General features: G+C 39.3%; 1 protein-coding gene across 4 annotated transcripts; it reads left to right on the top strand.

Annotated features, from left to right (window-relative positions):
- Nucleotides 1-17,018: 17,018 nt before the first annotated feature.
- On the top strand, nt 17,019-114,471 carry LOC140494573 (phosphatidylinositol 4-phosphate 5-kinase type-1 gamma-like). 4 transcript variants are annotated; one of them, XM_072593904.1, is made up of 18 exons: nt 17,020-17,396; nt 67,335-67,366; nt 67,470-67,562; nt 69,119-69,249; nt 76,914-77,031; nt 80,359-80,511; nt 81,221-81,520; nt 82,099-82,304; nt 82,987-83,070; nt 85,707-85,755; nt 86,179-86,263; nt 87,393-87,578; nt 91,426-91,579; nt 95,564-95,596; nt 98,731-98,853; nt 101,536-101,683; nt 105,766-105,849; nt 110,988-114,471. In XM_072593904.1, the coding sequence occupies exons 1-18, from the start codon at nt 17,294-17,296 to the stop codon at nt 110,988-110,990; spliced, it is 2,085 nt and encodes a 694-aa protein (XP_072450005.1). In that variant the 5' UTR covers nt 17,020-17,293; the 3' UTR covers nt 110,991-114,471. The 4 variants fall into 4 exon arrangements, with proteins under 4 accessions (XP_072450003.1, XP_072450005.1, XP_072450006.1 ...); XM_072593902.1 differs by lacking the exons at nt 105,766-105,849; nt 110,988-114,471 and adding an exon at nt 103,499-105,751 and having other exon boundaries at nt 17,019-17,396; XM_072593905.1 differs by lacking the exon at nt 105,766-105,849.
- The last annotated feature ends 10,521 nt before the right edge of the window (nt 114,472-124,992 follow it).

Below are 124,992 nucleotides of genomic sequence, written 5' to 3'. Positions count from 1 at the left end.
AATGGGTTAAAAAAACCACACTGTGACTCTGGAAGGAGCTATTTGCCCAGTAGAACGAGGATCCTTGTGAACATCTCCCTCACGTCAGAGAGCAAGCAGTTCTCCCTGTAGTCACTGCAATTCGATTTGTCTTCTTGAATGTAGCCATAGTCACAACATCCTCAATATTCCTTGGTACAACACTGCTCTTCCCAAATGGCATGCGACTGACCAAAATGGAGAAGGTAAAGGAGGCAATGCACACTTTTAAAAAAAATTTGTTTGGAACTTGCAGAAGTGAAGTTGAGATATCAGATGGAGTGTACAAACCTGCAGATTCTTCTATGTGACCTTCCAAGAAGCACTCCTTGCTTGTGACAATGTTTGCAAACTGTGCATTAGACTCAACAGCCATCCAGACAGATGGTAAGTAATTCTCAACTCAATGGACTGCGTAAGAAGACACCCCCTCCACACACTGCCAATAAACTCTTCCACAATGTAGATATACAATTTTGCTCCTGCCAATTCAGTTCTGCTATGCCTGATTCCATGTAGCCTGAACTTCAACACAAGGTATGCCATGCTAATGTTGTGTTTAAATTTGTACTGCATTTAAAACTTCACAATCAAATAGGTAATTGCACAATCTATTTCCACCTCTGCAACATATTTCACCTTGTCTTACGACCTTTCCTCAGGCAAGGTTTCTCAACTTGCTGTGGTTCCAAATGGGCTACCTTGAACTGTTAAGCTTTCAAGTGAGTGTGGCTGAACTGGCTTCACTTGGTTATTTACCATTTCCCTTTTAAGTCACAACAAGGTTTCGTTCAAAAGTATCCCTTCTGTTTTTCCCTGACCCAAATGAATTTGTATTCAAAGGAGTCATTTTAACCAGGCTTTCTTGATTCACAAAAACAGTGAGTTTATTAATGACTAAATGCAAGAAGAAAAAGTACCACAACATACCTACATTCAGATTTGAATTAAGAAGTGAATCCAAAAAGTTAAGATTTCAAAAGATATATACAGATTTGCTTTTGAAGAGCAGATAGTTGAACATTGTAACTGTTGCAGTCAATGGAACCAGAAGCATTGATGTTGGTAGTTGAATGGTTCTTGGCTTTGATGGTGAATTGAAACACATTTGTCCTGATTCCTTCAGCAAAGTCTGACTGGCAGCACCGAGTGAAATAGAGTTTTTGACCTTCTCTTTGCTTGCAACATAGGACTTTTTAAGTAACTGTTCTCAGATCTCCTCCGTGCCTGCATGGGTTTCCTCCCACAATGCAAAGTTGTGCAGGTTAGCTGAATTGGCCATGCTAAATTGCCCATAATGTTCAGGGATATGTAGGTTAGGTGCATTAGTCAGGGGCAAATGTAGAGTAATAGGGTAGGGGAATGGATCTGGGTGGGTTACTCTTTGGAGGGTCGGTGTGGACTTGTTGGGCCAAAGGGCCTGGTTCCACATTGTAGGGATTCTATCTGTAATTTTCACAGCACACTAGTTTACACTCAGGGACGTCAGGTCACTAACAAACATAGACCAAAGTTAAAAGCATTGGTGAGGCTGTCTACTGCACCCTCTGCCAGCTCAGATATGGATACCTTGATGGTTGTTTTGACTAGAGTAGAGCATCGTTAGGAAAGAAATCAGCCAGAGATTACCAACAGAGGAATGGTGGCATCTTGATTTATCCCTCACCAACCCCAATCCCAAAAGTGACTTTCCCAGCATCCCCACCACAGCCGGCCCCTGATAACCCCTTGACTTTCAGTGATCAGAGTCCCTGGACTGATCACAGCCCACCACCCTGACCAACTTGGAAAGACTGCCCTGACTTCTGGTGTTATGACATTCAATGTTTACCACACTCAGATTCATACAGCATTTTCCCAAAGGTAGATCCTTAAATATTCTGGCAGTTGTCTTCAACTGTGATTAGCAAATACAGCAGTCTGGGCTGAATGATTAAATGCGGTACCAAAAGTGATGCTGAGCCAAACAGACTAGGAAAGTGTCACCTTTTATAGCTGGTCTGTGCTAAGACAGCTGATCTGCACAAACAGATGCCACAGCATGGCATTTGACTTCCATCTCTCAGGTCGAGTGGTGTGAAAACCAGGGAAGGTTCCTGTTCCAGTGATCCCTGCTGGAACATACATGTGAAATGTAAATTTGGATTGCTTACTCTACTTTCACATAGTTGAATACCCTGCTAACTCTCAATGTCCAGACTCATACATGGATATTGACCACTTAGAAGAAGTATCTTCTGAAGCCGATTCCTGTGCAACCAACAGACTTGCACAAGTTACATCTTGTGATGAAAACAGGGAATAATAAATTAATAAAATTAAGAATTACAAAAGTAATGGTTGCAATGAAGTAGAATACAATCCTTAAATGTTCAAGATTTCCAGCTCAAAATATTATGAAGCAATAATTTATGCTTTCTCTAGATGTGTTTTTCATTCACAGTTTATTCAAAATTCTAAATCTTTTTGTCCAAAGTTGTATTGAGATGGGTCAATGCAGTTCAGAATTAAAACCGTGAGGGCAAGATGGTTACAATTCCCGGTCATTCCTTGTTGCTATGCTGTGTATCAGCATGGCTCCCTCTATAGGTTTGTTGCCATTATTATTCCACAGAGTAAAGAGTAAAGGATGAAGGTGCTGAAAATCACCTGATTCAACCCCACCAAGATTGTGTTTGCTGATACCCTACAGCACTAAACTTACTGGAGATTATATAGTCAATAAAAAAAAGTACATAATTTGCAGAAAGCACCAAAGTCAAAGCAAAAATCTTGTTTAAACCTTGTGTTCCAAGCAGGAAGGAACTCTGGCAACCATCTACTTGTGTTCTAAAGAAGAGTCATATTGGACTTAAAATATCACCTGTTTCTCTTACCACAGATACTGCCAGATCTGCTGTATTTATCCAGCACTTCCTGTTTTCATACCAAATCATTTATACTTGCCTTGCTAAGGTCAGTCAGAATTGTATGGAATGGTAGACTTAATTTGTGCTAAACGATCGGTTTTGTTCTTTCTGCATTGTGAACCTCTGTATTTCTATAATTCATTAATGATTAACGCTGGCAGCATGATCCAACTTCACTTTGCTTAATGGAGGGCTTACATGTGCTCTGCATACTACAGAACTGAGCTAAATGACCATCATTGTCAGATAAGAAGCAGAGAGGCTCTACCGACAGTAAAGTTAGGGGTGGTACTCAAAAAATTGTCTCATGCTATTTATAGAATTATACAGCATAGATACAGACCATGCAGCCAATCTCTCTGTCTTCATGCTTGTTCCCAAGGGTTGCTAATCATGGTGCCATCACATCACAGAAACTAACCCAGGAACTACCTTGGCATTGGGAATTAATCCATTAGCATTATTTAGCACGATACTCTAACCATGTTAACTAACTGGCCTACTTCAACATAGCACAACTGTATTCACTCTTTGAAAGAGTTATCCAAACTGTCCCACTCCACTGCTCTTTCCTAAAAAACACTGCAATTTTTTTTCCTCTTCAAGTATAAATCTATTTCCCTTTGGAATATTTTTATTTAATTTTTTTTGTCAATTATCTTAAAGATCTGTCATCGGGTTACCAACCCACTCTCCAGTTAAAAGTTACTCTTTATTTATTTTATTGAACTATTTCAAAATTTCTTATAGATCTGCTGTGGTCAGAGCTGCTATGATAACACATGAGGCTCCTGAATCTAAGGATTTCACCTGACTTTTATTCTTTATGTATTCTGCAAACCTTGGGTAATGCTTGGGTAACACCAGACCTGATGATGTAGCCTTCCAACCAACCAAAAACAGATCAGTTCACAGTTTGGTCACTTCTGGGAAAATACTCAGACCCTTAGAATCTTCAACTTATTCACACAACTTTCTACGTTTTAGAAATTTATTTCAGGAGTTCTTATATTGTGCTCAAGAACTCCAATTTCCTTACTTTACAAACAGAAAAGCACACCTTTTCTGACAGAGGTTTGTTTCTTGTCTTCACAAGAATGCTGCATAGTACTCTTTTGAACTGTGTTTTCTCTTTGGGTCTGCATAAGTTATTCACCTTCCAGATCTTCTGCTTGTAGCTGTCCTTTGTCCAGCCACACAGTTTTTTTTTCAGATTTCCTTCCTTTCTCTTGGTAATGATACAAGGTCCAGGGTCATATAAAACAAGCATTTCTTATTATTCAAGAAAACTGCAAGTGATTTCCTAACAATTGATTCAAAGACTTAAAAGTCCTTTTCAAATATCTTTACAAATAATTACAGATATGACACACATTTTAAAGAAATCACAAAATTTTATTTACTGTTCTGTTTCCAAGTCAAAGTTGTCACAAGATTGAATTGTAAATGTTTTAAATTCAGTGGCTTGCAGAATTGGGAATGAATGTTGGGCATGGCAAGAGTGACAGTGATCAGAGGCTGGTGCAAGATAGTTTACACAGTAACCAATTTTGTTGGAAAGCAAATACAGCAATGTATTTGAAATAACAGCGAGTTACCAACACATTACTAACACTGCTAGCTCTTCCCAATAGCACTGATTAGAACACATGATTAAAAGGACAGGCATTAATGGCTCCTTCTAATCAGAACTATAGTCTTGTGACAGAAGAACTTCTAGTATAGACAGTGGGGAGATGGATATGGAACTCATGCAAAAGGAGTAGGCAAGACAGCTAATATCCCTTTTCCAATTGTTTTTAATCCCATTAATGGCCCAAGGGATTCATCTAATGTGATTCTGAGCCACCCAGACACAGAAAGACCCAAATTTGATGTGTTCTATCTAAACAACAATAATTTTTAATTGTACAGCACCCTTAACATTGGTAGACATCCCAAGGTGCTTCACAGGAGCTTTATGAAACAGTTTGACACTGAGCCACATAAATAGATATTAGAACGGATGATCAAAAGCTTGCTCAAAGATGGTACTGTTACAAAGTGTTTCAAAGGGGAAAAAGGGAAATAGAAAACTGTATTATAAGGAAGTGAGCTGCTGAATTTAGGGCTTAGGCAGCTATGTCTGCAAATGGTGAAGTGATTAACATTGGGAATACACATAAGGCCAGGACTGGAAGAACACATATCTTGGAATGTTGAGGCCTTGAGAAGATTCAGAAACAAGGAAAGACTTGAAAACAAGGATAATCTTTATTTCAAATCAAAGCACTGCTAGAGTAGGAGTCACTATAGATCAGCAAACACAGGGGTGATGAGCAAGTGAACTCCGCTTGAATGGAAATAAATAGCTCTACCATTGGTGAGCTAATGACTGGGAAATTGATCAGTGTTTCTACTCCTAATAACTATTTATTTAATGTTATTAACCACTCCCAACCAATGGAAAATGTACGAACATACATTGGTTGAGGACAGAATTAGGTTTGGGTGGTCGTTTTGCTATAATTCAATAACCTGCCAGAACACATTCTCAAAGGCAACTAGGGACAGACAATAAATTCTGGCTCAGTCAGCGATGCCTGTGTCCCATGAGTGAGTAAAACAAAACTTCTAAATTCACTACTGATCCTTGACCACAGGTTTGCCAACAAACATGGCTAAGTGTTTGTTGAAATCCAATAGCTTTCATCAACTGCAGGAAAAAAGGAGAGAAATTGTAATATTAGTAAAGTTACATTGAGATACAAGTCAGAGAATGTGACAAGACAAAGTGATTCAGAGTCATAGCTCTAGAATTCTAATTTTGAATATTCTTAAATATAACAATGTTAGCAGTAGATAGGATGTGACAGAAAGATTATTCAAGAATGTGAAACTGTTTAATAACAAAGGATATTCAATGTGGCAGGTTAGCATTCCTGCTGGGATCACAATCTGCTGCTTGTTAACCATTTCTTAGTAAACAATGAGAAATGTGGCATTTGTTCATACCATAGACACTGAAAAACTCTATGGAGTCATTTCATTATGTGGTTTAATTCATATCTTTAACCTTCATACATTTAAAATTACACTGCTCATGGTGACCAGAAACAAGCTTTGAAAGATTAGTAAACTGTAAGAGAATCTAATTCAAATACAATATATTTGAAAGGAAAAGCTACATGACTAATCACTGACAAAAACTGTGGCTTTGAAATATAACTTCCCTCAACTTGAGGGAAAGAATGCAGCCAAGTTTTCTTTCCATCAAGATGCATTAATTCCTTATGGAAAGTGCATGTGTGGATGTGAGGGAGGACAGAATCAGACTCTATTGGTCTTTCCATGGGTATGGGTAAGCCCTGGTGATGCTGTCATGCAAGGAATTACCATTTAAATACAAGGTCAGAAAGTGTTCATTGCATTGAAATTGCAATCAGGAATAATAAAGATTGCAGCGAATTATGAGAAGATTTGTAGCTCAGGTGGAAGTTCTGGATGTAGATTTGCTCGCTGAGCTGGAAGGTTCATGAAATGTTTGGATCTCCTTGGGTTGGTGATGTCATTTCCTGTGTTGATGTAATTTCCTGTTCTTTTTCTCAGGGGTTGGTAAATGGGGTCCAAGTCATATAACTCAAACGTATGAATAGAAAGCAGGAAACATCAGCAGTATTTTGTCCAGAGGCTCACTGAAGAAGTTACCTAGTATGGTAACAAAACATCTGAAAATGAACCTTCCAGCTCAGCGAACAAACCTACATCCAGAATAAAGATTGCAGGACAGAAGGCAGTCATTCGGTTCATCCTACATGTGCTTCTTCTAGATCTTCCAATGGAGCAGCAATCTAATTCTAACTCCTCTTGTCCAAGGCAGACAGTTGACAAAATTAATTATTGCCTTCAGTGTGCCAGTTGAAACTCTGGCTAAGTGAAGAAGAGAGTATTTGAGGACATAGATCTCACAAACAAGATGATGGTGATGATTTATTGGGAAGCAAAGATCTACATGTCCAGACAATTAGGTACCTCAAATCACTGAGAAAGTGCCAGCACCAACAGTTCTTTTGTAAGATCTTTGAAATATCATGGCAAGAAAGATAGTCCAAAAGCAGCATCTTCTCCCACACTGATGTCCCCAGCATTGCAGTGCTAATTACCCAAAATCAGCTTCGCTGCATTGGTGAGGTTCTACTTTGAACTCAGTCATGGCAGGAAACTCCCCAGAGGATGGCAGAAATGCTCCGAAGTATCCTGAGAGCATCCCTGAAGAGAACAAATATATCAGCCAATTCTTGGGAGTTCCTGGCCTATAACTGACCAAAGCAGAGAAAGCTCATTTGGAAAGATACTGAACTCATTGAAAGGAACTCAGAGGCAAAATCAAACTGTTGGAGGGAACGTATAAAGCTACAAACAACCTATCTACCCAACCATCACCCACTGTATGAGAGACAGGGTCTGCAGATCACTCATTGGAATTTCAAAACAGAGTGGAAGCAAGTCATCCTCGATTTCAAGAAGCTGCCTAAGAAGGAAGGAGGAGGAGTTACATAATTAATTAACCCCTTTCTCCTTCTTTCCACTGTAAATCATCTTAAGTACCCTCTCTCCTATCTCCCCCACCTTGTCTCGAACAACAGAAGCAATGAGACCACAGACTTTTTTTATTGCTAAGATTGAGACCATCTGAGGAACCTCCCATAAAGTTTCCCCTACCATAGCTCAAAATCTTCATGCCGTCTCTGAGATCATCTTTGTAGATGTGGAGTATACATATTTGTATTTAAGGTTTATATGAACAATTGGAAGATATGGAATGATTTGGATACTTTGTGGAGTGAAAAGGGTTTACTTTGAGGCCCAAATGGTTCAGTAGTTTTACCAGGGCATGAGATCCACAGTTTAATTTGCAGTGTAAACCACATGCTGTTAATCAAGAAAAAAAGTCAAATTACTTTGGAGAAAAGGAATGCAAAGGTTTCCAGGATGTAAATGATGGGGCTTATGGACCTTACTTACTGGAAAACTTAGTTTGGAAAGGCAATGAAGGTCTTTATGCTAGTAGCTGTCTAGCAACCTTTTCTAGACAACTCAGAAGATGCAAGTCTCTCCCTTTACTCAGTAGACATTCCTGAGAACCTGATAAAGTTTTCAAATAGTATTTCTAATTACCTTGTAAAATCTGAAAGCTGGACTTTACCTAGATCTGTGTCTTGAGAAAGTGATTAGTCAGAACTGAACACCTTCTATCAGTTTACGAATGTCAAGTTTGATTTGATCAACAGAAAATCTGGTGGACTGCAAACACATGCTCTTTTGTTTTCAGAAACTTTGCACACAGGGATGTTTTATGTTTTCTTTCATAAAACATTTTCTCTGCAGAAACTATTGTCTTTTGTGTTGTGTCAATGTGTCTGAGTTTGGGATTAAGGGGACATGATTTTATTTCAGGATCATAGTTTTGATGTTAATCACTATATATGCCACTTTTAAGACCAAATTTTGATTGTAGCAAACAGACTTTTTTTGAGTTCAATAAAAACATCTAAATAAAGTCTCTTTTATTCTGGATTACAGTACAAAAGAGAAACAATTGGCCATTTTGGTGATTGAAAATGTATACTAGATGTGACTGGAGGAGTAGTGGAGCATGATTACCAGCACATTCCTCCCATAGCAGTCATAATACTGATCTTCATGCGTCCTTGAACCTATCACACTAAACTGCTGACCACCAACTCCTACCAAACTACTCTTAAGATTTGTAGGGGAGAAGAGTGGTTGACACAGCTTGAGATGGCAGCAAGCTCAGAATATCAAATGTGAGGAAACTGGGGAATTCCAGATCATACGTTTGATCAAAATTAGTCTGATGAGATCTTGGTTAACAAAGATTATTGTTATGAAGTCTGTAGATAACTCTTATGCAAACTACGTATCTCCAGGCATCCTTTGAGTTTGTAAGCATTCTTTGTAAAGCAGGCATCTGACATGAATTTTGATTTTATTCATTTTTGTTTTCTTTCCTTTTTTCAATATGCTCCCCTCCTTTTTTGAAGATGTTATTTCCTTACCACACATTAACAGTGACATGCTTTTATATAGCACTGTAAACCATCCTGAGGCACTTCACAAGCAAGTTGTCAGGCACAATATGACATAAGTAAATATTTGGAAAGGTGATCAAAAGTTTCATCAGAAAAGATAAGTTCTGAAGTGCATCTCAGAAAACAGCTAGATAGTGATACTGAGAGACTTAGGCATGGAATGCCAAACTTGTGCCTTCAGCTGCCTAAGACCTAACTGCCAAATGCTGGGAAATATAAAATTGGAGATCAGCAAGAGGTCAGACTTGGTGAGGGGAATAAATCGTTGTATGGCTGGAGGAGTTCAATGGTCGAGAAAGGTAAAGTTGGTAGTCAGATTTAAACACAAAATTTTACATTTTAACTGTTGTAGGAATGGGAGTCAATGTTGATCTCAGGGCTAATGGTTAATGCAAGTTAGCACAGCGCAATAGATTTTTGGGTATGGATTCTAAGTATGTTGCCCAATGTCCTGTATCTCATCCAACTGACCATTCTTGTTAATCAGGCCAAACGCCAGCAGTTTACAGATTATGACAGTAGAGGTAATATGGTTGACTCTGATGCCATACCTAAGATTTTGTACCTAGATACTTTGGTACTTAAGACAACACCAGGACTGACAGCATTGTATACTTTTCACTGCACTCCTGTCCCCGGTACTTGAGTACACATGGCAATAAAATCTAAATCTAATCAAACATGCACTTTACTATCCAGTGGCCTCTTTTAGCAATCAGAAACAGGTAATACCAAGAGTTAAATATCTTGCTGACTGCCTCAATTTTAAGAAACAGGATGTCGGCTGATGCTTGTGTAACCTGCACACCTATAAAAATAAACAGTTTCTGGAGACGAAGAAAAAAAACTGAACCATGAAAGAAGCACAGAAAAACTCAACCATGGAAGAAAATAAGCACAGAAAATGCCAGAAGCATACAATATGCAGAGACCAGTTTTTTTGGGGTTGTGTCCTTCTTCATAATATGTTAACCTGTCTGTTCTCCATGCGGATTTATAGAACACTTCTAGAATGTCACATTTTTGTTCCGGATTTCTAGCCTTTGAATTTTTTTTGTTAAAGAAATACAATGGTTTGACAAACAAAATAGGCCAAATACTTAGAAGCACAACAAAGCACAGCAGAATTGATCTCAATGTATGCAATTAGGTGTGACAAAAGAAACTGATTTAACAGTTGAACAGTAGGTCCCCATCTCTTCTAAATGCGTAGGGTGACTTCACACTGTTATTATAGCACAGATAATTATAATGTGCACTCACTAGACTGCAACCTTATTATTAGCACTGGAACTGACAGGGTTTCCAGAAAATACAACATAGTGGGCAGGCATCTTTAAAGGAAATTCTGTGAAGGTGTTTGAGAATCCATCCCTGAGTTAAAGAACTGAAAATAACCTTATCCAAATTGATCATTTTCTTTAGCTGGTCTCAGCTCCAATTGACAGGGAACCAGGATGTTACAGAGAACCTTCATAAAAAGCTCGAAAGCCCACAACCATTTCCAAACACCTCACTTTCAGACGATGTTCAGGCCTTAGAGGGGACGCAGAAAGGATTGGTAAGTGTCGGTTCAATGATAAGAGACTTCAATTACATGATAGTTTGGAGATAATAGACAATAGATGCAGGAGTAGGCCATTCAGCCCTTCGAGCCTGCACCGCCATTCAATATGATCATGGCTGATCATTCCCAATCAGTATCCTGTTCCAGCCTTATCTCCATAACCCTTGACTCCACTATCTTTAAGAGCTCTATCCAATTCTTTCTTAAATGAATCCAGAGACTGGGCCTCCACTGCCCTCTGGGGCAGAGCATTCCACACAGCCACCACTCTCTGGGTGAAGTAATTTCTCCTCATCTCTGTCCTAAATGGTCTACCCCGTATTTTTAAGTTGTGTCCTCTGGTTCGGCACTCCCCCATCAGGGGAAATATGTTTCCTCCTGCCAGAGTGTCCAATCCTTTCATAATCCTATACGTTACAATCAGATCCCCTCTCAGTCTTCTAAACTCAAGGGTATACAAGCCCAGTCACTTCAGTCTTTCCGTGTAAGGTAATCCCGCCATTCCAGGAATTGACCTCGTGAACCTACGCTGCACTCCCTCAATAGCCAGAATGTCTTTCCTCAAATTTAGAGACCAGAACTGAACACAGTACTCCAGGTGTGGTCTCACCAGGGCCCTGTACAGCTGCAGAAGCACCTCTTTGCTTCTATACTCAATTCCTCTTGTTATGAAGGCCAGCATGCTATTAGCCTTCTTCACGACCTGCTGTACCTGCATGCTTGCCTTCATTGACTGGTGGACAAGAACACCCAGATCTCTCTGAACAGCCCCTTTACCTAATTTGATACCATTGAGGTAGTAATCTGCCTTCCTGTTCTTGCCACCAAAGTGGATAACCAGACATTTATCCACATTAAACTGCATCTGCCATGCATCTGCCCACTCACCTAACTTGTCCAGGTCACCCTGTAATCTCCTAACATCCTCATCACATTTCACCCTACCACCGAGCTTAGTATCATCAGCAAATTTGCTAATGTTATTGCTGATACCATCTTCTATATCATTTACATATATTGTAAAAAGCTGCGGTCCCAGCACGGATCCCTGCGGTACCCCACTGGTTACTGCCTGCCATTCCGAAATGGAGCCGTTAATCACTACCCTTTGTTTCCTATTAGCCAACCAATTCTCTATCCAATCTAGTACTTTGCCCCCAATACCGTGCGCCCTAATTTTACTCACTAACCTCTTGTGTGGGACTTTATCAAAAGCTTTCTGAAAGTCCAGGTACACTACATCCACTGGATCTCCCTCGTCCATCTTCCGAGTTACATCCTCAAAAAATTCAAGAAGATTAGTCAAGCATGATTTCCCCTTCATAAATCCATGCTGACTCTGTCCTATCCTGTTACTATTATCCAGATGTGCCGTAATTTCATCCTTTATAATAGACTCCAGCATCTTTCCCACGACTGAGGTCAGACTAACTGGTCTATAATTTCCTGCTTTCTCCCGCCCACCCTTCTTAAAAAGTGGCACAACATTAGCCGCCCTCCAATCCTCAGGAACCGACCCCGATTCTATTGAACTCTGGAAAATAATCACCAGCGCATCCACGATTTCCCAAGCCACCACCTTCAGTACCCTGGGATGCAGGCCATCAGGTCCCGGAGACTTATCAACCTTCAGACCTAACAGTCTCTCCAACACCAAATCCTGGCAAATATAAATTCCCTTAAGTTCAGGTCCTTCAGCCACTGTTACCTCAGGGAGATTGCTTGTGTCTTCCCCAGTGAACACAGATCTGAAGTACCCATTTAATTCCTCTGCCATTTCTTTGTTCCCAGTAATATATTCCCCTGTTTCTGTCTTCAAGGGCCCAATTTTTGTCCTAACCATTTTTTTGCCTTGGACATACCTAAAAAAGCTTTTACTATCCTCCTTTATATTCTTGGCCAGTTTACCTTCGTACCTCATTTTTTCTCTGCGTATTTCCTTCTTACTAATCCTCTGTTGTTCTTTAAAAGCTTCCCAGTCCTCAGTTTTCCCACTTATCTTCGCTAAGTTATACTTTTTCTCTTTTAACTTTATATGTTTCTTTACTTCCCTCGTCAGCCACGGCCGCCCATGTCTCCTCCTGGGATCTTTCTTCCTTTTAGGAATGAATTGATCCTGCAACTTCTGCATTATACACAGAAATATCCGCCATTGTTCCTCCACGGTCTTCCCTGTTAAGGTATTGCACCATTGAACTTTGGCCAGTTGCTCCCTCATAGCTCCATATTTCCCTTTATTCAACTGAAATATTGTCACTTCCGATTGTACCCACTCCCTCTCAAATTGCAGATTGAAGCTTATTGTATTATGGTCACTACTTCCCAATGGCTCCTTCACTTCGAGGTCACTGACCAATTCTGGTTCGTTACACAATACCACATCCAGAATCGCCTTATCCCTGGTCGGCTCCAGCACCAGCTGCTCTAAAAATCCATCTCTGAGGCACTCCACAAAGTCTCTTTCTTGAGGCCCGATACCATCCTGATTCTCCCAGTCTACTGCATGTTAAAATCCCCCATAACAACTGTAGTAACATCTTTGCGACAGGCCAATTTCAGCTCCTGATTCAACTTACATCCGACATCCAGACTACTGTTTGGGGGCCTGTAGATGACTCCCATGAGGGTCTTTTTACCCTTAGTGTTTCGAAGCTCTATCCACACTGACTCTACATCCCCTGACTCTAGGTCCCCCCGCGCAAGGGACTGAATATCCTCCCTTACTAACAAGGCCACCCCACCCCCTCTGCCCATCAGTTTGTCCTTATGATAGCACGTGTAGCCTTGAATATTCATTTCCCAGGCCCTGTCCCCATGAAGCCACGTCTCAGTTATCCCCACAATATCGTATCTGCCAATTTCCAAAAGAGCCTCAAGCTCATCCACCTTGTGTCTAATGCTTCGTGCATTCATATATAGAATTTTTAATTTGTTACTGCTCTCACCCTTCCCCTCAAACCTTATTTCACTCAACTTTACAGCATGATGCCTTTTCCAGTTTTCTGCCTCCTTGATACAGTTGTCTTTCTTGACTTTTCTTGTTCTAACTACCCCTTCAATTTCCTTTTTAAACATCCAGCTTGTCCCCTCCCCCCCGCTACTTAGTTTAAATGTAGCGGTGTTGCAGCAGAAAACCTGCCTGCCAGAATGCTGATCCCTGATCTATTAAGGTGCAAGCCGTCTCTCTTGTGGAATTTATGGTTACCATAAAATATACCCCAGTGATCCAAGAACTTGAAACCTTGCTTCCTGCACCAGTTCCCCAACCACACGTTCAAGTCCATTATCTCCCGGTTTCTGGCCACACTAGATGCTGGGGCTATTCTCCTTGGAGAAGAGATGGTCAAGAAGAAATTTGACAAAGGTATTAAAAATCAAGAGGGGAGTAGATGGAATAGTTAAAGAGAAACTGTTCCCACAAAGTAAGATGTGAAAAACAGAGGAAATAGATTAAAGGAGATTGCCTTTTGTTCTTTTGCCAATGAGGGAAAACACCTTTATGGTGTGAGCAGTTACATTCTGTGATGCACTGTCTGAAACTATGGTGGAAGCAGGTTCACTTGCCTTTCAAAAAATAATTTAGGCAAGTATTCAAAGAGAAAACTCTTGAGTGGAATTGGGAAAAGAAAGGACACACATGGATCACAACCAAAGCAAAAAAGGGAACAACATTGACAAGAATTTGATTTTGATCGATGTTAGCAGTTTGAACAAGCAGCCTTCAACATGCTCACTAATGAATTCCAAATTGCCCCCCTACATCTACAAGCCTCTCCTTTGCCCCTCATATATTCTGACTATTTGTTAATCCTTTAGTAGTAAAACCTACAACCATCTTGGCTCCATTCTCTAAAATGTCTTCCCACTCATTTAGTACACTACAGCTCTTACAACCTTCAAAGCATTAATATGGAAATTTTTGACCTAACTTTCTGACACATCTAGCTGTCTTGCTAGGCTTAGTCTTCATTCCTTCCTCTCTGTAAAGCACACCGGCTCCGTTAAAGGCTGTGAGGTATAAAACTGTTAAAGGTAATGTTTTACGTTTTGACAAGGATTATGTCAGCTTTCTAATCTTGTAATTGCCTTTTTATTGCCTTTGTAATTCCTTAAATATGATAAATCCTCTGCATTGAATGTTATTGTAGTATGAACCTGCTTACTGAATGTAAGCAGTGAACTAAATGTATCTTTAAATCTTCATATGAAAAGGGCATAACTTTTAATTTGTATGAACCAAAGGGTGTTTTAGTCCTCGCCTAGAAATATAACAATTGCAGTTATTCATACTCTTAAAAGTTTCATTACCTAAAGTCCCACCTCTTACCATCTTGCACCATACTCTGGTTATTGAACAACCACATTTGTCCATCCTTATGGCACATTGTCTTAGCCGCATCAAATGAAAGGCTAATAAACTCTTCATTGGATGATTCGAATAACCTTTCAACCCAACTCCTGCATTTGTCCAAATAAAATGAGAAAACTTTCTGAATAATGTTCTGATTTTTCTGCTTGGTTACTTGTAACAAATTAAATCTTCAAATCCTGGAGGGTTAATGACAATCTGAGAGTGGGTGGTGATGTATTAGAATCAGAGAACTGTTAAGGTGCAGGGCATCACCATTTCACTCACTGTATTTGCACCAGTGAGCATCATGACTTGGTGAGCATCATTCTCCTACTTTGCCTCCCAATCTTCTGCTTGTTAATTTGTTACCTAGCTCTCTACATTCTGACTGAAGGACCTTCGTAATGACATTCGTACTCTTGTCATTAGTACCAATGTGGCCCACAATCTCTGACTGCTTACCCTCCACAGAAGAATGTTCTACAGCCATTCTATGACATTCTTGACCCTGGCACCAGAGAGGCAACACACCATTTGGTGTCACACCTATAACCACAGAAGTACTAGGCTGTTCCTCTTAAAAAAAATCCTTATTACTGCAATTCTTCCTCATTTCTTCCTTCCCTCTTGTGTGGCTGGCCACCAATGGTACCACTGGCGAAGCTCTCGTTTCTGTGAGGAACCATTGCCCTATCAGAATTCAGAATGTAAAACTGATTGACAAGTAGAATTGTCTCAAAAGACTCCTGCACCATCTGCTTGGCTTTTTTGGCCTGCCTGGTGGTCATCCATTCCCTATCTGCATACATGTCCATTTTCTGCAATATGATTACTTTCCTAATTGTTAAAAATCCCACAACACTGGGTTATAGTCCAACAGGTTTAATTGGAAGTACACTAGTGTTCGGAGCGATACTCCTTCATCAGGTGATAGTGGAGGGCTCAATCGTAACACGGAATTTATAGCAAAAATTTACAGTGTGATGTAACTGAAATTATACATTGAAAAATTGATTTTTCAATATAATTTTCAATGTATAATTTCAATCAATTTTTCAATGTATAATTTCAGTTACATCACACTGTAAATTTTTGCTATAAATTCTGTGTTACGATTGAGCCCTCCACTATCACCTGATGAAGGAGCGTCGCTCCGAAAGCTAGTGTGCTTCCAATTAAACCTGTTGGACCATAACCTGGTGTTGTGTGGTTTTTAACTTTGTACACCCCAGTCCAACACCGGCATCTCCAAATCATTTCCTAATTGTGTTATCCATGAAGCCCTCTGCCTTGATAATGCTCCAGTGACTCCAGCCTCCACTCAAGCTCCAAAATCTGGAGTTTCTGCAGCCAATGACAATGACAGCACATGTGCTCATCCAGGTCACATGAAGTGACCACAATTTCCATATACCAGGTGATGGTTTCACATGGCAAAGCTGTCCTGCCATAAATTAAGCTTACTTTTAGACTACTTACTTTAAACTGGAGATTAGAGAGTAGAACGTTGAATTACTCACCATTATACATCAATCAACTCCTCCCCCCGGTGCCTTAAAGTGAATTGAATCAATTCTGACTGTGAAAAAGTAAAAGAAAGCAAACAGCATCTATTTCCATTCCTCACCGAACTGCGTTGACTCATCAAGCTCCCAGAACTCTGTTCAAGTCATACTCAGTGCTGGGTCACGCAGAGATGCTGCATTTATTTGTTTCAAAACTAGAGAGAGTTAGCTAAACTCCAGTTGCAGAAAAGCCTGTACAAAGTAGTTTCCTCAAACTAAGATCAGCTGCTCCACAATTTATTTAGCCATACCTCAGCCTATTAAATTTAGCTAGCAACTTTCAGTTAAATACAAGCAAAACTAATATTTTTTTTGTGAGAAGATTAAGATTCCCTTAACTCACCAAACTGCAGGTAGTCTACCCATAATCACATTGAGATTCCCTGAAACTAAGAAGTGAACTCCACTCACAAAGAAGTGTAGCAGCTCAAATTGGAATGACGTCATCGGGGGGAAAGGAATATTTGGGTGCGATGACGTCAACTACACACGCGCAGCGCGATGACGCAACGGTATCGGGTGCACACAGAGCGGTGACGAGGCGGCTCTGGGCTCCGCTGATGTTGTTGTTGCCGGTGAGAGGAGCCGGGTGGTCGTTACTCAGGGGCGAGTGAATGAAGAGCCGTGGGCCCGCGGTACGGCTCGCGCGTTTCGCCCCAGACTGAGAAGCACCCACTCACATACATTTCACAGTCAAATCCTGCTTTTTTTGTTTATATATTCTGAAAGAAAAATCTTTCCTGCGCGGAATTTTCCCCCATAATTAAATATTAAATCCTGCCGGGGACTGAATGGAACCGGACGGAGCGTCGACCGAGGTCGGAGGGGAGAGCGAAGTACCGGCGGCTGAAGAGGCAGCGATAGAAGGAGCCGAGGGCGATTTACACCCGTTAGGTAAGGCGGGGGAGTGGGGCTGTTACTGGGGGGGGGGGCAATGTCAGATCAGGGGCTCGTTTCCATGGCAGGCTCGGTTCCAGAGGCGGCCCTCTCCACACTGAAAGGGCATCGGTCAGGTGCTTCTGCCCGGGTTGCGGCTGCTCTCCATCATGTCCCCATTGGGGGGGGGGTTTGGGTTAAAGGTTGATGGAATGTTTGCAGATTCTCTTGAGTTTAACACCCGCTTCTCACCCGTTCCCCCTGCCGATGGTTTTCGTTGCGCTTCGTTCAACAACCAGTGGCGATGGGAAGGATGTTAAAGTCAACTGCATCCCTTAGCCTCTTTCCGTGGGAGCCACAGTTGACGTGGGGTTTCGCAGCTCCCTCGTTCTGCTGTTTGAATGGGGATTCTCTGCAGCATTGCCACACCGTCTTTAGACACCTTTCATTGTCAAAAGCGCTTGGAGTATTTGAATTAAATGGATAAATCTTACACTGCTTTCCATGACTTTTAAAATGACCAGATTGTATACAAAGCAATGTCTCAAAAACAACGAGGCAGGTTATTGAAATTATGAGATCAGGACTGCACCAATCATCTCACATATTTGTAACATTATTTATGAATGCACTATGCCACTGGCACCCTGGTTTGGTGTGTTGGGAATTACGTTGAGGTCAGGTGGAATGCTGTCTCCCCATCAAAAATGTTTGTAATGTGAATTATGATCTGTGAAATAAGACTAATTCGTCTTCAGATGGACTCGTTAAATGTATGTTTGCGGCTTTGTTGTGTTTTTTCTGTGGACCATATTGCAAGTATTGATGCATTTTTAGGGATTATCTGCTCTTGCTTTCAAAAAGTGGAATCATCCAAATAGTGATATAATTGCAAAAATTACTTCAGCTATTTCTATACAGTAACAAATAACCTACGAGTAAGTAAATAAGTGGCAAAACTATGAGTCAGGACCCTTTCAGAGTTCATAGATCTCAGTTTAGAAACCTGTATTAAGGCACAATATAATTATTTCAAATCAATCTTGAAAGATATTTTATTGGAGAAACATAGAAGTGATTTTTCTTATAAAAGTTGTAATTTTCTGACAAAAAAAGGTAACACACTCATACAAAGTTGTATGTAAAATTATTTCGATGTCATTAAATCAAAAGACAGAATGGTAATTACTTTTGCATAGTCAAAGCCTATTTGCAGTTTTAGGCTGTGCAAGATGGATGTTTTCACATTAGAAAAAGAAATCTCAGTTCACGCTGATTGAACTCCAGGCAAAAGGCACAATGACAGCAACAGAAAAGTTGAATCAAATGACTAATTTGGATTTTTATACCGTAATTAGGTACTATTGGCTAAATTTAGTGAGCTTGGTAGCAACTAGATATTTGTTGTAAATCACCTTTTTAAGGTGGTCACAGTTATAACATGCTTCCCGGAGGATAAATGGATAGTTAATAGCTGCCAGAGATGACTAATTTGAAGATTTTTGATGATAGGAAGATAGAAGAGTTTAAAAGATGTGCTGAGTTATACGTTCCACTGCCACTACTGTAGCAAAGGGAGTTTGGTGTCAGAAGACCAAAGCGCATGCATGGGGATTCGAGGACCAGGGAGTTGAGATTGGGTGTGGCAAGGAAGAGGCCTTGAAAAGATTTGTAAACAAGATAGAGATTTTCAATGTAATCTGGGAACAGGGAGTTGGCGTGGTCGTGAGTGATAGGTGAGTGGGGCAGGATGTGGGTGGTAATGTGTTTTTGGTTTTAAAAACATGGAAAAGTTGTTATTTGTGAAAGCAACAAAAGCAGACATTCTCCTGCTTTATGATTACTAGCTGCAAAACCGCTAATGAAGAAAAATAAGTCTGATTAATAACAAGATACTGTTCCATCAACACCTAAAAGGGATTATATATTAGTCGCATTCTCCCAGTCAATCCTAATGCTGTACAAATTTAATGCTTTTTTTTTACCTATAGTAATGGAATATTGTGAACTAATTGGAATAATCCTTTTGTTTATTCTTTCTTCTTGTTGTGATCTATAATCTATAATTCTTGTTGTGCTATTAGAGTCTTATTTGTGAAAATCTAGATAGCTGTAAGCTATATTGCTTTCCTGAAAAGTACTTGGCGAACGATTCCTTTTTCTTTAGTGACCTACCAATAACCTGAATTGAAGGAAAGGTTGGGATAGGTTTCTTAACATTCAGTTTTGGAGATATCCATGCTAGACACTGAGGAAGAATTGGGCAGCCATTTCCAAGAGAATTGTTGTGAAAGACTGCTTTGTTTTACATTTTCTTTTATAATAAATGGAGTTAAGCTGTCTACTAAGAATTTATTGCTTGGTATTTGGAAGAAAAATGACAAATTGACCTTTTGGGTGTTACTCGACCAATAAAGTTAACGGTTCACCTACTTCCAAATGCTGACTGACCACTGAATTTTCTAGTTTGATTTTGTTTTTTGCCAAGAGGAATGCTGTTTTGTTTTTAGCTTTACTTTTAATAATTTGTATGGCGGTTCCCATAATTTCACTTGAAAGAAGATTCTTGCCTTTATGTTATGTCTTTTCATGATGACTGAAAGTATTTTACAATTAATTAATTATTTCTAAAATATAGCTACTATGATAAACACAGATCCACAATGAAATAAGGGTATTGATGCCTATTTAATACTTTTGACATTAATTAAGATAGAAATTAGTCAAGAAATGACAGATTTCCTGTTCTAATTGGAATAGTGGCGTGAGATATATTGCAATCACCTCCGAGGACAGAGAAGGCCTCCGTTTCCTTATTGGAATGATGAAACCTCTAACAATGCAGTACTTCCTCAGTCAAATAGGGTTTAATCACAGCCCCTTTGAATTAAAGTAACAGCTACTGTTTGAGCTAAGCCTGGCATTTGTATAAATTTTAATTCCAGTCCATTTTATAGAAAATTTAGCAGCAGTTGGGTTAGTCTCTTGACCTGGAGAAGCAGATACTGCATTTATTGCGGTTTTACAGTGGCTTTGACTTGGTGCCAAGATGGAGTGGTTTCAATTTGAGGAACCTGTTTACTGTAACTGAATTTGCTGCTTACTCCATCCACTTCATTATGGCAGTTAGCAACACTCAGCTGACAATTCATTATATAGAATTCTCTTTTTCCTGTCAAGTTTATTTGGGTTCCATTAAATAGACATGTCTACGCATATACACAGGATTTGTAGACAACCTAAATCTGGCTCTAGTTAATTGGATTTCTCTAGTTTAAAATCTTTTTTGTACTGAAATATTCTTTGCAGACTTATCCTTTCGTATTGATTAAAGTAAAAATAAAATGTAATAGGCATGTGAGATTTGTATGCATTATGAAAAACCATTTAGCAATATAGTTGTAAATATTGTCTTTAATTTGAAGTGCTGACGGAAGAGCAACATGGAAGAACACATTACACAACATTAAAGTGTATTAGTTTATGGCTACAGCTAAAAAGCATTTGCATTAATTAGCTGTATGACTCTACTGATGAATTTAACAAATTAGGAAGCTTTCAATCAGAAGATGTAATGGACAGCCCCGACTCAATCATAAGAAGGTGCTTTACCCCATTTTGTGTTTTGCAGATTTGATATGCTATAGGTGAGATATTCCAAGTGAATTCCAGGAATTAATGATTGATGACAGCAAAGTTGTACATTGATTTCTATTGCAGTTTATTCTTGAACAATCCTAATTTCAGAGTCACTTATGTTTAGAAGTTTTTGTGTTGTGTTGAATTAGTTCTGCTTCCTGTCAGGATAATAAACTTAATGATTGACAAAGCTTGTACATGGAAGTGGGCTTTAATTAATTTGAATCATGACTAACCTTCATGTTGATATTTCTCCCTCTACTCTTTTCTCTGGTTTCAGTATTTTAGAATGATCATTGAAGTCAAATATGGCCAAATTACAATGTTTGGGACTAGATTCAACCTACGTCTGCAAAAACAACCCAGCTGTGACACTATTTGCTCATTTTTGTCAACTGGTATACATCGCTGTTCGTGTGTGTGTTCGTTCAGGGTGGGGGGAGGGGTGTCATTGTTTAATTTCTCAAATGTGTCACAAATGCCTTATTCTGTGACTAATGTCATTCCAATATTAACTCTCTTTAATGTATTAGTCCAGATCTTATGATTATGAAATAATCTGATTGCAGTGAATTGTTAGAAAGTTGGCATTAAATAGGGAAGAATTCCTGCAGTTTTCAGTTGACTGAAAAGTATCGATTGATTTGTGATATCGTAAAATGTTGGAAACGTACAGAAGGCCAATCAACATCCGAAAGTTGAAGACAGGTAACATTTCAGGATCTGAGAACTCTGGATGCTAGAATTGTACATCACAGTACTTTAAACTTGACACATTTAAGCTTTCTTTCTCTTTTGTATAATGATTGACTCATGAATTTCTAAGTTTTTTTTGTTTTTATTGACTTGCAGCAAATTTTAAAATCTTTGATTTGGGGCAGTCAGGATTAAAATATGGGATGAAAGAACAGGTGACTTATGCAAAGGAGCAACAACAAATTGGGTGGATTATAGAGTAGACTCTGTTTTACTTGACTCATAGAGGAACTGAAGTAAGAATTGCATGAACTTAAAAAGCTCTACTTCCCGAATTGTGTAAGAACTGCAATGAAGCCACTATTGCTTGAACAGTGTTTGGCATTTTTCTTCTGGTAGTACTTCCTTAATCCCCATGCCATCTCTTGTCTCATTTCATTGAAGTTATGAATTTCCTGCATAGGTGTAATTCCCTGAATAACAGTGGTAGACTGGCATTTCATCCAAGTTTATTGTTATTATGAGCTTTGACAGGGAAGGTCAGTAAATAGTACAGTAGCATTTGGCTGTTACTAGTCTTCTGAATTATGGATTATGATCTGAAGACCTGAGGTCAAATTTTACCATGGCGGCTGCTAAATTTAAATTCAGTTAATTAAATATATCAGGAATATAAAGTTAGTTTCTGCAAGAATGACTGGGAACTTACTGAATTGTTGTTCATATGATGGGAATGCTGGCATTGTGGTGATGTACGAGGGCTCAAATCCCATGATGGCATCTGGTGAAATTAAATTCATTTAATGATTCTGGAATGTGAAGTGACAATGACAATTTATTATTGTAAAATCCCGTTTGATTCAATAATTTCTTCTGGGCAAGGAAATCTGCCATTTTTATCAGGTCTTGTCTTTGTGTGACTCCACACTTTCAGCAGTTGGGTCTTGAGGTCTTTTATGTCCATCTGGCAGAGCTGACACTTTTAATATTTATTTAACTTTTCATTGGAAAGAGAACTTCTATCACTTCTGAAAATGTATAGCTGGTGTACAATTTTATATGGAAGGCAAAAAGAATTGGTTTTGCCAGTAGCATCCATATCCCACTATGAATTTTAAAAAAAAATCAATTTGCCAGCCAGATTGAACTCATCCAGTTTACATCTGTTATTTTTTTAACTGGCTACCTTTGCCAAAGAATTATTTTTCTTTCTTAGGCATAAAACAATCTTAGTTCCTTGAATGTATTATCAGGAGCTCAGTTGCGAATGAAACCTGGAATTATCTATCCTACTTTCTGTGCTCTGCTTACATGATAGACTCATCAAATTATCTGTGGAAAGTTGGAGGTGTAGTGGACAATGAAGAAGGTTACCTCAGATTACAATGGGATCTTGATCCGATGGGCTGAGAAGTGGCAGATGGAGTTTAATTTAGATAAATGTGAGGTGCTGCATTTTGGGAAAGCCATTCTTAGCAGGAATTTTACACTTAATGGTAAGGTCCTAGGGAGTGTTGCTGAACAAAGAGACCTTGGAGTGCAGCTTCATAGCTCCTTGAAAGTGGAGTCGCAGGTAGATAGGATAGTGAAGAAGGTGTTTGGTATGCCTTCCTTTATTGGTCAGAGTGTTGAGTACAGGAGTTGGGAGGTCATATTGTGACTGTACAGGACATTAGTTAGTCCACTGTTGGAATATTGCATGCAATTCTGGTCTCCTCCTTATCAGAAAGTTGTTGTGAAACTTGAAAGGGTTCAGGAAAGATTTACAAGCATGTTGCCAAGATTGGAAAAATTTGAGCTACAGCAAGAAGTTGAATAAGCTAGGGCTGTTTTCCCTGGAGCATTGGAGGCTGAGGGGTGACTTTATAGAGGTTTATAAAATCATGAGCATGGATAAGATAAATAGACAAAGTCTTTTCCCTGGGTGGGTGAGTCCAGAACTAGAGGGCATAGGTTTGGAGTGAGAGGGGAAAGATATAAAAGAGATCTAAGAGGCAACTTTTTCACACAGAGTGGTACATGTATGGAATGAGCTGCCAGAGGAAATGGTGGAGACTAGTACAATTGCAATATTTAAAAGGCATCTAGATAGGAATATGAATGGAAAGGGTTTGGAGGGATATGGGCCCAGTGCTGGCAGGTGGGACTAGATTGGGTTGGGAAATCTGGTCGGCATGGACAAGTTGGACTGAAGGGTCTGTTTCTATGCTGTACATCTCTATGACTCTGAGGAGGGGAGAACATTTTTTGTATTTTTTAAGAGATGGTGCTGACAATTTAGCAAAACAAAGAAACGTTGTGTTTACAAACTTTGGTATAGATATGCATGAGGTAGTACATTCTGATAGAGAAATAAGCGAATTTTCCTGTTTTTTCACTTTTTTTTCCAATTGGTAAACTTTGCTTAATTAGGATAACATATGGAAGTCAGAGTCATAGTCGTAGAGATGTAAAGCATGGAAACAGACCCTTCAGTCCAAATTGTCCATGCTGACCAGGTATCCCAACACAATGCCTTTTAAATGTTGCAATTGTACCAGCCTCCACTACTTCCTCTGGCAGCTCATTCCATACACCCTCTGGGTGAAACATTTGCCCATTAGGTCTCTTTTATATCTTTCCCCTCTCACCTTAAACCTATGGACTCCCCCATCCCGTGGAAAGGACTTTGTCTGTTTACCCTATCCATGCCCCTCATGATTTTATAAACCTTTATAAGGTTACACTCAGCTTCCTCAGTGTCAGGGAAAATAGTCCTAGCCTATTCAACCTCTCTTTATAACTCAAATCCTCCAACCCTGGCAACATCCTTGTAAGTCTTTTCTGAACTCTTTCAAGTTTCATAACATCTTTTCAATGCTCACTTAGAGGGTGAAAATAAGGAATTAATAATGAGAAACAAAGAAATGGCAGAAATATTGAACAGTTATTTATGTCTGTCTTTACTATAAAAGGCAGAAAAATGACTAAGAATGTCTGAAAATGAAAAGGTAAAAGGGGAGGAGGAACTAAAACAATCACAAGGAAACACATACTGGAGAACTACAGATTGACAAATCCCCTGAATCTGATGGCCTGCATTTTGAACTTATGTTTTCTCCTGAAGTGCTGGTGGAGTGATTTCTAGTGTTTGTGTCTAACTGCATATCAATCGCTTCTAGGGATGTTGTGTCTAAATTAATGGAAGAATAGACACAGGGGAAGCAATAACATGTATCATTCAGAATTGCAACAAAGGTAACTAATGTCTAAGGGGAAAAAGAATTAGTATGAAATTGAAAAACAGAGAAATTAGTATTTAACTTGTGCAGAAACCACACTTGGAGTGTTCTGAACATTTCTGGCCTCCACATTATGAATGGGATATAAAGATTGTAAAGGGTATACAAAGGTTAATCAGCATTCCACCAGAACCAGAGAGTTGATACTTATGAAAAATTGAACAGAACAGGAAAAGCTGATGAATGACCAGATAGAACTTTTCAATAACTTTAAAGGAATCGACAGCTTAGATGTAGAGAAGATGTTTCCAGTTGCTAGGAAGAGTAGAACTAGGTCATATATATTAGATATTGACGAATAAGGCAGTTAAAGAATTCAGGATCAAGCTCTTTACCCAGAGAATAGGTAGAATGTGAAACTTGCAACCACAGAAATGGTTGATCAACATTGTTATCTAGCATTCCATTAAATCCAGAGGAAGGAAAGGAAAAGAAGATATGTTGGTGGGATTTGATGAAAAACTGAGAGGTGGCTTAATTGAAGTTAAACACTGACATGAAACTTAGGCAGAATAGCCTGTTTCTGTGCGATATGTTATATGTAAATAGTGTCTTCATGATCTTGAGGTGTCCCAAATCTATCCACAGCTGTATATCTGATATATTAATGATTTGAATTTGGGTAAACAGTATTATTTCAAAGTTGGAAATGTATTAAAAAATGTGAAAAGTGCAAGAAAAGGAGAAAACACAAAAACTAAAGTTGTAAACTGCACGCACCCAAAAGGAGCAAGAAATAAATGACCAGGTTATCTCTCTCATTATTAGTTGAAGGCTAAAGGTTGCCATGACGAATTTCCTTGCTTTTTGAATTGTATCTTGAGACCTTTGATGTCCTTCTGAGAGAGCTGATATTAATTATCTGTTTAATATCTCATTGGAAAGAGGATTAGATTACTGGAATGATTAGATTACTTAGTGTGGAAACAGGCCCTTGAGCTACAAAACTTGATTGTAGGTCAGATAGGGATGTCTGGTCAGTCCAGATGAGTTGGACCGAAGGGTCTGTTCCTGGCTTGTGTGATTCCATCTCTGCTGACTTGCATGAACATGGGCTAAATGGTCTCCTATAAATGCCTATGTGCAGATGCTCTCATCTTGCCTCACCTCTAAACTTTTTGTTTTCCTGCTACCGGTAGATTTGTACTCATTGATTTACATTCATTTATGCTTTAGAACTGCTGGAGCACCCAGGAATTACAAGCAACAGAAGAAGAATACCTATACAATGCATTCAAGAAGAATGGGTACCTGATAAATACATTCTGGATTAGTGGTGCTGGAAGAGCACAGCAGTTCAGGCAGCATCCAAGTAGCTTCTAAATCGATGTTTCGGGCAAAAGCCCTTCATCAGGAATAATGAAATAGGGTCATCTTACCTACCTGATCTATGTACAGCAATTCCACATACTGTGCTTCTATTAAGGACCCTTTCAAGCTTCACTGCTCCAAGAAAAAAACCCCAGCCTTTACAATTTCTCCTTGTATCTCAGATCCTCCATCTCAGACAGCATGCTGGTAAATCTCCACTCTACTTTCCCTAGTGCAATCACATTCTTATAATGTTTGAGTGGAAACATACTCTACTCTTCAGTCCAACTAGTCCGTTCCACCCATGTTCCTGAACTAAACTAGTCCCCACTTGCCCGTATTTGGCCTATATCCTTTCCTGTTCATATACTTATCCAAACAGCTTTCAAATGTTATAAAACTGTACCTGCATCCACCACTTCCAGCAGTTCATTCCATACATAAACCACCCTCTGGAAAAAGTTGTTTCTCTGGTCCCTTTTAAATCTAATTTCCCCTCACCTTAAAAATATGCTTCCTTGTTTTGAACTCCCCTAACATACAGAAAAGACCCTTGCTATTAACCTTACTACACCCATCATGATTTTATAAACCTCCAAAAGGTCACCCCGAACCTCCTACCTATCCAACATGTTTTTATAACTCAAGCCCTCCATTTTCAGTAACATCCTGGCCATTCTTTTCTGAATACACTCATTCACAGGTGTGAATATTGCATTAGGTCAAAGATAAGCCATTATTTCTCTAGAACATGGCCACCACCTTGTTCCACTGTAAATTGAGCATAAGGCAGAGAGATAAACAGGACTTGGTACAATGAAGGACACAGGTAGCAGTGTTCCTTGATAACCTTAAGTTTAACTTCCTCTATCTACCAAATGTTTCAAGTATTAACATAGCAAAAGTATTCCAGCTGAGGCCTTACCAGTTACTTATATACAAAGCATAATGTCATTAAGAACTGCAATCAGGGCTTTTTTCAAAGCAAGCCCCAGAATTAAGATAACAACAATCCCTGGTAAGCTGGATGTGCAACATATCATTTTCCACTTCATTATTTTTTTTTTGGAGTAATGATAACTGTGTGATCATATTTTTCATTCATAATGATGCAGAGTGAAATACTGTAGAAATTTTTTTTTCTTGATCCCTTGCTTTTATATAAATGCTGACTGACTGTTTTTGTAAACTTTATTTTCTCTGATGCAACACTTGTTTAAGACTGGAATGGTAATATAATGTTTGGTACAGGGAGCTGATTGTATTCAAGACACTGAATCTTGGTTATATAACTGTCTACACTATGCCCTACCATTTAATTTCTCTTTGGAAAATTATATTCTGTTTTTACCCTTTATGTCCAACTTAGATGCCTGACTTAGTGTAATAGTGCATTAAGGTTTCTTTGAAACAGCTTTATGTAAAACCTTCTGCAATAATGCATAATTGTACTTTCTGTAGGTATGGGCAAAGTTATGTTCAGTGCTTGTGGGTACAAGTAACATAAAGTATATGACAAAATCATGGATATAAGAAGATTCTAGTTTTATTTGTTGATCTTTTATTTTATTAACCTATTTTTCTAATCAAACTGTTCAGAGATGGTATAATGCACCTCTGGAGCAGGTGAGACTTGAACCTAGCCTCCCTAGTCCAGGGCAGGGACACTGCCATTGTGCCACATGAGGACCCTAACCCTCCTGCACCTGGCATTGCCAGGCAGTCTCTCATCCAAATACTAACCAGGCTGTCCAGCAAGGAAACAGACCTTTCGGTCGAACTCATCCATGCCAAACAGATATCCTAAATAAGCTAGTCCCATTTGTTAACATTTGGCCCGTATCCCCTTCAACTGTCCTTATTCATATACCTATCCAGATGCCTTTGAAACGTTGTAATTATGCCAGCCTCCACTATTTCCTCTGGCAGCTCATTCCAAATGTGCACCACCTTCTGTGTGAAAAAGTTGCCCCTTAGGTCCCTTTTAAATCTTTCCCCTCTTTAAACCTATGCCCTTGAGTTTTGGATACCCAACCATAGGAAAAGACATTGTCTATTCATCCTACCAATGCTCCTTGTGATTTTACAGACCTCCATAAAGTCACCCCTCAGCTTCCAACGCTCCAGCAAAAATAGCACCAACATATCCAGCCTTTCCCTATAGCTCAAACTCTGGCAACATCCTTGTTAATCTTTTCTCAATCCTTTCAAGTTTCACAACATCCTATTGGAGGGAGACCAGAATTGAATGGAGTATTCCAAAAGTGGCCTAACCAATATCCTATATAGCTGCACATGATCTCCCAACTCCTATATTTAATGCACTGACCACTAAAGGCAAGCATACCAAATGCTGTCTTTACAGCCCTGTCTCCTTGCAACTCCACTTTCAAGGAACTATGAGCCTGCACTCCGCGGTCTCTTTGTTCAGCAACACTCCCAGGACCTTACCATTAAGTGAAAAAGTTCTGCCCTGACTTGCCTTTCTAAAATGCAGCACCTCACATTTATCTAAATTAAACCCCATGTGCCACTCCTCAGCCCATTAGCCTATCTGATCAAGGTTCCATTGTACTCTGAGGTAACCTACTTCACTGTCCACTATACCTCCGCTTTTGGTGTAATCTGCAAATTTACTAACCATAACTCCTACAATCGCATCCAAATAATTTACGTATAATGACAAAAAGCAGCGGACCTAGCACCGATACTCATAGCACACCGCTGATCATGGGCCTCCAGTCTGAAAAACAACCCTTCACCACCACCTTCGAGCCAGTTCTGTATCCCGATGGCTAGGTCTCCTTGTATTCCATCTGGTCTATCCTTACTAACCAGTCCACCATGAGGAATCTTGTCGAATGCCTTACTAAAGTCCATATAGGTCACTTCCACTGCTCTGCCCTCATTAGTCATCTTCAAAAAACTTAAATCAAATTGGTGAAACACTATTTCCAAAATGCAAAGCAATGTTGACTATCCCCAATCAGTCCTTGCCTCTCAAAATACATGTAAATCCTGTCCCTCAAGATTCCCTTCAACAACCTGCCCACCATTGATATCAGGCTCACCGGTCGAAAGATCCCTTGCTTTTCTTTACCACCTTTCTAAATAGTGGCACCATGTTAGCCAATCTCCAGTCTTCCAGCATCTTACCTGTGGCAATCGATGATACAAATAATTCAGCAAGGGATCCAGCAATCACTTCCCTAGTTTCCCACAGAGTTCTAGGGTACACTAAAATAGGCGGTATTGTGGACAGTGAGGAAGGTTATCAAATTGCAGCAGGATCTTGGGGAAGTGGGCTGAGAAATGTCAAATGGAGTTTAATATAGATAAGTGTGAGGTCTTGGAATTTAGAAAGTTAAATCAAGGTTGGAGTTTCATGGTGAATGTTAGGGCCATAAGGAGTGCAGTGGAACAGAGGGATCTTGGAGTTCAAGTTCATAGTTCTCTGAAAGTGGAGTCATGGGTAGACAGGGCAGTGAAGAAAGCTTTTGGCACACTGGCCTTCATCGTTCAAGGCACTGAGTGTAGAAGTTGGGAATTAGAATATTGTGTTCAGTTTTGGTCACCTTGCTATAGGGAGGATGTTATTAAACTGGAAAGACTGCAGAAGAAATTGACAAGGATGTTGCCTGGATTCCAGGGTCTGAGTTGTAGGGAGAGGTTGGACAAGCTAGGACATTTTTCTCATGTGTAAGGGCATGAGGGGGATCTTATAGAAGTATATAAGACCATGAGAGGTGTGGATAGGGTGAATGCACGCAGTCTTTTTCCCAAGGTTGGGGCATCGAGGACTAGAGGGTATCAGTTTCCGGATAGAGGGGAAAGACTAAAGTGGAACCTGAGGGGCAACTTTTTTTACGTAGAGGTTGTATGCATATGTTTATATTCTTATTTTCCAATTGTCACTTTACCTGCGAACATCTGCCCCAAATCAACCTTTGAAAGTTCTTGCCTAATAGCATCAAAATTGATCTTCCTCCAATTTAGAACTTGAACTTTTAGGTCTGGTGTATCCTTTTCCATCACTGTTTTAAACTAATAAAATTATGGTGATTGGCCCCAAAATGCTCCTCTACTGGCACTTCAGTTGCCTACCCTAACATTTCCCAAGCGTAGGTCAAGTTTTGCACATTCTTTAGTAAGTACATCCAAACATGAATCAGAAAATTTTCTTGTACACACTTAACAAGTTTCTCTCTAGCTAAACCCTTAACATTATGACAGTCCCAGTCTATGTTTAGAAAGTTAAAATTTCCTACCATAACCACGCTATTATTCTTAGCGATAACTGAAATCTCCTGTCCATCCCTGAGTCATGTCTCTGCAATCGCTATGATATCCCATGTTCCCAATCATGTCCTGAGTTCATCTGCCATATCTGTTAGGCCTCTTGCATTTGGTAGTCACATCCGCATTGTCTAAATTGTGATCCCAGCAATGATTTTAGTCTGCCAACCAAAGGATGACTTACTTGTTCCCACTTGCAGTATATTATCCATGTCCCATGTGCTGTCATCTTATGTGCAGCTTTATTGGAAGCCTTCTGAAAATACAATGCACTCATCAACTGTTTTCTTCGTATCTACTCTGGTAGAAATGTTCTGAAACAAATTAGAGATAAAATGATTACCTTTTCCTAAATCAGCAATTACTCTGTTTTTTCAGATATTGCTGAAAAAGACACCGTTTGTCAAATTTCATTGTGCATTCGTTAGGGCATTTATCAAGAATACAAATTCAAGGGCTATCTAGCATTTTTACTGCATGAAAGGAAAGTGCTGCTTGGTTGGCAAGTGGCCATTGATTAGTAAAAGGGTTGCTGTGGCGAATGCATCTATTAATGTTGACTGACTATTAATAACCAAGCTTTGCTTAAATTTTAAACTTGGCAGGTTGATCCTGGTTTGGACATTGCCCTGAGAAATGAACCAACAAATGATTGACACCTATTTTAAGTTGAAATAAGCACACTGCATATACATGTTTTTTGCCTGCAAAGAGCTCTGTGCATTAATCTCTAGCTTTCAGTGCACATAGGTGAGTCAAACTGCTAGCTTGACTTAGAATCTTAAATTGGTTGTCAAGTGAATTCCATATTTGAGGATTATCTCACAAATATGGTCCAATTGCAGAATTGTGATATAATATTACACACTGTCTTTCACGTTTCAAAAGCATGGCCTGTTTGGGTGCAGTTAGTATCTTGCTTACTGCAAACAGATAAACAGACATGCTATATGATATGATCTGTCAGTCTGTAGGCCATATGGCCTACAGATCTGGCATCACACTAGGACCAAAATTCATATACCACATTATTCATTTATATGAAAGGGGAGAATATCTTTTTGACTTTTTTTTTACTTTGAGGGTAATGTGTGGTTGACTGGGCCAATTATGATTGATTGTCTGTCAGATTCATAGTGTGATATACTTGTGGGAGCTGAATGTTTCATACTGTTATTAGGGGTCCTTTTCTTGATAGTCAGAAAGAACATGTACGCGCACTGCGCTCTTTACAACTCAAAACATTGGTGACATTACCATTTGCTGATACATTGGTTGGGACATTGTCCTCAGAAATCAGTCAGCCTGTCTGGTTTAGCATTAGAAGAAAGCTTGGCTGCTAACTGTCAATCAGCAGTAATGGGTGCATTTTCCATGGCAATGCCTCGACCAAAGACTGGACTCTCCTAGCAGAGTGCTTTAGGGAACATCTCTGGGACACCCGCACCAATCAACCACACCACCCTGTGACCCAACATTTCAACTCCCTCTCCCACTCTGCCAAGGACATGGAGGTCCTGGGCCGCCTCCACTGCCGCTCCCTCACCACCCGACGCCTGGAGGAAGAACGCCTCATCTTCCGCCTCGGAATACTTCAACCCCAAGGCGTCAATGTGGACTTCAACAGTTTCCCCATTTCCCCTTTCCCCACCTCACCCCAGTTCCAAACTTCCAGCTCAGCACTGTCCCCATGACTTGTCCTACCTACCTATCTTCTTTTCCACCTATCCACTCCACCCTCCTCCCTGACCTATCACCTTCATCCCCACCCCCACTCACCTATTGTACTCTATGCTACTTTCTACCCACCCACCCTCCTCTCATTTATATCTCCACCCTTCAGGCTCTCTGCCTGTGTACCTGATGAAGGGCTTTTGCCCGAAATGTTGATTTTACTGCTCATCGGATGCTGCCTGAACTGCTGTGCTTTTCCAGCGCCACTAATCCAGAATGCCTCTACCAATCAGAGTTCACTTGCTACTCAATTAGCACTCCTCTCTTGCAGTATAAATGTGGGTTTGCCCTTTGAATTTGGATTCTTGTGAAATATCCTGATGAGTGCAAGGCAAAAAGGCCGTCTTTTTTTTAAGCATTACTCAAACACAATTAACTTCTGTGTCCAGTTATCACTTCCTCTCTGTTTGGTTCAACAATCTTCCCCAGTTACTGAAATCAGGCCAACGGTTTGTACTTCTCTCCCTCTCCCCCTCTTTCTCCCTCCCCTCTCACATACTTCCCCCCCCCTTATTCACATTTATTTGAACTATTTTTTACCATTCTTTACAGCTGGAAGCTTTTACATTTGTTTAATGTTTAGTCCGCCTTTGCTAAATACTAAAATGCTCTCAATCCTCAGTCTTACTCTGTTTTTGGCAAAATTTATTAGCCATAATCCTTGATCTAATGCAACCTTTAACTTCTTTTGTTAACTATGGTCAACTTTGTTTTCCCATTGACTACTTATACCTTTTAAAGGATGTATGTTTGTTGAAAATTGTCCATTAACTATTTAAGTACTAGCTGTCTGTCTCCTATCTGATATTTTAATATATTTTCCCAACTCCCACAGTCTGTTTGTTAGCTTCATAGATTTATTTGCTTTGATTTTTATTTAATTCGATCCTAGGAAAAGAGCATCTGAGTGGGCCAGCATTTATTGCCCATCCCTAATTGTCCTTGAGGTGTTTGTGAGTTGCCTTTTTGAGCCAGTGCAGTCTATATGCTGCAGGTAGAACCACAATTCCATTGGGGAGGGAATTCCAGGATGTTATCCCAATGACACGGAAGAAGTAGCAATATATTTCCAAGTCAGGATGATGAGTGGCTTGGAGGGGAACTTGATAGTGGTGTTCCAATGTATCTTGATTTTGTGGATGGTAGTAGTCCTGGGTTTGGAAGGTACAGTCTAAGACTTTTTGATGAATTTCTACAGTGCATCTAGGCCTAAATTTCAGCTGAAAGTATATTATTTTCAAAGTTAAGGGGAAATACTATCCCTTTGTGATCACTCTTCCCTAAAGATTCTTTTACAGCAAGATAGCTAAGTAGTCCCTAGTGACTGAGTAGTATTAAATCTACAGTATACTGTCCCTAATTGGTACATCAAGCACTGCTCTAGAAAATCATTTTGTACGTATTTAGAAATTTGTCCTCCATAGTAGTCATGGTCATTAGATTTATCCAGAGTTTATTTAGATTGACTTTACCCTTGTTACGTACATCTCTAATTTACTGATTTACATCTGTCCTTCATAAACCACTTATCCTGTTTTTGCTTTGCAATGAAATTTTCTCAGTATGTTAAGAATGATCAACTGTTTATTTCATGTTGTCATTTGTTTGTACTTTGAAGATCCTAAGTTGTCATTATTTATTTATGTTTATAAATTAGTGGTTGGTGGGAAGCACTTTTCTTAGTGTATTGGTATTATTTGTTGTCAACCATAAGTTTTCTCTGATTTGATGGAGACACTCTCCTATTATGGTAACCCAGATAGCTTTCGTGGGTGTGAGGTCTGGTTTTGTGATTTAAGAGCAGAATGCATTAATCAGTGATGGCTGCTCATTTTAATATAGTGTGATTTTTATAGTCAAGCTTCTAACTAGTCGGAGTGGTGAATAGGAGTTGTATTAACTTTTGGAATTGAAACTTGCAAATTGTTCTTTTAATATTTGTAGCAAAGGTTTCTGGCTTAAACGTAACTCAAGATGAAAGAGTCTGAGAACAAATTTCTCCTATCTGTTTTGATGGACGGAAGTCCTAATTTCTGGTTATTGTGTTTTATTCCTTTAGAGATTTTTAACGGTACCACTTTCTGCTTAAAGGTTGGACACTCAAATCATAGATATCTCTAAATTGTAAACCCTATAATTAAGGCGTTAGTTTACTTTAAGGTGCTGTTCTATGTGCGTTTTATCAGTTTTAAAATACCTCAACATGAAATGCATTTTATCTGCGTGGAGGTGGCTGAGTGTAGAATATCAAGCAGGTTAAATTGCAATCTGACAACTGCAATAATTGTATCCACAGCCATCTTCAGCCAGACATGCCAAGTGAATTATCTATCTTGGTTTTCTCCTGAGGCCCCAGCATTTCGGATTCATTGCAACCTTAGTTTAAGCATGAATGAAAGAGCTAAATTCCTGAGGTGAGGTTAAATCAATGTCCTTGACATCAAGGCTGCATTTGATTGGGTGTGGCATCAATAGAGCTCTCAGAAAACTGGAATCAGTGGGAATCTGGCATAATCTTTCACTGGTTGTGCTCATACTTGGTACAAAGAAAGGTTGTTGTGGTTGTTGGAAGTCAAAAGGAGAAAGTGAGGACTGCAGATGCTGGCGATCAGAATTGAAGAGTGTGGTCAGGCAGCATTCGAGGAGCAAGAGAGTGGACGTTTTGAGCATAATTTCTTCATCAGGAAGTCAGTCATCTTTGCTCCAGGACATTTCTGCAGAAAATGGGGGAGTCTTCATCTTCAGCTGCATCATGAACTACCTTTCTCCGTTATAAGGCTAAAAGTGGAATGTTTGGTGATTGCACAATGTAGTCCATGCCCATTGCAGCAAGATTTGGGCATTATTCAGGTTTGGGTTGGCTGGTGGCCTGTACAATTCAGACCACACAAATGCCAGGCAATGATCATCTCCAGCAAGAGAGAATCTGACTATCATGCCTTGACATTCAATGGTAAAACTATCAGTGGATGCTCCATTATCTGAATCCATAGCATAACTATTGACCAGAAACTGAACTGACTAGCCATATGAATACAGTGTCAACAAGAAAAGGTTGGAGGCTAGGAATCCTGCAGCAAATACCTCAATTGCTGACACTTGAAAGCCAGTCCCCTATCTGCAAAGCACACATCAGAAATGTTATAGAATACTCCCTGTGGTTGAATGAAGGCAGTTCCAACAACATTAGAAGGTGAACATTATCCAGGGCAAAGCAGCATGCTTGATTTGTGCCACACCCACAAAGTTTCACTTCTTCCATCACTCCACAGTAGCAACAGTGTGCAGACTTGAGAAGATGCACTACAAGAATTCACCAGTGCTCCTTCGACAGCACGTTCAAAGTATCAAAATCTAGAAGGACAAATGCAGTAGGTACAAGAGAATGGCACCACCTGCAAGTTCACCTCTAAGCCAATCACTATTTGACTTGAAAATATGTTGATGTTCCTTCAGTGTCACTGGGTCAAACTTCTGGAATCCCTAATGTAACAGCATTAAGAGTTTGTCTATATTACATGGACTGCCAGTAAAGGCCATACCTCTTGAATCAACAAAGCCCCTCTTGACTCAACCTTAAACTGCACTTCCTCCAGAACTGACGCTCTTTGATAAGATGGATGAATCACTGTAATTCATCTAAATTACAAAATTGTGTCTCAGCAATAATTCAAAATTTCTGTAAAAGTTCTAAGGCATGAAAGAAAATTCCTTTCCAGAATGTCTGTTTACTTCTTTCTTTACTTGCTGTCTAAAACTAGAGTTTGGACTAAACACTTGGTCTTCTGCCTGAATCTCTCTTCAGGCAGCTTGGTGCCAAACCTTTTTGTTTTGTTAATCCTGCATCTGGGATGTATAATTATGGTAATGCTATGTGCTGATTCTGTATTCCTTAACTGGCTACCAGATTTGTTAATTGCATCAAACCTTATATCTGAGAGTCTCTTTATAAACAATTGAGAAATTTTCCACCATCTGTAACTGATCAATATGATATTTTCTTTGAACGTGACTGAAGATATTAATGAAGAAAAGCAATGCCCTTGAACCATTTACACCGATAGAACCAACAAATAGTGGGAAAATTGTGGTCTAGTTATTTCACCTCGATTTATTGCTTCCCAAATTTCAGTAGCTAATTTAAAGTTTTTTTTACTTGCTTAGTAACATGCTGTACTTAACCAGAGGAAAACTTCCACTGAGGGTATGAGGTGAGCTTTATGCGTCATTGTAATTATTGAACTGAGCAGCGTTGATGTAAGAATCAGCACTGTACTGTTTGACTGGAATTATTTGTATATTAGCCTCATCAAAGCAGACTAACTTTCCTGAAGAATATCAGTGGGATTTTACAAATTTCCAGTGGTTTTTGCAGTGGTCATCATTTACACAAAATGCAAACGGGTTGTAAAACAATACTGAAAATATAGATTTATCATTTGTGCCAAGCCCAGTCTCTCCACTTAAATTTACTAGTATTTAAAAATGCTCTATCTTCAAAGAGAAATGGAAACTTCAGAGCATCTTTTATTCTTAAGAAATAACCTGAGACTTAAAATGTTGACCAGTTGCCTTCTGTTTGTTTCTCCATGATGTTGAATTGTTGGTTTCTAGCAATTAATATTTTATTATTTAAGATGCAGTATTATGGAAAGAAGAAATAACTTTACTGGTCACTGGACTTGAAATCTTAACTCTTTTCTCACTACAGGTGCTGCCAGACCTGTTGAGTTTCTCCAGCAATTTGTTTTTTGTTTCCAATCTCTAGCATCCACAGTTCTTTGTTCTATAATAAATTGAATATTTATTTGTTGCATATGGCGTGTTCTGAAGTGATTTGAAAATTAACATTGAAGTGTAGTTTGATCATGTGCATTATCCTCATCACACTGTAGTGATTGTCAGAGAATTGCACATTTCATTTTGAATAGTCCTAGAGATGTACAGCACAGAAACCGACTCTTCAGTCCAACTCATCCATGCTGACCAGATATCCTAACCTAATCTAGTCCCATTTGCCAGCATTTGACCTATATACCTCCTAAACCTATCCTTCTCATATACCACCAGATGCCTTTTAAATAAAGTCAGAGAGTCATAGAAATGTACAGCACGGAAACAGACCCTTTGGTCCAACTTGTCCATGCCGACCAGATATCCCGACCTAATCTAGTCCCACTTGCCAGCAGCCAACCCATATCTCCAAACCTTTCCTATTCATATACCCATCCAAATAACATTTAAATGTTGCAATTGTACTAGCCTCCACCACTTCCTCTGGCAGCTCATTCTATACACATACCATCCTCTGCATAAAAAAAGTTGCTGCTTAGGTCTCTTTTATATCTTTCTCCTCTCACCCTAAACATATGCCCTCTAGTTCTGGACCCCCCCTCCCCAGGGAAGAGACTTTGTCTATTTCTCCTATCCATGCCCCTCCTGATTTTCTCAACCACTATAAGGTCACCCCTCCGCCTCTGATGTTCCAAGGAAAACACCCCCAGCCTATTCAGCCTCTTCTAGATAAGAGTGGTGCTGGAAAAGCACAGCAGTTCAGGCAGCATCCGAGGAGCAGGAAAACAGCCCCAGCCTATTCAGCCTCTCCCTATAGCTCAAATCCTCCAACCTTGGCAACGTCCTTGCAAATCTTTTCTGACCCCTTTCAATTTTCACAACATCCTTCTGATAGGAGGGAGACCAGAATTGCACGCAATATTCCAGTATTGTAATTTTACCAGCCTCCACTACTTCTCCTGACACCTCATTCATACACTCAACACCTTCTGCATGAAAAGGTTTCCCCTTAGGTCCCTTTTTATTCTTTCCCCTGTCACCTTAAACTTATGCTGTCTCCCCTACCCTGGGGAAAAGACCTTGTCTATTCACCCTATCCATGCCCCTCATGATTTTATAAACCTCTATAAGGTCACCCCTCAGCCTCTGACGCTCCAGGGAAAAGAACCTTAGCCTATTCAGTATCTCCCTGTCGCTCAAAGCCTCCAACCCTGGCAGCATCTGTGTAAGTCTTTTCTGAACCCTTTCCAGTTTCACAACATCCTTACTGTAGCAGGGTGACCAGAATTGACTAGTATTCCAAAAGTGGCCTAGCTGGTGTCCTGTACAGCTGCAACATGACCTCCCAATGCACTGACCGATATGGGAAGCATACCAAGTGCCTCCTTCTCTATCCTGCCTACTTGCGACTTCACTTTCAAAGAACTGTGAACCTGCACTCCCAGATGTCTTTGTTCAACAAAACTCCTCAGGACCTTACATTTAAGTATAAATGTCAAAGTGAAAATATTGAAATGAAAATAACTAATTTTCTCTGTGTCTGTAGAACCTCAATATTCTAGTGTTTCAACATCAACCTCCATTACCTTTAAGATTCTTTAACAAGCTTTCCTTCCAAGCCAAATCCAAACCATACACAATCTATTTCACAATAACTGTTTGATCTGTTGCCACACATCTTGCAAATCCTGTCAAGACATCACGTGAATAATAACTTGGGTGAGGGGCTAAAGAAATTACAAACACCACAATGAAGGTCAAGACAAACTTGTATTAACAAATCATTTCAACTTGTATATTTCATCTCATAATAACAATTATGAAAATTGCTTTGGATGAAGCTTCCTCCAAGTGGCAAAGAAAGGTAGAATAATACTAAAGAATAAAAATTTGTGTAAAAATTGCTGTCAATTTTTCCTTAATTATCTTTGATATGCAGTTATTTCTACAGAATAGAGGTCAGTGCAGCTTGGATTCTTTGAAACAGCATTGACACACAAAAAGCTACTTATTTTATTCTTTAAGCTTAACAGTTGGGCTTGAATTATGCACAGGAATGAAAAATAAGTGGAGACTTGAAGCAGGAAGCAATAACATAGTTTAATTAAATCTTGCCAATTTCCACCTGTCTCTTTACTGTCTGGTTTCTTACTCGGGCAGCTACTGTTCAAGGTAAGTCTTGTTGATGAGTATTGGCAAGTTGCTTGATTCTTGGGAGCATCATAACCAAGCCAAGATTGAAGCAATCCAAGGATATGCTGAAGCAATCGGTATAGCGTATGCATCTTTGTCATATTCTTGACCAAAGATTTGGAATGGTAATTGGCATACAAGACTGTGATCCAAGTGCAGGAAAATAAGATTAGAATAGATGGATGTTTAATAATGATCGGCACAGATATAATGGGCTGAAGGGCTTTTTTCCATGCTGTAAAACCTCTATCTCTAATTACTGCAGCAAAGGAGGGAGGAAAACTAGAAAGACTATGTACTGTAAAATATGGAGTAGATAAGTGGAAATTAGTAGATACAAGTACTTAGATCCCTGAACAATGCCTAAATACAAGGTAGCCATGGACACAGTCTATAAAGATAATTTCTTCAAGTACAATTCCACAGTGGAACAAGTAGACAACAGAAGTTGTCACAACTCCCATCATGTGCAATCTTCAAACCCTTTTTTGTGGATCATTTCCATTTAGAAGTTTTGTGTTTTCAAAGCTACCATCTCGGCAGGTTATAACTAGTTTCTTTTACATTACACAGGTAAATGTTAGTGGAATATGGATATACGTCTAAGATGCGGACACAACTAAGCAGAAATGTGTTGTATTTTCTGTCATTGCTTGTATACCTAAAGCATACATTGCTGGGACCGTGACAAGTATGGCACTTATATTGTTTCTGTCTCCTTCCGATATTGTGATTCCTTCTCTCAGTCTTAATATTGCTGCAGTGGAGATCAATTGATTTAGCATAGAGCACTTAACCTTTTACTTTTATGTTTTGAATGATTCTGACTGGATGATCTAACTGAGCTGTTGAGAGGAGTGTATTTGAATTTAATCACTGACACCATTGTAAAGTATATCTTAGTTTTGCACTGGTTTGTTTTGTGTTTTGAGTTAACATTAACTTTCAGTTTAATGTCAATTTGAACATGAACGGAGCACTGCATATGTATTCTTTTGATGTATGTAAAAATACTTGTTAGCAGTGTTCACAGGTCTCTATTGGAGAATCCTGAAAACTAATAACCAATTTTCAAAACTCACTGACTTTAAAGTCTCAATGTTTGTCTGGAAAGGAAGAATCTTCCCTTCTACAACTCATCTTTGTGATGACATTGCAGATATTCAATGGGTTGTATTGAGATAATAACATCTCAGCTGAAAATGTGTCGCAGGAAAAGCGCAGCAGGTCAGGCAGCATCCAAGGAGCAGGAGAATCAACGTTTCGGGCATGAGCCCTTCTTCAGGAATGAGGAAAGTGTGCCAAGCAGGCTAAGATAAAAGGTAGGGAGGAGGGACTTGGGGGAGGGGTGTTGAAAATGCAATAGGTGGAAGGAGGTTAAGGTGAGGGTGATAGGCCGGAGTGGGGGTGGGGGCGGAGAGGTCAGGAAGAAGATTGCAGGTTAGGAAGGTGGTGCTGAGTTCGAGGGTTGGGACTGAGACAAGGTGTGGGGAGGGGAAACGAGGAAACTGGAGAAATCTGAGTTCGTCCCTTGTGGTTGGAGGGTTCCTAGGCGAAAGATGAGGTTCTCTTCCTTCAGCTGTCGTGTTGCTATGGTCTGGCGATGGAGGAGTCCAAGGACCTGCATGTCCTTGGTGGAGTGGGAGGGGGAGTTGAAGTGTTGAGCCACGGGGTGGTTGGGTTGGTTGGTCCGGGTGTCCCAGAGGTGTTCTCTGAAATGTTCCGCAAGTAGGCGGCCTGTCTCCTCAATATAGAGGAGGCCACGTCGATTCTCCTTCTTCTTGGATGCTGCCTGACCTGCGCTTTTCCAGCAACACATTTTCAGCTCTGATCTCCAGCATCTGCAGTCCTCACTTTCTCCCATAATAACATCTCACTTTTGTACTTGGAAGCAAACAAAAAGATACTGATCTACCAAGTACTTCCAAAATGCATCTTAAACTTGTTTTAATGCAAGTCTAATCATCTGGTACTTGTCCTTGCAGTTTGGATCCAGTTAGTGTTCATGGTATAAGAACAGAGGTTTCAGAAAAATAATTTTATGTTGAACTCTTTTTGCCTCTTTGTGAAAGTTATATGCACATTTTAGGGTTGAAGCCAGACATGTATCTGATTGTTCACTTGCTGGAATTACAAAATTTGCCCAGGAAAACAAATTTGATTCCAATACAAATTCTAGAGGGATGCAATTTTAAAATATTCTTTCATGGGATGTGAGTGTCAGTGGTAAGGCCAACATTAATTGCTCATGCCTTGAGAAGCAATTGACATTGTTGTAGTGCAGTTATTAATTGTAAGTTTTTAAACTCTTCTAATAATAGCATAAAATACAATATTACTCATCAGCATTGTCTAGTATTAACTCCATTTCATAATTATTTTCACTGTTTTTAATGTGGTAAATATTTCTTCTTGTACAACAATTCTGCTGGATTTAAAAAAAAATCCAATCTTGATTTATTGAGATTCATCGTTGAAATAGGAATTTAATATCAGTGTAATTTAACCTTTATATGTAATATAAGCTGAAAACAAGCTGGGCTTTATTTCAGTTGGCTGGAAAGCAGTGTTAGCACTCACTATATATTTCTGTAGAGCGCCAATTAGCAGATTTGATGATCCACGTTTGCTAACCTGTGCTAGGTTGTTTTAAAAGGTTCAACAAAGAAGGGGTGTATGAAGTACAGAATCAGTGATAAAATCTAATACTGTTTCTTCAGGGCTCCGAATAATATATTTTTAAGGGCTCCTCTTGGGATTTCCAGAGGGCTGTCTATTGATTTCAAGGATTCTCTTTTTTGCGGTCTTACTTACTCCTTCAGTCGGTGGTGCAATCACTCAGTAACAATATTTTCTGTATTTGTGTTGATATATGGAGGTTTGGTTTCTCAGAAGAATTCAATATTGTCTCTATGATCATCTCCACACTGGAAAGCACATATACGTTGTATATCTAGGAACAGGGCTTAAGTTCATAGCAAATGCTTTTTATATTAAAAATAATGCACACTTTTATGCACAAAAACTATCACCCTAAACATGCCTTCCACAAATTGTTGAGGTGATATTTGAACAATTCTGTTTGTCTTGAACACAGTCACTACACTTCAGATAAATAGTATATGTAAGAAACTTTGAGATCTCATAGTGTATATAAATTAAAGTTTTGAAGCAAAACAGTCCAATGTTAAATGATACAATTGACATCATTCATTTCAGCAGCATTCATTTACATTTCTTCCTGTGAGTCCAGAACTAGAGGGCATAGGTTTAGGGTGAGAGGGGAAAGATATAAAAGGGACCTAAGGGGCAACTTTTTCGGAGGGTGCTACATGTATGGAATGAGTTCCAGAGGAAGTGATGGAGACTGGTACAATTGCAACATTTAAAAGGCATTTGGTTGGGAATATGAATAGGAAGGTTTGGAGGGATATGGGCTGGGTGCTGGCAGGTGAGACTAGATTATGTTGGGATATCTGGTCAGCATGAATGGGTTGGACCGAAGGGTCTGTTTCCATGCTGTACGTCTCTATGACTCTATACAGTAGCTCCTTAACCCTTGCAGCTTTAACCTAGAGATTACAAATTAATTTGCAAGGAATTCATTACCTCAGTTTTCTTACTCCTAGTTAGCTGTGTATTCCTTTGCTAAAAAATTTTGAATTGTTTCCTCCTCTTTGCAGACACTTTCTTTTTCCCCTTTGCACACCCTCTGGTCCATGTTGGCAGAACTCCATCCTCCACTGTAGATTGACCGCCTATTACCAGCAAGTATTGGAAGAAGCAGTCTGATTTGAGAAACAGATTGCCTCCATTGCTTGGAGTGACTTTTCTCTTATTGGTCACTCCTGTCAGTGAATTCTCAGATGATTTGGGGAAGAGTTTGCCTGCCATCCTTGTTGCTTCATTGTCAGCAGTAAACAGATTAACCATTATCTTTATCTGCACAGGCTTGGAGGGCCAAAGGGCCTGTTTCTCTGCTTTTTTTTTCTTTGTTCTTTGAGTGCTTTCATAATTTACTTAAGATTTCAATGTTTTAGGACATTTGTATATTTTTGTTTTGAATCATATACTTATCAAGAAGTCTTGTTTCATCAACAGGTGTTGCAGTACAGCAGATTAAGTTATTTGTACAACCTTTACTAAAGGTGTTGTGTTGAGGTTCCCTGGGTGCCTGCTGTGCTTGGCTCAATCATCATCTATGTTAACCTATACTTTGAGTGTTAACAGGTTATTCTTCTCTGGGGGAAGCAAGAATATAAGCTTTACCCAGTTCTCCCTGATATCCATACACTCAAATGTACAATTTAATTATGAGTGACAGATATGACCTTGCTTTCCTCCTAATTTCTTTCTAAACTCTGTTCCCCACCACATCCACCCTCTCCTCCAACAAGTGCAAGGAGCTGATAGACTTTTCTTAATTGAGATCATCTGCAACCTCAACTCTTCCCCCAGCCTTTCGTCTTTTTTTTCATTTTCTGTCCTATTTTGTCCTAATGCCCTCTGTGTGCTTGTCTTATCCATGAGACCCACTTCCTATTTTTCTGAGCGCATTTACATGAAACTGTTCAATATCTATTGTCTTTCCTAGAAATCTTTAGTTGATATGATAACTAGTTATTTTGCCTTGGTTACCATACACCTTCCCTTTCAATGCACTGGTCATCAACTTCCCTTCAAAATAGCCCCACATCCTGTACTTGAAAACTGCTTTCCAGTTCCAAAAACGCTTTTATCCCCAAGTGTTTTTAACTTGTTGCTTTCCAAAGCCATGCCCGGCTCTCTTGCAGATCCCTGTTTGAACCTCTCCAAATCAGAATCTTAGCTTTGCCACAGCATTGAGACTGGCATAAACAAAGTCTCAAACAATGACTGTTGTTGTGACCTTGGTGCTTTAGTTATCATCTATCTTAATAATTCTTTTAACAATTGATCCCCTATCAGTCTTGTTGAATTTCTCTATTCTGTGTATTGGGTGATTGGAAAACTCCATGCCTGGTTCTACTTTGACGATAAAATGAATATCCCAATCTTGACAATCTCCATAGATTTGACACTTTTTCTCATTTATGTTATCCTCTGTTGACACCATCTTCAGTATTGGGGTCAACCTCTGCAGGCAAGCTCCTCTTTGATACTGTCAAAATATTCTTGTGATATTTTCTTACCTGGTATCCACTTGAATCATGGAAAACTGAAGAAATTGATTCCCACCCCCTCAAGTTTGCAACCTTGGTTTTTTAAATCAGTCATGACTTTGTGTCACCTTCATTGAAATGCCTCATTACTGTACCCCTGTGAGATCACTTGCCAACTTTCAAGGAACCTCCCATCCTAAACATATTGTAAACTTCAGTGCATTAAAAGCCCTGCCTGGCATTATGACCTCAGCCGTCGATCACCAACGTCTTCACTGACTTTCCTAATGCCCTAAGTGTAAAGTTTGTTTCTTGGTGATTAATTCCTTTTATGAATTCCATGTATAATGTGCAATCCACACCCAATTTCTTTTGTTTCTTTTCCTCTTATACATCTGTGATTAGCTTCAACTTCTAACTCTGGAAATTAGGAAAGGCGATGATATCTAGCAGCAATACTTAGTAGTATTACTGCTGGACTGTTAATCCAGAGACTCAGATAATGTTTTAGAACCTGGGTTTGAGCCCTGCCATAGCAGATGGTGGAATTTGAATTCAATACAAATTTGGAAAAGTCTTAGAATCACCATGAATCCATTGTCGATTGTCAGAAAAGCCCATCTGATTCACTAATGTCATTTAGGGAATGAAAAAAACTATCCTTACCAGGTCAGGCCTACATGTGACTCGAGACCCATAGCAATGTGTTTGACTCTTAACTGCCCTCTGGAATGGGCAATAAATGCTGGCCAAACCAGTAAAGCCCTTGTCCCATGAATGAATATATATGTACAAAATTGCCCACCTCCCCCTCCCAATGCTTCTTGAATCATCTGAATTGCCAAACATTTGTTAGTTCCCTTTCTTTGCCTCACTAGACTTTATTAAATATCTGAATTGCATTGGGATATTTTTCTACATTTGAGATGTTTTTCTAATTTGAAGTTTCTGGTGCTATATAAATGCAAGATGTTGTAATAGTGACTGGATGGCATCTCCTGTCTCACTGTAGACTGTAGTTTGTGAGTATATTTTCCTAGTTAAGTTGTGTGGATTTTTAAATGCCTTTTTGTTTATTGATCAAACACCATGGTTTACTTAGTGGCAGTTTAGAATGATAAAGGCCACACTTATCTAATATTATCTATCTTATCTAATTTTTTGGAAATACAGTGTATACACACTCTAGAATTGTTTACTCTGTAAATAACGTCCCAAACTATTGCTGACAAAATCAGTGGATTATTTAAAATCCACTTTGAGAAGTTTGGCATCTCCAGTTCTATCTTTTTTTATGCTGTGGTAGATGCAGAAGTATTTAAAACTTTGCGTACTTTCTAAGCACAAGTTTGAAATGGTTGTGAAATAAACTAGTCGGAATTATTGTATATTGATGCGACTAGTTGTTCTGGATTTGAAGAATATTAATATTTTACTGGAAGGACTTAAAACGTAATTTCATTATCTTTTCCAGGATAATTTAGTAGGCAAAGTGCTTGGCTATGTAGTGTACGAAGCTTCAATTTTAAATCTTGCTCAGTGGTTTCAATTGAGCATAGTGTTCTTGGATAGAAAGGAAACTTACTGCGTTCTTGATGTTTGGAAGGAAAATGTGTACTTGTTCGACTTGGCTATTAACAGGAAAAAGCTATGAAGCAAAACTTTTTTATTTTTGAGAAAACACTGGAAAGTAATGCAAATGCTGAGAATTTGAACCAAGGCACACAGTGCTGGAGCACTCCAGTTAGTCTGCATTTTGAGAGGATGCAAGCAATGTGATATGGAGAGTTGAGCATATTGTTGATTTCTGATTTAACAAGTCGAGGTGTCATAGAGATGTACAGCACAGAAACTGTCCGACTTGTTCATGCAAACCAGATATCCTAAACTAATCTGGTCCCATTTGCCAGCATTTGATCCACATCTCTCTAAACCCTTCCTTTTCGTATACCATCCAGGTGCTTTTTAAATGTTGTAATTTTACCAGCCTTCATCACTTCCTTGAGTCGAAAGTGAGAACTGCAGATGCTGGAGATTAGAGTTGAGAGTGTGGTGCTGGAAAAGCACAGCAGGTCAGACAGCATCCGAGGAGCAGGAAAATCTACAATTCAGGCAAGTTCCCTTCATTAGGCTTCCTCTGGCACCTCATTCTGTACACGTTGTGTGAATTAGTAGGCCCCTAGGTCCCTTTTAAATCTTCCCACACTCAAATTAAACCTATGCCCTGTAGTTCTGGATTCCCCAAACCCAGGGAAAAGCCCTTGTTTCTTTACCATATCCATGTCCCTCATAATTTTATAAAACTCTATATGATCACCCCTCAGCCTCCGATGCTCCAGGGAAAACAGCCCCAGCCTATTCAGCCTCTCTCTGTAGCTCAAACTCTCCAACCCTGGCAACATCCTTTAAATCTTTTCTGAACTGTTTCAAGTTTCACAACATCTTTCCGATAGGTGGGAGACCAGAATTGCACACAATATTCCAAAAATAGCTTACCCAATGTCCTGTACAACTGCAACATGACTTCCCAACTCCTATACTCAATGCTCTGACCAATAAAGGGAATCATACTAAAAGCTGCCTTCAATATCCTATTTATCTATCCACTTTCAAGGAGCTATGAACCTGCATTCCAAGGTCTCTTTGTTCAGCAACACTCCGTCAGGACCTTACCATTAAGTGTATATGTTTTACCCTGATTTGCCTTTCCAAAATGAATTACCTCACATTTATCTAAATTAAACACTGCCACTTCTCAGCTCTCTGGGCCATCTGATCAAGATTCCATTATACTCTGAGGTAACTTTTTTTGCTGTCCACTACACCTCCAATTTTGGCGTTATCTGCAAACATACGAACTGCACCTCCTATGTTCACACCCAAATCATTTACATAAATGACAAAAATCAGTGGACCCAGCACCGATCCTTGTGACACACCACTAGGCACAGCCTGAAAAGCAATCCTCCAACACCACGACCTTTGAGCAATCCTCCAACAATCTTCGAGCCAGTTCTGTATCCAAATGGCTAGTTCTCCATGTTCCATGTGATCTAACCTTACTAACCACACAGAACTTTGTTGAACACCTTACTGAAGTCCATATAGATTACAGTCACTGCTCTGCACTCATCAATCCTCTTCATTACTACTACAAAAAACTTAATCACATGAGTGAGAGATGATTTCCCATGCACAAAGCCACAATGGCTAACCCTAATCAGTCCTTGCCTTTCCAAATAGATATAAATCCTGTCTCTCAGGATTCGCTCCAACAACTTGCCTACTACCGAAGTCAGGCTCACCAGTCTATACTTGTCTGACTTTTCCTTACTACATTTCTTAAATAGTGGGTCGATGTCAGCCAACCTCCAGTCTTCCGGCACCTCACCTGTGATTGACTATGATCTAAATATCTCGGCAAGGGGACGAGCAATCACTTCGCTAACTTCCCACAGTTCTAGAGTACACCTGATCAGGTCCTGGGGATTTATCCACTTTTATGTGTGTTAAGACATCCAGCACCACCACCTCTGTGAAATGGACATGTTTCAATATCCATTTCCCCACATTCTATATGCTCCATGTCCTTTTCACAGTAAGTACTGCAAAATATTTGCTTAGTATTTCCTTGATCTGCTGCGGTTCAACACACAGCCTGCCTTGCTGATCTTTGAGGAATCCTATTCTCTCCCTAGTCACCCTTTTGGTCTTTAATGTATTTATAAAATCCCATTGAATTCTCCTTAACCCTATTTGCCAAAGCTATCTTATGTCCCATTTTTGCCCTCCTGATTTCCCTCTTGAATATACTCCTACTCCCTTTATATTATTCTAAGGATAATCTTGTTCTCTGTTGTCTGTACCTGACATATGCTGTTTTTTCTTGACCAAAACGTCAATTTATCTAGACATCCAGCATTCCCTCCACCTACCAGCCTTGCCCTTTACCCAAAACCCACCTCCAATCAACTTTTGAAAGTTCTCGCCTAATACTGTCAAAATTGGCAGTATTCAATTTAAACTTAACTTCTAGATTTGGTCTATCCTTTTCTATCACTATTTTAAAACTAATAGAATTAAGGTGGTAGGCCTCAAATTGCTTCCCATGGATACCTCGGTCACCTGCCGTGTCTCATTTCCCAAAAGTCAAGTTTTGCACCTTCTCTGGTAGGTACATGCATTAAATTAGAAAATTTTCTTGTACACATTTAACAAATTCCTTTCCATCTAAGTGATGGCAGTCCCAGTCTATGTTTGGAAAGTTGAAATCCCCTACCATAACCACCCTATTATTCTCACAGATAACTGAGATTTTCTTACAAATTTGTTTCTCAATTTTCCACTGACTACTGCAGGGGGAGGGATCAGTAGTTAACCCCAATAAGGGATTTATTTCTCAGGTCCACCCAAATACCTTCCCTAGATGTATTCCTAGGGATATCTTCCCTCAGTACAACTGTAATGTTATCCCTTATCAAAATCATCACTCCGCCTCCCCTCTCGCCCCCCCCTTTCAATTCTTTCTATAGCACTTGCACCCTGGAACGTTAAGCTGCCAGTCCTGTCCATCTCTGAACCATGTCTCTGTAATTGCTATGATAACCCAATCTCATGTTCCTAATCATGCTCTAAGTTCCTCTGCCTTACCTTTTAGGCTTCTTGCATTGCAATAAATGCAGTTTAATTTATCGGTTCTACCTCGTTCTCTGCTTTGTTCCTGCCTGCCCTGATTGTTTGACTTGCTCCTTTTTCTAACATGTACCAGTCTCGGACTGATCTCTTTCCACACTGTCTCTTGTTCCCACCCTCTCCACATTGCTAGTTTAAATCCTCCCAAGCAGCTCTAGCAAACTCCCTGTCACTATATTAGTCATCCTCCTCCAATTCAGGTGCAATCAGTCCTCCTTATACATGTCCCTTTGAAGCCAGAACAGATTCCAATGATCCAAAAATGGGAACCTTTCTCCCCTGCATGCATTAATCTGCTCTGTGTCCTCCTATTCCTACCCTCACTAGCCGTCCTATTGCTACCCTCAAGGACCTCCTTTTTAAATCCTGCCTAACTTCCTATATTTTCCCTTCTGAATCTCATCCTTTTTTCTTCCTGGGTCATTAATTCTAATATGTACAGCGACCTGCTGCTGGTTCCACTTACCTTTTTGAGAATATTTTGTCCTTTCTCTGAGAGATTTTTGATCCTGGCACCAGGGAGACAGCACACCATTCTGATTTCTTGCCCCCTGCTGCAGAAACATCTGACTCTGCCTCTGACCAGAGAGTCCCGGATCACAATCGATTGCTTGGAACCTGATGTACCACTCATTACATTAGAGCCAGTCTTGGTGCCAGAAACCTGTCTGTTTGTGCTACATTCCCCTTGAGTCCATCACTCCCTACATTTTACAAAAGAGCACGCTTGTTTGAAATGCGGATAGTCATAGAAGACCGATGCACTACCTACGTCCCTCTCCTACCTTTCCTGGAGGTAACCCATCAACCTGACTGTATTTGCATTTTTTTTTTCCTTCCTATAGCTGCTATTCATCATACTCCCAGGTCCTATAAATTCCTCAATTGCCTCCAACTGCTGCTGCAACCAATCCATGCAATCTCATAAGATTCACAACCAAACACACTTACTGAAGACATAATCATCACTAACTTGGAAACCCTCCCTAATCTCCCACATCTGGCAGGAAGATCACATCACTCTGCTAAAGGCCATCTTTGCACCTCAACAGTCGACAGACCCAAAAAATAGCACAGTCTTACTGCTTGAAAAAGCACTGCTCCAGGCTAATGTCATACCTATGTTTTATATTTTTAAAACTTAATCAAAAGACAGATCTCAAAACAACATATAATCAAAAAGAACCCACTGTACACACTATATTGTAAATTTACAAAAAAAGAGCAGCAAGGTTATACTTAAAAACCATGCACTTATCTGCTCCCATGGTGTGAGCTCTCCCACACAGGCTCCTCCAAGGTCAACTGTGATTTTTCGCTGTTCGTTAATTTTTCTTCGACAAACTCTGATGCACAGTGGTACTTGAACTCAAGCAGCAGAGGCAGTAGTTGTGCATATTCACTGCTGTGTGGCAACTTTTGAAGATCTGCGGAGGCTTTCCAGTTTTCTGGCCGACATTCTGATAAACTAACACTGGTTTAAAAATCCAATTAGCTGGTCATGTGTCTCATTTACTTTTTGTTGAATCTCACTTTTAAACAAAAAAGCTCCTGCTCTGAACCACAATGCAATGCATTTTAATTGTATATAATTAACTGTGAAACTCTTTGGAGGGTTCCAACGTAACATGGAAATGTAAGTTCTTCCCTTAGTGCAGTGGAAGTTTTAACACCAGCCAAGGCAAGCAGATGGGGCATCAATTTAATTTGTCTGAAAGTGCAACACTTGTTGCTGGAGGTGAGCTTTTACTGCACAAGGATTGGCCAACTGTAGTGTGGTTTTATTTGTTCCTACTAACAGCAGCACAGTCATGAAAAGCATTGAGACAAAGGTCTGTTATTTGTATAACTGGAGGTTGCAGAAGTACGTTGTTACGTTTGCTAGTCCTGCTCTTACACTGGCTAAAACAAATGTTACAATTAACATGGTTGGTGATATGGCCATTTATATAGGTCTCAGGCTATTGGGTACAGTATTAGGAACAAAGCAGTCAGGTTTCTTTAGTCAACAGCAAATAATTAGTTTATTACCTAGAACAAGCTTAATCGAACAGTTTGGATTATGCAAATATACATTTATGTAACCTTTTCAAAATGAAAGCTAGCATACAATTCAAGGTGCAATTAAAAGAAGTTGTGGAGTTTTAAGTTTAAAATACTTCATCTAAATAAAAAATGAGAGTCATTAATTATTCCAAATGATGTTTTGATTCAGGAGTTATTTGGTGTGCACTCGCTGCTGGCACTGGGGTAACTGTAAACCAGTTCTAGTATGCTGAATTCCCTTTGTAGATGGTGAGTTAGATTGGGCCACATCCTCTCCATGAATCCTCCATGGGTAGTAAAGTCGACTTCTGGGCACTTCCAACTCAGATGGACATAAAGAATGGTATGCTGCCCTTCACACAAGTAACATTCTCCTCATTGAGTTTATTACACAATAGCATTGCCATTGTCTCTTAAACCGGAAGACTGAGGTTCAAGTCTCAGCTAGTCCAGATGTGTACATTAACATCTCTGTACAGGTTGATTAAAAGATCTCTCTAGTGGGATTGTCTAGTTTCATTTGGGGAGCCCTCTTGTGGCACCAGGAGGTTTGGGTTTAAATCCCATCTGCTCCAGAGATGTATAATAATATTTCTGAACAGGTTAAGTTAAATAAAAGAAAAATGCAATAGTTTTAACCCACTGTCAAACTGAGCCATGTGACTACTTTTTTAAAAAAGTTCTTCAGACTCCATCTGAGCTCCCCTGCTTCTTGCAAGTGCAACATTGCTGTCGTGCTCAGTGCCTCTCAGTGTCATACAGCATGGAAATGATCCTTCGGTCTAACCAACTTATGCTGACCATAATTCTAAACTAATCTAGTCCCACCTGCCTGCTTTGGCCCATATCCCTCCAAACCTTTCCGTTTCATGTACTTATCCACATCCTCCACTTCCTTTGGGAGTTCATTCCACACACAAACCCACCCTTTGTGTAAAAAGAAATGCCCCGAATGTCTTTTTCTAAATCTCTCTCCTCTCACCTTAACAGTGTGCCCCCCAAGTTTTGAAATCCTCCATCCTCTGGAAAAGACAACTACTATTAATCCCATCTACTGTATTCATCTTAATAGCTTGTATAGGTTCGTCCCTCATCCTCCTATGCTGCAGTGAAAAATGTCCCAGCCTATCCAGCCTTTCTTTATAGCTGAAGCTTTTCATATCCAGCAACATCCTTGTAAATCTCTTCTCAGCTCCTCCAACTTGATAATATCCTTGTTATAACTGGACAACCAGAACTGGACACAGCACTCCAGAAGAGGTCTTACCACTGTCCTGTACAACCTCAACATGACATCCGAACTCCTATACTCAAAAGGACTGAGTAATGAAGGCAAGCATGCCAAATGCTTTTTTAACCACCCTATTTGTGATGCAAACTTCAAAGAATAATGTACCTGAACCCTTAGGTTCATTTGCTCTATGACACACAAGGCCCTACCATTAATTGTATAAGCCCAACATTTGTTTGTTGTACCAAAATGTAAAACTTTGCAATTATCCAGATTGAACACCATCTGCCATTTTTCAGTCCATTGACCCATTTTTCAAGATCCCTTTGTAAACTTGGAAAATCTTCTTCACTGCCTACCGTACCAGCAATTTTGGTGTTGTCCGCAAACTTAATAACCATACCTTCTATATTCTCATCCAAATCATTAGTATACGTGACAAATAAAAGAGGACCCAGAACCAATCCTGATTTCCTCTTTCACTCTTGGAAATGTGTCAACACTTGTCAAGAGCTTACCACTTGAATATGATGAATATGCAGTCTATTATAGTAGAACTCTTTCACTGTCCCAAAGGTCTGTTCCAATAGTGATCATTTGTCATTTTTTTGCTGGACTGCACTGCAGCAGGGCTAATTGAAGTGCCAACATTGGATCATCCATGGTTGGGTCCCCTGAAATGTCTGGAACAGAAAGTCCAATGAGGTCCATAAATGAAGAATAGGTTATGTATTTTGATACAATTTTACTTTCCGTTAGAAGTATTCCCATTTCAGTTTTTATTGCATTACAACAAAAGGTATCCATACAACAAAAACGAAATAACTGCAGATGTCGAAAACTTGAAACGGAAGAAAATAGTGAAAGCCCTGAGCAGGCCAAGCAGCATTTGTGAAGAGAACAAGAGCAGTTAACACTTTAGTTGTGGACTTTGTCAGTGCAAATAAATCAAATATGACCCATACTTTGTTGTAAACAGGCACTGATTTTAAGTTAAATTTATCTATTTCATCTCAATTGTATTAAGCTTTCTAATGGTAGAAAATGGGCCAGTCCGATCTGATCCTACAGGCAGGCAACTGTGCATCTCCTTAACCAGGAGGTTGTGAAGTAAACAGTGCACTGAGAAAGGTAGATAAAAAATGGAAAAGAATGATTGGTTAAGACAGAGAAAATGAGAAGAAAGAAAAAGTTTATAAGTACTTGCAAGTTTACTGTTACTTTAAAAAAAATCAATTAAACCCTGAAGGAGACTCCATGCGTGTAATCAAGGAATGTGGGAAAGGACAGGAAAGTAAAGTTTGATTAACCATAGTAATGCATGGTGAAGCAGACTTAAGGTGCTATATAGTATGCTCCTGCCCCTACTTCCCATGTTTGTATGTTCTAATAATTCAGTAATAGTGGGAGTGGTTAGTAGGGAATAGTGAGGAGCAGGCTATAACGCTGATGAATTGAGAGCTGGAGTATGAGTTTGCTGCAAGACCAAAATGTTTCTTGGAGGATCCTTTTGAATAAAAAGTTTATTTGACACAAAAGGCTTCATACAAATGATATCTGTTGAAAGGACTGTACTTCAGACATGCAGTTTGTGGATCAAGCAGAGAAGTTGAGTAGCCACTGAATGGCAGTCGAGCAGCTGATGGCATCTACTGAGCTGATGGGTAGTTGGTGATGAGAGGCAGTCTTATTTTGGAAGCACACTATAGGGCAACAAGGTGAGTAGCTGCAGAAGATAGGTGAGAGAGTTAGGGGGGACACAGGGTTTTATGGCTAAGGTGGTTTATTATGATGACCTTCTGCACTGAAAGGGAGTTGTAGGAAATGGTTAGTCTGCATGATGGACTGAACTCAGGGCAATAATTTTTTACTGCTGTCAAGTGCATTAGCTTACCTTATTTTATTTATTGATATCAAGCACATATGCTGACTTAATGATTTAGGTTACTAGAATTACAAAGAATGCAAAACCAAAGGTTGTTCTGCTGTTGTCTGAACTCCAAGTGTACCTTTGTAATTACAGTACTAATTTTCATGGTACAACTTAACACGTTGTTTTGACAGATATCATTTTATGAAGGATGAAAGTATGATTCTATTACATTGCTGCATGCCTGTATGGCATTTAACTGTTGATGCTACTTTAAATGTTGTTTTTCATGTAGTGTAATGTAGGAGATTCTGATGCATTCAAAATGGAATATGCTATTCTACTAAGTGGGTTTAATATACAGCAGATATTAAAATAACATTTTAAGCAAATTTTCCTATTTGTGAAATATTGGAATTTACCAAACATTCTTTGTAATTGTGCCAAGATCTTAGACGTTTAATTTGAGATTTGTGGGTGATAAAACTTTCAGTACGTTTTGGAAAAGTTGACCGAACCAAAATAATTCAGATAACACCTCCCAGTGAAAATCTGGATTTCTTTACAGTTCTTTATTGTGCTGTTCTATACTTAGGTACTTGCAGACAGAACGCTGTTGTTTGTGTCTTACCTCGTGACGGATAAGCTGCTTTTATGTGATATAAGGAAGAGGTTTATTATATCGGAGAGCTGCTTGGAAATGAGGCTGTGATTTTCTGTGCAGGTCAATTTATAGCAAATCTGCTGTGCAATCTGCTCACATTTCATGTAGAGGAAGGAGTAACAAATCTTCCAGTTATTATGCTCATGAAAATGATGGACAGTATTTAACAGTCACTGTTGGCTGTAGCTTTCAAAAAATTACACATGTAGCAAGCTTAAACTGTGATTATTTGTCTTACTATCATTGTTGATACTAATTAAATTTTGGAGCTTCAATTAGTTGCCGTCAAAGCTGTGACTGTCTTAACTTTATTTTTCTGTAAAAAAAAATTTAGTTTGCAAATTTGATAAAATTAAGTTAACATAAATGTAATTTGAAAATGCTGAATTAATACAAATTCAGGAAATATAATCTGTTAGATTGTGTTCTTCAGATAAATACAAAAAGGCTCCATTATTCTTCCCAGCTAATCTCTGTTTTAATTTTAATGCTGATTATTCCCTCTGCAGGCTTTCTTTGCTTGAAATTATTGACTCATTGAGATGCAGCTTCATGGAAACAAGTTGTTGTCACTTAATTTGCCAATGTGATCATTGTTTGTATGAACTTTGGCATTGAGCATTGGCAAGCTTGTTCATTCTTCTGGGTCATCATTGAATGTTCATATGTGCTTACTTTGCACAGGACCTATTCTAGATATTTTCTAATAAGCTTATTCAGAAATATCATTATATACCTCTGGAGCAGATGAGACCTGAACCAGGCCTCATAGCTCAGAGGTGGAGGCACTGCCACTGCGCCACAGGACTCACATTAACTCCTTGCATACTATGGAATAAAATTCTACTGGCTTACTCTTGGAATTGCCAGTGCTCATCAAAAAATTCTGTTGTGGGTAAAAGTACATCTGTGCAAAGCTTGTGTAACAGGGGTCAGCATGGATTAAAATTCCTTCGGCGGCCACATTTACTGTAACAAGCCATATGACCTGGAAATTTGCATTTGACTGTGAAACTCAGAAAAGTAGGCTTAATGATTTATGTATGTCTGGGAATAATGTATCAAGCATAAGAATATTATTCATATACTGGGTTTATACCTAATAAGAAAACAGCGAGAATATATCTGCACTTGATATTAAATTTGTTCTATTGTGTGGCTTTTTTTCTTTAAAGACTTCAAATTGTGTAACTTTTCTCTCCACATATGTGTACGTGGGTTGGGGGCCCTCAATGCCTACCTCTCCCTTTCATTTTTCCAGTACTAGCTGCCTTTTTGCCTTTCTTGCAGACTTCAGGGTTTTAAAACCAATGCCCTATGTGATATAATCATTATTTTGTAATTTGTTTTTCAAAATGGGTTTTGTCTCCTGTAATTTCTTTAAATTAATGTATGGAGATTAAGTGGATATTTTATGATGATAAAAAAAATACAAGCATGGACTAATTTTAGTCAGTAAATTCATGAAGCCAACGTACAAAGGAATCTGGGAGTGCTAGTCGAGTGCTATTCTCTAAAGGTAAACATGCAGGTTGAATCCGTGATGAAGAAAGCGAATGCAATGTTGTCACTTATCTCAAGAGGGTTGGAATATAAAAGCAATGATGTGCTACTGAGACTTTATAATGCTCTGGTTAGGCCCCATTTGGAGTACAGTGTCCAGTTTTGGGCCCCACACCTCAGGAGGGACATACTGGCACTGGAGCGTGTCCAGCGGAGATTCTCACGGATGATCCCTGGAATGGTAGGTCTAACATACGAGGAACGGCTAAGGATCCTGGGATTGTACTCATTGGAGTTTAGAAGGTTAAGGGGAGATCTAATAGAAACTTACAAGATAATACATGGCTTGGAAAGGGTAGACGCTAAGAAATTGTTTCCGTTAGGCGGGGAGACTAGGACCCATGGGCACAGCCTTAAAATTAGAGGGTGTCAATTCAGAACAGAAATGCGGAGACCTTTCTTCAGCCAGAGAGTGGTGGGTCTGTGGAATTTATTGCCGCGGAGTGCAGTGGAGGCTGGGACGCTAAATGTCTTCAAGGCAGAGATTGGTAAATTCTTGATGTCACAAGGAATTAAGGGCTACGGGGAGAATGCGGGTAAGTGGAGTTGAAATGCCCATCAGCCATGATTGAATGGCGGAGTGGACTCGATGGGCCGAATGGCCTTATTTCCACTCCTATGTCTTATGGTCTTATACAATGCAGACAATATCTTAAACTAAGTCATAAGGGTAACCTGTTAGTGTGCTCCCAAAACCACCTTGTCAGCTGGGGCTGTTTTGGCTGTGTCTGCTATTTGTCTAATGACCCTCCTGAAGGATACCCACGTGAGCACTTCAGGCGAAGAAAAGATCAAGTTTGATTCTTATGTTTATTTCACTTGTTCCAACCCATCCGTTCCCTAACCAATAGTAAATACCCTCACTTTGAGCTTGAATCGTGAGCATGAATCATATATGGCGGGTTATGACAATAGACAATAGATGCAGGAGTAGGCCATTCAGCCCTTCGAGCCTGCACCGCCATTCAATATGATCATGGCTGATCTTTCCCAATCAGTATCCTGTTCCAGCCTTATCTCCATAACCCTTGACTCCACTATCTTTAAGAGCTCTATCCAATTCTTTATTAAATGAATCCAGAGACTGGGCCTCCACTGCCCTCTGGGGCAGAGCATTCCACACAGCCACCACTCTCTGGGTGAAGTAGTTTCTCCTCGTCTCTGTCCTAAATGGTCTACCCCGTATTTTTAAGTTGTGTCCTCTTGTTCGGCACTCACCCATCAGCGGAAATATGTTTCCTCCTGCCAGAGTGTCCAATCCTTTCATAATCCTATATGTTTCAATCCGATCCCCTCTCAGTCTTCTAAACTCAAGGGTATACAAGCCCAGTCGCTTCAGTCTTTCCGTGTAAGGCAATCCTGGCATTCCAGGAATTGAGCTCGTGAACCTACGCTGCACTCCCTCAATAACCAGAATGTCTTTCCTCAAATTTGGAGACCAGAACTGTACACAGTACTCCAGGTGTGGTCTCACCAGGGCCCTGTACAGCTGCAGAAGCACCTCTTTGCTTCTATACTCAATTCCTCTTGTTATGAAGGCCAGCATGCTATTAGCCTTCTTGACTATCTGCTGTACCTGCATGCTTGCCTTCATTGACTGGTGGACAAGAACACCCAGATCTCTCTGTACTGCCCCTTTACCTAAATTGATACCATTGAGGTAGTAATCTGCCTTCCTGTTCTTGCCACCAAAGTGGATAAAGAGACATTTATCCACATTAAACTGCATCTGCCATGCATCTGCCCACTCACCTAACTTGTCCAGGTCACCCTGTAATCTCCTAACATCCTCATCACATTTCACCCTGCCACCCAGCTTAGTATCATCAGCAAATTTGCTAATGTTATTGTTGATACCATCTTCTATATCATTTACATATATTATTAAAAAGCTGCGGTCCCAGCACGGATCCCTGCGGTACCCCACTGGTCACTGCCTGCCATTCCGAAATGGAGCCGTTAATCACTACCCTTTGTTTCCTATTAGCCAACCAATTCTCTATCCAATCTAGTACTTTGCCCCCAATACCGTGCGCCCTAATTTTACTCACTAACCTCTTGTGTGGGACTTTATCAAAAGCTTTCTGAAAGTTCAGGTACACTACATCCACTGGATCTCCCTCGTCCATCTTCCGAGTTACATCCTCAAAAAATTCCAGAAGATTAGTCAAGCATGATTTCCCCTTCATAAATCCATGCTGACTCTGTCCTGTCCTGTTACTATTATCCAGATGTGCCGTAATTTCATCCTTTATAATAGACTCCAGCATCTTTCCCACCACTGAGGTCAGACCAACTGGTCTATAATTTCCTGCTTTCTCCCGCCCACCCTTCTTAAAAAGTGGCACAACATTAGCCGCCCTCCAATCCTCAGGAACCGACCCTGATTCTATTGAACTCTGGAAAATAATCACCAGTGCATCCACGATTTCCCGAGCCACCTCCTTCAGTACCCTGGGATGCAGGCCATCAGGTCCCGGAGAGTTAACAACCTTCAGACCTAACAGTCTCTCCAACACCAAATCCTGGCAAATATAAATTCCCTTCAGTTCAGATCCTTCAGCCACTGTTACCTCGGGGAGATTGCTTGTGTCTTCCCCAGTGAACACAGATCTGAAGTACCCATTTAATTCTTCTGCCATTTCTTTGTTCCCCGTAATATATTCCCCTGTTTCTGTCTTCAAGGGCCCAATTTTTGTCCTAACCATTTTTTTGCCTTGGACATACCTAAAAAAGCTTTTACTATCGTCCTTTATATTCTTGGCCAGTTTACCTTCGTACCTCATTTTTTTCTCTGCGTATTTCCTTCTTACTAATCCTCTGTTGTTCTTTAAAAGCTTTCCAGTCCTCAGTTTTCCCACTTATCTTCGCTAAGTTATACTTTTTCTCTTTTAACTTTATATGTTTCTTTACTTCCCTCGTCAGCCACGGCCGCCCATGTCTCCTCCTGGGATCTATCTTCCTTTTTAGGCATGAACTGATCCTGCAACTTCTGCATTATACACAGAAATATCCGCCATTGTTCCTCCACGGTCTTCCCTGTTAAGGTATTGCACCATTGAACTTTGGCCAGTTGCTCCCTCATAGCTCCATATTTCCCTTTATTCAACTGAAATATTGTCACTTCCGATTGTACCCACTCCCTCTCAAATTGCAGATTGAAGCTTATTGTATTATGGTCACTACTTCCCAGTGGCTCCTTCACTTCGAGGTCACTGACCAATTCTGGTTCGTTACACAATACCACATCCAGAATCGCCTTATCCCTGGTCGGCTCCAGCACCAGCTGCTCTAAAAATCCATCTGAGGCACTCCACAAAGTCTCCTTTCTTGAGGCCCGATACCATCCTGATTCTCCCAGTCTACCTGCATGTTAAAATCCCCCATAACAACTGTAGTAACATCTTTGCGACAGGCCAATTTCAGCTCCTGATTCAACTTACATCCGACATCCAGACTACTGTTTGGGGGCCTGTAGATGACTCCCATGAGGGTCTTTTTACCCTTAGTGTTTCGAAGCTCTATCCACACTGACTCTACATCCCCTGAATCTCGGTCCCCCCGCGCAAGGGACTGAATATCCTCCCTTACCAACAAGGCCACCCCACCCCCTCTGCCCGTCAGTCTGTCCTTACGATAGCACGTGTAGCCTTGAATATTCATTTCCCAGGCCCTGTCCCCATGAAGCCACGTCTCAGTTATCCCCACAATATCGTATCTGCCAATTTCCAAAAGAGCCTCAAGCTCATCCACCTTGTGTCTAATGCTTCGTGCATTCATATATAGAATGTTTAATTTGTTACTGCTCTCACCCTTCCCCTCAACCCTTATTTCACTCAACTTTACAGCATGATGCCTTTTCCAGTTTTCTGCCTCCTTGATACAGTTGTCTTTCTTGACTTCTCTTGTTCTAACTACCCCTTCAATTTCCTTTTTAAACATCCAGTTTGTCCCCTCCCCCTCCCCCCCGCTACTTAGTTTAAATGTAGCGGTGTTGCAACAGAAAACCTGCCTGCCAGAATGCTGATCCCTGATCTATTAAGGTGCAAGCCGTCTCTCTTGTAGAATTTATGGTTACCATAAAATATACCCCAGTGATCCAAGAACTTGAAACCTTGCTTCCTGCACCAGTTCCCCAACCACACGTTCAAGTCCATTATCTCCCGGTTTCTGGCCACACTAGCCCGAAGAACTGGAAGCAAACTGGAGATAACCACCTTGGACGTCCTGCTTTTTAGCCTTCTTCCTAGTTCTCCGAAGTCTCACTGTAGTATGTTCCTCCTCTTCTTCCCGACATCATTTGTGCCGACGTGTACCACCACCTCGGGCTCTTCACCCTCGTCCTTGAGGATGTCCTGCACTCTGTCCGCGATGTCTTTCACTCTAGCACCAGGAAGGCAACACACCATCCTTAAATCCCGTCTGCTGCCACAAAAACCCCGGTCAGTTCCTCTCACGATGGAGTCCCCTATTACCACGGCTCTGTGCGATGTCCGACTCTTCCGCTCTGCTTCTGTGGCAACTTTTGATTGACAAACATGGCCGCCTTGCAAACTGGCAGTGTCATCAGACTCTACTGTTTCCAAAAGCTTCAACTTGTTCCTGACTGGTGTATATTGGTATAACACCATGATTTGTATTTCAGTAAGTGTCACACTTGCCTTTGGTAGAAAGAGAACATTTGCAAAGATATTACTCATTCATAAGCAAAATCATTTACCCTGCTAATTTAAAAAGCTCATCTTTGGCATGTGAAAAGATGCCTGTTTCTATCTAAATGCATTGTTCAAGAGGCACTATTTGCAGGAGGCAGTGATGTGGTGGTAATGTCACTGGACTGGACATCCAGAACCCCAGGTTAATGTTGTGAAGACATGGGTTTGGGTCCCACAGTAGCAGGTGATAAAATTGGAATTCAATATAATCTTGAATTCAAATCTGGTCCCATCTAATCCCATCTAATTCAGTAATGTCTTTTAGGGCAAGAAATCTTCCATTCTTACCTGGTCCAGTTTATATGTAATTCCAGACCTACAGCAAAGTGATAGACTCTTAACTGCCCTCTGAAGTAGCCTAGCAAGCACCAAGTTGTTTCATACTTTTGAGAATCTAAACAAAGGAAAGAAACCAGACAGACTATCCAGCATCAACCTAGGTGTGCCAGCAAATGCAGCTGGTTGACCCGCAAAGTCTTCCTTCATTTCATATGGGAGCTGGTGGTAAAATTGGAAGAGCTATTCCACAGACTAATCAGAGCAACTGCTTGACACAGTCATACTCGTGGAATTATACATTACACACCATCACAGCCAATACTATTCTATTCCTGGATATGCTCTGTCCCATTGGCCGGACAGACTAAACAGAGGTGATGGCAAAATGATATGCAATCAGGGAGGAGTTACCCTGGAAGCCCTTAACATTGCCTCCAGGCCCCATAAAGTCTGGTGGCATCATGTGAAACATGGACAAATAATTCCGCTGATTACCATCACCTCCCCTAAACTGATGAATTAGAACTCTTCCATGGTGCATGCCACTTGGAGAAAGTGGCAAGAGCACAGAAATGAGTTCTGAGCTTCACTGTTCATCCTTAAGAGTGACTCAGTATCACTGTGTTTGACCAAGCTGGCCAAATCCTAAAGTACATAACTACTAAAGTGGGTCTGTGGCAGGTGGTAAGGGAATGAGCAAAATGGGAAAATCTTCCCACCAATCTGTTTGTTGAAGATATGTCTGTTCATGACAATATCATTTGGAGTAACCACTGCAAAGTGGAAATCAAATCCTGTCTTCACAATGAGGATGCCCTCAATCATGTTGTGTAGCTGTATTATTGTGCTAAATGGAATAGATTTGGTACAGATTGAGCAACTCAAACTAGGTATCCTTGTGGGCCTATGGAATATCAGAAGCAGCAGACTTGCCTTCAATCTTATGGCCTGGCATGTGCCCCCATTTTATAATATCACCAAACCAGGAGATTAACTGGTTCAATGAAGAGTGGCAGGAGGGCTTGCCAGAAGGAACATAAGGCATATTGAAATATGAGATTTCCAGCTGGTGAGGTGATAGACAGTAGGTGCAGGAGTAGGCCATTCAGCCCTTCTAGCCTGCACTGCCATTCAATATGATCATGGCTGATCATTCCTAATCAGTATCCTCTTCCTGCCTTATCTCCATAACCCTTGATTCCACTATCTTTGAGAGCTCTATCCAACTCTTTCTTAAATGAATCCAGACACTGGGCCTCCACTGCCCTCTGGGGCAGAGCATTCCACACAGCCGCCACTTTCTGGGTGAAGAAGTTTCTCCTCATCTCTGTCCTAAATGGTCTACCCCGTATTTTTAAGCTGTGTCCTCTGGTTCGGCACTCATCCATCAGCGGAAACATGTTTCCTGCTGCCAGAGTGTCCAATCCTTTCATAATCTTGTATGTCACAATCAGATCCCCACTCAGTCTTCTAAACTCAAGGGTATACAAGCCCAGTCGCTTTAGTCTTTCAGTATAAGGTAATCCCGCCATTCCAGGAATTGACCTCGTGAACCTACGCTGCACTCCCTCAATAGCCAGAATGTCTTTCCTCAAATTGGAGACCAGAACTACACACAGTACTCCAGATGTGGTCTCACCAGGGCCCTGTACAGCTGCAGAAGCTGTACAGCTACAGATACTCAATTCCTCTTGTTATGAAGGCCAGCATGCTATTAGCCTTCTTGACTACCTGCTGTACCTGCATGCTTGCCTTCATTGACTGGTGGACAAGAACACCCAGATCTCTCTATACTGCCCCTTTACCTAAATTGATTCCATTGAGGTAGTAATCTGCCTTCCTGTTCTTGCCGCCAAAGTGGATAACCATACATTTATCCACATTAAACTGCATCTGCCATGCATCTGCCCACTCACCTAACTTGTCCAGGTCACCCTGTAATCTCCTAACATCCTCATCACATTTCACCCTGCCACCCAGCTTAGTATCATCAGCAAATTTGCTAATGTTATTGCTGATACCATCTTCTATATCATTAACATATATTGTAAAAAGCTGCGGTCCCAGCACGGATCCCTGTGGTACCCCACTGGTCACTGCCTGCCATTCCGAAATGGAGCCGTTTATCACTACCCTTTCTTTCCCATCAGCCAACCAATTTTCAATCCAATCTAGTACTTTGCCCCCAATACCATGCGCCCTAATTTACTCACTAACCTCCTGTGTGGGACTTTATCAAGAGCTTTCTGAAAGTCCAGGTACACTACATCTACTGGATCTCACTCGTCCATCTTCAGAGTTACATCCTCAAAAAATTCCAGAAGATTAGTCAAGCATGATTTCCCCTTCATAAATCCATGCTGACTCTGTCCTATCCTGTTACTACTATCCAGATGTGCTGTAATTCGTCCTTTATCATAGACTCCAGCATCTTTCCCATCACTGAGGTCAGACTAACTGGTCTATAATTTCCTGCTTTCTCTCTCCCACCTTTCTTGAAAAGTGATATAATGTTAACCACCCTCCAATCCTCCGGAACCGACCCTGAATCTATCGAACTCTAGAAAATAATCACCAATGCATCCATGATTTCCCGAGCCACCTCCTTCAGTACCCTGGGATGTAGACTATCAGGCCCTGGAGACTTATCAACCTTCAGACCTAACAGTCTCTCCAACACCAAATCCTGGCAAATATAAATTCCCTTCAGTTCAGGTCCTTCAGCCACTGTTACCTCGGGGAGATTGCTTGTGTCTTCCCCAGTGAACACAGATCTGAAGTACCCATTTAATTCTTCTGCCATTTCTTTGTTCCCCGTAATATATTCCCCTGTTTCTGTCTTCAATGGCCCAATTTTAGTCCTAACCATTTTTTTGCCTTTCACATACCTAAAAAAAGCTTTTGCTATCCTCCTTTATATTATTGGCCAGTTTACCTTCGTACCTCTATTTCCCTCTGCGTATTTCCTTCTTAGTAATCCTCTGTTGCTCTTTAAAAGCTTCCCAGTCCTCAGTTTTCCCACTTATCTTTGCTATGTTATACTTTTTCTCTTTTAACTTTATATGTTTCTTAACTTCCCTTGTCAGCCACGGCTGCCCATGCCGCCTCCTGGGATCTTTCTTCCTTTTAGGAATGAACTGATCCTGTAACTTCTGCATTATACACAGAAATATCCGCCATTGTTCCTCCACGGTCCTCCCTGCTAAGGCATTGCACCATTGAACTTCGGCCAGCTCCTCCCTCATAGCCTCCATAGTTCCCTTTATTCAACAGAAGTACTGTCACTTCCAACTGTACCCTCTCCCTCTCAAATTGCAGATTGAAGCTTATTGTATTATGGTCACTACTTCCCAATGGCTCCTTCACTTCGAGGTATTCTCGAGAATTGCCTTCTCCCTGGTCGGCTCCAGCACCAGCTGCTCTAAGAATCCATCTCTGAGGCACTCCACAAAGTCTCTTTCTTGAGGTCCAATACCATCCTGATTCTCCCAGTCTACCTGCATGTTAAAATCCCCCATAACAACTGTAGTAACATCTTTGCGACAGGCCAATTTCAGCTCCTGATTCAACTTACATCCGACATCCAGACTACTGTTTGGGGGCCTGTAGATGACTCCCAAGAGGGTCTTTTTACCCTTAGTATTTCGCAGCTCTATCCACACTGACTGTACATCCCCTGACTCTAGGTCCCTCCGCGCAAGGGACTGAATATCCTCCCTTATCAACAAGGCCACCCCACCCTCTCTGCCCGTCAGTCTGTCCTCACGATAGCACGTGTCGACTCGAATTTTCATTTCCCAGGCCCTGTCCACTTGAAGCCACGTCTCAGTTATCCCCACAATATCGTATCTGCCAATTTCTAAAAGAGCCTCAAGCTCATCTATCTTATGTCTAATGCTTTGTGCATTCATGTTTAGTATTTTTAATTTGTTACTGCTGTCACCCTTCCCATCAACCCCTATTTCACTCATAGCAAAGTTACCACATAGCAAAGTGCAGTTGACTGAGCTAAATGATTCGTAACAAATGGATCTGATTTTATCTCTGGAGACCTGCATCCAGTTGTGAATGGTGTTGTGTATTAAGCACTTTACTGAAGGAGGAAGCTCCTCAAATATTCTAATGATTTGGAGATGCTGGTGTTGGACTGGGGTGTACAAAGTTAAAAATCGCACAACACCAGGTTATAGTCCAACAGGTTTATTTGGAAGCACACTAGCTTTCGGAGCGTCACTCCTTCATCAGGTGGTAGTGGAGGATGTGTTAGGATTGAGCCCTCCACTACCACCAAATATTCTAAGGTTCTGATGCAGAGCCCAGCACTTTAGACAAGGCTGAGGCATTTGAATCCATCTTCAGTTAACTGCCTCCTCCTGAGGTCTGCAACATCACATTTCAGCAATAGTACTGTAGACTTGTGCTCTGGAACTAGGCCACATCACTCGTGCTTTCTACATGAATTCACCCCAGCCAATTACTGCCCTATCAGTTTACTTTGGTCACCAGGAAAGTGACCTGGAAGGAATCATCAATAGTTTTATTATCAAATGATACTTGCAAAGGGATAATTTGCTCACTGATGCTCAGGTTGGGCGATTCAGGTCCTCCTTGGTTTAAACGTGGGCAAAAGAGCTAGAGCTGAACTCCAGTGGGAAGCTGAAAATGACTGCACCTTAAAAAAAATTGGGATCTGGACTACATGGAAGAACAAGGGTGGCAATTGTATGGGAACATCACCTACAAGTTCCTCTCCAATCTACTTACCATCCTGACTTGAAACTATATCATTGTTCCTTCCCTGCCACCAAGTCAAAATTCTGTACTTCCCTTTCTAACAACAATGTGGATGGCTCTACACACAAAGGATTGTAGCAGTTCAATAAAGCAGCTCAATCCTAGCTTGTACAAGGCAAATTAATATAAATGCTGGTCTAACTAACAAAATTCATCTCCCATGAAAAAATTTAAAAATTCTTTCATTTCTTGTAAACATATCCTGAATATAACAAAATAATGGAATTGTTTTCCTCCCAGATTTCTTGGTTGAGAAGACAAAACAAAAGTTAAATACATGTTTACCTTTTGAATTTCACACCGAATACTGCTGAAGTTCTCCATGCTTTATCTAACTTTCATTGTTGATAATTAAACTCTGTTAAATGTCCAAAGCGATGACATGTTGGGCTAAATTCAATTTTGAGATCAGCAGTACAGCAATAGGAACTGTTTTTGAAATATGTGGTTTTTTTTCTGTTTGTAACATACAATTCAAGAATATCTCTTATATTAAATTGTCTAGTATCAACTCAAATGTTCAGGGACACACAATTGCTCTGGGTCCTGTGATCAGTAAGGTGAAAAATCTTCCAGGATTCCTTCTCCTAATTGTTATCCAGTTATATTTGTACATGTGGACTCATTAGGTGAAGCCAGGGTTACTCTGAATTACAGACAAAAATAGAAATTGCTGGAAAGCGTTGGGATTCTGAGTAATCCAAGATGGAGGATGGGAAAAAATTGTGGCTGTAAGAGCTGCTAGTTTTTGAGGTATTTTCAGCGTTGGAGGTCATTCTAGGAGCAGTAATTGCTGTTTTATAAGCTGTTGCATTGTTTTGGAACTTTGGGGGGGGGGGGGGGGGGAAGAGAAAAGATCAAAACAACAGCACTTTAAAAAGAAAGAAGAAAGACAAAGGCAGAGACCACATGGTCTAATTTGCACAACAGGTTATAAAGATGAATGGCCTAATTTTGTTCCTATATTCTTCAAGTCAAATTATGAATTTTACTAATGTTCTTTGTTTTTCTCTACAGAATCGTACAGTAAAAAAGCATGCTTGGCTGAGGTGAGCTTTTACAACTACCCTAAAAGTTTCTTGCATATAATTGTAATGTTTGGTACTTGGCACAAAATTATAATTAATGTATTTAATGTCTTACATTCTTAAGATGCCCTCTTCTTCTGGAAATATCGATGCGCCGACAAGCAGAAAAATTGGACACAGAGGAGTAGATGCTTCTGGAGAAACTACATACAAAAAAGTATTCAGTCATTCCATTGCTTATAAATGTAGTCAAAATAAAATAGGGATTCCCAGTCAGAGTTTATACTTGTGTTTTAATTCTCATGTCATAAACAAATAGAGCTTAATATGTTGAATGCTGTCATAGCTGTGAATTATCAGCAATAATTTATCATCATAAAAAAGAGTATTATAAGAAGGAAAATGATTAGCTCTTTGTTACCTTTCAAATCTGAACACCCTAAAAATCTAGTTAGTGGTTTAAGCAGTGAGGATAGCACAAAGATTAAAGGTCAAGTCTGAAACAAAAATGCTGTATATGTGTCAAGTCAAACCATATCTGAAAAAAGGAGAGCAATTAATATCTTAATGAAGTCCTTTATCAAAACTCAGTCTGAATTTTAATCTCAAATGTTAACCTGCATTAATGTTGAATATTTAATGATCTATAAATGTATTTCTTTCTGGCCAGCCTTTTTTCCTGACAGAAATTGTCTTAAGTAATTTTAACCATGCAAGTCATTCCAAGGTACAACAATTATGTTCTAGAACTTTTCCTTGTGTTATTTCAGTTATTTTCTGTAGTGACAAGGTCAAAAAGGTTCACTGAATACAATTACTTAACAATGATTTCATGATATTATGGAATAGAGATTGTGCTGAGAACCTTGATGTTCAGTAGCCACGCCAATACAAGAGTCGGGATCGTTTGTGTAAGGTAGTCTAAATTTAATTGGACATTTCTGCTTTTTCGATGTATAGATCCATTTGCAAGTTGATAGATTTTGTGCAATGAATTCACTGTCTGCCAGCAACGCCCCTCCTGAAAACTCTTCAAACTCTGCAAGTGCCATCTTTTGCTGAGGCACAAACCTGCAACTTTTGTGCTGTGAAATGAATATGTTTATTGTTTTAAGTTGTGCGCTGAGTAATTAATTAATATAAGTCCTGTAAATGTTGAATTCCTAATATCAGACGTTTTGTTTGGTTGCCAGGAGATACAGTAATTAAATTTGATTCAACTTTTGATTCATGTGCTTGATTTCTACCCTTAAAATATCATCAAAATGTTTGAAATATTGCTGAGACACCAATTTGGAGCTGCCGTCTTTATCAGCTTGGTACATTATTTCCTGCCTGCTAGTCTCATTACATAATCTAAATAAGTTTCTGGGGTCAAGGCCATCAAATGCTTGAGCTTGACTTTGCCTTCAAAGAGAAATGTTAATGACTCGAACAAGATAATTATGGAACGTCCTGTTTATAAACAAAAATCTAGGGCCAGTATGACTTACCAATGGAAATTTTCTTTTGTCAGTACTTTATACTAAAGAAGATATGTTCAGTTGAGAAATTTGTAGAAATGATCAACTTTCTGGGAATACCGTCTGCCATGTATTTATGTCTGGTTAAGTTCTTAAAGCAAGAAAATCACATTTCTTTTTAAGTTTTTTATGTATTTGTTGAACCTCCTCAAAACCTAGACAAGCTTCAGGGCAGGAAGTGAACAGAACATCATTTTTTCTCTATATTGATAAAGGTTAAGCCAACACATCATTATAAAATACATTTCAGACAACCTCATCCACTCTTAAAGGAGCCATTCAACTGGGAATTGGATACACAGTGGGAAACCTCAGTTCAAAACCTGAAAGAGATGTACTGATGCAAGATTTCTATGTCGTTGAAAGCATATTCTTCCCTAGGTAAGTTAGTCTTTATTGCAAATCCCCTTTTCACCACAGATACTTGACTAAAGCAAGTTAGTGTCCTCATGCTTTTTTAAATTGTTAATTTCTATTGTTTTAATTGCTAAGTATTTTGACCACTGAAATCTAGTCAGAGGTAAGGCCAAGTCACTATTGGAAATGTGCCATTTTGTGCATAGCAAAATTCCACAGACATCAAATGAAATGAATGATAGGTTTAATCTGTACTAATGGTTGGGAGAACAATATACCCAGAACAAAAAGAGAAACTCAAGTTATTCTTCAAATAGATCTTTCAATTCCACCTTGGCAGTGCCTTGGCTAAATGTTTGATCTGGAAGATTGCCTTGGTAGCGTATGGAATCCATTGTGATCATGTAATGATGTGCTCAAGTTTTTAATTTGGCTCAAACCTATAATTGTCTGAGTCTGAGGTGACCCTGCTTTGAATGAATCAGACTGATATCTGATGCAAGAATGGTTCACCTTTCTTGTGATAAAAGATTATTTGTTTCCGTATCTCACTTTTGTGCAAGACATTGCTGTTAATAATTTGATTATAGCATTTGTCTAAATGTTGTCTCCCATTTAAGGTAATTTATTGGTTTCAAGTGCTTTTGGACTTTGAGAGATTTACCACTTAATTGCAATTGTCTTCTGTGATTAATGTATTTAATTTTGCCAGTTAATGTGTTAATGCATGATCACAGAAGTTGGGGAAAATAAAACTGGATATCAAATAAGGGGCTTTGATCAATACTTTTCTTTCAAATACCACTTACACTTCCTCTTGTTTCTTCAACTTAACAATTTGTTTACCTGATTACTCCCAGTTAGTTGATACCTGAAAGGACTGGCAGTAAAACAAAAATAAAGGAGACTTGTCACTCCACATACAGTAGCACTTGACACTTAATTTTGGGTGGATAGGCAGGTATTATCCACTGACACACACACTCAATTGACGGAACTGGTCCTCACCCTCAACATCTCCTTTGAATCCTCCCACTTCCTTCAGCTCAAAAGGTTAGCAATGAGCAACCACATGGTTATGCTTGTTATGCTTGTCCCTTATGGAGCGTGAAACAGTCCATCTTCTGTAGTTACACTAGCACCATCACCCTCCTTTTCCTCCACTACATTGATGACTGTATTGGCGCCACCTCATGCTTCCACAAGGAGGTTGAACAGTTCACCAACTTTACTACACCTTCCACCCTGATCTCAAGTTCATCTGGATCACCTCAGACTCCTCCATCCCCATCCTGGACCCCTCCATCTCCGGTGACCAACTCAACACAGACATCTATTTCAAATCTGCTGACTGCCATGGCTACCTCGACTACACCTCCTCCCATCCCCCTCTTATAAAGACATGATCCCTTACTCCCAATTCCTTCTCCTCCACCATATCTGCTCCCAGGAGGAGCATTTCCATTCCAGGACATCCCAGATGGCCTCCTATTTCAAGAACCGCAATTCCCCCTCCCACGTGGTCAACAATGCTCTCCAGCATATCTCCTTCACTTCCACCATTGAACCCCACCCCACCAACCACAACAAGGATAGAACCTCCGTGGTCCTCAACTTCCACCCTACTAATTTTAGGATATAACGCATTATTCTCCGCCATTTCTGCCATCTATGTTCAGATCCCACAGCAGAGATATATTTCCTTCCTCACTCCTATCTGTGTTCCAGAGAGACCATTCCCTCCGTGCCTCTCTCATTAGATCCATGCCCCCCACCAACCCACTCTCCACAGCAGGCATCTTCCCTTGCTTCTGCAAGAGGTGTAAAACCTGCACCCGCATCTCCCCATTCGCCTCCGACCAAGGCCCCAAAGGATCTTATCGCATTCGGCAGAGATTTTCATGCACATCCAAAAACCTCATCTACTGTGTCTGTTGCTCTCTATATGGTCTCCTCTACATTGAGGAGACAGGACGCCAATTCGCGGAATGTTTTGGGGAAAATCTCTAGGGGGTACGCATTAAACGACCCTACTGCTCTATGGCTAACAACTTCAACTTCCCCTCCCACAGTGCCAAGGACGTGCAAGTCCTGGGCTGCCTCCACTGCCGATCTCTAGCCGCCCAATGCCTCGAGAAGAAAGAATGCCTCATCTTTCATCTTGGGACCCTCCAAGCACACAGCGTCACTATCAACTTCTAGTTTTCTAACCTCCCTTCCCCTCACCTCATCCTAGATCCAATCCTCCACATTGGCATTGCCCTCTTGAACTGTTCTACCTGTTCATCTTCCATCCCCACCTATCCACTTCACCCTCCCCTTTGATGGATCACTATCAGCCCCAACTGCATCTACCTATTGCTTACCTAGCTACGTTCCCCCCCCAGCCCCATCCTCCTATTTATCTCCTAGTTCCCTTCCAATCTCCAATCCCCTCCCAACCATGCCTAGTGAAGGGCTTATGTCCGAAACCTCGACACCCCAGCTCCTTGGATGCTGCCTGACCTTCTGTGCTTTTCCAGTGCCATGCTTTTCAACTCTGATCTCAGTCCTCACTTTCTCCAGGTATCATTCTCTACTAGGTGACAGGGCAGAAAGTTGGGTTGGATGGATGAGATAATTTAAAGGTTACTGCATTGAGCAAAAAGCCATCTTTCACAAGAAAATGAGCTACACAGAACTGTGAAGTGAACTTTTAAAAATTCAAGTTGTGGGTCAAATGAATTTGTATTCAACAAAAGGCATTTAAAGGGAGGAAAAGTAAAATTGAAATTACTTTCTTTTAAACTTTGTTAGTTTATTAAAGAATAAATTTGTACCTGTTATCAAGCTGATTCCATATCATAAGTAATATTCTTTATACAAATGTTTTTGTAACCTATTACTTTTGGAATCCATTGTGAAGGTTGAGATTTCTGAATACTTGGAAGTGTATGGTTTTAAAAAAAGGGGGCAAAATCAGCATGGTTTCAAGGTGAGGCCATGCCTGACAAATGTGCTAGGATTCTCTGAGCAAGGAGAGAATGGTTAGACCAAGGAGAGCCAATGAATGTTATCTACCTGGACTTCAAGAAGCCCTTTGACAAGGTGCTGCACAGGAGGCTACTGAATAAGATGGTGTTAAAGGCAAAGTGCTAACATGGATAGAAACTTAGCTGCCTGGCAGGAAGCAGAGAGTGGGGATAAAGGGGTCTTTCTCAGAATGGTAACCAGTGACAAGTGGTGTTCTACAAGGCTGTTTTGGGACCACAACTTTTCGCTTCATACATTAACGATCTAGATGAAGGAACTGAGGGCATTCTGGCTACGTTTGCTAATGATACAAAGATAGGTGGAGGGACAGATAGAATTGAGGAGTGGGGAAGCTACAGAAGGATTTGGACAGGTTAGGAGAACGGCAAAGAAGTGGCAGATGGAGTACAAAATGGAAAAGTGTGAGGTCACGGCTTTGGTAGGCAGAATAGAGGGATGGGCTATTTTCTAAATGGGGAGAAAATTCAGAACTCTGAAGTTCAAAGAGAGTAGGGAGCTCTAGTCCAGGATTCTCTGAAGATAAACTTGCTGTTTGAGGCAGTATTTAGGCAATTGCAATGATGGCATTTATTTTGTGAGGACGTGAATATGAAAGCAGGGTTGTACTTCTGAGACCCTGTAAGGCTCTAGTCAGACCACATTTGGAGTATTGCATGCAGTTTTGGGCTCCACATCTCAGGAAGGATGTCCTGGCACTGCAGCGTGTTCAGAGGAGGTTCACGAGAATGGACCCAGGAATGGAAAGCTTAACATATGAGGAATGTTTGAGAATTCGGGTCTACACTAGATGGAGTTGAAAAGGTGAGGTGTGCAGAGTGGATGTTGGAAAGATGTTTCCACTGGTAGGAGAGATTAGGACCCAAGCGCACAGCCTGAGAGTAAAGAGAAAACCTTTTAGAATGGGGATACGGCAAAACTACTTCAGCCAGAGAGTGGTGAATCTATGCAATTCATTGCCGCAGAAGGCTGTGGAGGCCAGGTCATTGTCTATATTTAAGACTGAGTTAGATAGGTTCTTGATTGTCAAGGGGATCAAGGGTTATCAGGAGAATGAGGTTGGGAAATTTATCAGCCATGATTTGAATAGTGGAGCAGACTTGATGAGCTGAATGGCCTAATTTTTGCTCTTTTATGTCTTGTGGAATACTGTGTACAATTCTGGTTGCCCTTCTATAGGAATGATGTTAGACTTGAGAGAGTGCAGAAAAGATATACAAGGATTTTGTAGGAGCTGGAGGATATGAAGGGAGAAGCTGGGATTTTTATCCCTGCCGCTTCAGAGGCTGAGGGGTGACCTTGTGGAGATATATAAAATCACGAGGAGTATGGATTGGGTGAATAGCCAAGGTCCTTCCCCTGGGGTGGGAGAGTCCAAAACAAGAGGGTGTAGGTTTAAGTCAGAGAGGAAAGGTGTAAAATGGACCTGAGGGGCAACTTGTTTACGCAAAGGGTGGGTTATGTGTTGAGCAAACTAGTGGAAGTGGTAAGGGCGGGTGCAATTACAATTTAAAAGACAGCAGGTTGGATATATAAATGAGAAAGTTTGAGAGGGATATGGACCAAATGGTGGCAAATGGAGCTAGGTCAAATTGGATGTGTGGTCACTATAGGTGAGTTGGACCCAAGGGTCTATTTCTGCGTTGTATGAATCTATCTATCTATCTATCTATCTATCTATCTATATATGTACATAGACACTATACAGTTACATAACATCAGTAATAAAACAAACCTGAATGGAATGGCTGGTGTAATTTTATCAGAAATTGCCAGAAAAACTAAGCAGGTCTGTCTGCATCTGTGGAAAGAAAGCAGAGTTAACATTTTTGGTTCAGTGACCCTTCAGAACTGATTGTAACTAGGAAAAGGTTGGTATAGATGCTGAAGATGTGGTGGGGAAAGGCGGAAGGCATAAATTATATCTGGGCATGGAGCCACAAGAGAGAAAAGCAGTTGGCACACAAAGGAATGGGTAAAGGTCAGCTTGGAATGTATAGCTGATGATGGGAATCCTAAATGGCTGAAAATGGGTTGTTTCTGGCAGCAGACTGAGTGATAACCAGACCTGGTATGTGTGAGTATAGGGGTAAAGGACATGCGAGAAGATGCTCAAGCCCAAAGTATAGAACTCCTCAATGAAGCCAGAAGGTAGCAGCGTTCCCAAGCAGAAAATAAGGTGGTGTTCTTCCAGCTTGCACTGATCTTTGCTGGAGTACAGTAGCAAGCCTGAGACAAAGATGTTGGCCAGGGAACATGGTGGTGTGTTGAATGGCAGGCAACCAGAAACCCAGAATTTGTTTTTCCAGACAGAACATGAGTGTTCTGCAAAGTCATTGTCCAGTCTGTGCTTCATCTCCCTAACGTTGAGGAGACTACATGGTGAGCAGTGAATACAGTAGATTGAGTGAAGTGTAGGTAAATTGCTGCTTCACCTGGAAAGTGTGTCTGGGGCCTGAATGGTGAGGATGGAGGAAGTAAATGGGCAGGTGTTGCACTTTGTGACTGCATGGGAACGTGCCATGGGGGTGTGGGGAGATGTTGGGGTGGAGGAGGAGTGGACCAAGGTATCCTGTGAAAGGCTAACAAGGGAGGGGAATATACGTCTGATGGTGGTGGCATCTTGCTGCAGGGGGATGGGGTGGTGAAATAGTGGCTCATTTCCAGCAATTTCTGATTTTTGTTTCTAATTTGCAGAATCCAAATCGTTGTGGTTTTTATGTTCAGTAATTTTATCAATTAAATGGTTTAACTTGAAATCAATTGAAATGAACATTTTTAATTTTTTTTTCAGCAATAAGCCCTAATGTAAACTCAAATGCTTTCTTCATTGAATTTTAAATGTGACAATTTAGTAAGTAAAAAATAGTCTTGGTGCTTGCATCAAGCTGATCAGTTTCTTATGTGATTTTTAAGCTTCAGAAATATTTTTGCTTTAAAGTCGATTTTATTTCATTTCTTTAAAATAAAACTACTGTGGTGAGATCAAGCAAAAGAGGGATTCTGCAGTTGTGTTAAAAATTCAATTGCTTTATAATATTGAGTTTGACTCACACTGATGACTGAAATGATACATTGGGAACTCCAGAGATAGTGTTATTGAATTACTGCATTGAAAGAAAAGTGAAAGGGAACTCATCATTTTGTGGTCATATTTTAATGCATTTGTGTTGTTTTATGATGATCCCTACTGATGTTTATACTGGATAAGTCCGATCCCAGATAGGAACCTGACGTGATACATCATATTTTATTTACTTTGGGTTTAATTAAGTGGTCCTTCACTCAAACATAAGCATGCAATAATGAAGGATTTGGTTTCACAACAAAATGGAAGTTTATTATAAAATGAAAGTGGATAAAATAGATTAATTCAAAATATCTACTTACAACATAAATTCAGAGATTTTAAACGCAGTAAAAGTATGATGCTATTTATCCTAAAGCTCACTTTTTTATGAATTGAAACAAAATGAAACCGCTTTTGTATGGAATCCAAAACACACCCTGATACAATTCCCAAAAGACAACTTGCAATATGCTCACACCTGAATCCCAAAGTGAGCAGCTCGTGGGTTTAAATCACTTCTATCTTCAGCATTTAGATTAGAACTGTATATCTTTTTCCTAAAGCTCTGACACACCTGAGCTTCCTATGTACTCAGCTTTACATAACCTCTTCAGGGTTTTTATGTCAACACTTCTGTTTTTTGACTAACTATAACTCTTAATTCCAAGGTCATCTAATTCACTTCATCTATCATTCCCTTCTCAGGAGTACTGCTAAATATAGCCATTCCAGTGACAGATTTGCCCCTCAAAATCAAAAGTGAAACTAAAAGTTTGTCTCTTTCAGCTTTTACCTTAAGCTTAAAAAGTGCCAAACCACTTTAATGAACCTTTGAGACCTTTTTATTCACCATGTTGGGTTGCAAACAATTCAAGGTAACCAAAACGTCCATTAGTATGATTAGATTAGATTAGGTTACATTAGATTAGATTACATTACAGTGTGGAAACAGGCCCTTCGGCCCAACAAGTCCACACTGACCCGCCGAAGCGCAACCCACCCATGCCCCTACATTTACCCCTTACCTAACACTACGGGCAATTTAGCATGGCCAATTCACCTGACCTGCACATTTTTGGACTGTGGGAGGAAACCGGAGCACCCGGAGAAAACCCACGCAGACACTAGGAGAAGGTGCAAACTCCACAGTCAGTCTTCTGAGGCAGGAATTGAAGCCAGGTCCCTGGCGCTGTGAGGCAGCAGTGCTAACCACGGTGCCACCATGCTGCCCATGCAAAGCCCATTCACTATTGCCATGCTTCAAAAACAATTTTTAAAATAAATTGCCATGGTTACAAAAATACTTAAGTTAACCATAAATTTCAGTTACACTGAAAATCCCACAGGAAGGTTTATTAACCCCAAAATCAGAATCCTAGACCGCGCATGCACAGCTTACATTCACCATATCATTGGTGTTTAAATTTAAGTTAATTGTTGGGGAATATAAGTGCACTGAGGCAAATTCTTCATTTCAGTGGTGCTTTTTTGGTCTATACTATAAATACGGATTATATTTGGCTACATAAGGTAAATGTAAAACAGTGTAATTCAGGTTTTGGCTCTCAGACTTTCTTTTAATTTGCAGTGAAGGTAGTAATTTGACTCCAGCACATCACTTCCCTGACTTCAGATTTAAGACCTATGCTCCAGTGGCGTTTCGTTACTTTAGGGAACTCTTTGGCATTCGACCAGATGATTATTTGGTGAGTCTGGTTATTTTGAGTACTGGGTATTGTGTTCCAGAATTCCTTTTCGGTTGAATTGTATTTCATACGTGAAACAAAATTATACTTGCTCATTCTCTCTAGTGAATTGCATGGAATGTTATCATGGGCTTTATTGAGGCAGTGACTGTGGGTGGATTTGTGATATTTATTTTAATATGTATAGCATGCTGTGTGACATACAAGATCACAATAGTGGAATTGTAATTTAAACTTGGGCCCTATCTGGAGCCAGTATATTGAATCGTGTAGCCCTGTGATGAACAGTCTGTAACTTTAGGCCTGGAGCAGATGCAAAATGAAATTTAGTGTGACAAGCGTGAATATCATAACACTTCAGTGCTTTGGTTTTACATTTGAATTTTCTCCCACCCAATAAAATGCTCATAACCTCGCATTGGGGAAGGACATTAAATTCTGCTCACTAATTGGTGATCTGAGCTTCCATGTTGGAAGCTAAAGCTAGTCAATCATTCAAGTGTCTTACAAGCAAAACATGAGATCTTCAACTTTATTTATCTTTTATATTAAAATTTTAACTACATTTGTTATTTAAATGAGGTCCTATACTTAACACAAAATGACACTGTATCAAAGAACTAACTGGTTTCATGATTCAAATACCTTCCCGCCCTCCCGTTTTTGTCAGACTGATTCAGGTCATTGTCTTACACTTTCATCAGATTTTTATTGTGTCAGCTATTCTTGAGTTTGTTGCAAGATTAACAATATAAACTGACGATCAACTATGTTGGTGAAGGGTTAGTCACATAAATGGCAGGCAGAAAAGATTGATATTTGTGAGGCCAACATTCTCTCCTTCTTCTGAAATGCCCTAAAACCCTAGCCAGTGTGCCACCCATGCCGATCCCTTGTGACCTTCATTCTGCAAAACCGACGTAATCTGGATTTCTTGTTTAGGTGAGTTGCCAGTGGCTGCTGCCACTTCCCTGGTGACACTGACAGCAGTGAGGATCTGCAACCTCTGAATATTCATCAGCCTTTTGGAGCTGGAATTACTGCTATTCTTTGATTCCATGGAAAGCTGTCTACTGGCTACTTAATGCCTGGCTAGTATTTACTGTGCTGCATATTCCCTGAAAGAAATGAGAGAAAGTGAGAACTGCAGATGCTGGAGAGTCAGTCGAAGAATGTGGCACTGGAAAAGCAAAGCAGGTCAGGCGGCATCCAAGGAGCAGGAGAATTGACATTTAAGGCATAAGCCCTTCATGGATGGGCAGCAAGGTGGCTCAGTGGTTAGCACTGCTGCCTCACAGCACCAGGGACCCAAATTCGATTTCAGCCTCAGGCGACTGTCTGTGTGGAATTTGCACATTCTCCCCACGTCAGCATGGGTTTCCTCCCACAGTCCAAAAATGTGCAGGTTAGGTGAATTGGCCATGCTAAATTGCCTGTAGTGTTTTAGGTGCGTCATTCTGGATGGGTTACTGTTCGGAGGGTCAGTGTGGACTTGTTGGGCCAAAGGGCCTGTTTCCACAAGGGAATTAAATCTAATCTAATGATGAAGGGTTTATGCCCAAAACGTCGACTCTCCTGCTCCTCAGATGCTGCCTGACTAGCTGTGCCTTTCCAGCGCCACATTTTTCGACACCAAAGGAAATAATACAGGTGTCTTGTCATCTCTTCAGTTGATGGGTTAGACCCTTTTGGCTGGATTAAATTCTTTACAACGTTATACAAAACTCCTGTTTAGTCTTTGTTCCAATTCTCCCAAAGTGTTGACGAGATAATGCATCCTGAGGCAGGATCTTATTTTTAATCTAGCATTCACATAGGTATATGCTGAACAATAAAATTGTAAATAATTAACCGAGGGTGAGTATATTTATAAACAAGGTAGTTTGCTGGGCTATCACCAGCAATTTTGGTTGTATTTTTTGTCCATAATTACAACTTTCAGTACTTTCTCTGCAGATGCATTTAGACTTTTAATATATTGTGTATCTGGCAATCAAAATTCTAAAACAAAAGCAAAATATTGTGATGCTGGAAATTTGAAATAAATACAAAGCACTGGAGAAACTCAGGTCTAGCAGCATCTGTGGAGTAGGAAACACTTACTTCCAGTCCAATATTATTTCTTTGGAACTGAAGAGAGGTGAAATGTAATGGAATTTATATTGTAGAAAAAGATGGAGAGAGCAATTGGAACAGAAGGGAAAGTTAGAAAGGAGGTAAGATCACAACTATCACAGAACAAAAGATAAAGGGAGAGTAATGATTGGAGGAAAGAGTGAAATATCCAGAGTAAATATATTCAGCTGTGCTCAAAGCAAAACCAAATAAACCAGACACTGAGGAGTGGAGTGGGGCACCAAATTGAAGAACATAGTTCATTGTCTGAGATTCTTGAACTCTATGATGAGTCCCCAAGGTTGTTAAATGCCTGAACTGAGGTGATGTTCTGCAAATGTGTTGAACTTCATTGGAGCATTGCAGTATCTCTACAGTGGGAATGTGAGCATGATAACAAAATTCATTAAATGGCAAGTGACCAGAATGGTAGGATTGTTGCAGACTGCAAAATGGTTACCCAGACTATGTTCATCCTAATGCAGAAGAAACTGTGTTTTGAGCAGTTATTACAGTAGCCTAGATTGAAAGAAGTACAAGTAAATCGCTGCTTCACCCAGACAGAGTTTTTGGGCTGTGGGTGGTGAGGAGGGAAGGTGTAAAAGGGCCAAATGAGTGTATGGTAGTTGCAATGGGAGGAGAGTGAGGCATTGGGTGATAGAAAAGTGGTCCAAATGTTAAGGATGGAATGGTCCCTTTAGAACTCTGACATGGAAGAGGAGGGAAGATGTATTTGATGATGGCACTATCAAATTCGAAATAGCAGAAATGGTGGAGGATGATGCTTTTGAATACGGATGCTGGTGGAGTATAAAGGGAGCAAAGGGTAACCTATCACAAATCAGGGAGGGAGCAGAAAGGTTCAGATAAGAAATGTGGAAAAATGCTTCAGACATGGCTGAAAAAGGATGGGGAAGGGCAGGATTTCCTCTTGAGTAAAAAGGGAACACCTGTCAGAAGCACATTGTGGAAGGTAGCATTTTTGGTACAGATGTAATTTTACAATCCCTACTCAGTGAGATTCTCTGGTATATATATCTGAATGTTTACAAAGCAAACCTCTAAATGTTTTGTTACTAATAAATGAAGAAATACTGTGGTTTAAATACTTTTCAAGCCACTAAAAAATTAGCTGTGTACATTAGTGGTAAATGTATCACCAAAAGTTGGATTCTGGATAAAGGTTTGCTCTCTTGACCTGTTTTCTCACAGTATTCGTTGTGCAATGAACCCTTGATTGAACTCTCCAATCCTGGTGCCAGTGGTTCTCTCTTTTATGTGACGAGTGATGATGAGTTCATAATAAAGACTGTTGTAAACAAAGAAGCAGAATTTCTGCAAAAGTTGCTTCCAGGTTATTATATGGTGAGTGAATTTTATTACTATCACACCAATCCCCATTTTTATCTGCTCCTCTAATGAAGATCTTGACCCTTGCCGGACTATTGTTCCATAACCATAACATCATCACCATAAACCCTTTGGTACCTCATACAACGGCTACTCACATGAGGCATGACGTGCCGCATGGCAGGAGGTTGTTAGACATATTTGTGTGAAATCTGCACTTCTTATCAGCCAGCAGCCTAACTGCTGTGCAATCTCTGATATATAAATATTTCTATTCCATTTCAATTTATCCATTCATGAAAAATTGAATGTTAATATTAAAATGAAATGACATCCAATGACTGAGGAGAAATTTCAAAATTTAGCATAGGCTGGAACAGGTTGATCACCAGGCTTTGTGCTGCCAGACATTTTGCTGAGATGTTCCTGCCTCAAGACTGTTTTTGACGAGACTGGTTCAAGGGCTACCTTAAGCAGCTGATATCCAATTATGCCTTATAATCAGTCTGTTAGTGCACACACCCTGATGTCTGATTGGTCTGGTTATTAACAAAGTTGGTTATCAGTTACTGATAGAACATGGGGATTGGGGCTCTCTCATCAAAATTTAGCCAGAAGTCTTCACATGTAGAGCAATATCCCGTGTTCTTGTCATATGAAGGATGATATTAGTTCATTTATTATACTAAATATATTGAAAGCAGTTGCTCTGTTTTTGTTCCAGAATCTGAATCAAAACCCAAGGACTCTATTGCCAAAGTTTTATGGACTTTATTGTGTCCAGTCTGGTGGCAAAAATATCCGAGTGGCAGTGATGAATAATGTGTTACCACGAGTAGTGAAGATGCATTTGAAGTATGATTTAAAAGGTTCAACTTACAAACGGAGAGCTTCAAAAAAAGAGCGTGAGAAATGCAGGCCAACATTCAAAGACCTGGACTTCATGCAGGATTTCTCAGATGGTTTATTATTAGATGCAGACATGAATAGTGCTCTAATTAAAACCCTGCAGAGAGATTGTCTGGTAAGGCTAGAATCTGTGTTATAGAGCTTTAAGTGAAAAAGGTAATATGACTTAACAACAGTAATGTTCTAGTATAGGCTCAATGCATAGAGCAAGGAACTGATTTAGAAAATACATTTTTAATGATTTGATGAAATAATACTCAGGAAAGATGAAGAACATGAATGTCCAAATGTGCAAGAGACAGAAAAAAAGCAATTAAATTAAAGAAGATTTCTTTAAGGGAGATCTGGCACCACCATAGAAGTTATGATTTGAGTGGCTGTGAATGTTACCGTCCAGAATGATCATTCTTTTGGAATGGGGAATAATAACTAAAAATTGGAATGAGTATTTTTCTAACACACTTCTAAATCTTTGACTCAATTGTCTAATGAAAAGTTTATCTGACCAAAATATTTCTTGGGGAGATATGGTGTACCTTTGATTTAGTCACTGTATATTTTAAAATATTTTAATTCTTGTTTGATCAATTTTGCGTTGTCAGTCAAGTTTTCAAGGATTGTTTGACTTCCCCTCATTCCTGTTTGGTGTGCCATTAATTATTGTCAATTCTGTCTTCCCTGTGATACTAATAGGTGCTTGAGAGCTTTAAAATCATGGATTACAGTTTGTTGTTAGGAGTTCACAATTTGGACCAAGCAGAACGTGAAAGACAGGCTGAGGGATTACTAAGTACCTCTGATGAGAAACGACCAATTGCACAGAAAGCTCTATATTCCACGGCCATGGAATCTATTCAAGGTGGAACTTCACGGGGTGAATCGATCGACACGGATGATACGTATGTAACATATTTTTAAAAAGTCTTCATTTTAACTTATAGTTTGCAAATGACAGAGCATGATATTAACTTGAACTTGTTTTTATCAACTGCTGTTGAGTACATGCAATATGAATCAAACTTGAAACCGTATTGTTGAATTAAAGGCCTTAATTCTGAGCCTTTAAAAGATGTCCCCTCCTATACCAATGAGAATTCCTATTTGTCTTCCCCACACTCTCAACCTAACAGCTAAATGGTTAAATAGTTTTGTTTTACCTAAATTCATTTTGAGATCGATTATTTAAACTTCAACATGACTTTTGTCCAAAGTTACTTGTTAGAATCATAGGCCCCAGCCTTGTTGACGTATCATGGTGACATTGCTGGGAATTGTATGAATAGCTTAATGACAGTCGAGATAGGTAAGATCCATGTGTCAAGAGAAGACCACTAGAAACATCTTTTAGCATTAAATGGTCTATTACAATTGAATGCTTAATGAGGTGATCTGCACTTGCATATTGAAGAAATTGTGGAAACTAATTGACAATTAGGTTCAAGTTTTGTAACTGAAGAAGTAAGTCCAGAAAGAAATATATTTTCTGTAACTGTGAGAAATTGGTCTCATTTGTTCATTACTGTAAAGTGTTACATTATTAGGTTATAACATAGCATTTACATTTTCTCCTCTTTGTGTTAGGATGGGAGGTATCCCTGCCATAAATGGCAAAGGAGAGAGACTTCTCTTGTACATCGGTATAATTGACATTTTACAGTCTTACAGGTAGGCATTTGTTTCATAGAGCAGAATAGAGTTTGAATGGTTTTTCATTTTAACATTCTGTATTATTAAAAATATAATACAGATCACTGGTTTTGTTAATTTTATTTTCTCTTTTAGATCCTGTCCAGTTTTTGAGTGTAGATTTGTATGGCCTCCAGTACCTCACTAAGTAGCCTTCATTTGAGTTTGGCGATTAAAAATCGTGCAAAGTGACTTAACAGCTAAGCTTAATTTTGTCCTTATGATACTTCAAGCAGGAGTTGCTGGATAGCAGTAAAATGCTGGAAATGTGGAACTGTTTTGTTAGCTTAATCCAGAATTCGATGACTACACTACATCCCAGTTGCTGAATGTCAACCTGGGAAAAATTGCCACATCAGAGGTGCAAAGAGCCATCGAGAGCCTGAAGGACAGCAAGGCACTTAAGATTGCTGAGATACCATTAGAGCTACTGAATCATGACTAAGACACTCTCACAACAGATTTGTTCAACACTACCTGGATCATGAGATGGTGAGGAAATTTGAGGAGATAAGGAAAATCGTCAAGCTTCCATTAAACTGGAACAACTGGACCTGGCAAGATCTTCAGCACAGTGCTCCTCAACAGATTGAAAGCAGAAGTAGATGTAACATTTGTGAAGATCAACAAGGTTCCTAAGTTGGCATTCAGTCTAGATTACGAAAAGCCATTTGTTACTAATTTTTTTGATTTCGAGAAGGCTTTTGATTGCATCCATTGGAAGTCATACTGGTCCCTTTCAAAGCAGTATGGCATGCAGGAATGGTGAATTTGTTTCTTCAAAGCCTTGTACCCCAACTCCAGCTATCGCGTTAAGATCAGCTCTGGCATGGCAGATGACTCCTTCAGAGAATTATGGTAAGGTTGTGCACACTTCATGGTTATTGATTTCATCATGAGCAAAGTGATTATAGATGCAGACTTTAACATCTTGTGGCAACGACACCAGTTGATAAAACTGGATTTTGTAGATGACATCATCTTGTTCACTGAAGAATCAATGACCTACCAAGACATGACCACAAGTCTGTAGCGCAGTGGCATCAAAGCTGGTCTGTTCGTCTGTTGTGAGAAGATCAAGACGATGATCGCTGGCTTGCAACGAGCCTCCCCTCCTAGTTAACATTGGACCCCAGAATATTAAAGACGTAGATCACTTTCTCTTCCTAAAAAAGGAAGGGTGTTATAGCGATTGACATCCATACAAGAAGCAGCAAAGCAACATAAGTTTTCCAATCATTCGCATGATGTGGGCATTTAACACCACCAACACTTACATGAAGCTGCAACTCGATACACCTGATGTAATACCAAGTGCAGTCTATGCTAACGGGACATGGAAGAGAACAACAAAGGTGCCATATAAATTAGGCAACTTCCAGCAGCGTTGCCTACATAAGATCCTGGGTATTCATGTGGAAAGATCACCAATTAAGGGACCATGCAGAACAGGTCAGAGGTGCCAATAGGGCATTGTGATAGGTGGTATGTCGTGCCAGAGTGACAGTTAAATAGACAGGACCAGACTGGAAAAAAAACTGAATTAACAAAGAAGATTTGGTGAAGTATATTTAAGAACTATTTTTAAATTAATTCATGGGATGTAGGAGTTACTGGTTGGTCACCATTTATTGCCCTTGAGAAGATGATGAGGTGCCTTCTTGAACTGCCACAGTCCACTTAGCGTAGGTAGACTCACAATAATGTTTAGAGGGAGTTCTAAGATCTTGACTGTGTCAATGAAGGCATAGCAGTGTGTTTCCAAATTGGGATTGAAAATAGTTTGGAGGGGAACTGGTCGGTGATGGTGTTCCATGGGTCCGCTGCCTTGCCCTTCCAGATGTTATTGGTCGTGAGTTTGGAAGATGCTGTCTAAGGAGTCTTGGTAAATTCAAGAGTGGGACAGTATCAGGACTGGAGTGAAAGGAATTGAAATAAGCTGGTGGCAGAGTGCCATATGGGACCACAGGGTCTAAGAGAGGAACTAAGTGAAGGAGTCCAGCTGCTACTTTCACCAAGGATAACTAGCTGCAGTCATACAACTGGGGACCTTACCCATCTGTGTAAATTAGATCCTCATTGGTTTTGCAAATTAGCCACTAAGGGCTGATGGCAATTTTCATTTCTCCCTATTCGTATTCTTCCTAAACCTTAGCTTGTTCTATTAGTGCTGTTATTGGAAATCAGATTTAACACTGAAGAGAGTGAGCATATCTATTGCACTGAAGAAATTGTAATATTGGCAATTGTAGCAGACCTGTGCAACTGTATGATTTCACAAAGGAATGTGATTAATGTTCATATAATCTGTTTAATAATACCCCTTGAAGTTAAAGGGAGCAGTTCCCTGTTCTTCAAATAGTGTTCTGGGATCTCTGTGTTCATTTCAAGGGATACCTAGATTTCATGTCATCTATCAATGCAGCAGTTCCATCACTGAAATGTCAGATTATATGCTGATGTCTATTTAATACTTAAAGCCACAATCTCTTTCTGTTCTCACAAAAGTGCTAAAGTTTATTTTAGTTTTGAAGGATGTTTTCCATCTTAACTTAAATAGATTGAGATTTAATAAAAACTAATGGTAATCTCATTTACAAATGTTTATTTTTCAGATTAATCAAGAAATTAGAACACACTTGGAAAGCACTTGTTCATGATGGTGTAGGTTTTCATCTTAAAATGCTTCAATAGAAATATTTCATATCAACGCTACACTCTATGGTAACATTTCCTGTATACTGATAAAAGTACAGGCAATCATGGGTAACCAGTTGCAACTTTCAGTTGGAGCTCTGGTTTTGCATCCAGGATTTCATTTTTAATTATCTCCTGATTGTCAAACAAAATGTAAAAATAAAACTAAAAAATCTTCTGAAATATTTTAGCACAGAGAAGAAATAGCGCACATGCATACAAAGTGTTCATGTCTTTTTGGTACCTTGGTGCCTAATAGTTAACTATTTTAATGATTTGATTGTACAACTCTGCAGTAGTTATTTATAACTGGTTTAACTTTAAGAATAGCTACTCCTTTACAAAAATGTAACAGTTGACTGATATTATCATTCCTGTTTGATTTTACAGGATACTGTGTCAGTGCACAGGCCAAACTTCTATGCTGAAAGGTTTTATAAATTTATGAGCAACACTGTCTTCAGAAAGACATCATGTAAGTAAGGATTATGCTGTAGTTAGAGACAGTCTTTCATTCTGGTAGAGTCATAGCCATACAGCCATAGAGATATATAGCACGAAACAGACCCTTCAGTCCATCTTGTCATATTTGTAAGCAGTTTGATCATATCCCTCTAAACTATTTCTATTCACATACCTATCCAGATGTTTTTTAAGTGTTGTAATTGTACCAGTTGCAACCACTTCCCCTAGCAGCTTATTCCACACGTGCACCATCCTTTGCATGAAAGAATTGCCCCTTAAGTTCCTTTTAAATCTTTCCCCTCTCACCTTAAACCTATGCCATCTAGTTTTGGACTTGCTGACCTCTGGGGGAGGGGGAAAAAGGCCTTGTCTATTTACCCTGACCTCAGTCTCTGGCCCTCCAGGGAAAATAGCCCCAGCCTTTTCAGCCTCTCCTTACAGCTCAGACCCTCCAACCCTGGCAACATCCTTGTAAATCTTTGCTGAACCCTTTCATGTTTCACAACAAACAAAAATTGCTATGAAATGATTTAGAAAGGTTTTTTTAAAAGAACACTCAGATCACTGTGGAATCCACATGTTCCGCAGCCCAGCAGTATCTTGCCTGAATGACTATTTGTTATGCTTGAGTTTGGACAGAGAGGCAACAGATAGTTTTACTATCTAGATGTGCCAACTAAACTTGATCTTATTCAAATATATCCATCTCCAAAAGAGGATGGCTAACAGTTACCTATCCTTGATGGGAAACAGGGAGGCTGATCTAATGTCCTATTTCTGCAGTACAGATATTAGCACAGGATCAGAATCAAGCTTGTTCATTGGTATGGTATACTTCACCACAATCTGATACATTTCTCCACTGAAAAATAACTGATTTTACTGAAGTAGGTATTATCACATTCTTCAGAAATATCAGAAGGTGTTTCATGCAGGATTAGTGACTTTTCTAGACTTCAGTAAATATAATGCAACTGTTTTGCATGCAGCAAGATCTAAAGAGGATTGATCTTGGCTTTTGTTGAAACAAGAATCTTGATTACACCATGTCCCAGTACAGTACAGTGGCATAGAGTCTTTAAGCATGATTTATGTTAAACTTGATGTCTGATTTGTCTCATTCATTGACGTTCATTTAGCATTTCAATTTCATAACACGACAGCCTTGAAGTCGTCCCCATCCAAAAAAGGACGGGCTTCTCTTCCAGTTCCTAAATATATTGGTCCAGGGCAAGCGTTTTCTGCCAGTCAGATTCCTACAGAAGATGAAGATAAACGGTATGACCTGCGGGGAGCCAGGAGCTTCCCAACTCTTGAAGATGAAGGTAATTGCCCCTACAACAAAATCCCTTCAAATTTTTATTTTTCATCAATAATTCTTTTCATAAAAATGTAAGAAATATATGCAGGCCCCACAGTACCTTGAGCTTGATCTGCCAGCCAGCAGGGCACACTGGTCTTTTGCCAGGATTCCATTTTCATGCCATATTACCATATCCTTAATATTTTTGGACTTTGAAAGAATGATTGATCTCAGCCTTGAGTACATTTGGTGACTGAGTATCCATAGTCCTCTCGTGTAGGTTCACAGTCCTCAGTGAAGAAATTTGGACTCCTCCTCGGACTCAAAAAAAAAAATACAGTGGAATCCCTGTATAACAGATGTGGTTATCCACGGTTTACCGCAGCCTGAAAATATTACATGGAACATTCTAGAAATAATTCCAGGGGCTGCTGGGGAGGTAAATTTCCAATTTAAATGATAAGGTTTGCTCTTATCTGCGGTTTTGGGGATCTGCAGTAAGTCTTAGAACATATCACCCACATATACAGGGTGGGGGGTGCATACCTGTACCTATCCCGAGACTATTCCTCCCGGTTCTAGAATTTTCAATCGAGGAAACAACTTCTCAGAAATTACCGTGTCAAATTCCTTGAGAATTTTACCTGGTTATGTGTTCTACTAGTACTGACTGTGTAATGTCATGTTGATTTCTTTCTTTCTCTTGTGAAAAACGTTGAGATAAAGAAGTATGGTATGACAGTAAAATAAGTTTCATAAAATATACATTATACTGGGGAGGGATAAAAAAATCGTTCTTATCTGTCAAGTCTGTTTCAAAATTGAGATGCCTATTGCACAAAACTATTTAAAGCACTGGAGAATTAATTTTGGGAAGGGAATGTTTGGGAACATCTGGAAGATTCTTTTCTGACCCCTTAAACAATCAAAACTGGCTGAAAAGATCACAAACTTTTAACTTTGTCGTTTTTCTAAGATGTGATTTCTTGCTCCACCAGGGCTTGAGATACCTGTTCTTTGAAGATGCGCAAAGTGTCAACATTCACCAAAATGAGACAGTAACTTGTCCATAGCTTACAGTCTTTTGGAATTAACAATTAATCAAGCCTTGTCCTTACGTAACTTGTTTGCTGTGATTGTGACTTCTTGGCATTGGTCATGAAGAATGATGAATTTAAAGAATTAGTTAATGAATTAAGAGCTAAAGTATCAATTTTTATCTTTTAACTAATTCCTGATTTTCTTTCAATGTAAAGTATAAGTGCACTTCTGGTGTTGATTCCGTTCAAATGAGAATACCAGTGTACTGAAAGTTAAATGCCATTTACCATTTTCGCTCAATTTCCAGAACATAGAGTCATAGAGATGTACAGCATAGAAACACAGATCCTTCAGTCCAACCTGTCCATGCCAACCAGACATCCCAACCCAATCTAGTCCCACCTGCCAGCACCCAGCCCTTATCCCTCCAAACCCTTCCTATTCACTTACCTATCCAAATGTCCCCTAATGTGTGGGCAGCACAGTGGTTAGCGCTGCTGCCTCACAGCGCCAGAGACCCGGGTTCAATTCCTGCCTCAGGCGACTGACTGTGTGGAGTTTGCACATTCTCCCTGTGTCTGCGTGGGTTTCCTCCGGGTGCTCCGGTTTCCTCCCACAATCCAAAGATGTGCAGGTCAGGTGAATTGGCCATGCTAAATTGTCCCTAGGGGGTAAATGTAGGGGTATGGGTGGTTTGCGCTTCAGCGGTTCGGTGTGGACTTGTTGGGCCGAAGCGCCTGTTTCCACACTGTAAAGTAATCTAAAAAAAATGTTGCAATTGTACCAGCCTCCACTACATCCCCTGGTAGCTCATTCCATACATGTACCACCCTCTGCATGAAAGAGTTGCCCCTCAGGTCTCTTTTATATCTTTCCCTTCTCACCCTAAACCTATGCCCTCTAGTTCTAGGCTCCCCCACCCCAGGGAAAAGACTTTGTCTATTTATCCTATCCATGCCCCTCATGATTTTGTAAACCTCTATAAGATCCATGACCTCTGCTCCAGGGAAAACAGCCCCAGCCTGTTTAGCCCCTCTCTGTAGCTCAGATCCTCCAACCCTGGCAACATTCTTGTAAATCTTTTCTGAACCCTTTCAAGTTTCACAACATCTTTCTGATAGGAAGGAGACCAGAATTGCACGCAATATTCCAACAGTGGCCTAACCAATGTCCTGTACAGCCGCAACATGACCTCCCAATTCCTGTACTCAATACTCTGACCAATAAAGGAAAGCATACCAAACGTCGTCTTCACTATCCTATCTGCCTGTGACTCCACTTTCAAGGAGCTATGAACCTGCACTCCAAGGTCTCTTTGTTCAGCAACACTGCCTAGGACCTTACCATTAAGTGTATAAGTCCTGCTAAGATTTGCTTTCCCAAAATGCAGCACCTCATTTACCTGAATTAAACTCCATCTGCCACTTCTCAGCCCATTGACCCATCTGGTCCAGATCCTGTTGTAATCTGAAGTAACCTTCTTCGCTGTCCACTACACCTCCAATTTTGGTGTCATCTGCAAACTTACTAATTGTACCTCTTATGCTTGCTTCCAAATCTTTATGTAAATGACAAAAGTTAGAGGACCCAGCACCAATCCTTGTGGCACTCCACTGGTCACAGGCCTCCAGTCTGAAAGACAACCCTCCACTTCCACCCTCTGTCTTCTACCTTTGAGCCAGTTCTGTATCCAGCATCTAAATCTATTTGCAAAAATTTGTTCTCCTTCACTCCTAGCACAAATGATCTCATCTGTAAATTTGCAGGTGATTATGATAATACCTATGTCCGGGACATTAATGAAGGTAGTTAACAGCAAAGATTCTAACACTGATCCCTGAGAGAGATCTCTAATCAGTGGGTGGCATGGTGGCAAAGTGGTTAGCACTGCTGCCTCACATCACCAGAGACCCGGGTTCAATTCCTGCCTCAGGCAACTGTCTGTGTGGAGTTTGCACATTCTCCCCATGTCTGCGTGGGTTTCCTCCCACAGTCCAAAAATGTGCAAGTTAGGTAAATTGGCCATGCTAAATTGCCCGTAGTGTTAGGTGAAGGGGTAAATGTAGAGGAATGGGTCTGGGTGGGTTGCGCTTTGGGTCGGTGTGGACCTGTTGGGCCAAAGGGCCTGTTTCCAAACTGTAAGTAGATCTTACAGCTATGAATGAAAGTATTCTACGAATGGGCATACAGTTAAACCTTAATTCTTTGTAACCACTTTACACTGATTCCACAAAATTCTTGCCTGCACAGTTGCTTATTTTGAGGTCTCTGAAAATATATATTGACAGTGCCACCCGCTAATTAGTAAAAGGATTTTAGTAGGTTCTGGGACACAGTCAATTTTATCAGTGTCTGTTGTTTCTGCCTAAATTAACTTCCTGATCTACATTAACTTAAAAAACATCCCTTATGATCAATTCGACAATCCTAATTGCAGTTGATCTTAGACTGATTGGTCTACACTTCTCCTAATCTGATGTGTCTTGCTTTTATGAAAATTAAAACTATATAAGCATCCTTGCAATTCAAGGAAACAGTCCCTGTTACTAGTGAAGTGTTGGTAAGGAGATGTTAAAACAAGTGCCCCAGTTCTTGAATCACTTTGTGTGCATGTCATTTGGACCCAGCATCCTGATTTATTTTAATTTTATGCATTTTGCATGTTATGTAAAGGATGACCAGAAAGCAGTTATATAGTCACAACATTGAGCTGAATAGGGTTCCTCATCACTCATTTTTAATTGAGACGATTTATCTTCATGCTGTCATAGGATAGTGTTTTCTTCTGATGGCGTTAGTAGTTATTTTTAATTTGCAACTTTTTTTAGGATTATTGGGCCGGCCAGATCTCCTTCCTTGCACTCCCCCTTCATTTGAAGAAGCAACTACAGCTTCTATAGCAACAACTCTATCATCAACAACATCCTTGTCAATAACAGAACAGTCACCATCAGAAAGCTCAGAGCATCATCACCGCTACAGGTAAGTAGCGTGAATTTGAATCTTTTGGGTAGATTTAGCTTCAGTAACTAATCCATCTGTCTATCTGTATATTTTATGCTTCAGAAAATATCATTAATATCATTTTTGGCTGTTTCTAATGATGATTGTAATACAGCTCAGTGGCTATTCCTTTCTTCACCTTGTTAGCAGGCACTCTCTGTTGTCTATTGTACTGTTATAACTACCAGACCAGGTGTTCATATGGCAGTCTGAATGACTGTTACATGTCTTGAGAAAAAGTGCATCAGAAAGCACAATACTTACAAAATATATCTCATGCTTTTTCAAATTTTCTCCTCCTCTTTAGACTTCTTACCTGTTTACATCAGTGTCAATTAAAGGTTTCCTTAATCTGTCTCCTATTACATATGTGATGTCAATTCATGTTCTTATTGTCAGTAATTCATAGAATTATATATCTCAACTCTTGTGAGATGTACCAAAAAATGTAAATGCCAAGGTCATAATTCACGTAAGCTTTGGAGCCCCCAGACAGAGCTCCTTAGTTGATAGTAGAGATTTTAATATTAGTTATTGTTGAGTTTTCTTCATGTTAATTCAAGTTGTGGAATTCTTTTGCAAGTCCTCCCTTTATTATAGAATGTTTAGTCCCCTAATTTATAGCAAGTTTTGAGAAGATTTGTAGGTCAGGTTGAGGTTCTGGATGTAGATTTGCTCGCTGAGCTGGAAGGTTCATTTCCAGACGTTTCGTCTCCCTATTAGGTAACATTTTAAGAAGCCTGGAGGCCCACTGAAGATGTTATCTAGTAGGGTGACAAAACGTCTGGAAATGAACCTTACAGCTCAGCGAGCAAACCTACATCCCCTAATTTATCTTTAGAATCGTAAGGTCTTAAATGGGGATGTTTGCTAATGATTGCACAGTGTTCAAGCACCATTCGTGACTAATCGAATACTGAAGCAATACATGTTCAACGCAACAAGACCTGAACAATATCCAGGCTTGAGCTGGCAAGTAACATTCAAATCGCCTAAATACCAGATAATGATCATCTCCAGAGACAAACTAATCACTGTCCATTGACATTCAATGATGTTACAATCACTGCATTCCTTACTATCAATATCCTGAGGCTTACTGTTGACCAGAAACTTAACTGGATACTCCACTTAACTACAGTGATGACCACAGCAGGTCAGAGGTTAGGCAATTAACTTATCAAAGTCTGTCCAACATCTACAAGTCAGGAGTTTGACGGAATGCTCCCCATTTGCCTGGATGAGTGCAGCTCCAGCAACGTTCAAGAAAGTTGACATCATCCAGAAAAAAACAACCTGCTTAGTTTGCACCACATCCATAAATGTTCACTCCTTCCACCACGAGCGCTCAGCAGCTGCAGTGTATACCAGCTGCAAGATGCACTGCAGTAATTTATCAAAATTCTTTTGACAGCACTTTCCAAATCCAGGACCAATACCATCTAAAATGACAAGATTCTTGTGAACTTAACTGCCTGCAAGTTCTCTTTCAAACCATTCGCCATATATTGCTATTCCTTTAGTGTCATTGGGACGAATTCTGGAATTACCTCCATAGGGCTTTGTAGGTTTACTACAGCACATATAGTCATACAGCACAGAAACAGGCCCTTCGATTCAACCAAGCAATGTCGAATGTAATCCAAATCTAAATAGTCCCACCTGCCTGTTCCTGGCCCATATACCTCCAAACTTTTCCTATTTATGCATCTATCCAAATGTCTTTTAAACAGTGCATTTGTACCCACACCCAACACTTTCTCAAGAAGTTTATTCCATGCACGATCCACCCTTTGTATTTTAAAAAAAAAGATTTCCCGCAAGATTTTTTAAAAATCTCTCTTCTCTCACCTTAAAAATGTGCCCCCTAGTCTTGAAATGCCATCATCCTAGGAAAAAGACAACTACAATTAACTCTATCTATACCTCTCATAATTTTATAAACTTCTATCAGGTCACCTCTCAACTTCCTACGATCTAGTGGGAAAAGATCCTAGCCTATCTAGCCTTTCTTATGGACTGCAGCAGTTCAAGAAACAGCTGACCACCGTTTCCTGAAGGGCGATCAAGGATTGGTAGTAAATGCTGGCCTAGTCAGCAATGCTCACATTCTTACGAGTGAATAAAATATTAAATTGTTGTCTCATATATGTAATCTACTTGTGTACTTTTTTTTGTTTTATTCAAAGTAAAACAGCAATGTGCATTCATATTTCACTTTATACCTACTAAAGTATCTAAAGATGCCTCGCAAGATTATCATCAAACAAAATTTAGCACCATATATGGAGATATTCAGAAATATACTTAAAAGCTATGTCAGTGATTTTAATGTAATTCTCCTATTAAATGCACAGAGAGGTTGAGGGAAGGAATTCTCGAGCTTGGAGGCCATTTTGTGATTTATCGTAGAGTCATAGAGATGTACAGCATGGAAACAAATCCTTCGGTCCAGCCCCTCCATGCCGACCAGATATTCCAACCCAATCTAGTCCCACCTGCCAGTACCCATCCCATATCCCTCCAAACCTTTCCTATTCATCTCCCCATCCTAATGCCTCTTAAATGTTGCAATTGTACCAGCCTCCACCACATCCATGGCAGTTCATTCCATACACATACCACCCTCTGTGTGAAAATATTGTCCCTTAGGTCTCTTTTATATCTTTCCCCTCTCACCCTAAACCTATGCCCTCTAGTTCTGGACTCCCCGACCCCAGGGAACAGACTTTGCAGATTTACCCTATCCATGCCCCTCATAATTTTGTAAACCTCTATAAGGTCGCCCCTCAGCCTCTGATGCTCCAGAGAAAATAGCCTTAGCCTGTTCAGCTTCTCCCTATAGGTCAAATCCTCCAACCCTGGCAACTTCCTTGTAAATCTTTTCTGAACCCTTTCAAGTTTCACAACATCCTTCCAATAGGAAGGAGACCAGAACTGCACACAATATTCCAACAGTGGCCTAACCAATGTCCTGTATAGCCGCAGCATGACCTCTCAACTCCTGTACTCAATACTGACCAATAAAGGAAAGCATACCAAACGCCGCCTTCACTATCCTATCTACCTGTGACTCCACTTTCAAGGAGCTATGAACCTGCACTCCAAGGTCTCTTTGTTCAGCAACACTGCCTAGGACCTTACCATTAAGTGTATATGTCCTGCTAAGATTTGCTTTCCCAAAATGCAGCACCTTGCATTTATTTGAATTAAACTCCATCTGCCACTTCTCAGCCCATTACACGTTTATGTTTGTATTTCACTTAATTTAAAATTTATTATTTTTGCCTTTTACATCAACTCAAAATTATCATTTCTCATTTACTAGTAGTGAAGGTCATTTGAAAAATGATAAATCTCATAATATGATAGTTTGTCCAATGTTGCATTTTAGCACAATGTACTTTAAAGAAAAGAAAAACAGGCATTTGTGCAGTGCTTTCATAACTACCATATGTCTCAAATGAAGTACCTTTGAAATGTCGTCACTCTTAGGAAACGTGGCAACCAAGTTGCGTGTTGCAAGTTCCCACAAACAGTCATGTGACCAGTTGATTAGTTTTCTGTGATGTTATTTGAGGGATAATTATTGACCAAGACACTACAGCTAATTGTCCTGCTCTTCAAAATTGTGTCATAGGATCCTTTACATGTACACAAATAGATAGTTTAATGTTTCTTCCCTCAGTACTGTGCCGTGATGCCTGTGCTCAAGACTGGGAGTGGGAATTAATCTCCGAACCTTGTGACTCAGTGACCAGAGTCCCAAAAACTCATCTCCATGGCTGATACTTGATTGTTTTGCATATAGACCTGTTTATGAACTGATGCTGTCCGAAGAGGGCAATTGTATGTTTAAGTTGAGACCTCATGGTTCTATGTAGACAAATGTCTTTTAGTATACGTGGCAAGTTAATGTCCATTATATTTACTATTTGTTCTCTTTATTTCCTATCTGGTTAGGAAAGCAACACTATCATCAGCAGCAGATGTTGGGTGAGAATCAGTATTGCTCATTTTCCTTTTATATTGCTATTTTCTATGTTGTCTGTTAAGCTGAGGGTTGTGCCAATGAATGGGATACATGGGTGGGTGTTATATAACTAGTTACCACTATGATCAAGATGAGAGTTGTCACATCAATCATAGCATGGAGCAATTCATTTGGGTATGGCTTATAATTTGGCCACACTATACACCATTACAAAATATCCAATCCGACCTGACTTAGGTATTACAAATAATTCATGTAACACCAAATAAAGTTCTCCTGCCTATCCAGCTGTTTCTGTACTCCCTAATTAACCTCACTCCATAGCTCTTCCCAATGGTAATTTTATTCCCTTTATAAGTTACTATTGAATCTGCTTCCGCCACCTTTTCAGGGAGTGTATTCCACATCTCAATCACATCCAAACAAGAGCAGATATTCTCTGGATGCCACTTATTCTTTGTTCAAGCATTGTTTAATTGGACATAGTTTGATCACATGACTTTAGCTTGTTGCAAACTTGTAAATCACAGTGGCAGTGACAGTGACTTGCTGAAGAAAAATTGATGACTTTACAATTTGTTTCTGCAATAAGCCTGTAACCTCAATGAATTAGATTTGTTGTTGATATTTTCTAATCAGCCTGTTCAGAGATGTTACATATTTCTGGAGTAGGTGGGACTCCAATCCAGATCTCCTGGTTCACACATAGGGACAATATCTCAACGTCTCTTCCAGTTGGATTTTCATAGATTGAGAAAGAACAGGTTAAAAAAAATTGGTTTACTGTACAATCCCATCTTAGAGTGGTGTTTCATGTCTTCTATCCTGCCACACACCCCCCAATTCACCTATGAAATTTCTTAAGAGAGCTTGTCAAAAAATCCTTTGATCTATTCCAAGAAATACCTAGGGAATTATTTCTGGCATTCACTCCCAACCCCACCACAAAGACAGGCCATCATGTAACACATGATAACCCATTTACTTCATTCTGTGGATTTTTGGCCACTCTTGGGAACTCCTCCTTCTCCTTTTGAATTTTTTTTTTTGCTCAACTTATACTGACCATGTACCAACAATTATTCACAAGGTATTTCTGCACAATTTGATAATACTTAGAAAAAAAAATTAAGTTTGCAATAAACCAAACAGCCCTTCTTTCTTGAATTGCCTGTCCCAGGGGGCAGGAACATTTTGAGTAGAGAGGCACACTAGTATATAAAAGCAGTGTGGAGGTCAGCCATTCTAATAAATTAATAGTGCTTGGTAATACAAAATTTTGAGTATTACGGAGAGTCACGAGGTTGAAGCTTTTTGTTTTGTATTCATTGGGATAAATGTGAAATACCGAATTTTAAACAGAAGTAACAATTTATATTCTGGAAGAGAAAGATACTGATTGATTTTGTCAAGGCATTCCCATGGATAAGCCACCAGGGAACAGTAGTCTCCAAACCTTTGGTTTGAATTCAAGAAAGACATGCTGACTCTGATTGCGATTGGGAATGCACTAGGGATCTGCTGTACTCCAATTTCTGTTCAATTGAAGAAGGCCCAGTGCCTGTACTTGTTCCTTTTTTTAGCAGAGGACAGGGTGCTACTGTAGTTTTGTAGTTTTTAATAATCATAAATAAACCATGTTGTGAACCTGACTCATTATCTTAATTTGGTCGTTGTTCTAATACTTAGCACGCTTGAAATTTTTCGCAAGTATTGTCCAGTTGCTGAATTGCATTCAAAGTTAACACTATTGAGAGTCTTTCAAGTATGGATTGATTGGTTGTGGTTGCTACTCTGCCTCTTTCTAACAGCTGAAAGGATGTATTGATTGATACAATCCATCAGTGATTAGGATGTGTGTACTACATTCCCAACATCACAATGACATTAAAATTCATGTACCACCTCACATACTGGTGTGGTACGTGAATTTCAGTATCAGTGAGATGCTGGATATGTATCATTTTTGACTTATGGCACTGTCTAGTTAGTGGAAAATACCACTTGTATTGCTACTGCATAGTAGTAGCATGAAATGATTAACTTTGTCTGTGCTCAAGCTTTTGGGATTCCTTACTCCAGGGTAATTTGAAGTGGACTGAGCTCTTTTCAGGATCAACAGTGATAACCTTTGGTTCGTTAAATAATTTGACACTAATCAACACTTTTTTTTTTCTCATGTATAACAAGTATAAATTGTTCTTCCCCCTTTAAATTTTGGTATTCTTGTATCTATACTAATGAGTACAAGATGAAAAGCTTCAATGGCATATTTCCCTTTTTCAGGAATACTCAAGTTTTTGTATCTGAAACACAAGTACGCAGCTACTTATCTAAGATGCCACTTAGTCTCTTTCATCGTCTCTGAAATTAATTCATTGAGAGAATAAATAATTTCTTTCTGCAATACAATAATTTAAAACGCAGAATGCTGATTTGAAGCAGCAGCTTTTCAAATTGATTTCTTACTCTTAATGTCACAGTCATAGGCACAAAGTATAAAAGGTGACCATTGAGCTTATTGCACGTCACAGTGTCATATTTTCTTCAAGCTTCAAGTGGAGAGAAAAGAAACCAAAAACAAAAAAAAATCTATAGTGTTCATCTTAACAAAGTTAACTAGAGATTTTAAAATATCTTGTAAATCCTTTTACTGCAGTACAATTTGGAAGCCTGTAATTGTTCAATCACAAAACAGTTGAGGTGGTTGGAAGTTTGTTAGTTTCCTTTGACACACTCATCTTTTGAAAAATTTGGCAGTGAGTGAGGTACAGTTTTACAATAGCAGCTGCCTATTGCTACCTTGCTCGTGTGCTGTCATTGATGATGTGAACTATGCTGAGACTGAAATCATCCAATATCTAGATGTATGCTTCCAGCATCCGATGCTGGTTAATGACCAAAATTGAGCCCAAGCTGTTTCATCCTGCTAGCCCCCAATCTCTGGATTTGTATGGCATTGTTCTACACTGATTTTCCAATTTAAGCTAACAGGGAAATTTGAAATAGAATGCAAGAACACAGTCTTAATCAAAAGATATCTTTGTAAAGTTATTTATAATTTCACTGATATAAAATTCAGGAAAAAGTACAAATATGTCAAGAATCCTTCTGCTAATTTTTTTTCTCTTCTTAGATCTGATGAGATAGTCACAGAAGCTGGCCTCCAGCAGGTCACTGTTGAGCTGGAGGCAAAGTCCAGTATCGAAACTGAGCATACAGCTGAGGAAGAGGCAACAGAAGAGGAAGAGGATAAAACGTTAGTATGTGTTTACTGGGCATACCCCAATGTTATGATGTTATGCATACCAAAGCTCAGATTACTCAAGTAATATTGGCAGTTAGAATTTCTTTTCCCTTAGGATAGATAGTTCAGAACCAAGTCACCATTCTTGATCATCTTCATGAAAGAACCAGCTAAACAACTTTGAGTTAAATGCATATTAATAAATGTGCTTAATTGTTTAGAGCATTGGCTCATATTTAGAGATTGAGTAGACTGGGTCTGTACTCATTGAAATTTGGAAGAATGGGGGAGTATCTTATAGAAATATATAAATTATGATGGGAATAGATACGGTAGAAGCAGGGAGATTGTTTCCACTGGTGGATGAAACTAGAACTAAGGGTATAGCCTCAAAATAAGGGGGAGCAGATTTAGAACTGAGTGGGCGGTACGGTGACACAGTGGTTAGCACTGTTGCCTCACAGCGGCAGAGACCCGGGTTCAATTCCCGCCTCAGGCAACTGTCTGTGTGGAGTTTGCACATTCTCTCCGTGTCTGCATGGGTTTCCTCCGGGTGCTCCCGTTTCCTCCCACAGTCCAAAAATGTGCAGGTTAGGTGAATTGGCCATGCTAAATTGCCCGTAGTGTTAGGTGAAGGGGTAAATGTAGGGGAATGGGTCTGGGTGGGTTGCTCTTCGGTGGATCGGTGTGGACTTATTGGACCGAAGGGCCTGTTTCCACACTGTAAGTAATCTTGAGCAGGAACTTCTTCACCCAAATGGTTGTGAATCTGTGGAATTCCATGATGAGTGAAGCAGTTGAGGTTCCCTCATTGAATGTTTTTAAGGCAAATATAGATTTTAGAACAGTAACATGATTAAGGGTTATGGTGAGTGGGCGGGTAAGTGGAGCTGAGTCCACAAAAGAATCAGCCATGATCTTATTAAATACCAGAGCAGGCTTGATAGGCTAGATGGCCAACTCTTGCTCCTACTACTTACGTTCTTATTCAGAAGGAAGTTAGAGATTGAATGCAGATTAATTTCGACGTGGAAAGGGACAGGACTGAGGCAGTCAAGAATGTACTGTGCAATTCTTTTTGTTTTCCGTAATCCTGCTTCTCTTCTTTTCCTGGTATGTTGATGACTGTGTATCAGTGCTACTTTCTGTCCTTATCTAGAACTGTAAAAATTCATAAAAAGTTCTTCCAGTTTCTACCCATCTCCTGCACAGAGGCAATCTCTGATACTTTGTTCCCCTCCCTGGCCTTCTCTTGGGATAGACTGTCAACAAATAATTATTATAAGCCATCCTGTTTGTTTTGCGATCATTCAACCACGTACTTAAATCAGACCATTGTTGAGGACAGTTATTATATTGTATATACTTGGGTAAAGAGAGGTTTTAATAAGGCTACTCAGCCCATCCTTTCAAACTGGCTCTGAAAGAAAAGTCACTGAGCCCCATTCTTACTCCTTTCTGAAATTTGTCCCAAATTCCTGGAAAAAAAAACTCTTCCCTTCTATGGCGCATGCTTTTCTTAATTTACTCAAGAACTGCTGCCTTTCTGGGAATTGAACCCTGGTCTCTGCAAGTTGAGCAGATGCAAAAAAAAACCACTAATGAGTAAATCCATTCATGTGCTTTTTGATTATTTTGCTGTTGTGCAGTTTATATGTTATTCAATTTAAAGCTGTCCTGCCGAATCAAACTTAACTCTTCTTGCTTTTGTGGCAGACCTTTTTCCCTGTCACACTGAAAAAAAAGACTGAAAAATCTGATCACTTCAGAATTTTCCACAGGCCAGTAAGTTTTACTTCTGCAGGACAAATGGTATTGCATAACTGTTGGTGAGCCATCAAACACACTTTAACCATTTGAACTAGTTGCACTCAACAGTAGAAACAAGAATTGGAATTTAAAATTTGTTCATTCCACCATCTATCAGCTTCACTCATTTGATTCTTGGTTATAATGCACAATGTTAAATTGTTGGCTTTAAAGAGTTTCTATGAAAGGGTAAACCATTTTCACTCACTTGTGTATTAATCTTGCCCATCTTTAAAAATGCTGATTTGGTTCCTGTTCAAAACTGGTATGTTTGCAAAATATTAAGTATAATTGTGAATGTAAACAAATGCATATTCAGGTTTTAGTGCAGTTGTGCATCTTTTTGTCTGAATTTGACTGAAGTTTTCAAAGTGTGATTTGAGACAAATGTCCTTGAACAAGCTAATTTGATCAAAGTAAAACTAAATTTGGAAGTCTAATTTCTTTATCTATGTAGTTTCTTGATTGTACCACAATGTAACAATATGTTAGTATACTGTCCTTATGTTTGATCTGGGTATGTGGTAATGTACTGTGAGGATATATTCGCATACTAACCCTAGTACCCTGTTCACTTATGCCCTGTACATTGTACATTCCAATGTACATTGTCTCCAGCATTATAACTGCATCTGTATTTGCAAATTAGTACTTTACTCCTATTTGTGTGTGTGGGGAGATATGATCTATAAAACCAAGAGAGTCCTTCACTTGGATTTCTAGTTGTTTTTCATGTTCTTCAGGGATTGATGTAAGCCCCAATACTGTTCACTGTTTTTGTAGAATGAATTGAGCATTAGGACATTTAAGTATAATTCAGTGTATGCATGTATGTCTGCAGGAGGTCTCTTTTGAACCTTTCAAATAAGAATCTTTACATTTTAGGGAAGTTCCTTCGGCATCTGCACGTACAAGTTCCACTGTTACATTGGAAGCAGACACTGTGAGCCAAATCTCGGAGGCAGCTAGCCATGCATCTGAGGAGGCAGAAGATGATGAGGAGGAGGAGGTTCCAGCATCAGATATTTATTTTGTGAGTATAACAACCCTCTACCTTTTCATAAAGAATATTTTGAAATGAATGTGGGAGAAATATCTTCAGACAATGATATAATGTAAAAAGGAATTTTATCTGTTGAGCAAATCTCTTGCAATAGGAAGTTAATACTTTTTCCAAAATTAATATTTTAAGAATAACATCCACAATGCTTTATCTGTTTATTAAGGGTCATATTTGTATGTACCTGAATTACTTTTGTATTTATTAGTTCAAAAGTGACAGTATAACTTAGGAAACAACTAAAACCTGCAAGTGCAAATGGGGAAGACCTCTCTTGAAAGGCATCTCACATAAATTTGAGCCAGGTGATAATACCTCCAGGCTAAGAATTGGTTTGTCCCCTCTTTTCCTTACAAAGTGATGATATCAGGTGCATTTGAATCAGTGAATCACTTTCCTTAAACTACACCATGCATCAGAGTTTGCATCAAGTTGATAGACTTAACTAACTTCAGTTTGCCTTCTGCAGTAGTGGAGTCCTTGAGAAACTTTTGGATTGGGTAGGTAAAAGGAAATCTAAACCAATCTGAAAGACTCTATATGTTTTAGACTTAACAAAACTGCATGTTTTTGTGCAGCTGCTGTTACAGAACAAGGCTCCAGTGAAATTTGCTTTGTTTTTATCTAGAGTTTACATCTTTCACGGGTCTTTATTCATATCACAGCTCCCAATCTAGCAGTATAGTGCCCAGATCAACTCTCATTTGATGAATAGTTGAGTTGTTTATGAGAAGTATCTGGTATCTAAATATCTTCTAATCAATCTGTTCAGAGATGTTGCACATCTCTGGAGCAGGTGGGACTAGAACACAGGCCTCATCATCAGAGGCAGGGGTGCTACCTCTGGGCCACAATAGCCCCAAGTTTTTGTATCAACTATATTCCATATGAAGGCTTAAATTGTACATGTCTGATGGCCAATATTTGACTGTCCTATTTGGAGGATTGGGTGTAAACCCAAGTCTCTTTGGTTTTGAAATGGTTCCAAGGTGATGTGCTTGGTGGATGTATGAAACAGAGAAAACTCACTTTAGTAGACTTAATAATCTCATGTCTAAGATAGGCCAGTATAGGTCTTTACTGAGAACAACAATTTAATGGGACCTAGAAAAGTCAATCAGCTACTCGGATATTTTTCTCAATAATTGTTTTGTTATGCTAGTTCTGTGAAACTTCAGACACCCACTGAGTGAGGTTAATTATTTGTGCAAAACCATTAATTATCATTTTAAAGTCGAAAAGCTAATTGTTAGGTGAGTTTTGCATTGTGGCTTCCTTGTAGGGATCATAGTTGAAAATGTATTAATTCTTTCTTCCTTTAGTCTTCACGCTTTACCATTTGTCAACAGGCAATCTAATTTCTCCAATACCCTTAACCTTCTAACGATCTTGATTCCTCCTTTAATCTTCTTTCTGCCTAGTTTTACGAAGGAGTGAGCAGGCCCTTCCTTTGGCAATTAGGTTAAATTGACAGCCACTTTTTATTTTGTTGAGAAAGTGTAGAAAGGGGTACTGCTCAAATGAGGCAGATTATTCTCTCCCAAGTGCCCTAGTTTCTGGATGACCGTGTTTGCAATTAACTTAAAGAATTAGAGTTAAGTAAAGATTAATGTTATAACTAGGTTCCTAGGTTGTTTTTACTATGATCTTACTTTACTTTTTGTTAACATTATCACTTTGCATTTCTGTTTTTCTTTGTCTTTTTCATTTGCATTGTTTTAATATTTTTCTTTTCACCATCACTTTCACCTTTTCCTGTTTGTGTCATGCTTTTATCACACCATCCAGTTTATGGATGGAAACTACTGGATTTACTCTCCGCAACGCAGTTTTTCTCGAGCTACTTCAATTTCCAATGAGAGTGTAAGTGGTTCTTATAACTTAAAGGTTCTCCTATAGTGTTGCTGAATTGATCTTCCATCACCTGTTTTGTGTTCAGCTAAGTGTTCCTAATTTTAGTTTTAATATTGTTATATATCCATATTGTCTTTATAGAAAGTTTGAAACTTGTTTTCAGTCCATACAAGTTCGTAGTGAAAATAGACCTGAACAAAATAAAGGCAGAAATATTTCCATTCCAGAAAATAGTTGCTATTTCAACACCAAAGTTAGTCTGTCATTAAAGTTAGCTTAGCAAAATTCTGTGATGTTGAAGTTAGAAGGAAAGCAAGATTGTTCCCAAAGGTATATAGTAATTCAGTTGAGTTTGTTTTTCCCATATTCACAGCTACATTTCGTCAGATCAACAATAGGCCCCAGTAGCTGGTGGAGGATGTAGGGCCTGGGACATGTTTGGTGAGGGGAATTTGCTGTGGGACAACCATTTCCTGAATAGCCATCTTTGCCCCACCCACTAATCTCTGACCAAAAGAGAGGCTGTTAGGGCTTAATAGATAGCCTTCATGGATGGATGCATGTCCATTTGTCACTGAACAAGCCTGCAATGGCATGGAGAGCCCTTTGGCCACTGGATGGAGAGACTGTTCTTGCCACTGATAGAATTCCATACTGCATTCCAGCCATATCTTTTTTTTTCCCATTTATTTTCCTCCCTGTTACCATCTCCCAATCTAAGGGCCCGATTAAGTACCAGCCTCCATCATTTTACTTTCCTACATATATTTAACATAAAAAAAAAAGCAGGTAGAGTTTGGTGATGTAAAAGCGAGATGTTGTTGAAATAGGATTTCTGATCTATCCTTAGCTGAAAGATATCATAGTTCTCAATCCAGTATTTTAGCTGGCAGCATTACTTCTGGCAACACATTGGGTCATAGTTGTTATTATTACAATGTCCTCTTTATCAATTCTTATCTGGGTTAGACAATAGAAGAGGTTTATTTTGCCAGTAGTTAGCAAATATTTCAGATTTGAAGTGATGAGCTAATTATGGCATCTTACTAAAATACATAAGTGACAAAATATCCAATGTATTGGTAAAATGGTTAATTAGCTATATTCAGATAGCTTGATTAAGAAATTGCCATGAATGTTGTTAAAACATAAAATGACATGTGCAAAAGTGTATTTTTTTCTCACATGTTTGCTGTTCCTACCCTGAAGATGTTGATACCTCCTTTCAAGGGTATCATTGCCACAGAACAAATTGCAATATATGATTGTTGACATACAACGTCATCAGCCCTGTTGGACCACAGTGATTCAGCAGGCGTTTTGATCACATTCTTCAATTCTGTTCTCACATAGTGTGTCACGTGCATGCACATTTTCAACTCCTCTCCACTTCTTCGTGCATACACTCTCCTCACTCATTGCATCCATCAGGGGTCACCAGATAGTGACGCAAATCTGATTTATTCTATCCCCATCTGTCTCAAATCTAGGCATGACTAAATTAGTTCACCTATTAGCGTTGCTGAGATCAGCTAACCTAGCAAAGCCTGTAGTTTGAGTGCTTTTGCAAGTGAGAAATTTGATAAACTTATTTCTCCTTTCTAAGCAAGAATTTATAAAAGAATTATAGTTTGCAAATGAGAAAGAAAATCTGTATTGTAAAGATTTAACTATCTTTTGGGAGTTTCAGTTGTATCTGTTAACAACTAGTTCCTTCATGCCAGTAATTTTCTTTCCAAGAAATAATTTCTAATTATTGATGTTGATTTCCATTGGGGTAATATTAGTTGACTGAAATGGAAAACGTGGTAAAAAAATTTAGTACCTTGATTGGAAAAGATAAGATTAATTTCAACTTGAACATAAGCTAGACTTAATATTAATGGTTTTGTACAATTTTATTGCAGTTGTCAAAATAAGACAGAATACAAATTGCTTTTCCTTTTCTTAAGACAGTTCCAAGCCTGCTAGAATTCAGCGTTTTGTGGGGATAATTTGCAAAACCCACTATACCATGAAATGGCTTCATTGCTGTCAGCAGTGCTGCTGACATGTTCTATTTTATTCTTCTTATATTCATACTCTAGATATATATGTAACATATGACCTGTTTTTCACCAGTTACTGCCTTTCGTCTTTCTCCCTTTTTTGCTTTCCATTATTTCTGTTCTGCCTGTGTCTTCTTGACTCCACCTATTCAGTGTGCAGAAGAGAGGGTCTGGATTTACTCTCCTCTTCACTATGGCTCTCACGTGCGTTCAGTTTCAGACGGAGAAAGTGAAACTGTAAGTGTAATGTGCTGTTTCCTTCAAAAAAAAACCTTGCATTAAAACTAGGTACCTAAGCAGGTGTGGTGATATGTAGAATTAGTACTGAGTCGAATTTAAACTGCAAATAATTTATCGAATTATTTATTCATTAGATTATTATTTTGCCTTTCCCAATCAATAAACTAATATTTATTGAGTGAACAACACTCTGTGTGATAAATGCTTGCCCTTGGAATAATTCTTGTAACCTCCATGAGTGTTTGACAAATGTTACATTTGGTGTACAATGAACATTCAACTCAGCACTAACGCAGGTGCATGGCTTTGGGTATGGTGAAATTTAAAGGTATTTTAGTAATGCTATTTTACTATGGCATTATTCTTCGATTTATAAGCTAAATTATGCAAAAGCTTGGTGATCTCATTTTTTTTATCAGTGTTATACCAAAAGGGCTTCCTACTCAAATAACTGAGAAGATTAATCTTCTGAAACTTCTTGTAGCTTTTGGAATTTTACAATCAAAAAGATGTCATCCATATTTAGTACACCACCATGTTATTTTCTGTTGCATGACCAGACCAATGATTCTAGTTGGGACATTGTTGTTGAACGGGTTTATCTGAAAATCTGTTATCCTATGAGGCTTGGGTATCTGCAGTAGCTGTGTTATTCCAACTTTTATACACATTGTCAGAATCCTCTGGAAACTGATTAGACAGTGGTAATCAACAAAAAAGACTTCAATCAAGAAATTAAGAATTTTTAAGAACCATAAGGTGTTTTCTCTCCCTCTCCCCATCCTCCCCCTGAAAAACATCCTTTTTCATAAATCAACCTCCATAGCTAATCTTACGATGTGCCTTAATTTCTCACCTTCTCACCAGAGCTGCATCTAATTGTTTCCCTCATCCATTATCCCATTTATATCAATTGAACTACTTCTGGATGAAAAATTTATTTTTATTTTAGTAATGTCAATCTTGTATTAAAATGTATTTGAACTTTTTATAATAGTGAGCAATTTTTCCAGATCAGTCTTACTGTACATTTCAAAAATGCAATTCAGACGTCATTAAATCTCATCGTTTCCCCAAAAGCAAACACTATGTTCTAGGTCTTTAACAGTCACTTTCTCTCTGTCTTGATTACAAGCCTCATTTTCTATCCAAAATGTACAGATAGTACACAGTGATTTCTAATTCTGACTGGTGGTAACTATGTAAGATGTGCATTCGTGATTGGATCTCTTACACCTGTTATGACCAATTAAATGTTTGTGATCGAAAATTTGAGATCATGCAGCTTTGAATTACTTACTGCGTGCCTTGTAGCAATTAGTAAAGCAAATATTTGATAGCCTGAGCAGAAATATTGAATGTACCTTAATGATCTTGTTACAAGCTTATTTTAGTATTCTGTAAAACAATATGGTCACAAGTTTGTGGATTTCACTGGGTAAATTAACAGAAATCTATTTTTTTTTTAAAAAGGGCACACTTACAAATTGTCCTATCCAAATTTTTAACAAACAAGTATTTTCAACTTATGCCAAGTATGCAAACTAATGTTTTGGCAATTTGAATTATTTTAACGTTGGTTGCTTGTGAAATTCTATTGTTTTATAGTTCAAAGTGCCTGTGGATTTGCTACCAATACATCAACTTTTCCTCCCTGTAAACTTACATCATAGTAATTTTTTGTCCATCTCCTTTGTGAAGAATGAAAAGTATGCAAACCAAAGTTAAGCTATATAAAAGCAAATTACTGCGGATGCTGGAATCTGAAACCAAAAGAGAAATGCTGGAAAATTTCAGCAGGTCTGGCAACATCTGTAAGGAGAGAAAAGAGCTGACGTTTCGAGTCTAACTGACCCTTTGTCAAAGCTGGGTTAGAATGAGTAAGAGGGGCAGAGAAATTCAGACGGCCAACTTTGACAAAAGGTCAGTTAGACTCGAAACGTCAGCTCTTTTCTCTCCTTACAAATTTAAGCTATAGTTAGATATATTGATATCAACATGTTTGCAGATAAATTTATATTTGAGATATCTTCCACTGCCTATTGACCAGCCATATTTGAATAATTTACTTATTATATATGTTGAAGTTACCATACACTGGTCACAAATCCGACGGAATTGGATGATCTTTAACCAAAGGATTGGCTTTCCAATCCAGATCATTATTGCTGGGATTTGGCAGGATGTGCACACTGCAGTGAATAAAAAACATCTGAGATGTGATCTAGCCAAGCTGATGAGAATGAGCTTCTGCTTTGTTTTGTCTTACATAGAGGTTATGTGCATGGATTTTAGATAGTCTTGGTCCTAGTTAAAGTGAATTCCCACATTGACTAGGTTTTCATTGCTAACAAATGCTCATTAGAAATGGTGCAGGGGTGAAAAGATGTTGCATTGCTGCAGGAGGGGGACATTTTTTGATATTAAAGCTGAGGTATGTACTATTTATAAGCTCTGCTTATTGAAAAAGAGACGAACTTTTACTGTCCACCTAACCTACGCTGTTCCTGATCTAGTGTTTGGAACAGAAAGTTTTAAAATTTATTTTGCATCTAGTTGATTTGCATCTCTTTGGATATATTTAATGTTGCAATGTGTGACTGTAGTGGATTGTATTTTCCAACACAGGAATTCCTCATATTAACATTAACATTTATTGTAAATGAAGCTTTTATTTTGCTCAGCAGCTTTATAAAATGGTTGTAGCTGTAAATAGTATCAAGTACTCTGAAAATAAATAAATACAAGTGCGCTTTTAGAATTTTTTTGAAAACACACCAGCTGTCAAAGTTCTTTATCTAGCTATAATGAGGAGACATTAAAGGCTACCATATCTCAAAGGAAGCAACAGTGTATACTGCATACAAAAAAAAGGGTGCTGGTTACTTGGCAAATTGACGAATCAGTGTTCCTTCAGCAGAATAAATTATTCCCTTTACGATAAAGCATTTTTTTTACTGTAGCAGTATTCAAATTTTGCATTACCAAGAGATTATTTTTCATTTTTAAACCCGCAAGGAGTACAAATTTTCATTGTTATGGTCAAGTTATGCACCAAGAGCAATCCTGGTTTCTTGTGGAGATTTGTGGAGTAAGCTGAATGTTTGCCCTGAACCAATGTTGTGAGCAGTGTCACATGAGACATTGGCTCTCTTTTGGTCAGTGACACAACTGGTTTAAAACTGTTTTCATATTAGCTGTCAAAGATATAATTTTTAGATTAGATTACTTTCAGTGTGGAAACAGGCCCTTCGGCCCAACAAGTCCACACCGCCCCGCCGAAGCGCAACCCACCCATACCCCTACATTTACCCCTTACCTAACACTACGGACAATTTAGCATGGCCAGTTCACCTGACCTGCACATCTTTGGACTGTGGGAGGAAACCGGAGCACCCGGAGGAAACCCACGCAAACACGGGGAGAACGTGCAAACTCCACACAGTCAGTCGCCTGGGGCGGGAATTGAACCCGGGTTTCTGGCGCTGTAAGGCAGCAGTGCTAACCACTGTGCCACCGTGCTGCCCTAAATTTTAGTGTGCTCTTGTCACAATAGATATTGATATTTCTAATCAATCTATTAGGACATCTATTTTGATAGTCATAACAACAAAATGGGCTATAAAATGGTGAAAAATTGCAGCATGCTACTGTGCAGAGAGACCTGGGTGTCCTTTTGTATGAATCGTAAAAAGTCGGTTTGCTGCTGCAGCAGTTAATTTAAAAAGGCAAATAGAATATTGTTCTTCATTATTATAGGGCTGGAGTTTAAAAATAGGGAGGTTATGCTATAGCTGTATAGGGTGTTGGTGAGGCCACAGCTGGAGTGCTGTGTACGGTTTTGGTCTCCTTGCTTAAGGAAGAATGCACTAGCACTGGAGGGGGTGCAGAGGAGGTTCACAAGATTGATTCCAGATTTTAGAGGTTTGGCTTATAAGGAGAGATTGAATAGACTGGGACTATAGTGATTGGAATTTAGAAGAATGAGAGAGGATCCTATAGAAATATATAAAATTATGAAGGGAATAGATAAAATAGAAGCAGGGAGGTTATTTCCACTGTCGAGTGAAACTAGAACTCGGGGGCAGAGCCTAAAAATAAGCAGGAGCAGATTTAGGATTGAATTGAGGAGGAACTCCTTCATCCAAAGGGTTGTGAATCTGTGGGATTCCCTGATGAATGAAGTAGTTGAGGCTAGCTCATTGAATGTTTTTAAGCCCAAGATAAGTTTTTGAACAGTAAAGAAATTAAGGGTTATGGTGAGCAGCTGAATCAATGGAGCTGAATCCACAAAAAGATTGACCATGATCTTATTGAATGGCAGAGCAGGCTCAATGGGCCAGATGGCCTACTCCTGCTCCAATTTTGTACGTTGACATACAGGGCAGATGGGACTTGAATGTAAGTGTCCCTTCATGGTTGGGGACACTATCACTGCACAACAAATGCCTTTCAAGATATTTCTGATCAACCTGTTCAGAGATGTTATGACATACCTCTGGAGCCAAATGGAACTTGAATCCAGACCTCGTGGACCTGAGGTAGGGAAACGGCCACTTGCCACAAGAGCTCAAGTGTCTATTGACCAGGTGGTCTAACATACAAGTACTAACTAGAAGTGTCAGTGGATGGCTTCAATCAGTCAACCTCTGGGTTATGGACCCAACACACAACTGCTACACTACTCAGCTGGCAGACATCAGTGATTAAGTAAATGGTTGCATTCATTTGCTTAAGTAGTTACACCAAAATCGACATACACATTTGTTTGGCTTAAATAATTGCATGAAGGTAGTCCTACGTTCAGTCCTTTGTCAATGCTGCATTGGCCGACCTTACCTTAGGTAGTGGTAGAGGTGCTGCAGTTGACGATGGTGCCCTTTAGCTGAGAAGGGAAAAAAATCATTTGGTTTGTTGGAGTTGTGATTACCTTTAAAACACCTGTGGTTATCTAGACAGAAATATTTCAATTACGTTGGCTATTCATAACTATATAGTCTGCTGGCACTTGCAAATTACACTGATGTGTCAAGTATCTGCAAGAACCAATACCTGGGAAATCAATGCTATTTGCAGATATTGGTATTTATCTTAAAGTTGATCACTTCGTAACTGTGTGTTTCGTTTCTCATCAGTAAAACTTACTCCAACCATTTTGAAGAATGAAGAGGAAAGTTCTTCCAGAAGAACAACATATTTTGGTCTGAAGCTGCCTCACTCCATTGGATCAGAGTGATATCATATCACTCAGGCTGGGCCTCGTGTTCCACTGTGTAGTCTGTGAAACTTGGCAAAGAAAACATCTGAAACAGAATTCATGTTGGGGAGTTGGAACCAAGACACTTTGTTGGGAATGGAAGTGGTGGGGCAGCAGGTGAACTTGTTTGTTAGTGTTAACAAAATTTCTGCACAACTCTGCTCATGCAGCAACCATATCATGTGATTTTATGTGGTCAATACTTGTCAGTGACAAATCACTGCTAAATAATCTGTGTCCAGCCGAAGCCTGTTCAATTAGATTCCGTCTTCTCAAACAGATTGCAGAGTGCCATGATCAACCTCTGTGAATGTGCATTTTTTCTGTTTATCCAAGGTTCATGCAGCTTTAGACAATGTGATTCCAGTTGTGTAAATCATGTGCGAGCAATCAAGCTCTTCAGTTTGTGCTGAGCTTAATTTTGCTTTAGTATTAATTAACATTCATTTGTTTGTGAATATAAGTAGAAAGCTGAGTTATACTGAAGCACTGAAAGCTAAAAAAAAAGCACAATTCAAAAGTGAATGTGCCTCAAATAGCAGAAGTGCATTCTCCTCAATTGAATTTGCAGTTGTCAGACGTTTTATTTATTTTTTATGGGAAGAAAAGTGTAGAAAGCAGAGCAGTTTTGTGATGGGCAATCAATCAGCTGGCATACATATATATGAAAAGCCTTCCAAAGCTGCAAGTCTTTTTACAGCTTTAGTTTTTAATGTCTTAATGAGGTTGAGAAATATTCAATGGGATAGAGCATTTTCCCAAATCAGACTCCCAGGTTTAAAATCAAAAATGTCGCAAGTCAGGTACAACACACACTACTTGCAATATCAAACTTTCTGTTGGTTGCCAATTAAGGACTAGGTACAGCATGGGTCAAATGCAGAATAAAGTTTCCTCTATATTATCCCAACAATGTATCTCAGCCCCAGTATTTGAAAAGCACTTTCTTTGCTTCTGTGACACATCATGTTTCTGAAGTGCATGTGTTTTCTGAACAGACTATACCATTCTAGATATGTCAGCTGCAATACAGAATTGCAGATGTGTATAAAAATTTAATGTTTTGAATTTTGTAATATGTAAATCTTTTAAGTTGTTACAACCCAAAATGAACCTGTGTTGAAAGAAAAAATCCAAAATATGTATGATGAATTACAACTATGAACATTACACTGAGATAGCTATGAAATGAACTATCAAAACAGAGGTTTGACAAACATTAATGTTCCATTCCATTTAAAGCAATTATGTCAATGATATTATGTTCCTAATCAAGATACAAATGAATGGAAATGAGCAAAGTGAATTGTTCTTCATTTATTCATTATAAAGAACCGACAGTTGTTCCACTCCAGTCCATTCTCAAAACTCAGCTGTTTAAATTCAGGGTATCAAAACTGCAGCCATGTTAGACGTGGCAGTCATGCACTTCGTATGCAGGCAATTTATCCAATTTGTGAATAGATCATTTACTCATTTGTGTTGTTTGAAATTTCTGTTCTTACAATTTACAAATTCTATTAAAAAAAAGAGAGATGGGTTTAAACTCCATAGATGGTCCTGAAATTTCAAAGTGCACAATTTAACAAGTTTTAAACTTGTAAATTTTTGTAATCGATCTAATTGGTTCTCAATCACTAGCACGTATCAGGTGTCAAGTGTCTGCTATGCCCAATATTAATTATTGTTTCCTTTACTTAGAAATCAAAAACCAAGAAAAATTGGAGAGAAATATTATTATTCGCTAAGTCACTCAGTTTGGACATATTTTTGTATGGAGATAAGAGGCATGAGACCAAATGCAATAGAAAGCCAAGAAGTCTTGATGTCCTGACACTAGAACAGTGGCTATGCTTCAGAGTGCCACATTGACTGTAAAATGCTTTGGGGCTTCCTAAGGTCATGAAAAGCATTATATAGATATAGGTTTCTGTTTCCAAACCAAAACCGCAAAGCCTCTTTTGGTTTTCAACAGATGCTTGAACTGCTGCTGTTAAATAGCTACTTGAAAATCACTCTGGGTTTTTTAAATGTGTATTGCAGGTTTTGTTGATATTGTTTCCATTCCATTTTTTTGTGCTGATTGCTGATACCAAGCAACCAGCTTTTTCTGTGCTGTTGATTCAGTGCAGATCACATTGAAGGACTAACAAAATTATGCTATCAAAAATGTACTGAGATACTGACTGCATGAAGTCTAAGAGTTCAGATGTGACCAAGTTTTAACAAGTAGTTATTTGATCATTTGTAAGACTTCAGTTGAACTGTATTGATTGTATAGTAGTTCTCAGACACGTTCCTTTAATATTTTCAAAACTAAACTTAAAACAAAGAGATTAGTTACTTGCATAGGTGTTGCAAGTTTAGTTGAATATATTTCTTCTGTTGTGGATCCCTTCTGACTGCAATTGCCACTGTTTGAGTACTGGTATCCTAAATTGATTTAAAATTCAGGTATGGTTTACCTTGTTGTAAAATTTATCTTAGAAACTTTTCTGATGCTAACTGCAGTCAGATTTGTGTGGGGATTTCTAGTATTGGGTTGTTGCTTTCTCCAGTTATGAATTCTGACTACCAGTGCATTGAATTTGGGGGAATCTTGATTTTGAAGTCTTGAGTGTAATGTTTGGTCAGAGTACCGAATGTCCTGTCATATTATTCAACTGGGAATTAGATGTATTTTCATAAATATTTAAGGACATGTACTGATGCAGTTTATTCTATTAACTGGTGTTTAATGTATAATTTAAATATATTGTTACATTTTTAGATGTTAAATAAACTGACCTGTTGATTGCTTAATTTCAGTAAAAGCAAAAGGAAAATGAGTTAATGCCAGTCAGGAAGGATTAAGTCCCCATGACCTGATTTAAACCTTGAGTTGTGAAACTCAGGAAAAAAATAATCCAGTGTAATTTGAGACAACTGGTTTAATGTGGAATTATCCAATGCTTAAAATTTGTTGATGCAGTCTAAGGCACTGGAAATTGGATCTCCAGAACAGCTAATCTAAACCCAATAGTAGGAAGGCAGATTTCCATCTTAAAGCTTTGAATTTATATGAATTGTGTCATTCCATTTTATGTTGGAATGATGATGAGGAGACTAAATAGTTTTTGCACATGTTTTCTCTGTCCATGTACCTAATGAAAAGGTAATTTATTTGAAAATGTTGATATGTATGTAACTGATTTACAAAATTATTCGTTTCCTAACTTTCCTTAGCTTCTTCAGATATAAACTTCCTCCAGATTGAATGATATCCTAACACTGCTTTCCTTCCACTATCGATGCCAATCTACCGCTGATTCATTGAGGATAGTAGTTAAGAGATGGAACTGCTATCCATTTGAGCCTGCGCCCCCCCCCCCCCCCCCCCCCCCCCCCCCCCACATACATATACACACACACTCTCACACGCTCACACACCCACACACACTCACACACTCTCTCTCTCTCTCTCTCTCTCTCTCTCTCTCTCTCTCTCTCACACACACACACTCACACTCTCTCTCTCACTCTCACTCTCACTCTCACTCTCACTCTCTCACTCTCACTCTCACTCTCACTCTCTCACTCTCTCACACTCACACTCACACTCACACTCACACTCACACTCACACACACTCTCACACACATACACACTCTCACACTCAAAAACAGTATAAATTATAATGTGGAGGTGCTGGTGTTAAACTGGGGTGTACAAAGTTAAAAATTTCACAACATCAGATGAAGGAATAGTGCTCCAAAAGCTTGTACTTTCAAATAAACCTGTTGGATTATAACCTGATGTTGTCATTTTTAACAGCATAAATTATATAAGTGTCCCTCTGTGAAGGAATTTAATTGGTAATTTTATTTTATTGAAGGCCATTGTGCTGACATAGTAGTTTCCATATCTCTCAATCATGCAATATCTTATACTTAATCTTTATAAAATGAAAATTGTTTTAATTTCATCTACACTCATTGACCACATTGCCTGTACAAATCATGCTCTGTCTGGCTGTCACTATCTATTTAAATTGCAACTTGTGACTTTGTTTCATCACCAGTTGGATCTTCTACCAAATTATTTTTGCACTCTCCTGCTTTGATGGAGAGAGGTGTGGTTCTTAAGTTGTGGAAGAGTTTTGATGCCAAGCAGTTCAATGAAAGGAGCATTCTGCTCATTTGAAAAAAAATGAAATTACACTAATTATGAAGTATTGTTTATTTCAAACAGTGAGATGGCTGGATAGGTGAGTGTCTTTATTTTTAAAAGAAATACAGTTTAGTAATATTATCGCTTATCAAGGTTGTTCTTTTCATCCTGGAGTTACATAGAGCTTAATTTTCTTTCACATCACATTTGTTCTCCAGCTAACATAAGGTAGGCAGCTACAGTGTCCTTGGTTCATTTTGATTACAGAGTATTCTCAAATATTCTTTTTTTTTTCTCTCTCTCAAATACTCTCTCAAATTCTGTACAGTACTTCATGCTGGAAAATGTATTTGGACTTAATTTGCCTTGGCTATCCTGTCCCCTGCATTTTGCTACTTTTTGTCACCCAAATTTGGATTCATATGATTAACAACCACTAAAATGCACAATGAGTAGGCCAAGTTATTCCTATATAATTGTGTATCCTATTTGGTGTTTTGGGAGGGTGATATGGAAGGGGGGAGAATTGAAATGATAGGGTAAGATGTCCACATTGAATAAGGAAGACCTTGTTTAGAATCTTGCTGCCCAGTGTTTGGAAAGTGGTAATGAGTCCAACAGAAGGGTCTTCCCTTAAAAAATTATATAGCTAAGCTTGTACAATATTGCAATCAACTTTCTCAATATCAATAAACTTCATTAATGTTAAGTTTCCAAACAAAATGGTGAAATTACAGTCTCTTGTTGCTTACTCCTTTATTTTTAACTGCAGTTGATCATAGTTTGGCATTAGATGTTGAAAATGCAAGATTAACATGTTTTTCGAGAAAATAGTGAAGATGCTGCATACATCCCATGTTAATTGTTATTTCAGATTTTTAACATTTCCGTCTTTACTTAATCTATTGATAACTGGAGTGAAAAGTCAGATGATATTTGTCCTATAACTAGAATAAAGCATTTCCATTGACACAGGTAACTATCACATTCATTAGGATTGGTAGTGTGCTCTGGTTCAGTATTAAAATGTTGATTATTGTAAAATTCCTATAAAACAGAACTTGAATAATTTTTGCAGTTAACTAGTGATGGAAGTGAAAATACGCCTTCCAATAAACTGAGATAACTAAATTTGCCCATCTTGGTGGCAATTTATTGCAGATGTAAAAGTATTGGTATTGTTGCTATTTTTTTCATGTTTTTGTATCCATGCAGGTTTCCTACTCACATTGCTAGGGCACAGTAACAATAATAGGTGGACCAGCAGATTGTAGACTTTAGCCTTTTTAAAAACAAATCCATAGTTGGTTCAACTTTAGTTTTAAAATGCACTGTTTAATGTCATTAAATGTCATCACCTACTTAATAATCAGGAACAGAAAGCAGCTAATATGAAACATGTTAGCAATGAATATTTTAAAAGAATTTCATATCGTGGCTTGAAATGTGAGAAAAGGCGGTTAGTTATGTGGTTTTGTTTTTGATGTTGAGAGTGTAGTGCTGGAAAAGCACAGCAGGTCAGGCAGCATCAGAGGAGCAGGAGAATCCACATTTCGGACATACGCCCTTCATCAGGCATAATTAATTTCTCCCTGTTGAAGGGCTTATGACTGAAACATAGATTCTCCTGCTCCTCAGTTGCTGCCTGACCTGCTGTGCTTTTCCAGCACCACACTCTCACCTCTTGAGTTCCAGCATCTGCAGTCCTCACTTTCTTCTTTTGTTTTTGATGTGCAGTGTACATTTTGAAAATTAATTTTCCCACTTTACAATAAACTAACTTCATTTAATGCTGTTTGTGGGAGCTTGCTGTGCACTAAATGGCTTCACATTTACCCCCGTAGTTGTCAGTACACATTAACATAATTCTCCTTTCTGCACTTCGGGATTTTTGAATTGTGATAAAATGCTAGATAAATGCGAATCTTTCCATCTTGTAGAGTCATAGAGATGTACAGCATGGAAACAGACCCTTCGGTCCAACCCATCCATGCCGACCAGATATTCCAACCCAATCTAGTCCCACCTGCCAGCACCCAGCCCATATCCCTCCAAACCCTTCCTATTCATATACCCATCCGAATGTCTCTAACTGTTGCAATTGTACCAGCTTCCACCACTTCCTCTGGCAGCTCATTCCATACATGTACCACCCTCTGTGTGAAAAAGTTGCCCCTTAGATCTCTTTTATATGTTTCCCTTCTCACCCTGAACCTATGCCCTCTAGGTCTGGACTCCCCAACTCCAGGGAAAAGACTTTGCCCCTCATAATTTTGTAAACCTCCATTACGTTATCCCTCAGCCGCCAACGCTCCAGGGAAAACAGCCCCAGCCTGTTCACCTCTCCCTATAGCTCAAATCCTCCAACCCAGGCAACATCCTTGTAAATCTTTTCTGAACCCTTTCAAGTTTCACAACATCTTTTCAACAGTGGCCTAACCAATGTCCTGTACAGTCGCAACATGACCCCTCAACTCCTGTACTCCGTACTCTAACCAATAAAGGAAAGCATACCAAACGCTGCCTTCGCTATCCTATTTACCTGTGATTCCACTTTCATGGAGCTATGAACCTGCACTCCAAGGTCTTTTCGTTCAGCAACACTCCCTAGGACCTTACTATTAAGTGTATAAGTCCTGCTAAGATTTGCTTTCCCAAAATGCAGCACCTCGTATTTATTTGAATTAAACTCCATCTGCCACTTCTCAGCCCATTGGCCCATCTGATCAAGAACCTGTTGTAATCTGAGGTAACCCTCTTCACTGCCCACTACACCTCCAATTTTGGTATCATCTGCAAACTTACTAACTGTACCTCTTATGCTCACATCCAAATCATTTATATAAATGACAAAAAGTAGAGGACCCAGCACCGATCCTTGTGGCACTCCACAGGTCACAGTCTGAAAAATTACTCTCCACCACCACCCTCTGTGTTCTACCTTTTGAGCCAGTTCTATATCCAAATGGCTAGTTCTCCTTGTATTCTTTGACATCTAACCTTGCTATCTGTTCTTTTGGAATTTTCATTTTAAAAACAAAAGCACAAATGGTCAAAAATTTAAAAGGTCTGAAACGCAGTGTTAATCATCAGTTAAGAAGAAAAGACATTTGAAAATTTTCATTTAAAATCATTCATTGGTTCTAATCAAGATGCTCTACCTAAAAATAGCATCTAGTTTTTCATGTTTTAAGTGTTGAGGAGCCATTGTGACTTCTGTTTAGTGGATCTTTTTGAAGTGTTTGATTGCTCAGGAGCTATTTAAGACTAATTGTTTTCAGCACATCATACAAGTGCTGTACCTGTAAAAGGTGAAGTTGCCATAGCACTGCTCTCCCATTAGAGCAAGACAGCTGATGGTGGTTTAACATGACAGTCACCACACCTCAGGCAAGGGGAAAGGTTCAAAAGAAGAATCCTTTTATGGTAACCTCAGTCAGTACAGGAATTGAACCCACACTGTTGGCATCACCCTGCATCGCAAACCACCCATTCAGCTGACAAGTGACTGTAAACATGGTGGATTTAGTGATTGTCTGCAAAAGGTTATTAGTAACAAAGGGTGTGATTTTTATGAATGACAGTACTGTACTTGAGAGAATGGTGACAGGTGAAATATTCAGAAATATGAAAAACTTAATTTTTTTCAGTCGCCCATTTTTTCTCCTGTTTAGTTTTAACACATGTTGTTTGCACAATTTTAAAGCATAGACAATGGATTTCTCTCCTTGGATGTTTATATTTAACATTACACTCAATGTGTATATCATTGTTTTATTTACATTGCTGAAACTCAAATGTCTGTTTTTGTTGAATAATGCATGAAGAAATTTTTTTTAATCTTTCAAAGATATATTTCTGCAAGTACATAAGTTTGCTATCTACTCAAACTAAGAAATATTACATGGGTAGTGTTTAGTTTTTTAAAGTTGCAGTTTAGAATTGCAGGCATCTTTGTATTTTTGATTGACTTTTACTTCTTGGACTGGATGCTTTGATGAAAGTGGAATCTTGTATTCTCAAATTGCTAAATAATCTGTCTTGATTGCACTCCAGTAATGTTTATATAGATAATCAAAGGTATTTCTTCGACTTCCAAATCTGTTTTATTTGTTTGCAGTTTGTTCTTGCCACTAACTTCAAACGTGTTTGTACACCTGCCATTGGCCACCTCAAATTGCTCAAATTTTACTTTGGTGTTGCAAGTGTTTTCACAGTGTCAGCATACTAGGAGATGGTGGCATTAATACAGCACAATAGCTAATAAAGTATGGTTTAATAGCTATAACCAATCTGATTCAAGTTAGCCATATGCTGAAGGTATTCATTAAACTTTAGCCTTTACTTATTATCATAAGTACTGATTTGTTTGAACCCACGGGTCTTAGATTGACCTCAAAACAAACCCACTTCTCTATCTTTTTCTGCACAGTTCGTTTGCAGAAATAGAGAGACAGGTTTAACGCTGCTAATTGTTTCCACGTCGATAAGTACCAGTTAAGTTGCTTATCATTCTGGCTTACTCACTTCATTGTTTATCTACTCAACTATCAGCACATCACAATGTCACTGGGCTTTTGGTAAAGTGTTTTTTTTTGGTTGGCTGTGCTTGAAAGGCGAAGAGAAGCCGCCAATACTATCAGATTCTGACCTCCCAAACTTGTTTGCATCTCAGGAGTATAAAGATGTGTGTACTACTGAACCCGGGTGAAGCTTTACTGGTTACAGGTCTGGAGGAACAGTTTGAGGGTTTGGACTAAGAGCATTGAAATATATTGTACTTAAGTTGAATATTTCCTGTGGCATAATTCCACCAATACAATAAATAAACCCAGTGGCAAAACTACTTCATTCACTGTCACATTGTTTGCATCTTATTTAATGCTTATCAGGTGTTTGACAGTTCCTTGTTTAAAATGTTGGCTGGATATAACTAATGAACAACAAAATGCCCTTTTTAAATAGTGATTAAGTCAAGTTTCATTTACTTTTATTGATCTTAAGCTGTTACTATATTGAATAATGGATGGTTGGGAGAAATTGTTTTAGGAATTTTTCAGAAATTGTTCTGAATGTTGAATGATTCAGGACAATCAAAATCCCATATTTCAAAAGAATACTTTAAGCAGAGCAGAATCCAAGAAGCAAAGCCATCAACTTAAAAAATTTAGGATAATGGTAAAGTTAAAACTGGATTAAAAACTTTCTACTCATCCATTGCCACAGTTAATTTAGCTTTGCCCTATCTCGTTCCTCAGAGTACCTAACCTTTGAGTTTTATCTTGTGTTATGGCAATGTTAATAGTTTCAGAAAATAGTTTAACACTCAACAGAGAACATGATTTTAAAGTAGCAGCCTTCATTTGAGGCACTTCTTACAGGATGGTCTTGAAGCTGCTTGATTTCAGGGTGAAACATCTTCCAGAAAAATGATTCTAATCCTGTAGAATACAAAAAAAGTACAGTATGTAGAATTTTGTCTGAAGTATCCCCTATAATTTAATGACCAATCTCAAATGTTACCTTATCTGGTGTAAATTTTAATATACAAGGTACTAAAACCATGTGATCATTAATTAGTTTGAACGCTAGCTGACAAATTATCCCCCACCTTCCCATCACAACCCTCAAGCTCTTTAGAAAGGTAATAATCCTAATCTCATTTATATTGTTTATTTCGGTCTGCTTCCTTGGAAAGTTATCCAAAATTCTATTAGCCTAAAGATCCCCCAACTATTTTTTATGTTTCTGCCCCAGATAAACTGTGATATCTGAGCTCATTTTGCAAATCCGGACTGAATGTCTTTTTGCAGCAAAATTAGTATTTTATAAGTGTTTATTGTTCTGCATTTCGACATGAATTTTCCTTCTGAATATCTACTGTGTTTAACATAAAGTCTGAAATGTGCAATGAGATTCTCAGCAGTGGCTCAAGTGGCAAAAGCAGTGCACTATTAAACATTATGAACAGGTGGTCTTAACTTCAAACCCAGATCTCTGGCACAAGGGCATGATGTTGTGCTCCTGGACTAGGGAGGTGAACGTTGGATATTATCCAAATCCCTTATCTGTACTAATTGGCTTCTGGATAGCATGGATATTTGGTGAAGGTAGCGTCTAAGCTCAGCATTTTGCTGTGAATAGTCAAATAACTTGGAAGTGTTCTAACTTGAGTATATGGAGCTTCCACATTGAACTACCAGAAAATTACCATGGAACTGTTTCCCACATTAAGAAGCACTTATAAGAGGTGGTGAAAACAGTGAGCTTTGTGGTGAAACTCCATACTTGAAATGCTTTAATGGAACTTTTAATTATTTTTGTTAAATATTGCAAATCAGATATCATTAATACATTCGTGTTTCTGACACACTTAAATGTTTCAACAAACTAAATTTGAATTATCTGTCAAAATTGTGTGTATTTGGAGATGCTGTAGCTTTACAATAGCAGATGTCCATGTGCATTACCAGGCACACAGGCCGACTTATTAACAGGTTTGCACCTTATCCACAATGATTTTATGCATTCACACTTTATACAGAGTAAAGTGGAAGAGCTCCTACTTGTATTGCCACACTGAAACACGGTACCAATGTTTTACTTCAGTGGGAAGGATAAGGTTACTACGAAGAAATGTCATTGCCTCTGATTTATTCATTGTCAGAGCAATGCAGCAAAAATATAGCATTTATAAATTAAAATTATGGAATATGGTTTTAAATTTTCAGGGATGCAATTCTAAATTAATAGCATAATGTTTATTTGACAACAAAATTCCTGATTAATTAAGTATCTATGATATGTTCTTGTCCTTTTGTTTCTGATAGTATTGTTTATTAAATCGCAGGCCAGTGGCTCAATAATTTCTTTTCTGTACATATGCAGTTTTTGTATATATTTGTTAATGATTGTACATAAGAATACATGGAAATATTTCCCCCACTTTGATGTATTTCTAAATCAAAGACTATTTGATATTAATAGTGTATTAGTGCCTGGCAGCTGGCACGTAGTATGCAATGGGTTGAATCACATTCCCTGTTATAAGTGATAAGCAGTGTGAAGTGGATTCACACAATGACCTAACAATAGTCTTTCTTTCAATTAAGGAATTTTCAGGTAGTGTGTTTAAGCCATCATGTTGCTGCACAGGAGTGTTCTTTTTCTGTCTGTCTTTATTAACACTCAGAATTGCTCTGTACTCCTGATTTCGGCTGAAGTCTGTTCCGAAAGCTCAAAGCATTTTTTTTAAACTGCAGGTCATTTATATTCGCAAATGAATGAATACCTGATATGGACTGTATTAAAATGGAGCCTTTGTGCTCCTTATGCATATTTTTAACCCTAATTTAAACAATTAGGTTGGTGAAGTGGATGGAACTTATTTGATAGCTCTTTGTTCTTGCTGTTTTTTTTCTTATGAAATGTCAATGTAACAATAAAACACTACATTGTTGAATGTCTGCTGTTCTGTTTTAAAATGTGTTTTAACTGAAATTTGAATTCAATATTTTCAGTTAAATATTCTCTGAAGTAAACCTGTTCACTTAGCCTAATGGTGATTAACAGGAAGTTCTTAATGATATAGGATTAGGCAAAAAGCAGATTCCTAACTTGTGCAACCTTACGTCACAAGAAAACACACCTATTCCAGATATTATAAATGTTCTCTGAACTGCTTCTAATATTTACACCTTCCATTAAATGTTTGATGACTACCGTGTATAGTACTCAAGATGTGGTCTCACTAGTGTTCTACATAACCTTCCTACAGTTTCCTACAGTATCCGGTTTCCTTCACAATAAATGGTGACACTCAATTACGTTGCCTAATTACTTGCTCCATCTGTATATAGATGAGAATGCCCAGAACCCCAATCTTTCTCCACCTTAGCTCTGCAGTCTCTCAAAATTTGAATAATACTTTTTTTTTTGTTTCTTGTCAAGATGGATAATTTCACTCTGCCTTTTCTGCTCCATTTGCCAGATCTTTGTCCAATCACCTTCGGTATCTGTGCCATCAGTTGGCAAACATACCTTCTGTCCTTGCAGTTGCAGTCTCAGTACTGATTCCTGTGGCGCATCTTGCATTTAATCTTTCCAACCAGGAAAAACCTATTTGTGCCTACTCTCCAAATCCTGTTAGTCATAGTCATAGTCATAGAGATGTACAGCACGGACACAGACCCTTGGGTCCAACTTGTTCATGCCGACCAGATATCCCAACCCAATCTAGTCCCACCTGCTAGCACCCAGCCCATATCCCTCCAAACCCTTCCTAGCCAGCCAAACTTCTGTCTATGATGTAACACCCAAAACGTTGACTTCTTCACCTCCTGATGCTGCTTGGCTTGCTGTGTATTTTTTTAGATTAGATTCCCTGCAGTGTGAAAACAGGCCCTTCGGCCCAACAAGTCCACACTGACTCTCTGAAGAGTAACCCACCCAGACCCATTTTCCTCTGACTAATACACCTAATACTATGGGCAATTTAACATGGCCAATACATCTTTGGATTATGGGAGGAAACCAGAACACCAGAGGAAACCCACACAGACACTGGGAGAATGTGCAAACACCACACAGACAGTCGCCTGAGGCCAGAATCGAACCTGGGGCCCTGGTGCTTTGAGCCACCGTGTTCTTCCAACTTACTGCTTGTCTATCTTGGATTCCAGTATCTGCAGTTTTTTGTCTCTAACCAAACATCTGACTATGTCAATATGCTACCTTCTAGAAGGAGCTTTATTTTATGCAATGTGGAACTTTATCAACTACGTTCTAGAAATCCAAGCACAGTACAATAATCTTTATCCACAGAACTATGTTGACTCTGATTACCTTGAACTTATCTAAGTGACTTCATAGAATCCCAACAGTGTGGAAACCGGCTATTCAGACCAACAAGTCTACACTGACCCTCTGAGTATCCCACCCAGACCCATTCCCCTGACTAATGCACCTAACCTATACATCCCCGAACACTATGGGTAATTTAGTATGGTGAATTCACCTAACCTGCACATCTTTGGATTGTGGGATGAAACCAGAGAGATGCGGAGAATGTGCAAACTCCACACTGTCACCCAAGGAATCGAACCCAGGTCCCTGGTGCTGTGAGGGAGCAGTGCTAACCAGCTGTTGCCCATTGTTTATTTAAAATTTTCCCTATGACAGATGGTAAACTAATTTGTAGTACCCTGTTTTCTGTCTCATTCACTATTTGAATAAAGGAGTTTCATTTGCTACTTTACAACCTAATGGGAAATGCTCCAAATGAAAGCTGTTTTGGAAAAATAAAACCAAAGCTTCAATTCTCTCATTTAGCACTGCATTTAAGACAGTAAGATGAAGTCCATCAGGATCCAGGTACTGGTCAGCCTGTAGGTCCAAACATTTACTTCAGTGACTTCTCTGGTGATTGTAATGTACCTGAGTCCCCTTCCAACTTCAATTTCTTGATTATAACTGCTTCTGGAATGTTTATTTGTGTCCTATATGGTGCAGACCAATGCAAAATACCTTTTCAGTGTGCCTGTCAACTCCTTATTTTCCATTAATTATGTTGCAGACTCACTTTTTAGAGGACTGACATTCGCTTTGTTAACCATCTTTTTAAAATATGCAAACTGATACTATCTTTTTATATTTATGCATTGGTTTTTCTCTTTTTTTTTAAACCTCTTCTTTTGTGGTCTGTCTTTGCTTTTTTAAACATTGTGACCTGCCACTT

Source organism: Chiloscyllium punctatum, chromosome 24 (assembly GCF_047496795.1).
Source record: "Chiloscyllium punctatum isolate Juve2018m chromosome 24, sChiPun1.3, whole genome shotgun sequence".
Taxonomy (NCBI): domain Eukaryota; kingdom Metazoa; phylum Chordata; class Chondrichthyes; order Orectolobiformes; family Hemiscylliidae; genus Chiloscyllium; species Chiloscyllium punctatum.
Note: the sequence above shows the minus strand (reverse complement) of the source record. Positions and strands in the feature narration are given on the sequence as shown.

Excerpts from the sequence above, each read along its gene's own strand:
- LOC140494573 (XM_072593902.1), top strand. The coding sequence starts at position 17,294 with ATGGAACCGGACGGAGCGTCGACCGAGGTCGGAGGGGAGAGCGAAGTA. Across the intron at positions 80,512-81,220 it reads TGCTTCCAGGTTATTATATG|AATCTGAATCAAAACCCAAG; the intron begins GTGAGTGAATTT and ends TTTTTGTTCCAG. Across the intron at positions 87,579-91,425 it reads CCCAACTCTTGAAGATGAAG|GATTATTGGGCCGGCCAGAT; the intron begins GTAATTGCCCCT and ends AACTTTTTTTAG.